Source organism: Phaseolus vulgaris, chromosome 5 (assembly GCF_051622355.1).
Source record: "Phaseolus vulgaris cultivar YP4 chromosome 5, ASM5162235v1, whole genome shotgun sequence".
NCBI classification, from domain to species: domain Eukaryota; kingdom Viridiplantae; phylum Streptophyta; class Magnoliopsida; order Fabales; family Fabaceae; genus Phaseolus; species Phaseolus vulgaris.
In genome coordinates, this window is record NC_143502.1 from 5,692,693 (window position 1) to 5,836,871 (window position 144,179).

General features: G+C 30.0%; 4 protein-coding genes across 4 annotated transcripts; 1 reads left to right on the forward strand and 3 right to left on the reverse strand.

Annotated features, from left to right (window-relative positions):
• The first annotated feature begins 25,913 nt into the window (after positions 1 to 25,913).
• Positions 25,914 to 27,287, forward strand: LOC137836227 (uncharacterized). The gene is made up of 3 exons (XM_090302825.1): positions 25,914 to 26,188; positions 26,868 to 26,972; positions 27,106 to 27,287. Exons 1-3 carry the CDS (start codon positions 25,933 to 25,935, stop codon positions 27,147 to 27,149), a joined length of 405 nt encoding a protein of 134 aa, XP_090158951.1. The 5' UTR covers positions 25,914 to 25,932; the 3' UTR covers positions 27,150 to 27,287.
• Positions 27,288 to 34,394: 7,107 nt separating this feature from the next.
• On the reverse strand, positions 34,395 to 96,567 carry LOC150027443 (uncharacterized). Its single transcript, XM_090302369.1, has 9 exons — positions 96,093 to 96,567; positions 94,351 to 95,978; positions 94,088 to 94,236; positions 93,388 to 93,914; positions 93,059 to 93,282; positions 76,935 to 77,083; positions 34,814 to 34,959; positions 34,608 to 34,666; positions 34,395 to 34,556 (listed from the first exon to the last, which is right to left on the reverse strand). The coding sequence occupies exons 1-9, from the start codon at positions 96,565 to 96,567 to the stop codon at positions 34,395 to 34,397; spliced, it is 3,519 nt and encodes a 1,172-aa protein (XP_090158495.1).
• Positions 96,568 to 105,463: 8,896 nt separating this feature from the next.
• On the reverse strand, positions 105,464 to 107,497 carry LOC137834973 (hypothetical protein At1g04090). The gene is made up of 2 exons (XM_068643253.2): positions 107,269 to 107,497; positions 105,464 to 107,173 (listed from the first exon to the last, which is right to left on the reverse strand). Exons 1-2 carry the CDS (start codon positions 107,351 to 107,353, stop codon positions 105,618 to 105,620), a joined length of 1,641 nt encoding a protein of 546 aa, XP_068499354.2. The 5' UTR covers positions 107,354 to 107,497; the 3' UTR covers positions 105,464 to 105,617.
• Positions 107,498 to 114,706: 7,209 nt separating this feature from the next.
• ALDH5F1 (aldehyde dehydrogenase 5F1) lies at positions 114,707 to 141,482 on the reverse strand. The gene is made up of 20 exons (XM_068643254.1): positions 141,130 to 141,482; positions 140,451 to 140,564; positions 140,143 to 140,242; positions 137,685 to 137,733; positions 137,448 to 137,535; positions 137,212 to 137,322; positions 128,789 to 128,851; positions 128,562 to 128,672; positions 127,937 to 128,002; positions 127,777 to 127,854; positions 127,602 to 127,679; positions 124,879 to 124,945; positions 124,178 to 124,263; positions 123,886 to 123,918; positions 123,752 to 123,784; positions 117,855 to 117,955; positions 115,551 to 115,636; positions 115,268 to 115,374; positions 115,108 to 115,185; positions 114,707 to 114,954 (listed from the first exon to the last, which is right to left on the reverse strand). Exons 1-20 carry the CDS (start codon positions 141,247 to 141,249, stop codon positions 114,916 to 114,918), a joined length of 1,608 nt encoding a protein of 535 aa, XP_068499355.1. The 5' UTR covers positions 141,250 to 141,482; the 3' UTR covers positions 114,707 to 114,915.
• Positions 141,483 to 144,179: the final 2,697 nt, after the last annotated feature.

A 144,179-nucleotide genomic window follows, 5' to 3' on the forward strand; every position in this document is an offset into this window, starting at 1 on the left:
TTGATGACTGCTATTTGAAACTAGTGCAACTAGCTTCTAGTATGTATTTTTCACATTAGTTTTACTAACTCAGTAATTCTTATGAAACCAAAAGAGGAAAGAGAAAAAAGAGGGACAACCCTTTTGGTTCTGTTGCTGCTTTAGACGATGTGTAGTAATCTTTTGGTACATTTTATTCATAGATATATGAAGACCCTATATGTAGCCATACCTTCCAGAGTGTTAAATCTTGCTTTAAAAGAAATATAATCCATTTATACACAAGCACACACACATGCACATACCTTCTCCCTGTCTTCCATTTCTCTCTGTGTCTCTTTTTATCTGATATTTACAATGTGACTATGTGAGAATAGATTCACGACCATGAAGCTTCCCTTTCCCAAGGATTAAAAAAAGGGTGGCGCCACAACCTTTATTGGTTGCAGAGAAATTTTATGCATCTGCAAGTTGGCAAGAAAGCTCCCTTACTCCACTAGTGTAGTACTCAGAGTGAGAAAGAGAGAGAGAGAGAGAGAAGGAAAGAGGAAAAGCTAATAAAGCCTAAAGGGTAGGAAGAATACAACGCACTTCCATGCGTGCACATATCGAGGAAGCTTCTATCTTTATGTTCACAAAGTTAATAGTCTTAACATTTAAAGCTGAAGGATGATGCATCACCAAACCTACCCCATCTTCATTCTTTCAAAACATTTATTACTTTATTTTTTAACGATATCTTCATACACTAGTAAATGTATAATTATACTCATTTTCTTAGCATTTTGATAAAAATGGGCTATTTAGACACAAGAATGGATAATATTTTAAGGATACTCTAACCATATAATAAAATAATGGATTATGTATCTCCTAACCCAAAAAAACAAATAACATCACCCACCCTCACATCTAATATTCAATTCCCACAAAAAAAACCTCCTTCTCATTATCCAGTTCCCCAATGGAGAATTATCATTAGTTTTTAAACATGCATGATTTACAATAGATATTACTATTATTACAAAGCATGGACTAGTCATTTTGATTTAGGGCACAAGTATATGATATGTAACTGACAGTGTTTTTTTTCTAATAAGGTAGTTGAGCAGTCAAGCCTGCACGTTCTTCCATGCACATGTAAATCATTAGCAGTTCAATTCAAGCACTTTGTGTTCAGTTTACTATCCCATTCACAGCTTTGGGTCTCGTAAAAAATTCCCTATAGCTCTCTAACAAAGTAAAGCACAGAAGCTTCTTTTGTCCCCACACCTCTTCCCTTCCCCCTCACAAACACTCAATAGTTTCCAAGAAAACCAGTCACAGGATAAGCAGGCAAGAAACATTCACTCTTTTTTGCTCTTTATTTTTTAGTGGAAAAGAAACCAAACAAAGAAACAGGCACACAATATCTTGCCCTAGCTAGATCTATGAAACATTAGTTTTTCAAGCGCTTTGTCTCACCGCAAACATTGTCTAGTTGTTGGCCAATTACAGTGTTCAGGTTATTGAATTGAAAATGATATGTTATGTTAATATTATACTACATGATATTATATGCTTTAATGAAAAGCAAAAGGAAGAAGACAAGGAAACAACTTTTGATTAAGCGCATTGATTATCTTAATCATTTGCCTCAGGATTTTCTTTTCTTCAGCTTATATTTTCCCCTTTTTATCCTCACTCTTCTTTCGGTCAAGTTGGCTTTTAAGTTTCTTCATTTTTCAAGTACGGTCCAACGTGACTTAATATTTAGGGACAAGAAACCTTAATACATGCATGCTAAGTACATTTGTCAAATTAAGAAAGGAATTTGGAGAAAGCTTGCTCCGAGATTGTTGTTTCCTGTTCATTGTGATGGTGAATAGATTAATTAATTAACTCCAGTACTGATTACCATTGCCTTTATATGCCTTTACTTTGTTCTCAAGCAATGTAGGGCTTTTCCCCCAAGGAGGTAAAACCAGGAAGAAGCATCAATTCCCGCATACTTGGAAAGTCTAAGATACCTCGTCAAATTTATACAAATATACTACATTAATGCACTCAACATGGTTTTTTTTTCAAAGAGATCCATTAAAAAATTGACCATGTATTCCTTTTATGTTAAGATAGAAAATGTTATCACTAACATGTTTTTTTAGCAAAGTAAGACTGAGAACATGAATAATGTTGATTTTCTGATATGTGGATTGTAAAAACTAATTTGTAGTGTGTTGCACAAGTTCCTCATGATATAACAACTTCTCTAATAATAGTGAGGATCTCAAAACTAGCAACCAAGCTCGTAAGAGTAAAAAAAAAAGAGAAGTAGAAAAGGAGAGAAGAAAATGTGAGAAGTGTATGTTTTGGAGCAATGTAGAAACACCTATTTATAGATGGAGGAAGACCCAAATTTAGTAACCATCTTGAAATCCTATTCCATTTCCAATCACTGCGGAACCAACTCTGGAAGCATCTGAGGGAAGCCCAATGCATCATCCTTGGAGTGGTTCGTGACTCGCGGAGAAGATCTAGCTACGATTTTGTTTGTGTTTGAGGAGTCCACCTTTCTAAATCTAGATATGGACCTGAAACTTATTGCAAAATGCATAGTCATCGAAAAATATGCAGAGTCATCCTCAATGTTATGTACTCTGTTTTCTTTTGTGATATCCAGATTCAATTTTACAACAATCCCCCACATATTACAAAAAGATAAAAGAAGAGGAAGGAAGGAAGATAAATGTTGGTTCTCATATAAGATCTAATTTTTTTTTTGTCAACAAAAAACAAATGGATTAATAGGAGGTATTTTAGGGATACCTCAACCTGTATACAAAAGACTTACCTTACGTTCAAAATACTAATGCCTACGCTCAAGAAATAAATTTCCTAGAGAAATTAACAGTTATCAAACAAACAAATGGCTCAAGACACCAATCTGAGAAAGAAAAGCAAACGCCTCGCGCTTTGGACACAACCCAAGATCAGGCATTCAGTTGTGACAAAGCAAAGATATCAATGGGGTCAATCCTGCCTCTTCTATACACCCTCATGTTCCTGTGTTTACACAATTGTCCTACAACTATTATCCACACACCCCCAAACTTGATTTACACTTTCCTTAACTCCGCTCAACCTAAAGCTTAAGAAGTGATTTTTTGGCTCCCTATGTTCCATCAAAACCACCTCCACCCACTCGTAGCACTTAGACCACACGAGACAGGAAACTCTACACGTACAAAAGAGGTGAGACGTAGTTTCCTCTTCCTCTCTACACAAGCAGCAGATATTGCTGGTCCCTCCTTTCCAGATTTTCTTTAGACGATATCTTGTCTTCTAGGACCCTCCATGCCGTGAGTTGTGTAGAAGGTTATGCCTTCAACCTCCAGAAACCCACAAACAACTCCCTCTCCTCCACCTGAGAGACATCCCTAAGGATTTTGTAAGCATATTTAACCGTGAACACCGTTGTCTCTCTGTCTATCCATACCCAAAAGTCCTCCTTGTCCACCCATGCCCTCTGGTCTCCCAGAATTTGCTTTAGCTGAGTTTCCTGATTCAAACAAGTTTCTTCAACACTTAATCTTCCATGCCCACCCTGAATTTTCTGACCTCTCCCTTGCCTGCCATATAGAAGTTTCCTTGATGGAACAGATGGAATGAAGTATCGGAAATGAGTCCTTTAAGGTCGTACTACTCACCCATCTATCTTACCAAAACTTGATCTCCCTTTCGTTCCCTACCTCCCAAGAGAAGTTGGCCTCAAACTTGGCTTTCCATCCGTCATGAGACCAAACTTCCTTCAAATCCCTCCACCAAAGAGAATCCGAACTTTTATTTCTTTGACTCCGTAGATCCCTCCAACCTCCATATTTAGACCCCACCACATCTTTCCACAAGCCCTGCTTTTCGTAACCTAAGCGCCATATCCATTTTCCTAGCAGAGCAATATTTTTTTTTTGATCAGCAGCATAGCAATATTAAACCGCCTTAAGTCAATCATTCCAAGTCCCCCCGCATCTTTTGGCTTGCACACATTTTTCCACGATGCCCACGCTATTTTCCTACCAACCGAACCCCAGTCCTACAGAAAGTTCCTGTGCAGCCTAACTATTTCCTTCATCACCATGGCTGACATTTTGTATAGAGACAAGTAAAACAAGGGGAGAGCGGATAACATAGACTTAATCAGACACCTCTCCCAGCCATAGAAATAGACTTGCCTTTCCATCTGCTTAATCTTTTCCCACATCTTTCCAAAACTTCACTAGTACAAAAAGGTATATTAACGACGGTTAAAATCAACATTTAAAGACGATTCCAGAACCGTCGTTATTGTGGATGTCGTTAAAAAGTGGAGGTTTTTCACGACGGTTGAAGAATCGTCGTTAAAAATGTGGGTTTTTCACGACGGTTGATTTAACCGTCGTTATAAGTGGTTTCAATTTTTTTTAACCCGTCGTTGTAAGTAGGTTCTTTAAAGACGGTTCCAGGGGAATCGTCATTGTATGTAGGAATTGAAAAAAAAAATTGTTTTTTAAAAATTCTCAAACCTGAATAAAATTTTCAATCCCAGAAAATCAAAACATTTAAAATCATAATTTAAATATAAAAATTACATACAACAAATTATAGTATTATACAAAAAAGTTTAGCTAATATATGAAAAAGTTTGTCATTTTAATGATTTATCTATCATAGGGTGTTATACATGGTTACAAAATACTTTGACCATGTTGTTCTCACATACTCCAATGCTTTCGAATCTAGCGGGTGTTGGTCGTTGAAGAACTGTGCCATTTGAAATTTTTTGAATTAGTGCATGAATAATAAACCCCAAATTTTAAAGTGTTTATTGTATTGAGGTATTATACCTTATCCCAACCTTTATTAATTCCAGCTTGCAAAATAGTTAACATCCACTGCATAACATAATAACCGCACTCATAATTTCCAGATTGCCTGTTGCACTACATGTGAAAATAAATGTATTAAATGAATGAGTGAAACACATTAAATTGAGTGAACAAATATACTTTAAATACCTTAAGGTACATCCAAGTGAGTTTTTGTGCGTTTGAACTTCTCCTCCCACACAACATATTATATCTAGAGTAAGCACTAATATAATAAGATTTCATGTTAAAATACATAACATTATATAATGTATAAGTAATAATAAATGTTAAATGAAACTTTCGTACCTATCTATAATGTTTTTAAAATAGGTAGTGGGTTTTTTATGCAATGAGCAAAACCATCCAGCGGTATGATGTTGAACAGATATGATCAATAGTTGCCAATGATGCCTATATAACAAATCAATTAATTGGTTTCTCTTATTTCAATAATTTATTATAACTTATTTAATAAATAAGGACTTACTCATGGATGTACGGAGCAAAATAAATTTGTTTTCCACCATTCTTTAAGGTAGTGGTGATGTATGTTTGTGTTTCCGACTTCTTGTTTCCAATTAATTGAATGACTTGAGGGTCTAAAAACCCATATATATTGTGTTTCCCTTCATCCAAGCATAATCCAAAAAGATGCATAAATTTCAATAAGTTAGTACTAATATATTTAATAAATCAAAAGTATAAAGATTTTAATATTTGAACTTACATCATCCATAGTTGCAGAACTGTTATGTTAATCTCTTTATCTCCGGATGCAAGGTCCAACAAATCAGACATGTGAACGTACAACGGTAGATTGCTATGCCTTCCAAAAACATTGGCATCCCATGGAACCTCTAAGACGGTTGTATCTAAAGCTGTAGCAACTTCCACCAATGCTGCCAGAGGATCATCAATGGAGAATATTTTCTTCTTTCCCAGAGGCAGTTTTGTCTTAGGTTCCTGCTACTCATCAACAAACAAACAAATACTTAAATTAGTTAGAATGTAATATATCTGATATATAATTTATTAGTATTAGTGCAAAGATATACCGTAGAGTCTATAGGTTTGACGAGATGTCTAGGCTAGGCAACGAAAGTATGTAATGCCTCTGCTACAATTGTGACCTCTAATGTCGGCACAGGAACTGCAAGATCACCATAAAGGACCTTCTCCACCGTGACCTTCATGAAATTAGAAGGACGAGGCACATTGTGACCCCTTCATAACACTTACCCAAGGCAACGAATCGGGTCAAAGAATTACATTCAACATATAACTTGCATTGGCTAGTTGAGCCAAAGTCATCTCCCGATAGATCAACCGCCGAACAACTCCCTTTAGTGTTGACTTTCTTAATAGGAAGCGGAGGTGGTTCATCTTCTACCATAGTAGGTGGTTGCTGAGAGAGTCCTAAACCCTCCAACCGCTTTTTGAACTCCCTTTCCATTCGCACATTAAACTCCTCCATGAAGCTTTCTCTAAGCTCTTGAGCTACCTCAGCCTTTAACTGCTCACGTAATTGTAGTAAATACTCTTGGCTAGGTTGATTAGAGGATTGTTCCTTACTATGTGATGAATGTCCAAAGTATGACCAAATCCCAATCTCATATCCAGCTACACGAACACGTCCAGGGTGCTCAGGTCGTCCGAGAGCAACATTAAGAATATCATTGCGATCACATGGATTAAAAGTCCCCTGTGTTGATTGCTCAACAAGAGAATCCTAAAACAAATGAAAAGAAATTGTCAAAGTTCAACACATTGAATTTAAAATAACACATAGAAAAGATATTTCTTACAATTCGTTCAACTGTTTGTTCTGTAGACTTAGAACTCCATGTCCCTGATGGGTTTATACAGGCACCCTTCCACATCTCATGTCGGGGTGGTGGGGATGGAGGCCTCAAAGAATCTACACTATTCATTTCCTCAATGGAAGTAGAATGTGCTTTAATCTTTTCTTCAAGCATCTTTTGCTCTAACAACATATAACCACCACGGGACAATAAGTGTGGAGTATCATTATGTGCCTGACTGACTTTTGCTTTATTTCGAACCTCCTATCATAACATTGAAAATTTAATAATACGTTAATATAAACTATATTCAAATATAAAAGTGATATTAACGTGCCATTTTTCAGTTTGTCGAATCTGCACAAACTGCTGCCAAGTTTCTTCATCAAGGGATGCATATTTTGTACAAGGATTTTCTTCTTTCCTTTCACCATATATAATCTGTTGTCAATTTTGATTTGAACTGACGAAACTTGACACCCACATCAGAAAGAACCTTCGCTTTCAAGGTTTCCACATTCAGGATCTTGTAATGCGTCTACATTATTTGAAAGAATTAATTCACAAATAAGAAAAAAATATAAAAGAACTTTAGATTGAACAAAGTAAAAACAATTACATACCAGAATATCTTGCCAAATCATGTTTTTCTCGTGCTCAGTCACGTGATCCCAGGACCCAGTTAAGATAGAGATCCTTTCACGAGCCAGTACTCCGAGATAACTCCTATATTTCTTTGCATGTGGCCCAGTGGCCACACTAGTGTGGACATCAATAGACAATGGTATTTTGTCATCTTTATTTATCTTCTTTAACATATTCTTTAATCTTGTAGGTCCTCTACCAGTCTTTGAACGAGAAACTTTATCATCTACCATGTTCCTGTTATCAAACAAATATGATAAGCATTAAGAATATGAAATATAATTAAAATTATATATTGTAAAACTAAACATGAATCACATTCACATACAAATATACATTCCTTCGTCATGATCATTTCGAGTTGCATGTACAACATCTGCAACATCCTCGTACTCTTTATTGATGGTGGTTCTTGTAAGTGATTCAATCTCACAAATGTCATTGTTTGTATCTTCTGGGTCATTATGTTTTTTTTCCATGTAGTACAATAAACCAGTGGTCAGACGTAGGATCTTGGATATAGAAAACTTGGGAAGCTTGATGTGCCATTATGAATGGTTCATCATGATAACCTATCTTTCGAAAGTCAACCAAAGTCATTCCTGATTCATCAACTTTGACACCAGTCTTATTGTCAACCCACTTGCATTTGAAAACAGGTACAGTAAACTTAGTATAATTAACTTTCCAAATGTCTACTATGACACCATAATAAGGCATTGATCCCACAACAGGATTTTGATCATTTGCAGTTGAAAACTGCATAGACTCTGCCTCCAAGGTGACTTCGCTATTTTGCACTGTACTCCTATCATCTCGAGACTTTGTGTAAAACAAACAACCATTTACTTCATAGCCAGAACAACATAAAAAATCAAATTTGAGACCGTTTGCAAGCCATGTTAATGTTTCAGATGTTGATGGATCATTCATTATTTGTTGCTTAAACCATGACATGAAAGTTTTGTTATGCTCAATTAACACCCATTTTTCAGATTGTCTAGGATTTTCATATTTGACAATGTCTTTGTGTGTGTCTAAGTATGGTAACACCTCATCAGTGTTATTCAAGATATACAAGTGTGCCTGCAGAACCTCTTCTCTAGATTTGTTTATGACATGTACACCTTTTGAAGATTTACTTATCAATCTACGAGAGTGCCAACCTTTTTCAGGAACTCCTATACATTTGGCTTTTTTGACAAGTACTTAGAACAAAACTCAATAGATTCTTCTGAAATGTATCTTTCAATAATGGAAGCTTCTGGACGACATTGATTCTTCACATATCCCTTCAAAATCTTCATGTATCGTTCAACTGGATACATCCATCGCATATAAACTGGCCCACACAATCTGATTTCTCTTACAAGATGAACAACCAAATGTACCATAATATCAAAAAAAGATGGAGGAAAAAACATCTCAAGTTGACACAAAATAACAATTATTTCTTCTTCAAGTTCATCCAACTTCTGAGAATCAATCTCTTTACTACATATGGAATTGAAAAATGAACATAGTCGAGTGATTGTATGCCTAACATTTTTTGGCAAGATTCCACGAATACCCACCGATAGTAATTGTTGCATTAGAACGTGACAATCATGTGACTTTAAGCCAATTAGTTTCAAATCATTCATAGATACAAGACTCTTCACATTTGAAGAGTAGCCTTGTGGTACCTTAACACCTTTAAGACATTCACAAAAACTTATTTTCTCTTTCTTTGACAAAGTGTAACACGCTGCAGGCAAGTATGTACGTTTACCAACTTCTCTCGGTGCCAATTCCTTTCTTATATTCATCTCAATCAAATCCAGACGTGCATTCTCACCATCCTTTGTTTTGCCTTTAATGTTCAGAAGTGTTCCTATTAGACTATCACACACATTCTTTTCTACGTGCATTACATCTAGACAGTGTCTGACATCTAACTTACACCAATACGGAAGATCAAAAAAGATTGATCTCTTTTTCCATATTTCACTCACAGTTTGCTTCTTCTTCATTTTTCCAAAAGTGACATTAACATTTTTTATTTTTTTCATAAATTTCAACACCACTTAAGGGAGTGGGACAAATGTCATGTTTTTGGTATCCGTTAAAAGCTTTTTTCAATCTACGATACGGATGATATTTCTTTAGAAATCTACGATGCCCAAGATACACGGTTTTTCTTTCGTGTTTCAACTGCTCAAAAGATGTCTTGTCTTGACATATTGGACATGCTCTATGGCCTTTCACATTATTGTTGGGTTTAATAGTGCCAAAGTTCAAGAGGGGGGGTGAATTGACCTTTTAAAACTTTCTCGCAGAAACAGTGTTTAACACAGTTTTACAGAAAATAAATCGATTTATGTGAAAATGAACAGATTTATTTCAGCACTGTTTTTGTTTGAAAAGTTTTTAATTCAGCAAGGTTAATTACAAGATAATGCAGTGAGAATTTCCAAATGCACACACACAGATATCAGATTTGAAAAACAGTGAAACACAAAACAGCAAACTTCAATTTCAAGCAAGTGATTAAGGTTCAGCTGATAACATGCTAACTAATTGAGTGACCTTTGCAAACAACCTGTTCCAGTGGCTTTTAACAGACTATGAGTGTTCTTCTTGATGTCAAGCAATTTTTCCAGAAATTAAGAACAATGAATCACAGAACAGCAAGCTTCAACTTTAAGCAATTGTTTAAGGTTCAATTAATGGCTTTGACAGTTTCTTGAGCAACCTATCACAGTCAATCTGTTCCAATAGCTTTTAGCAGATTATATATATTCTTATCAAATTCAAACAACTTTTTCAGAAATCAAGAACAGTATGCACAGTGCCCAGAATGAACAGATTTATTTTCAATTGAACAGATTTATTTCTTTGCTGTTTTATCAATTATGCAGAAACGAAATTGCAGAGAGTGAGAGAGAATGAACACAAGCAGTTATACTGGTTCACTCAACTGAGCTACATCCAGTCTTCACCAACAACAGGTGGAAATCACTAACACACAGTACAACCAAGTACAATTCCCACTGTTCTTGAAACCTACAAGAACTTAGGTACTCTTGCTGAAAAAAACCTATTTCAGCACACACACACCCACTCTTCAAGAACACCTATCAAGAAGAGTGTTCAACCAAACTATTACAAGAAATGAGAAGTGAAACGACTACACCTGATTGAGGATACAAAGATCTGCCTTAAACCAGTAGGCAAGATTGCTAGAACAGTAGCAGCACCTCACACCAAGCTTTTGGAACCAAACCAAGAACAAGCACTTTGTGATTTTCAAAATCTTTGAAGAACAAATGCTAATCCTTTGTAAACACTTAACTCTCTGCTGTCAAAACTTGTTTTTGCAAATGTATGAATTGATATTAATCTCAGAAACAAGTTTGCATTTTATAGAAAGCCAACTTATAACAGATTTTTGAAAAACAGTTAAAGCTGTTATAAAATGAACAGATTGAAAATAAAATGAACAGATTTATTTTCAAAAGCAGTTAGAGAATTTGTTCAGTGAGGAGACTTAGTCAACCATTCTGGTGCTGAGATAAAACTGAAAAACGTTTAAGCTTGACATGGCACCAGAGACAAAAAGAATTTATTCATTTACAGATGAACAGATTTATTTTTCAAAACGAAAACAGAGAAAGTTTAACAATTTAAAACTCAGTCGTTTTGAAAAGAAGAAGACCTAGTCAAAATACCTGATGCACAAAATCTAATTTTTACAAGACTTAGCCAAGGCATCAGTGAAAAAAATGAATCTGTTTATTTAGAAAAGAACAGATTTATTTTTATGCAGTAAACGTGTTTTTGTGTAAAACATGTGAAAAACAGTTTAAGAAAACTTATGCTTGTTCTTATCACACGGCCAATGGTTATGAGGTGAGTTACTCAGCAAAAAGCCCACTTTTAGACAACCTCTAAGCACTACCTAAGACATACTTAAAGCAAAGCAAAATACAAATGAAATGTACATATAAGACTTCATCAAACACTACACATAAGTCTTCATCAAACACAATCTTTGAAGGGGCAGCAACCATCTTCAACAATTATAACCTGACAAGTTCCCATATGCAGGGAAGTCATTGATAGTACAAAACAATATCGCATGCAATCGGAAAGATTCATTCTTAAACGCGTCAAACACATCAACCCCTTCATTCCACAATAACTTCAAATCTTCAATCAATGGATTAAGATAAACATCTATGTCATTTCCAGGTTGTTTTGGACCAGAGATCATCATAGATAACATCATGTATTTGCGCTTCATACACAAAGCAGGAGGCAAGTTGTAAATCACTAACAAAATGGGCCATGAACTATGATTACTACTTAAATTTCCAAAAGGATTCATTCCATCAGTTGCCAATCCAAGTCTTAAGTTTCTTGATTCTTTTCCAAATTCAGAAAATTCTTTATCAATATTATTCCACTGCAAAGAATCAGCAGGATGACGAAGTAGTCCATCACATTTTCTATTATCTGCATGCCACCTAAGGTTTTTAGCGTCATCTGCATTTGCAAACAAACGCTTAAGCCTTGGAATTATTGGAAGATACCAAACAACCTTAGCAGGAGGACTTTCCTTTGTGAATTCATCAATTTCATCATTCTGACCAACTTTAACCTTATAACGTGACAAACCACACCTGGTACATCTTCTTAAATCTTCATACTCATTTCTGTATAAAATACAATCGTTAGGACATGAATGTATTTTTCTATACTCCATACCCAATGGACAAAGTATTTTTTTGCCTCATAATTTCGATTGGGCAAGGTATTTCCTTTTGGAAGCATGTCCTTAAGCAATTGAAGCAATTCTGTAAAACTTTTGTCGGTCCATCCATTCATTGCCTTCAAATTCATCAACCTTAACATTGCAGATAATGGTGTGAAGTTAGTTGAACCAGGATACAAAGGAGTCTCTGCATCATTAGACATATTTTCGAAAACTGCATTAGCAAAAGATTATGCTCCCACATCACGAATCATGTCTTCTAATCTATCATCCATTGAGAAATGAACTTCCTCCGAAGCTCCGCGCACACTTGGCAAGTCTAACAATTCACCATGCCACGTCCATATTGTATAACTTTTCAAAAATCCATCACACAAAAGATGTTCTCTAATTTCGGAAACACTCAATATCCTTCCATTCAAACAATTGACACAAGGACACCTTATTCTTACTCCATTATGATTACTAATGGCATCATGCTGCGCAAACTGTAAGAATTCTTCAACCCCTTTTTCCTAGGCATCACTTATCCTTGGTGTATTAATCCAACTCCGATCCATAGAATTGGTAAACTAACAAAATCTAAATCAAAATTGGCGAAAGTCAAACACCCTCGGACTCAAAATCAATGAATTCAATATAATCAAATGTATTATCTAATTCATTATAAAACTAAATCAAAATTGCCGAAGGTCGGACACCTCCGGACTCAGAATCAATAAATTCAATATGTAAAAACAATATCTAATTATTAAAAACTTAATCAACATTGTTGAAGGTCAGACACCTCCGGACTCAGAATCAGTACGTCCAATATGTAAAAGCAATATCTATTCATTAAAAAATAAATCAAAATTGCCGAAGGTCGGACACCTTCGGACTCAGAATCAGAACGTTCAACACATTTAAACAATATGTAAAAACAATATCTAACAATTGTTAAATAATAAAATATATATGAAATAAAATTTAAATATTATTAAAAAAAATACTAACCTGAAAATGGAGCAAAACAAAAGTAGCAAGTTGGTGCCTTTCCACGGGAATGCAGGAATGTTGGCACGGAGCTTACAAGGCAGCGACTAGGGTGGAAAGGCAGCACCTTGTGGAGACGGTGCCGGAGGCGTGCGTGTGCGGTGACGACACTGGAGGTGTGCGTGTACGATGATGGAGAAGCGCGAGCAGTGGTTGTGCGTCCGCCAAGTCAGTCGCGCACAGTGATAAAGCGAGGGCAGGTGTGCGGCAGTGGCGAGGTGCAGGCGTTCGACGACGCGAGGTGCAGGGGTTTCGCGGTGGCGAGGCACAGCGTGCGACTGTGGCGAGTTCGGCGGCGTTGACGTGACGCGGCGGTGGCAAGTTCGGTGGCAAGTTTAGCGGCGACACTCACCGGTGCGGCGGGCTAGGTGATGGCAGCAAGCTTGGAGAAGTATGCAAAAGAAAGTAGAAAAGGCAAAGTAGAAAAGCCTTGAGTGAAGAAGACAAGTGCAGAATAAGCCTTGGGTGGGATTTGAAAAATTAATTGGCACACACATACAAAGACGGTTCCTTTTTGAACCGTCTTGGTAAGTCCACCCTGCACACATACAAAGACAGTTCCTTTTGGAACCGTCGTGATAAGTCATCTGGCACGATTTTAAAGACGGTAACCGTCGTGGTAAGTTCTTCTTATTTACAAAATTGCCACCGTGTTTTTTATAACGATGGTTATTTCTCAACCGTCTTCGTTTGAAGTCGTTAATGAAGCTTTTTGTACTAGTGCTTACATCTTTTGTGACAGCCACCTACAAGTATACCCATATATTTAAACGAAGTCTTCATCGTAACACAATTCAAAATACTCGCAAAACGGTGTAGCAAAATTTGGCTGCATCCAACCCCTCCAACACTACTCTTTTGGAAGCTGAACTTTAAATCTGACACTAGTTCAAAGCAGTTTAGAATAACCTTAATAACAAACACACTTTGAGCTCTCTCTTTGCAGAAAAACAACGTGTCATCCGCGTACTGGAGCATATAACCTTTATGAATTTGCCTTCGATCTCCACACTTTATAATAAGTCATTTTCGACCGCCTTCCTTACTACCCCAACTAAACCTTCTGCCACTATGAGGAAAAGAAACGGTGCCAAAGGGTCTCCTTGTCTCAACCCTATCCTAGGCTTGAATTCCTGAGTAGGGCTCCCATTCACTAGCACAGACACCGATGAGGATTCAAGGCACGCTCCAATCCATCCAATCCATTTCCCACAGATACCTAGCCTCTCAATCATGTAGTACAAAAAACCCCAATCTACTCAGTCATATACCTTCTCATAATCTACCTTGAAGAAGTTGAAACTATTCTTTCTCGTTTTGACTTCTTCCAGAACTTCATTTGCTACTAAAACACTATCCATAATCCCCCTTCCTTCTAGAAACACCAACTGCCTTGCATTTATGACCTTGTATAACACTTTCTTCAACCACGGAGACAAGATCTTCGCCACAACTTTGTACATACACCCAACCACAAAGATAAGTCTGAAATCATTCAAACTTTGTGGATTTTCAACTTTAGGGATCAAAGATATAAAAGAGGCATTCGTCCCCCTTGGCCATCTTCCTTCTTCCTCAAAATTATGTACCGCTTAATGATGGATATCCAATAGGAGAGGATTTTATTAATGAAGGAAGAGGATTTTCACCTACACATTTGAAGTTCTTCCTTCTAGTCTTCTCACAGATTAAAAGAAGTCAAAGAGAAGATCAAGCCTAAAGATAAAGTCTACAAACTCTCAAATAATAGACTTCATTTCGAATATCTCTCTTTAAGTAGAAAATATATAGAATAGTCTTTAGGAAGGTGCTTAGAGGGAAACATAAGAAACCTCTTTTGTAAAAGCATCCTTAGTTGTAGTTTAGAAATAGTAGAAGCTTAGGGGGGTGTGAACTTAGTAAGGGATGCTAGGGGGAGTGTAGATATGAGTTAGGAGGTGCCAAACTAGGAAGGAAAGTCACACTTCCTTCATGCACTAGTTGGCGCCGAAATTACATGTCATTTAGGGGCACATTTGCATTTGATTAGCTTTGCATTTCAGCACCTTATAGGCTATAAATAAAGGTGCTTGGCTTGTACAAATCAGATTTGGAATTTGAAGTAAGAAAACTCTACTCAATATGAGAGAGAAATTGGAAGAGCTTTGGTGCCTTCATCAAGTCTTATCTTGGGTGTCAATGGTGAACCTCAAGTGGCGGCAACACACTAATCTTGGAGTATCCACACTCTAAGTGGCGTGATCACTCACCTATTCTTCCATCTCCATAAGTTTTCTATTCTCATTCTTTGTTTCTTCTTCATGTTCATGTTCTAGCTTACTTGTTCTTCAATTCTATTCGGTGCCTTTGTTGTATTTTCAATTCTGTTCGGTATTTTCCTGTCATTGGCTGAGTTCAATTGTTATTTCTTCAATTCTTGTGGTTTTGATTCAATTTGACAATACATGGACTTCCATGTGAGCTTTGGTTCGGTGCAAAGTCTTGGTGAGTTCTTGAAGTAGAACCTTGATCCAATTCTATCTAAAGTGCCAATTCATGACCAACTCAAGTCGTTCCTAAGAATGTCAAAGAATCATGTATTCTTGCTATTGCATTCACATCACTTAATCTCTTCCCAACAACACTTAATGAACCCAAAGTTGAAGCTATCAAGACCCGAACTTTTGTCACTGCCACAGATCCACACAACATGCTTTACTTCCTCTTCAGAAATCATTCCTATCAGCATGACATTGTCTTCCTCTGTTATCCTATTGACCTCCTGGTGCGGAGCGCGGCCATCCGAGTTGGAGTGTTTGGGGGGGGAGATGCCTCTCGCCTTTTTCTCTTAAAAGCAAGGCCTAAGTTGGTTTGCTCGTCCTGGTCAGATGGGACTGGAGAAACCTCGACAGGGGCCTTCCATTTTGGTGCCAATGAATCCTTTCTCACGCTGGCAGCTGTTATAATCTTTCTAATACGCTCATCTATCTCCGCTTTGTCAATGTTGGACAACATCCTTTATGCGAAAAAAAGAAAAGTAAGTGGTTAATGACAGTGATATAGGTACCTTTACAAGGGTCGGAAATGAGGAGTACCAGTATAGGCATTCAAGGCATCGGGGATATACTCTTTAGTCAATAGATAAGAGGTGTCAAAGACAACCTTCAAGCTTGTAAAAAATTCACATATACCCTAGTCTTTTGAAAACAAATCTTCCAAGCGCCGAGCACTCTGGAATTTAGGTTTAAGGGTCCAATACAAGGGAAATCCATCCAATAGGATAGGATCTCCTGTTGAAGCTCGGACTTTAACAAATTTACCTTTAAAAAATTTGTTGAAGATTGGAAGAGGGCAAGGAAACCTCTTCCAACGACACCATTTAGGGACACCCATTTGGCAGCTCGTGTGCTTAGCCTCAGAGAAATAAAGAAAAACCTCCACAGTTGGTGAGATGCCAAGCTTTGAACACAAAATAATAAAAGCTTGTATGAATGCCCAACTATTTGGATGTAGCTGGGCAGGAGCTACATTAAGCTCAGTCAGTAACTCCTTTTCAAAAATGGATAGGTGAAGACGAAGGAGAACCTTCTTGAAAAAGGTGGCGTAAAAGTAGCAAAATGGACCATCGAGGTCCGACGACTCGTCACAACAAATAGGTTCCCCCTCCCTACACTCCACGGTTTTGACACACTCCTTGTATTTTTCACTCATGGTACACCTGTTTTCTCTCAACTTCCTAAGACGTAAATGGGTTGTGTAATAAGAAACCTCTTTTAAAAGCTTTTTTTTTTGCCTAAGGATACATTGAACCATAATCCATTGCAGATATAACAAGAACACAAGCATAAACACAAAAAAAATACAAGCACAGTATAGGTCACGCAAAGAAAGAAAATCAAAATAAGATTATAGTTTAGGCAATGCAATCGATAAGATGAACAAATAATTGGCAATAGAGATTAGTGGAGAAAAATACCTAGTGCGACGGAGGTGGGTGATGGATCAACGGTGAGAAGAAGTGCAAAGAAAGTTTTTTGAGTAAGAGAAGTTTTGAGAGTAGAAGTTTGCGTAACGAGTAAGTGAGGAAAAAATGGGTTTTTAATTATTCGAAAGAAGGAGATGAAGCGACAACGCTTCCTCGTCGTTGATGCATGTGCCACGTGGACATTCCAGATTTAGTGTGGTGGGGTGTCTCATCAGGAAAGGCTTCGATAACCGTGCCTCACCTACCCTCTGCAAAAGCGTCACGTCAGTTGCCAACTTTGGGAAGACTCTTCTCATAGCCAAGCTTAGCTCAAGCTTGGAGGGTTTGTGTATTGGTCAGGAATGCTCGGGACCTCGGTCCAAGCGTTTAGATATGGTCAGCTTGGTTTTGGGCAGGTATGGGCCCAAAGGGTGGGTCATGAGCTCGACCCAGATGCTGGTAGACAACTCAAAAAGATAATTAAAATAGAAGGGATATTCGGATTGTTTATAATACATACGCTAATATAATACCAATAAAAGTTGTTGGGAATAAAGTAGTTAGCACCCGAGAATAAAGGTGCTTATGATCAAAATGTTTTATTGTTGTTAAGCACCCGAGAATAAAGGTGCACGTAAGCAGTATGTTTTTCTGTTATGATTATATGCATTTTGTTGAGATTATATTCTCCCTGTTAAAATCTTGCTCTGTTGAGATTGGAGAAAACCGTTAAAGGAATATTTATAAAAGGGTCTTGAGACCCCAAGAAAAGGTATGTTGTTTTTGAATACTTGAGACCGAAACAAATTTGATATTGTTGAAGGCTCTCATTGACTTGATCGTCGGAGTGTGATCAACAGAACGGGTAGAGCCCCCCTTTGTCCCAGTGGAGCACCAACTACCTCGAAGCATTAGATACAAATATGAAGATGAGTTTGCCTATTCAATTCGTCTGAGCTCAACCGACGAGAATAATTATTATTAAAATTACTAATATTTTTAATAATATTAATATTGTTATAAATTTTATTAATATTTTTATGAATATTATTAATATTGTTATTAAGATGATTAATTTTGTAATTAATATTATTAATATTTTTATTAATGTTATTAGTATTTTTATTAAGGTTATTAATATTTTTATTAATGTTATGAATATGGTTATTAAAGTCATCAGTATTGTTATTTATATTGGTATTGGTATTATTATTATTATTTATATAATTATTGATATCATTATTAATATTATTGTTATTATTTTTTTAAGATTATAAGTATTATTAATAATAATATTACTAATAAATTATTAATATTTTTGAAATTTTGTTATGTTGTTTCTGATTATAAGTCTATAATAATTATTTATTGAACTAATATATAACATAAATTTATAAATTTTATTATATATAACAAAATATTAATTTAGAATTTTATAATGTTATAATAATATTTTTTTAAATAGAAGATTAAACAAAAAATAGTGTTTATAAGTTTATTTTAGTTTATTTAAGTTTTTTTAATGAATTTATTTATTAAATTATAACAAGAATTGAATTACCTACAAATTATTATACATAACAATGTAACCGTTATTTTTAAAAAGAAAATATATTTAATTATTTTAAAACAAAAATAACTTATTCAATTAATTATTTTATTAAATAAATAAATAACGTTTTTTATTAGAAGATGAATAATCTAAATACGGTACACTTTTTCTTTTGACAAAATATTACTATTATTATAATAACTATTGAAATTAAAATATGTTATTAAATTATAAAAATATTTTTATTAAAATTAATATAAAAATAAATAATTTTTGTAATTTTGTTGTATTATTTAGGTGGTTTTTTATTGGGAATTCTTATTTGAACTTATAAAAATACTTATTTAAAGAATAAAATTGTAAAAAAATAGGTTCTTTGTTTTTTTTTTCTCAAATTCAAGATTTTCTAAATTTTTAAAATTTATTTTTTTAAATTAAAATAATTAATTATTAAATTAATTATATTTTAATATTAGTAAGAATAAAATTGAAAAACGAAATGTTACACAGAAAAGTTTTATATTAAAAAAAATAATTAATGATCGTTCCAATAACATGATTTAGTCGATGCTATTAGCATCCCAACCCAACTGAAGACCCACTCAAATGTCCACACCTTCTAATGCTAGCAAATGGATTTTATAACCAATGCACACTAATCACAATTTAGTGTTCACTTTCTTTATTTTGACCGATGAAAGAGGGTATTTTCTGGTAGTACAATGAAAGTGAATAAAAATAATAAAATTATATCTTTTCATTTTTTTTTCTTCAGAAATGAAACAAAACAGACAGAATGAAAATAAATAAGTTACGTTATAAAAATAAATTAAAAATTCTCATAATTTAATTTTTATTATTATATATTATACAGGAAATTCTACAAATTTGGAAGTGCACGTCCTCGTTCCTATAATAACTATCCGCATTTGCAAATTGGTTATCGCTATTTGTAAAAGTGATTAATAACAATAGTAATATTGTATAATTAACCACTTTTACAAATATATTTTACTACTAATATTGTATTATAATGACTTTTACAAATAGTATAATATTTTATTTTATAAATGCATTTAACTATTACAATAAATTCATAAATATATTTAACTATTACAATACAAGTCTTACATGTTTATATACAAGCTTATAGTTTTTCAAAACATTCCTAATATATGATTAGGACTCATAGAAATATAAATATTTACAATACAAGGTTTAAAAGAACATCCTAAAGCCCTCATGAACCTCCAACACCTATATGACCTATATGATCATCTGCTTGTGTACGGTCATCGCACTGCAAGAAAAACAAAGGTAAGCTAGTGAAAATAAAATTTTATAATATATACACAATTAAATCAAAACAGAAAATAAAATTACATGGATCAATTTTTCAATTATTCAATCTTCTTCAAATCTCAACATAGAATAATCACATAGATCTCACATGATCTACCCATATCCATAATATGTAACAAACATAATAACAATTGATACCTCCCAGAAGACACTCATATTAAGTAAGTCCTATCAGAGAGGTCAACACCTGATCCAAATATTACCAGCAAATCCAAGAGAAAAAAATCAAGGTAAGTTCAATACAACACAAGTCGTGCATCTCATATGTCACGGTGTGCATGAACTCCTCCATAAGCTTCTCATCATCATCACCTAATATATGACTTAGATTATCGGTGAAGCTCGGAGATTTCTGTTACGACATAGACATTAATGCACAAACAAACAAACATCACTCCATACATGATCCCAAATGTATGAATTCAATTCTATACAATTTTCATCCTACAATATCATTTAAAACAGAATCCACAACATTCAAAATCCTATTTAACATAAAAAAAAACACTTAAATACTCAACCATAAAAATCTAATATTTCTACAAATTTAAACAATAAATAAACAAACAACATCCCTGCAATATAAATTGAATATTGGGACCACGTCCCCTCCACATCCAAATCTTCTAGTCTAGGGTACTATTAAAAAAATTAAAATTAGCTTTTCTTACCTTAATTATTTGTTTAACAAGCAATCTATATAATTTTATCTCCTCAATCTGGATAAGCTTCAAGATATAAAGTTATCCAAACATAACAGAAATTCAGTATAGTATAGAATAGAATAATAGAAAAAATAAATAACCTTTAAATTCTATATGACAAACCGTTATTGTAATAAATTGTCATTAAGTAATATTTTTGGTGTTATAATTAATATGTATGTGTGTCATCACACGCATTACATTGAAAGTTTTCTCTTAACGTAAAAGAATTTAAATTATTTAAAACCTACATTTGAAGTGGACCAAAAGGAAAGAAAAAGCAGAAGAGAAAATGAGAAATTCTGATACGAAATCCTTCTGGTTGTTGGTAGTCCTTGTAATGAATGTGGTATCAGTGTTCCAGCATGGCCACAAAATGGTTGCTGCAGAGGATTGTGAAGAAGAACTACGAGGCTTTGATATAGAATGCATGTATTACATGAACAAGGGTGATCCAAGAATTCTAAACCCTAATCACAGGTGCTGTAAAGTCATTACTCATGCATTTCCAAAATTATCATGCTGCTGCAACAACCTCTCTCGGAAAGTGGGTATGTTATCACTTCCTACCACATTTCCCTTCTTTTTCTAAATTCTTTCATTCATAATTCTTCACGATTTCAGTGTTATGTATACAAGAAAAATTAATTTTAAAAATAAAAAATAATTAATTATATATTAATTAAATTAAATATTATTTTATAAACTACAAAGTTATTGGTATTTAAATAATTTTTATTATTAAAAAGTATAAATTAAATTTTAAATTAGTATCTGATTACAAAATAGTGTTTAATTATAATTATTTTTTATTTAATGAGTTTACGAAGGTACTAATTATTATTCATTTTTCATTCGAATTTTATGACTTTATGAACAGTATTCCCACCGGGCGCTTCGGTCGCAGATACCCTGAGTTGGACGAGAGTGTTGCACTGCTTCAGCTACTGTGACCGGCCTTTGCCTGTTGGGTACAAGTGTTGGAGTAAGAAAATTAATCTAAATTTCAATAATAGTTTTAGTAACGTGGTTGAATTGGAGATTTTTTAAAAGAATAATTTTTTTTAAATAATTATGATAAAATATAATTTCTTATAGGGATTTTTAAAATAAATTTAAAATATAAAAAATTATTACATGATTTGATTATTTATAATTCTAAACATTGTAATATTTAAAAGTAAAAATTAGAAAAAATTTATATATTTTTTCTCTTTTGCATCTATGACCTCTTATTATTTTGATTGATATTAATGATATTTTTTATTTTAATATTATTGGGATTTTTTTATGATTGTAAAGTTTGTTAAGATTTTTTTTTCTAAGTTTGTTTGATTAAGATTTTTTTGAAAAAATAAACTCTTTTCAAAATTAACTTCAGCTTTAAAATAAGTTTAATCAATATTAGCTACAAAACACCGTCAAATAATATTTAATACATATAGTTTATTATCGACATATTTTTTTTATGTTAGATGATAATAAAAATATTATATTTAAATAAGAAAATTAAAATTTAATAAATTCAAATTATTTTTCTTTAAAAAATATATTTTAAAGATATATCAAATTTTGAATTAAAATCAATTCAAATTTAATATATTTAATTTCTTTGAATGTTGGAGATCCGACATTGACTAGAGATTAGAGCTTTTCATTGTATATAAGTGGGAGCAAACCCCAATCTCATGAGCCGGTTTTATGGGATTGAGTTAGGCTTAAAATTCACTTCGTAACCTTAAAGCCATTTTGAGTCTATCCTAGCGAGTATTTGTGTTGGGCCTATCGTGCCACCCGCTATCGGGTCGCTATCGGACCACCCATAATATATAGTCTCACGCTTTAGGCTTAAAGTCCATTTCGTAATATTGAAGGCGTGATTTTTTTTTTTTTTATCTGAATACATTATTACATTTCAGTATCAATATTGATTTCAATTTCTTAGAGTTTAATACTATATTTTCCCCACATTTTATCTGCAGTTTTAGCACGGTTGTTAAATTCTACTAAAATTTTATATTTTTGTTTTACCTTGTATCATTGGTATTTTTTTCTAATTTTCCTTACCACAACTTAACTTAATAAGTAACAAAGGAACACAATAAATATAATATATTTAATGTGACTAAGATGTTTTAAATATAAATGTATCAAAAAGTTATTTAATATTTTTTTATTAAGAGTATATAATTTGGGATGAAATTATTATTAATTACAATTTATTATAGTTTTAATATTAATAATTATATAGGTGCTAAACTATACATGACTAATTGATGACTTCTTAATCTGGTTTTTTTTTTTCAGGATTCACTGTGCCTCCTGTACATCCATCAAGTAAACTTCTAGTATGATTTTGTCAACATGAATTTGCTAACAACAAATCTAAAAGTGATGGATTGTGGCTCTTCATTGCAGTTGTTTCACTCAATATATAGCATAAAATTGACGATTACAGTGTGATTTTTATTCACATAAATATTTTTTTTATTAACAATAAAAAATAAATAAATAAAAATCCAAAATATCCAACCTTTATACATAAATAGTTAACGTCTTACCAATCTCCAATAAGAAACACCTTCGAACTTAAATGTTGTTGCAACACATTCGCAATATAGCAGTAAGAAGCAGAAATTGAGCCGTGACAATTCTCAACACTACTTTACTTTTTTTTTTCTAATAAAAATAAACATCAAAAATCCAAATTTTCCTTTTATATTTTAACTTCAAAAGCCAATGGTTGAAAGAGTGGAACGCCCCCGTACATCTATATAATATTAATATTAAGGCATAAAAAAATTTCACTATATAATCTTTATCCACATACACTATTTCATATTATGTATTAAAAGTAGGTTTAAAAACATTATAAAAAGTTGATTTTCTGATGTGGACGAAACTCATCTATCACTGGTATAAAATAGGTTAAAAACAACGATTATTTTAATATTAACACAACAAAAATTCAATATTTTTTTTCTAAACTATACTTTCAATTATATCATTATTAAGAATAAGAAATATATAAGACTATGTTTCGCATAACATAATAACATTCAATAAAAATTTTAAAACCTATTCTCCTTATCTTAGAATCAAGTAACATCATTTTAGCTAAACACTAACAAACTTTTTTTTTTTTTTTTTTTTTAAATTTAAATACCATTCACCGCTAAATCATATTCAAATTCTCATACATAAATCATATCTTTTTATTTTAAAATAAATATTTATACTCTTTAATCCTTGACATTCGTTAATAAAATAACATTAATTTATTTTATTTTAAAACTTACATTCAATTATGTCATTAAATAACGTAAATAACATATTTTATTATAATTTAATTACATAAATTTAACATTGGAAACAATTATCAATAAGTTGAATTAGTTTGTTTTAATTAAATTAAAAATAATGAATATTTTAGTAAAATTATATACGAATTATTACATACGGATCATATCCACATGTAACTTTGGCACCATAAAATAAAATTTGCAATTAATGGGATTTGAAAATAGGTTCTTTCAATAACCAGAGAAAATTTAACCACTACCACAAACAACTTCTTTAATATTATTATGATTTTTATTATACTTAATAATATTAATAATACTAATGATATTAATATTAATAGTACTAATGATATTAATATTAATAGTACTAATGATATTAATAATAATAATATAATTTATAATAATAATTATTATTATTAATATAATAATAATTATTATTAATATAATAATAATAATTATTAATATTAATATTAATAATACTAATAAAATTGATAATATGACCTAATAATAATAAAAATAGGTTTACATACAGATTTTGAGTCTTATATACAAATTTTGGCCGTATGTAATTTCAATATTACATACAATTTTTCTTGTAATGAGTTATTATATATTTAGCTTAATGTAGCTCATAGTGATATTTATATCTTTGCAAAAATTATTGTGTACATCACTGAATTGCATTTTAACCACAACAAATTATATTTTTTTTAATTATTTATTTATGGAGGTTTGAAAAAACCTAGAGTATTCTACCGCGGTTTCACAATAAAATCTTTGTAATTTAACGAAGGTTAAAATTTTTTTTGTTAATTTGCTGAGGTTTTAGAATAAAGTTTTGAAATTGAATGAAGGTTAAAAAAAAGTTTCGCTGTTTTGCTTAGATTTTAGAATAAACATTTGGAACTTAACAAGGGTAAAAAAACCTTCATTATTTTGCTGAAATTTTAGAATAAACCTTTAAAACTTACGAAAGTTAAAAAAACCTCCATTAATTAAATTCATTCATGGTTATATTAACCTCGGCTAAATAACCTCCATTAGAATTATCTTTTCTTGTAGTATTATCTACAAATTTTGGTCATTTTTCTACAAATTTATGGAGTAATAAATGTAATGTTTTTAGTATAAGACAAAATGAAATAACACTTATTAGCTATAAAAAGAATTTAAAATCATAATCAAAATAAATATATATTTAATAAAATTTGAAATTAGTTATAATGGCAATGGTTGATTTTTTGATTTTATTCTTTGAAATTGATTTTTACTTTAAATAAGGAAGCCAGATATTTGTGTAACATTAATAAACTGGTATTATTATTGTTATGAATGAAGGAGTAAGATATCTTAGAAACAAGTTATTTTATTGTGATAAATGGAGTCAGTATACTTGCCACTGCAAGAAAATCATGAAAAAAAAATTAATTTGTAGAAACCATAATAATTAGTTGCAATAGTAACTAAATTAGAGACTAGAAACTAAAAATAAATTTGGTTTCTAAATTAGTTTATATTATTTTCTATTATTGTTAAATAGTCTTGCTACCAAATTTAAAAACTAAATAATGGGTAGTTAAAACCTTAGTTGCTAATTAGATACCAATTTAGAAATTATTTAACAATAATAGAAAATAATATAAACTAATTTAAAAACCATTTTTTTTTAGTTTCTAAAATGGTCTCTATTTTAGTTCTTATTGTAACTAATTATTTTTGTCTATCAAAATTAGTTTATATTTGATGATTTTTCTTGTATTGGCAATTAAATACATTGGAGTGTTTTGAGAAAATGTATATTAATGTAATAAATTAATTGTCATTAAGTAATATATTTTAGGTAATTATACACATTTAATATTTATTCGTGATTGAATGTTTTCCCTTAAGGTAAAAGAAATTTGGATTATATATTAAACCTACATTAGAACTCAACCGAAGGAAAAAAAAAAACAAAGCAGAAGAGAAAATGAGAAATTCTGATATGAAATCCTTGTGGTTGTTGGTAGTCCTTGTAATGAGTGTACTAGTCTTGGAGCATGGCCATAAAATGGTTGGTGCAGAGGATTGTGAAGAAGAAATACGTGGGTTTACTATAGAGTGCATGTATTACATGAGCAACGATAGTCAAAGTCTTGTAAACCCTAATGCCAGGTGTTGTAAAGTCATCACTGATGCATATCCAACATTATCATGCTGGTGCAACAGCCTCTCTCGGAAAGTGGGTATGTTCTAATTCTTCTTTTTCTTCTTTTTTTTCCTTTTCAATTCTTTCATTCATAATTTGAACGTTATAGCTAAGAAATTCTAGTAGAGAGACGTATTCCAACGAGAACATTTTGTTTATTGAAAAAGAGTAATTTTTAATCGAGTTGTGGAGTTGTTGTTATGTGTTGATCAGGTATTTTTTTGAGTTATATTTCTAAATTAATTATAATTCTGCTTGTTCAGTCAATCTTTATGATTAATGCTCTCCCCTCTTTATGATAAGTAAATGAAATATTTTTCACTAACTCCAACACATGATTGAGCTTAGCCCCTGTACTAGTGCAGAAAAGTCCATTTACCACAATACACCACAGTCAAACATTGTCCATCAAAACATGGTGACATTTTCGAGATTAAGACGAGTCTAACATCATTTTTTAAAGGCTATTAATTGAAGGGAATAAAACGGCAACTATAGGTAGCTAAATAGCCGTCTTCTTTACTTGAAGAGAATAGAATACGGGCTGAAAAAAATAGTGGTCAATAAATTGTCGTTTAAAGATTAAAATAATCGTCGTTTTACACATTTTCTATACCGCCAATGAAGCTAATAAGTTCATAATTATTAACTTCATAAATCATTAACTTGCTAATTATTATTCATTTTTCATTGGAATTTGATGACTTTATGAACAGTTTTCCCACCTGGGGCTTCGGTCGGAGAAACCCTGAATTGGCGGAGAATTATGCACTGCTTCAGCTACTGTAACGTTCCTTTGCCTGCTGGGTACCAGTGTTGGAGTAAGAAAATTAATCTAAATTTCAATAATAGTATTAATGACAATTTATCATAGCTTTAATATTAATAATTACATAGTTGCTTAATTATGTTACCTGACTAATTAATGACCTCTTAATCTGCAATTTGTTTTAGAATTCACTGTGCCTGCACATCCACCAAGGAAAGCTCTGCCATGATTCTCTGGAACCAGTTTCTTTAATTAGTGATGGAACCTGTTTCACTCAATAGTAACTATATCAATCATTCCAATAAATGTGGTTGTAACTCATTCCCAATAAGTATGGAAAAAAATATCTAATTGTCCAATTATTTTATATTGTTCTTCTCTATTAAAAATTTATTTATTTTAGTTCATATTCTATAACTTTTTAGATTAAATTTTTATTTTATTTATACAGAATTTATTTTAAAATACATTCAGATAACTAAAAACTACATTGTTCCATGGCATTATCAGAGTAGCGCAATTTCAACGCCCCGTGTTATTTTGACTTGTTTTCTTTTCTATTTTAGTATAAATCTTTTCTTATAATCGTAAATTAAAATGTTCATTCAGGTTTTAATTAAATTCTGAGAAGTATTCATGGCATAGAGAAATATTTTTATTCTTTAATTTAATTTTTTTTATTGTAGTTCATTTAATAATTTTATTCCCATCATAACCGTTTCTAAATACCGTAAAGTCATAAATGAATAAAACTAATATATTAAAAAAACTATTTATAATTCATACAGATTTTTTCTATGGATACATAAATTAATTTATGGAAAACATTTAAGAATTCATATATTTATATTTAACAATTTTAAAATACAATATTACATCAATGATATATTAGAATTTTTTTTCCAAATAATGTCAATAAAAAATATATTTGAAATGAATTATATGTTAGAAACATTTACACCCAGGACCGCGGATATTTTTCGAAATTAACTTTTTCTGCTCAAATCTTCCAATAATAACAATATTTGAGTTTTTTTTAATTGAACTATTTTAAAAAATTCTATCAACTTTATTTGTTCACTACTAAATTTAGTTTTTCAGAAAATAAATCCGAATTCCTAGACATTTATGTGCACATTAAAAACTGGTTAAAATTTGGCTTTTCACATATAATTTTTCTTTTTCTTTAAAATTAGAGAACAAAGATTTAAAACATAATTAATAAAAAATAAAAATAAAAGAATAAAATAAAATAAATTTAAATATTAAAATAAAAATAATTTTATAAAAATGAATGTTAAGAATTTATGTATTATGTTATTTTTATTTTTTTGGTATTATTAAATTATAATTTTTCATTCAGATTTTTTCTGATGTCTACATTTTCCTTTTGGAGAGCTTGAATCTCGTATTTGTTCTTCTGCTTCATCTTCGTCCTCTCCCTATGCAGAGACATTAGTAATGTCATCTTCTCAACATCCAATATCTTTTCATTGACCATGTTCCTTGTTAACACCATTTGCTCTTCTCATCCTTCAAATTCTCTCCGTCCCACAATGGGCATTACAAGAAAACCTTGAAATAGAAATTAATTTTAGAAACCAAAACTAATTAGTTGTTATAGTGACTAAACTATAGACCATTTTAGAGACTAAAAAAAATTTGGTTTATAAAATAGTTTCTATTATTGTTAAATAGTTTAACTACCAATTATTTAGATTATAAATTTGGTAGAAAAATCTTGGTAGCTAATTAGTTACTAATTTAGAAACAATTTAACAATAATAGAATCTAATTTAAAAACCAAAAGTTTTTTTAGTTTCTAGAATGGTCTCTAATTTAGTCACTATAGCAACTAATTATTTTTTTATCTCTAAAATTAGTTTTTATTTCATGATTTTCTTGTGGTGGAATGCCAATTGTTCTTGTAAGTTCTCGGTCAAGATGACACATGTAAAAGGTGCTTCGACAATCAAATAAGTGTTTGCTATTCAGTGGTCGATGCAATTAATGCGCGATAATGACATACATTTTTCTCAAAACTTGTGATTATTTATATGATAATCATAGGTCTATTATTATTCGGCCAGATTAGTGTTTGGATCTTGATTAAAAACACATTAGCTAATGCGTACTTACTATTCATGTTCGTTAATCTCCTTCTGATATCTAATGCATGTTAATTAGCACAAACCGGATACCAAAGTTTTTGGGATTGTCCGGTTTCGACCGGTACACTTATTTTATTATTTTATTCTTTACAAAAATTATCTATTATAAAATTATAAAAACCATTTATCTCTTTTATAATTATATTTTATTAACATAATTTTTTAATAAATAAATAAAAATTATTTATTTATTTATTTATTATTATTATAAAAAAATAGATACACATGCGTTATGAATAATGTAATAATTAATAATAATAATATTATTAATAAATAATAATAATATAATAATTATAATAATAATATTTATTATTATTATTATTATTATTATTAATGTTAGTAATACTATTAATAATAATATTAATATTATTATGAATTTTATTTTTTAATAAATAATTTATTATATTCCATTTTTAAAATTATTATTATATAAGAATAGTAACCTTAAGAAAATAATTCCTATTCACTAAAATTACGTGAAGATTTTTCTTAAAGATTATTCACTACAAGAAAATGATTGAATGACAACTAATTTAGAAAAAAAAAAAAAGTTTCTATAGTAACTAATTTAGATACCATTTTATAAACTAAAAATTATTGGTTACTAAAATGGTATCTATTATTAATAAAAATTATAATATAACTAGATACTATATTTTTGGTAGCTAAAAATAAAAATGAAAAAAAGTTTTTTATAGAAACCAATTTTTTAGTCTCTTGCTAAAATGTAAATGGAAACCATTATTTTAGTCACTTTTAATCTATTTTAGAAACTAATTTTGGTCTCTAAAAATAATAAAATTAGAAACTAATTTTTTAGTTTTTAATCATCATATAATTAGATACTTAAATTTTTAGTCACTATTATTTAAATTTAAATACTAATTTTGATCTAATTAAATTTTATAAAATTAATTATTAATTTATAAAACATTTTAAATTGATATGAATAAATTTACCAATTTATTAGTTTTAGTTTAATATTAAAATAATTAATATCAATTTAGAAATTACATTTAAAATAATATTTTATTTTTATTTAAATATAAAATTAAATAAATATTTAAATTAAATTTTATAAAATTAATTATTAATTTAATTTATTTATTTATTAAAAATTTGAGAGAATAAGTTTCAGGGCTGTAGGGTTTGAATTTCAAACTCTTTCTTTCTCTATATTTCTACATTTTCCGTTCATCTCTCACTCTCATTTCACAGTAACACACTCTGCAATCGGAACTGTACCCTGCGACAGCAACGTTCTCGACCGGAACACGTGATGACAACCCTACGATGTGACGGGAAGAAGTTTTCGATTTGTCCACTAGATCATAGGTGGGCAAGAAAGAATTTTGAAATGCGAGGTGCTGTAACCATGAAAAATAATCTAAATAAGGCTAGACAAAAAAAGATTAAGCCAAACTGGATTGGAGATAGTACATGTGATACATTATGTCAGCAATGGGCATCTGAAGAATTCCAAAAGAAAAGCACGATCGCAAAAATAAACAAAGTCTCTGGCTGTGGAGGTTTTGGAGGGTCTCGTCACACATGTGCCTCTATTAGCACATCTCAGCATAAATATAATATGGTAATTTTTTTATATGGAAAGTGTGTGAAATTTATTTTATTTTTTTAGACAAAGATGAATGGAATTCCTCCAACTATATTAGAATTGTTTCGTCACACGCACCAACGACGTAAAGACAACTCTTGGGTGGATAAAAAATCAGAACAAGTAAATGTAATGAACTATTACCTTTTATTTTTGTTTTTTCATTTTCAATGATAAGTTTATTGTTAGTTTATTATTATTGTGTGTTTAAATACAAACTGGAGATCTTTTCAATGTTAAGATTATCTTTTAAATACCGTATGCAATAGTTTAGCTGGCGTTTATACACATTGTGTAACAAAACAGAACACCCAAAAGTCACAGTCGGGTTTATGTGTCCTCCTACAACACTCACCAAATCAAAAAAACATGTTATAGTTTCTTGTTGCATGCATACGTTCCTTGTCCAATATCCAATCTACTATATAATAAGAATAAAAACTACATTTAAGAGTAAAATGAGAACAAAGTTCTGATGTCAGTGAGGTTTGTCAAATGTCAGCTCTCATTTTTCAACTTTCAAATGAAAGCAAGGGTTAGAAAATATGTGAATGATTATGGCTTTAGACACTTTTCTGTACTGGTATTCATTAATAATGTTGCTTAGCAGCCATTCATTTGAGATAAGTGGTTCTCTTGTGACAGGTTGGAAGTGTACTTGTCCATGAGCTGCGTCAGTTCATTTTCTAATTTGTATTATTTTCTCTCTCTCGGACTCTAACTACATAATCTCCTTGTCCTGTGACTTCTAGGAACTATATATATATAGGAAAAGAATGATAATAAAGAAACACATTTTGAAACGTGCTTGGAATTATAAACAATTAGGCTCTATGAACAATTACTTGTCCTCTTTCTTGGTAGATTCTTGACAAGTCTTTTTTGCTTTTTCTTGCATTGCCTGCTGCAATTTCACAAACTGAATTTCTTTTGCTGCTACAGCTTGCTGAATGACTTGGATTTGGTCCTGGAATTTTTTTTTTTTCTGAGTTCATCTACAAAATAGTATCAAAATGATCAGTCATAGAAGGATTTTTTACATCATACACATTTTGCATATTCATATCAAATTGATTAGTCATTGAAGGATTTTCTACATCATACAGAATAATATATGTTTGTTTTCTTGATCAATATTCTATTGATGTTAACAGGCAGAATTTACACGTAAATTTGAAGACTTAACACAAAGTGCATCTGCACAAGGAATCCCCCCCCCCCCCCCAAATGAGTTAGATGTCTGGTGTGATGTACCTAGAACCAAGAATGAGAGTATATATGGTCTTGGAATGGAATCTACTGTTATTGGAGGTAGGCCTTACTACCTTGGCTCATCTTCTTCCTCAAATGGATGGATACAAAGTCAAGAGTTTGATGAACTTAAAAGAGATATGAAATTAGTTAAGAAAGAAAGAGATGACTTTCGAATCAAAATTTTAAATATTGGGCAACTTTTTGAGAAAAACAATGCAACGATTCGACAATGGATGGATAGCATTAATCGTCAATCAATGCCACCAAGTTTTGAGAAAACTCAAGATAATTTTGTTATCAACCACTTAGTCCTTATCAAGGTAATTTTGTTACACTATTCTATATATATTTTTAAATTTCAATCTTGCTAAAAAACATTATTTTATATTTTTTGACAGATAGATGATTATATAGAGGCTCTTCATGGAATAAAGTTCACACAAAAAACAAAAAAAAAATGATATATTAAGCTTTTTACTTTTCAAGTGCCTTGTTTGAATCGTTTGTAATGATTGGCAGCAACTCTTAGCTTCTACATTGCATAGAATTACTTATAACAATAGAAATAACTGTTATAAGTTGTCAATGACAACATAACTGTTGCTACAGGATTATAATATGTGTCACTCTTATGAGCTTTGAAGTCCTTTTATTCTATTTTTTTATGCAGTTTTATCCCAACTATGGCAATCTTTTTTGCTTCACTGCTAGGAACTAAAACCATAGTTGGTAGAGGGTAGATAAAGTAAGAGTGAGTATGATAGTAGGTGCAGTTGTGTAAATGAGTTTCTATATATTTTGGTCACTAAATTGGTTTAAATAAAATTGGTTGTTAATTTTGTTTTTATATAATTGGTCACTAAATTAATTTCTATATATTTGGTCACTAAATTAGTTTCTACATATTTGGTCACTAAATTAGTTTCTACATATTTTGTCACTAAATTAGTTTCTACATATTTGGTCACTAAATTAGTTTCTACATATTTAGTCACTAAATTGGTTTTAATTTAATGGTCACTAAATTGGTTTCTAAACTAGAATCTAAATTGATATTTAAAATTAGCGACCATGATTTTAGCCACTTAAGACTATTAGTTTCTAAATTAGTTTCTAATTAAGTTAGTGACTAATTTTATCATTTTAGAAACCAAAAATTTAGTTTCTAAAAGAATTTTTTCTTGTAGTGATTGTCACCAGACTACTTTAATTTTGTATATGAAAAAATTCGTATTAACTCAATTTTATGCCAAATAATAATTCGTAAGTAAAATTTATATGTTTTTTTTAATTTATCCATCAATCCAACTCAACAAGTATATAACCAATAAATAACTTTCAAAACAAAATTAGTGACTTATTTATTATTAATACTAACGAGAACACATGTGCGAGATCTCAATTTTTTATTTTTATCATTACAACACATGTGGCTGATGGGAAAAATGCACGCGGAAGCAATACACACAACCACAAATCAACTGCAGAAAAATAAACAACACAAGATTTAACGTGGTTCGGTCGCCAAATGCAACCTACATCCACACGGGCAACTATTAAGTTTACATTATATCCTGTTGCACACCAATTACAAGTACAATGATCTCTTTAAATAGAGATAAATAGAGATAATAAAGGGACACAATGATTAAGCCCACTCACTAAAACATGGTGTCTACTCAGCCCAACCCAATTGGTACTGGCTTCATACCCAACAATCTCCCACTTGAAGTCACGGAACAATGTTCACCTGCGCTTCAACTGTGTACATGGTGTCTTGTCAGCCCAACCCAATTGGTCTTGACTTCATACCCAACAATCTCCCACTTGAAGTCACGAAACAATGTTCACCTGCGCTTCAACTGTGTACATGTATTTCTGTAATCTGTCGACGGAACTCAATGTTCCACCTCTAGTTGCCACCAGCCTTCTTAATCATTTTGAAGACTTCGTTAAAACTCCCTTGAGTTTCAACACGTCATTCACTGACCCGTTCTCTATTCCTACCGAATCCCACTTACAGGAACTGCCGGATCCTGAAACAACCTGAGAAGAAACACTCTCCATATTCTACAAGAATTTTTCTGGAGAAGTTTCAACCGCTGGAATATTGGTTCTCCCAAACCACTGTCATCTAGGAACCTTAGCTGAAGCACAACCTGTGCTCCCACTGCCACAAGTACCTTTAACTGGTCTACCTGAACCTTGCCATGCTCGTTCATCCTGAATCTCACCTGTGGCTCTAGGTTTCTCTCTTGTAAAGACAACCCTCTTCTGCCCACGAGATTCTGTGAACCAGACTTTGTTTATCTTCTGAACTGGGATGGTCACTCCCTCAGACACGGTAATCTGACTATATACAACGAACCTCTCTTTCTTTCGCAGGCCATGACAAGATTTCCCTTGACGACTTTCCACTGCTGATTTCCGAACTTCACTTCATGTCCCTGTTCGTCCAACTGCTTAACAAAATCAAACTTTTCCTCAAGCTTGGAACAACTCTGACATCCTTCAAAGTCCAAAAACCAACTGGTGTTTTCAACACTATGTCACCCATGCCCGTAACATCAAGAGTTATGTTGTCCACTAGTCTTACCTTTCCAAAGTCTCCAATAACTAGATTCTGCAATGCGTCAGAATCCATGACCCAGGAATCCACACTGCTATCCGCGCAACGGACTAAAAGGTCCTCGTCCGCGAAGTCTCCTGCAATATTGACTTATTTATCATTTGGGCATTGATTCCTGAAATGCCCCACCTCCTTGCAGTTCCAACATGTTACACTTGAGCAATCCCGAGTCTTTGACTGACTCCTTTTGTTCTTCTTCTCACTATCTCTGATATTTCTTTTACCTCTTATGACATATAGTGATTCACTAGATAATTTCCCAGAACTCATTCTTCGGACATCCTCGCCAAGAATGAGATCACGAATCTTCTCAAAAGTGAATCCATCGGATCCCGCTGAACTGGTAACTGTTGTACCCGTTCCGGACCAACTGTCAGGCAAAGACAATAGCAATAGTAAAGCTTGAACTTCATTATCGAACTTAATGCCCACTGACATAAGTCTGGCTAAGATCATACTGATGTGCTCAGTAACTGAACTCGCAAATCCTCAATTTTCATTTTCTACCAACTGAAATTTGTACCATCGAATTTTCAATTCGGAACTTCCCTTCTTCTGCCATCTCAAATGACTAGATGAGATACTCGGTACAACTAATTTCAGATCCTGACAATCCTTTTTTTTTTAAATCAAGACCACAAAAATTGCACCACCCAAAATCACTCACCAACAGACTTGGTCGCAGTCCCCACTGCACTAGCGCTCCGCACCACCACCATCGCTGGTCCCCGCTGTTGTGAAGCAGATCTGGGAGCCTCTCCTTGCACCACTGTGAAACCCTAAGCCTTGGGATGCTGCTGCAGCCCCTGCAAAACCCTAGCTTTGGGATGCTGCTGCCGCCTCTGCGAAACCCTAGCTTTGGAACACTGCTGCCGTCTCTGCGAAACCCTAACTTTGGGACGCTACTGCAGCCGCAATTTTCACGTCTCGTCGATTAATTTATGTTGATTGGATCTCTATGTGTAAAAGAACCAAAGCTCTTGATACCACTTGATGGGAAAAATGCATGCGGAAGCAATACACACAATCAAAAATCAACTGCAGAAAAATAAACAACACAAGATTTAACGTGGTTCGGTCGCCAACTGCAACCTACATCCACACGGGCAACTATTAGGTTTACATTATATCCTGTTGCACACCAATTGCAAGTACAATGATCTCTTTAAATAGAGATAAATAGAGATAATAAAGGGGCACAATGATTAAGCCCACTCACTAAAACATGGTGTCTACTCATCCCAACCCAATTGGTCCTGACTTCATACCCAATAGTGACATCATTAAGTAATAAACCAAAAAATTCATCCTCAATTGTTCAATCAACATTGATCATGAAAAATATTATATACAAAAGAAGAAACTATAATGAAATATGTTTCTCTTTTCTTTGCATTGGACTCAGAGAGAGATTTAGTCAAATCGTTCTTATCCTTTACCACCGCCGTCAGCCACTTCCCCTCCATATCCTCCATCACCATTACCCTCTTATTTTTACCCTCCCAATCAAATCTCAAAACGTAAGTGTTTCGCTTGTTTGTCCCTCTCCCGATCCATTTTCACACTCTTTCTCTCATAGACTAACGTTACTCCTCTTTTCTCCCTAAGTTCTCTCTTTCTCATAGATTAATCCCTCTCACTCCCACCAGCGGTGCTCTTTTTTCTAGTATGTTTTTTTCCCTTTCAATTTTTTATTCAATGAACAAAATCATGCTATTCTCTTTTTCTTTTTTTCTTTTTTAATATTTTTGTTATAAGTTTGATTAAATTGTTGTCTTCGTGTATTTTATTACGTTATTTGTGTCAGCACAATAATAACAATATTGTCATCCTACAATGCCAAAGACATGCATAAATGAATAAAAAAGAAAAGTAAATTCAGACATTGCATCTCAACAAGCCTCAAACTTCTCATATTTTATTATTTTATCTCTTCTGTTATGATATAAAATTCTAACAAAATGACAAATATCTCCTCTCATATTTTTAAAATAATAAAATATAAATATAAATATAAGAATAAAATTGGAATAAAATATAAATGGTAGTTAAATAGGGGAATCCTCTATAGTTTTGTTATAAGTTTGATTAAACTATTGTCTTCGTGTATTTTATCGTGTTATTTGTGTGAACATAATAATAACAATATTGTCATCCTACAATGTCAAAGACATGCATAAATGAATAAAAAAAATTAAATTCAAACATTGGAGTTCCATTTTCTACTTTATAATTGAAAAACAACACTTACTGGTTGGTTTCATGGTTTTTGAAGGAAACTACGATTTCTCATATTTTGAATTTTGAATAGAAAAATATAAAACAAAAAAGGTGTTTGATGGGATAAAAGTGAAGATGATCAAGAGAAAAAGATGTCATTGTACAATGCTCCTCAAGCCTCATTTTGCAATGTTTAGTTTTGAATTTAAAAATAGTGTTATGATATAAAATTAAAACGTCTCACGACAAATATTTCCTCTCATATATTTTTAAAATAATAAAATAAAATATAAATATAATAATAAAATTGGAATAAAATAAAATGGTAGTTAAAGAGGGAGTATATATTAACTTTATAAAAGTTGTGTTATATAAGTGAAAATATTAATTATATAAAAGTACGTAGTAATTAAATCAAATAATATATTATTTATACAAGCAATATATTAATTATATAACAATAAGTATTAGCTGTACAGCATTAAATATTTAATATAAAACGTAAATATTAACAATAATTATTAAATATTATAACATTAAGTATTAATTATTATAACATTAAATATTAGTTATTTTAACATTAAATATTTTTGTATAACACTATTGTTTATAATACCGTTTGTTGACATGAATTATGATACCTTCTTTATTATTAATATTAACTATATCAAATTACATAAAACTAAATATTAATTATATAAAATTAAATATTTATTATAGAAATATAAATATTATATTACTAGATAATTATTAAAGAGAAATCATCTTAAAGATAAATAATATTTAGTTATTATATTCACTAAATTATATATTATTTTAAAAACTAAAAAATTATTGATGTATAAATTATTTAATAATTTTCTTATAATGTACTACGTATATCTTTAATTCAAGTTATATCTCATAGTTTGGTGGCCAATACTATTTGTTAGAGAACTCATGTATATTTATTAGATAATCTAAATTCTTTTCAAAGTCTTAATCACAAATATTTTCTAAAAATAAAATAAAACTAAAATTGGTAGACTTATGTAATTACCGAGCTTTATATGCCTAAACACAAAGGTAATTTACATATAAAGTTTATATTTTGCAATGTCGATATTAGAATTTTAAAAGCTTCCAATTAAGCAAGTTAAGGAATGCAATGCAAAATCTACAAGAATGACAAAAAAATGATTGCAATGTATCCATGAGATACAAGAAACAACAACAATCATGTATGCATTAATATATACTACATTATTTTTTATTTAGACAATACTGAACTAAGTCACACGTATATCGTTGTTATCCATATATAGAAAATGCAATCATTTTACAAATGCGATTTAAAGACTACAAAATACCATATTTATAAAACCGTTGATTATTTATATCATATTGTTTTAAGTATTGCATTTAAAATATGTGAAAAATAAAATTGTGGCCTAAAAGTGGTCACAAACATATGAATGTCGACTAAAAGTGAAAAATATAAAATTTTTATAAATGTGATTTATGAATCAATATAGACCACTTTTTTCAAGTCATGGAAATTTAAGCTAAGACTATGACCTCTACAAAAAATAAACTACATTTAAAAAAATGTGACCCAAAATAATAAAAATATGGTTTTTAATTGTGAATATTTTAAATCATATTTAATTAAATGTCATTAATATAGCCAACGATTATTAAATTATGGTTATTTTAGTTTGTGTGTTTTAAAATTGTGGATATTTTAAAGCATATTTAATTAATCAATTGATAAAATTAAAAAATATAAAAATTAAAAAAATTATGCTTTCAGATTCCAAATGGATTATACATTTAGTGTTATTTTATATTTTTAGGAAAAAAAATATGGTTTTAACGAATATGTGCAACATGTTCCTAAGTCTAAATCACTAACTTTCAATGGTTTATAAATCGAAATTCAAACCAACCCTCGATTCTAAAACCGAAATTCAAATTATTATTATTATTAATATTATTATTATATTTTTATTATTAATAATATTATTATTTATTATTATTATTAATATTATTATTATTTATTATTATTATTAATATTATTATTATTTATTATATTATTATTTATTATTATTATTAATATTATTATTTATTATTATTAATAGTAATAATAATAATATTATTATTATTATTAATCCTAATAATAATATTAACAATAATAAAATATTAATAATAATAAGAATATAAAAAATAATTGTAATATGAGGACAAAATTTTTCTAGTATAGTTGTTATAAGTTTTATGTTTAGACTTAAAAATAATTAAATAATAACTAATATTTTTTTTTAGTTTATAAAATAATATCTAACTTAGTTAATATAGTAATTAATTATTTTTTGTCTTTAAAATTAGTTTATAGTGTAATAATAATAATAATATACATGTGGTACCTAATAGTAATCTGTGTACTCATTGTACTAAGTTTTTTTTTAATTAGTGGAACCTCTTACACTACAAGAAAAAATGGTTCTAAGGAGGTTTATTTTTACATTATTCAAGATTAAAACCTCTATTAAGTCATTTAACTAGGGTTGTAGTTTCCACCGCTAAATCATCATTGGGAAACGTGTTCCCTTGGGTTTTTTTAAACTTTAGGAAAAACATTTCAGAACCCCTGTTAAATATCATGGATATAAGAAACTCCGTAAAATACCATGGGTTTCAAAACCTCGGTTAAATACCATGAGTTTCAAAACCTACGTAAAATACCATTGTGTTTAAGAACTTCTACAAAATACCATGGGTTTAATAACCTCCGTAAAATACTATGAGTTTCAAAATTTTCATAACATGACTTGTCATTTGAAATAACCTTCAGCCTCATTTTTCACTATCTCTAACGATTCTTTTGACTTCTCTCTACCATTGTAGACACACTGCTCTTTGGCCAATGGTCGACGACGACAGTCCTAACAAGAATCACAATTCAACTACACTTATGTCTTTATGTTTATTATATATAAGGAAAAGAAACACTAAATAAAACGTAACGCAGGACTTTGGGTCAATTAATTTAATTTTAAACTGCTTCAATGTCTAAAGCCAGTTATTATAAAATTTATTACATAAACTTATATATTAATTATATAAATTTAAAACATTAATTAATTGCATTAAATTTAAGATAATTTAATAAATTAAATATTAATTACATGAATTCAATATTTTTTATTTTCTCCTTTTTTTGTCAAATAAAACTCTTTTTGAATTACTATTTCTTAGTTATATATATATATGTAACCTATCTCAGGGTAGTATAAATGTCTTCATCTATTTTACTTCTCAACATTCATTCCTATCTTTCCTTTCATTTGCCTAACCTAGCCGTCGTTATGCCTTACCCTACCCTCATTATTCACAATCCTTTTCATTCAAAATTCTTTATCTACCATTACTACATTCTTTTCATTTCTACATAACAGCTTTATCCACCAACTTGAACACACGATTGATAGATCATATACTTTTTGTTCTCTTATTTTTAAGTGGATTTTTTACCAATGTTTTTTTTTTTGGAAAACCAAAAACTATAGAAAACTAGGTTATGACTTTGGGATGAAGAAGGAGTGCATGGTAGTCAGATCTAAGAAGATCTTGATCATCCCTATGTGATTTTAAGGTAAATTCAAATTTTGAATTTGTATATCTTGCCTTTGATGGGAGATTTATAACAACTATTGTTACCAAATTCCAAAAGTGAAGAGATAATAAATCTTTTTTTGCATAAACAAGAATTTGGCTTTCTAAAAATCATCTTATTGACACGTTTTCTTGTCTTGTAGGAATTCTTTCATTTTTTCCCTCATGTAGATTTTTCTATCTCTTTTCAGTTGCATGTTTTTTTATTGGATCTATGTTGTCAAATGCAATATCCCTGTATTTGACCAGGAAAATTCAATTTGTCAAACTTTGTGATATAAATAAAATATGGTTTCTATATTTTAGTTAATATTTTTTCTATTGACTTGTTGACTTTTGTATCACATCAATTTGTGAACTAGTTCATAGTAGATGTTCTTCTCTGCCATTAATTGATAATTTTGATTGGATAATGTAGTGAAATATAATTTACATCTTTTAGTTTGATTGTGACGATTCTTATTGTGAATTTGCTCACAAAAAATAAAATTTAGAATATTTTATTTTCTGAATTAGTGATTTTGTTATTAAATTGGTAGCTTCTTGATAAATCAATCTTTGATCCAATTTTACATATGTAGATTATTTTCTAATTTCATACACTAACTTTACTTTCTAATACTTTTTAATTTATTTCATTTACCATTGTTATCGCTAAACACACAAAATTTTAATTTGATTGATTTATGGGCACTTTATTCCACTTTCCCCACCATGATTTCAACTAAACTACAATGCACAATAAATTTGCAGGTTTTACGTAAAAGATATCATCAATGATAATGATGTAATTGAAGCATGGAATGATAATGATATAATTGAGGAGCATGGTCAAGCATTGTCAAGGTAAGATATTTTTTTCATCATTTCCATGATTTATCCTCCAAGAACAATGTTTTTTAAAACTTTTTACAACTTTTATTCATTTGTATAAATTATAATCACTTTTTTTTTTAAGATAAAATAACACTTGCCTTCAAAAGTAATATGTTATAATGTCTTTCGAGTTATTTTAGAATAAATACAAAGGAGTTGTCTAATATTAAAAAAAATATTATTAGGTTATATAATTTATGAAATGCATAATGAAAACTCAAAGGTTGTTTTCCTTAATCATTTGCATTAATCATGAAATTAAATATTATATTCTAGAATAAGTTATATTTCCTAGATCGTAAAAAGTATTTTTCATGTTTTAAGCATGTAAAAATACACAATAGTCTTTTTGGATAACTATTTCACCGCAAGAGATTATGGTAAAAACCATGGCCTCCAATGCTTTAATCCTATAAATTTCATAAACATTGAAAGTAATAAAATCTATTGTGGTTGAATTCAGAGTACTAGTGTTCCATTTTCTTTTATTCAAAAATATTTTTTTTTATGTATGAAAATTAAACCCTAAACCTATTATAGTTCAACAACGTTCTCAAATTGGCATGTATTTACTTAAAATCATCAGTTTTTCTTTCATGAGTTAAATGACAAACCAATATACTATATAATTAATCGAAAACAAATGATAGTTTCTATAAAAAGCATCATATCATGAATTTAATATGATTCACCTCTATAAATTTGAATTATGAAAACTTTTCAATCATCACATTTTTTGTTGTGCATGCTAATTCATTGATAAAAAAAATTGAGTGATTAATTTAAAAATATACATTATCTACAAAAAAAATTACATAAATTACATATTTAAATACCATATATATATATATATATATAACTACTATAGTATATTAATACCTAAATCTCATATGAAAACTAAAAAAGAATCATTTGCATATCTTCATATGAATATAAAATAAATGAATTAAATATGTAGCATGATTTTTCATGTAAAAGTTTGTATAACCATTGAAAATGAACACAAAAAATATAATGATTGAGAAATCTCCACAAGACATATTTCCAGAGCGCATATTAGATCCAAAAAATAGTGTTCTTGATTTCTTAAACAAATTACAATCTTCAATCATATCATGTAAAGATCCTAAACCCAAAATCCAAAATAATTTTATTTTGTTTAACTCATTAAGAACATCCTATCATGGATTTAATGATTCGCCTCTGGAAATGTGAATTATGGAGACTTTTCACTCATCACATTTTTTGTTGTGCATACTAGTTCACATGGATTGGGAAAAAAATTGAACGATTAAATTATAAATGTACATTTCCTAAAAATCTTGTAGGAAAATTACATATTTAAATACCTATTATATACATACATATATATATATATATATATATATAACCACTGTAGTATATTGATACCTAAATCTCATATAGATACTAAAAAATATCATTTGCATTTCTTCATATGAATATAAAAGATATGAATAAAATATCTAGTATAATTTTCCATGTAAAAGTTGGTATAATTATTGAAAATGAACACAAAAAGTATAATGGATGGAAAATCTCCATAACACATATTTCCAAAGTGCATATTAGATCCACAACATAATGCTCTTGATTTCTTAAACAAATTACAATCTCAAATCATATCATTTAAAGATCCTAAACGAGAAACTTTAACCTATCAAGAACATCCTATCATGGATTTAATATCATTCGCGTATGGAAATGTGAATTATGGAAACTTTTGATTCATCCCATTTTTTTGTTGTGAATACTAGTTCACATGCATTGGTAAAAAAATTTGAGTGATTAATTTAAAAATATACATTATCTAATTTATTTTTTACAAAAATTACATGTTTAAATACCTGCTTTTATAAATATCTCTATATATATAACTACTATAGTATATTAATACCTAAATCTCATAAAAACTAAAGAAAGTATCATTTACATATCTTCATATGAATATAAAATAAATGAATAAAATATGTAGCATGATTTTTCATGTAAAAGTTTGTATAACCATTGAAAATGAACACAAAAAATATAATGATTGAGAAATCTCCACAAGACATATTTCCAGAGCGTATATTAGATCCACAAGATAGTGTTCTTGATTTCTTAAACAAATTACAATCTTCAATCATATCATGTAAAGATCCTAAACCCGGAATCCAAAATAATTATAGTTTGTTTAACTCATTAAGAACATCCTATCCTGGATTTAATATGATTCGCCTCTGGAAATGTGAATTATGGAGACTTTTCACTCATCATATCTTTTGTTGTGCATACTAGTTCACATGGATTGGGAAAAAAATTGAACGATTAAATTTTAAATGTACATTTCCTACAAATCTTTGTAGGAAAATTACATATTTAAATACCTATATATATATATATATAACCAATGTAGTATATTAATAGCTAAATCTCATATATAGATTCTAAAAAATATCATTTGCATATCTTCATATGAATATAAAAGAAATGAATGAAATATCTAGTATAATTTTCCATGTAAAGTTTGTATAATCATTGAAAATGAATACAAAAAGTATAATGGATGAAAAATCTCCATAACACATATTTCCAAAGTGCATATTAGATTCACAACATAATGCTCTTGATTTCTTAAACAAATTACAATCTTAAATCATATCATTTAAAGATCCTAAACAAGAAACTTTAACCTATCAAGAACATCCTATCATGGATTTAATCGCCTAAGGAAATGTGAGTTATGGAAACTTTTCAGTCATCACATTTTTTGTTCTGCATACTAGTTCACATGCATTGGTAAAAGAATTTGAGTGATTAATTTAAAATTATACATTATCTAATTTTTTTTACAAAAATTACATGTTTAAATACCTACTTATTTATATATATATATATATATATATATAACTACTATAGTATATTAATACCTAAATCTCATAAAAACTAAAAAAAATATCATTTGCATATCTTCATATGAATATAAAATAAATGAATTAAATATGTAGCATGATTTTTCATGTAAAATTTGTATAACCATTGAAAATGAACACAAAAATTATAATGATTGAGAAATCTCCATAAGACATATTTCCAGAGCGCATATTAGATTCACAAGATAATGTTCTTGATTTCTGAAACAAATTACAATCTTCAATCATATCATGTAAATATCCTAAACCCGAAATCCAAAATAATTATATTTTGTTTAACTCATTAAGAACATCCTATCATGGATTTAATATGATTCGCTTCTGGAAATGTGAATTATGGAGACTTTTCACTCATCACATTTTTTGTTGTGCATACTAGTTCACATGGATTGAAAAAAAACTTGAACGATTAAATTATAAATGTACATTTCCTACAAATCTTTGTAGGAAAATTACATATTTAAATACCTATATATATATAACCACTATAGGATATTAATAGCTAAATCTAATATATAGATTCTAAAAAATATTATTTGCATATCTTCATATGAATATAAAAGAAATGAATTAAATATCTAGTATAATTTTCCATGTAAAAGTGTGTATAATCATTGAAAATGAATACAAAATGTAAAATGGATGGAAAATCTCCATGACACATATTTCTAAAGTGCATATTAGATACACAACATAATGCTCTTGATTTCTTAAAAAAATACAATCTTAAATCATATCATTTAAAGATCCTAAACAAGAAACTTTAACCTATCAAGAACATCCTATCATGGATTTAATATGATTCGCCTATGAAAATGTGAGTTATGGAAACTTTTCCGTCATCACATTTTTTGTTGTGCATACTACTTCACATGCATTGGTAAAAGAATTTGAGTGATTATAATTTAAAAATATACATTATCTAATTTTTTCTTTTGCAAAAATTACATGTTTAAATACCTGCTTATATATATATATATATATATATATATATATATATATATATATAACTACTATAGTATATTAATACCTAAATCTCATAAAAACTTAAAAAAAAGTATCATTTGCATATCTTCATATGAATATAAAATAAATGAATTAAATATGTAGCATGATTTTTCATGTAAAAGTTTGTATAACCATTGAAAATGAACACAAAAAGTATAATGATTGAGAAATCTCCACAAGACATATTTCCAGAGCGCATATTAGATTCACAAGATAGTGTTCTTGATTTCTTAAACAAATTACAATCTTCAATCATATCATGTAAATATCCTAAACCCGAAATCCAAAATAATTATATTTTGTTTAACTCATTAAGAACATCCTATCATGAATTTAATGATTCGCCTCTGGAAATGTGAATTATGGAGACTTTTCACTCATCACATTTTTTGTTGTGCATACTAGTTCACATGGATTGGGAAAAAAATTGAACGATTAAATTATAAATGTACATGTCCTACAAATCTTTGTAGGAAAATTACATATTCAAATATCTATATATAACCACTGCAGTATATTAATAGCTAAATCTCATATATAGATTCTAAAAAATATCATTTGCATATCTTCGTATGAATATAAAAAAAATGAATTAAATATCTAGTATAATTTTCCATGTAAAAGTTTGTATAATCATTGAAAATGAACACAAAAAGTATAATGGATGGAAAATCTCCATAACACATATTTCCAAACTTCATATTAGATCCACAACATAATGCTCTTGATTTCTTAAACAAATTACAATCTTAAATCATATCATTTAAAGATCCAAAACCAGAAACTTTAACCTATTAAGAACATCCTATCATGGATTTAATATGATTCGCCTATGGAAATGTGAATTATGGAAACTTTTCAGTCATCACATTTTTTATTGTCCATACTAGTTCACATGCATTGGTAAAAAAATTTGAGTGATTAATTTAAAAATATACATTATCTATTTTTTTTTTACAAAAATTATATGCTTAAATATCTGCTATTATAAAGATATATATATATATATATAACTACTATAGTATATTAAAACCTAAATCTCATAAAATTTTAAAAAAAAAGTATCATTTGCATAACTTGATATGAATATAAAATAAATGAAATTAAATATGTAGCATGATTTTTCATGTAAAACTTTGTATAACCATTGAAAATGAACACAAAAAATATAATGATTGAGAAATCTCGACAAGACATATTTCCAGAGCGTATATTAGATCCACAAGATAGTGTTTTTGATTTCTTAAAAAATTTACAATCTTCAAACATATCATGTAAAGATCTTAAACCCGAAATCCAAAATCATTATATTTTGTTTAACTCATTAAGAACATCCTATCATGGATTTAATGATTCGCCTCTGGAAATGTGAATTATGGAGACTTTTCACTCATTGCATTTTTTTTTGTGCATACTAGTTCACATGGATTGGGAAAAAAATTGAACGATTAAATTATAAATGTACATTTCTTACAAATCTTTGTAGAAAAATTACATATTTAAATACCTATATATATATATATATATAACCACTGTAGTATATTAATAGCTAAATCTCATATATAGATACTAAAAAATATCATTTGCATTTCTTCATATGAATATAAAAGAAATGAATTAAATATCTAGTATAATTTTCCATGTAAAATTTTGTATAATCATTGAAAATGAACACAAAAAATATAATGGATGGAAAATCTCCATAACACATATTTCCAGAGCGCATATTAGATCCACAAAATAGTGTTCTTGATTTCTTAAACAAATTACAACCTTAAATCATATCATGTAAATATCCTAAACCAAAAACCTAATATAATTATAATTTGTTTAATCCATCAAGAACATCCTATCGTGGATTTAATATGATTCGTCTCTGGAAATATGAATTATGGAGACTTTTCAGTCATCACATTTTTTGTTGTGCATAGTAGTTCGCATGGATTAGTAAAAGTTTGTATAATCATTGAAAATGAACACTAAATATATTGGATGGAAAATCTCCATAACACATATTTCTAGAGCGCATATTAGATCCACAAAATAGTGTTCTTGATTTCTTAAACAAATTACAATCTTAAATCATATCATGGAAACACCCTAAACCAGAAACCTAATATATTTATAATTTGTTTAACCCATCAAGAACATCCTATAATGGATTTAATAAGATTAGCCTCTAAAAATGTGAATTAGGAAAACTTTTGAGTCATCACATTTTTTTGTTGTGCATACTAGTTCACATGGATTGGTAAAAAATCAGTAATAAAATTAGAAATAAACATTATCTACAAAAGAATTTAGGAAAATTACATATATATTAAAATTGTATTCATATCTTTATTTATATATATATATATTTATTTATTGAAACTAGAAAGTATCTTTTGCATATCTTCGTATGAATATAAAATGTAGTATGATTTTCAAAGTAAAAGTTAGTATAATCAATGAATATGAACACAAAAAATATGATGGGTGGAAAATCTCCACAACACATATTTCTAGAATGCATAGCAGATCCACAACATAGTGCTCTTGATTTCTTAAACAAATTACCATCTTCAATCATATCATGTAAAGAAAAATAAAAGTATATAGTGTTAATTTATTATCGAACAAATTGGTTGTGGCATGTGTTTACTAAAACCATCAGGTTTCTCCATGAGTTCAATGATAAACTAATGCACTATATATAAGGAATTGAGAACAAATGGTAGCTTGGTTAACCCATCAAGAGCATCCTATCATGGATTTAATATGATTTGCTTCTGGAAATGTGAATTGTGGAAACTTTCCAGTCATCACATTTTTTGTTGTGCATACTAGTTCACATGGATTGGTAAAAAACTTGAGTGATTAAATTAGAAATATACATTATCTACAAAACATTTAGGAAACTTACATATTTAAATATATGTTTATATATATATATAATGCATAACTATTATAGTTTATTAATACCTAAATCTCGAAACTACAAAAGTATTATTTGCATATCTTCATATGAATATAAAATAAATGAATTAAATATGTAGTTGATATTAGATCCACAACATAATGCTCTTGATTTCTTAAACAAATTACCATCTTCAATCATATCATAACAAGAAAAATAAAATAACAAGAAAAATAAAATCAAACAATGTTAATTTATCATTGAACAAACATTAATGTCAATTATGGTTAAGGTGAAAAGAAGAAAGTCAATTTAAGAACTAAAATAAAATAAGGCAGGTCAGATAATTATAATTAGAAAACAATACTGCTTTAATAAATTCATAACCTAAAATTACTTCAAAGTCAAATTAAAATGATACTAAATAAGAAAAGCTCGTCAAGGTTTTACACACTATTATTCCATTCTTGTTTTGGTAAAATGAATATCCATATAATTATTTGTTTTTCTACTCTATTTTAAATTTGTTGTTAACTACTTTACATTATAATTGTATCTTATGATTATTGTCAATATTTTATTTACTTGAATTTTCAACGTATTATAGTTCAACAAGATTCTCAAAATTGTTGTGTCATGTGTTTACTTAAAACACCAGTTGTCTCCATGAGTTCAATGATAAACCAATATAGTATATATAATGAATTGAGAATAAATGATATTTTTTAACCCATCAAGAGCATTCTATAATGAATTTAATTTGATTCGCTTCTGGAAATGTGAATTGTGGAAAGTTTTCAGTCATCACATTTTTGTTGTTGTGCAAACTAGTTCATGTGGATTGGTAAAAAAAAAAATTAGTGATTAAGTTAAAAATATACTTATCTACAAAAAGTTTTTTTGGAAAATTACATGTTTAAATATCTACTATATGCTTTTATATATATATATATACATATATATATATATATATATAAATACATATGTAATTCATACATATACATAATTTACACACAGACACATAAGTACTATAGTTTTTTTTTTATCAGCAAATAGCAATGAAATTAAAAGGGATCACTCCAGGGGTGATCCAACCCTTATACAGTAAAATGATGTTCACAAATTACCTTTCTAACTACAAATCAGCCAACAAAACCTCCTACAGTCAAACCCATCTCTATCAAAATAACAAAGAATAACAATGATCAATCCTCATATCAAAACTAAATTGAATGCATACAAACCAAAGGTTCAAGACACCAATCAGAGAATGAGAAATTAGCTGATGGTACCTTTGAAGAGATCCAGGACCAAGCCTTAATTTGTGCCAAAGAGAACACCTCAATGTGGTCAACCACTCCACCTTTAAATAAACAGTTGTTCCTATGCCTCCAAATTTCACTAATCAACGCTATCCACACATTTTGAAACGTGCTTGGAATTATAAACAATTAGGCTCTATGAACAATTACTTGTCCTCTTTCTTGGTAGATTCTTGACAAGTCGTTTTTGCTTTTTCTTGCATTGCCTGTTGCAATTTCACAAACTGAATTTCTTTTGCTGATACAGCTTGCTGAATGACTTGGATTTGGTCCTGGAATTTTTTTTCTTTTGAGTTCATCTACAAAATAGTATCAAAATGATCAGTCATAGAAGGATTTTTTACGTCATACACATTTTGCATATTCATATCAAATTGATCAGTCATTGAAGGATTTTCTACATCATACAAATTTGTATATTCCACATAGAATAATATATGTTTGTTTTCTTGATCAATATTCTATTGATGTTAACAGGCAGAATTTACACGTAAATTTGAAGACTTAACACAAAGTGCATCTGCACAAGTAATCCCCCCCCCCTCCCCCCAAAGTCAAGAGCTTGATGAACTTAAAAGAGATATGGAATTAGTTAAGAAAGAAAGAGACGAGCTTCAAATCAAAATTTTAAATATTGAGCAAATTTTTGAGAAAAACAATGCAATGATTCGACAATGGATGGATAACATTAATCGTCAATCAATGCCACCAAGTTTTGAGGAAACTCAAGATGAGGATGAAACACAACCACCCAGTCAACCACTCAGTCCTTATCAAGGTAATTTTTTTACACTATTCTATATATATTTTTAAATTTCAATCTTGCTAATAAATTTTATTTTATATTTTTTGACAGGTAGATGATTATATAGAGGCTCTTCATGGAATAAAGTTCACAAAAAAAAAATGATAGATTAAGCTTTTTACTTTTCAAGTGCCTTGTTTGAATCATTTGTAATGATTGGCAGCAACTATTAGCTTCTACATTGCATAGAATTACTTCTAACAAGAGAAATAACTGTTATAAGTTGTCAATGACAGCATAGCTGTTGCACTATCAAGGTAATTTTGTTACACTATTATATATATATTTTTAAATTTCAATCTTGCTAATAAATTTTATTTTATATTTTTTGACAGGTAGATGATTATATAGAGGCTCTTCATGGAATAAAGTTCACACAAAAAAATGATAGATTAAGCTTTTTACTTTTCAAGTGCCTTGTTTGAATCATTTGTAATTATTGGCAGCAACTATTAGCTTCTACATTGCATAGAATTACTTCTAACAAGAGAAATAACTGTTATAAGTTGTCAATGTCAGCATAGCTGTTGCTACAGGATTATAATATGTGTCACTCTCATGAGCTATGAAGCCCTTTTATTCAATTTTTTTATGTAGTTTTATCCCAACTATGACAATCTTTTTTGTTTCACTACTAGGAACTAAAACTATAGTTGGTAGAGGGTAGATAAAGTAAGAGTGAGTATGATAGTAGGTGCAGTTGTGTAAATTTTAATACTTGATACATCAAATGTATTGATTTTTATACTTGATAAATAAATAAATAAATAATAAAATAATAATAAAAATAATAATAAAAATAATAAAATAATATTTTATAATAAATTATATTATTTAGAGACCAATATAGTGACCATTTTTTGGTATTTATATATTTGGTCACTAAATGAGTTTCTATATACTTTGGTCACTAAATTGGTTTAAATAAAATTGGTTGTTAATTTGGTTTTTATATAATTGGTCACTAAATTAGTTTCTACATATTTGGTCACTAAATTAGTTTCTACATATTTGGTCACTAAATTAGTTTCTACATATTTGGTCACTAAATTGGTTTTTATTTAATGGTCACTAAATTGGTTTCTAAACTAGAATCTAAATTGGTATCTAAAATTAGCGACCATGATTTTAGCCATTTAAGACTATTAGTTTCTAAATTAGTTTCTAATTAAGTTAGTGAGTAATTTTATCATTTTAGAAACCAAAAATTTAGTTTTTAAAAGCACTTTTTCTTGTAGTGATTGTCACCATACTACTTTAATTTTGTATATGAAAAAATTCGTATTAACTCAATTTTATGCCAAATAATAATTCATAAGTAAAATTTATATGTTTTTTTTTTAATTTATCCATCAATCCAACTCAACAAGTACATAACCAATAAATAACTTTCAAAAAAAAATTAGTGACTTATTCATTATTAATACTAACGAGAACACATGTGCGAGATCTCAATTTTTTATTTTTATCATTACAACACATGTGACATCATTAAGTAATAAACCAAACATTCATCCTCAATTGTTCAATCAACATTTATCATGAAAAATATTATATACAAAAGAAGAAACTATAATGAAATATGTTTCTCTTTTCTTTGCCTTGGACTCACAGATAGACTTAGTCAAATCATTCTTATCCTTTACCACCACCGTCAGCCACTTCCCTCCATATCCTGCATCACCACTACCCTCTTATTTTTACCCTCCCAGTCAAATCTCAAAACGTATGCGTTTCGCTTGTTTCTCCCTCTCCCGATCCATTTTCACACTCTTTCTCTCATAGACTAACGTTACTCCTCTTTTCTGCCTAAGTTCTCTCTTTCTCATAGATTAACCCCTTTCACTCCCACTGGCGGTGCACTTTTTTCTAGTACGTTTTTTTCCCTTTCAATTTTTTATTGAATGAACAAAATCATGCTATTCTCTTTTTCTTTTTCTTTTTCTTTTATAGTTTTGTTATAAGTTTGATTAAATTGTTGTTTTCGCGTTTAGTTTTGAATTTAAAAATAGTGTTATGATATAAAATTAAAACGTCTCACGACAAATATTTCTTCTCATATATTTTTAAAATAATAAAATAAAATATAAATATAATAATAAAATTGGAATAAAATAAAATGGTAGTTAAAGAGGGAGTATATATTAACTTTATAAAAGTTGTGTTAATTAAATCATATTGAATATTAATTATATAAAACTAAATATTAGTTATATAAGTGAAAATATTAATTATATAAAAGTACGTAGTAATTAAATCAAATAATATATTATTTATACAAGCAATATATTAATTATATAACAATAAGTATTAGCTGTACAGCATTAAATATTTAATATAAAACGTAAATATTAACAATAATTATTAAATATTATAACATTAAGTATTAATTATTATAACATTAAATATTAGTTATTTTAACATTAAATATTTTTGTATAACACTATTGTTTATAATACCGTTTGTTGACATGAATTATGATACCTTCTTTATTATTAATATTAACTATATCAAATTACATAAAACTAAATATTAATTATATAAAATTAAATATTTATTATAGAAATATAAATATTATATTACTAGATAATTATTAAAGAGAAATCATCTTAAAGATAAATAATATTTAGTTATTATATTCACTAAATTATATATTATTTTAAAAATTAAAAAATTATTGATGTATAAATTATTTAATAATTTTCTTATAATGTACTACGTATATCTTTAATTCAAGTTATATCTCATAGTTTGGTGGCAATACTATTTGTTAGAGAACTCATGTATATTTATTAGATAATCTAAATTCTTTTCAAAGTCTTAATCACAAATATTTTCTAAATATAAAATAAAACTAAAATTGGTAGACTTATGTAATTACCGAGCTTTATATGCCTAAACACAAAGGTAATTTACATATAAAGTTTATATTTTGCAATGTCGATATTAGAATTTTAAAAGCTTCCAATTAAGCAAGTTAAGGAATGCAATGCAAAATCTACAAGAATGATAAAAAAATGATTGCAATGTATCCATGAGATACAAGAAACAACAACAATCATGTATGCATTAATATATACTACATTATTTTTTATTTAGACAATACTGAACTAAGTCACACGTATATCGTTGTTATCCATATATAGAAAATGCAATCATTTTACAAATGCGATTTAAAGACTACAAAATACCATATTTATAAAACCGTTGATTATTTATATCATATTGTTTTAAGTATTGCATTTAAAATATGTGAAAAATAAAATTGTGGCCTAAAAGTGGTCACAAACATATGAATGTCGACTAAAAGTGAAAAATATAAAATTTTTATAAATGTGATTTATGAATCAATATAGACCACTTTTTTCAAGTCATGAAAATTTAAGCTAAGACTATGACCTCTACAAAAAATAAACTACATTTAAAAAAATGTGACCCAAAATAATAAAAATATGGCTTTTAATTGTGAATATTTTAAATCATATTTAATTAAATGTCTTTAATATAGCCAACAATTATTAAATTATGGTTATTTTAGTTTGTGTGTTTTAAAATTGTGGATATTTTAAAGCATATTTAATTAATCAATTGATAAATTTAAAAATATAAAAATTAAAAAAATTATGCTTTCAGATTCCAAATGGAATATACATTTAGTGTTATTTTATATTTTTAGTAAAAAAAATATGGTTTTAATGAATATGTGCAACATGTTCCTAAGTCTAAATCACTAATTTTCAATGGTTTATAAATCGAAATTCAAACCAATCCTCGATTCTAAAACCGAAATTCAAATTATTATTATTATTAATATTATTATTATATTTTTATTATTAATAATATTATTATTTATTATTATTATTTATTATTATTATTAATATTATTATTTATTATTATTAATAGTAATAATAATAATATTATTATTATTATTAATCCTAATAATAGTATTAACAATAATAAAATATTAATAATAATAAGAATATAAAAAATAATTGTAATATGAGGACAAAATTTTTCTAGTATAGTTGTTATAAGTTTTATGTTTAGACTTAAAAATAATTAAATAATAACTAATAACTTTTTTTTAGTTTATAAAATAATATCTAACTTAGTTAATATAGTAATTAATTATTTTTTGTCTTTAAAATTAGTTTATAGTAATAATAATAATATAGATGTGGTAACTAATAGTAATTTGTGTACTCATTGTACTAAGTTTTTTTTTTAATTAGTGGGACCTCTTACACTACAAGAAAAAATGGTTCTAAGGAGGTTTATTTTTACATTATTCAAGATTAAAACCTCTATTAAGTCATTTAACTAGGGTTGTAGTTTCCACCGCTAAATCATCATTGGGAAACGTGTTCCATTGGGTTTTTTTAAACCTTAGGAAAAACATTTCAGAACCCCTGTTAAATATCATGGATATAAAAAATTCCGTAAAATACCATGGGTCTCAAAACCTCGGTTAAATACCATGAGTTTCAAAACCTACGTAAAATACCATGCGTTTAAGAACTTCTACAAAATACCATGGGTTTAATAACCTCCGTAAAATACTATGAGTTTCAAAATTTTCATAACATGACTTGTCATTTGAAATAACCTTCAGCCTCATTTTTCACTATCTCTAACGATTCTTTTGACTTCTCTCTACCATTGTAGACACACTGCTCTTTGGCCAATGGTCGGCGACGACAATCCTAACAAGAATCACAATTCAACTACACTTATGTCTTTATGTTTATTATATATAAGGAAAAGAAACACTAAATAAAACGTAACGCAGGACTTTGGGTCAATTAATTTAATTTTAAACTGCTTCAATGTCTAAAGCCAGTTATTATAAAATTTATTACATAAACTTATATATTAATTATATAAATTTAAAACATTAATTAATTGCATTAAATTTAAGATAATTTAATAAATTAAATATTAATTACATGAATTCAATATTTATTATTTTCTCCTTTTTTTTTCAAATAAAACTCTTTTTGAATTACTATTTCTTAGTTATATATATATGTAACCTATCTCAGGGTAGTATAAATGTCTTCATCTATTTTACTTCTCAACATTCATTCCTATCTTTCCTTTCATTTGCCTAACCTAGCCGTCGTTATGCCTTACCCTACCCTCATTATTCACAATCCTTTTCATTCAAAATTCTTTATCTACCATTACTACATTCTTTTCATTTCTACATAACAGCTTTCTCCACCAACTTGAACACACCATTGATAGATCATATACTTTTTGTTCTCTTATTTTTAAGTGGATTTTTTACCAATGTTTTTTTTTTGGGAAAACCAAAAACTATAGAAAACTAGGTTATGACTTTGGGATGAAGAAGGAGTGCATGGTAGTCAGATCTAAGAAGATCTTGATCATCCCTATGTGATTTTAAGGTAAATTCAAATTTTGAATTTGTATATCTTGCCTTTGATGGGAGATTTATAACAACTATTGTTACCAAATTCCAAAAGTGAAGAGATAATAAATCTTTTTTTGCATAAACAAGAATTTGGCTTTCTAAAAATCATCTTATTGACACGTTTTCTTGTCTTGTAGGAATTCTTTCATTTTTTCCCTCATGTAGATTTTTCTATCTCTTTTCAGTTGCATGTTTTTTTATTGGATCTATGTTGTCAAATGCAATATCCCTGTATTTGACCAGGAAAATTCAATTTGTCAAACTTTGTGATATAAATAAAATATGGTTTCTATATTTTAGTTAATATTTTTTCTATTGACTTGTTGACTTTTGTATCACATCAATTTGTGAACTAGTTCATAGTAGATGTTCTTCTCTGCCCTTAATTGATAATTTTGATTGGATAATGTAGTGAAATATAATTTACATCTTTCAGTTTGATTGTGACGATTCTTATTGTGAATTTGCTCACAAAAAATAAAATTTGGAATATTTTATTTTCTGAATTAGTGATTTTGTTATTAAATTGGTAGCTTCTTGATAAATCAATCTTTGATCCAATTTTACATCTGTAGATTATTTTCTAATTTCATAAACTAACTTTACTTTCTAATACTTTTTAATTTACTTCATTTACCATTGTTATCGCTAAACACACAAAATTTTAATTTGATTGATTTATGGGCACTTTATTCCACTTTCCCCACCATGATTTCAACTAAACTACAATGCACAATAAATTTGCAGGTTTTACGTAAAAGATATCATCAATGATAATGATGTAATTGAAGCATGGAATGATAATGATATAATTGAGGAGCATGGTCAAGCATTGTCAAGGTAAGATATTTTTTTCATCATTTCCATGATTTATCCTCCATTTCAATAAGAACAATGTTTTTTAAAACTTTTTACAACTTTTATTCATTTGTATAAATTATAATCACTCTTTTTTTTAAGATAAAATAACACTTGCCTTCAAAAGTAATATGTTATAATGTCTTTCGAGTTATTTTAGAATAAATACAAAGAAGTTGTCTAATATTAAAAAAAATATTATTAGGTTATATAATTTATGAAATGCATAATGAAAACTCAAAGGTTGTTTTCCTTAATCATTTGCATCAATCATGAAATTAAATATTATATTCTAGAATAAGTTATATTTCCTAAATCATAAAAAGTATTTTTCATGTTTTAAGCATGTAAAAATACACAATAGTCTTTTTGGATAACTATTTCACCGCAAGAGATTATGGTAAAAACCATGGCCTCCAATGCTTTAATCCTATAAATTTCATAAACATTGAAAGTAATAAAATCTATTGTGGTTGAATTCAGAGTACTAGTGTTCCATTTTCTTTTATTCAAAAATATTTTTTTTATGTATGAAAATTAAACCCTAAACCTATTATAGTTCAACAACGTTCTCAAATTGGCATGTATTTACTTAAAATCATCAGTTTTTCTTTCATGAGTTAAATGACAAACCAATATACTATATAATTAATCGAAAACAAATGATAGTTTCTATAAAAAGCATCATATCATGAATTTAATATGATTCACCTCTATAAATTTGAATTATGAAAACTTTTCAATCATCACATTTTTTGTTGTGCATGCTAATTCATTGATAAAAAAAATTGAGTGATTAATTTAAAAATATACATTATCTACAAAAAAATTACATAAATTACATATTTAAATACCATATATATATATACATATAACTACTATAGTATATTAATACCTAAATCTCATATTTGAAAACTAAAAAAGTATCATTTGCATATCTTCATATGAATATAAAATAAATGAATTAAATATGTAGCATGATTTTTCACGTAAAAGTTTGTATAACCATTGAAAATGAACACAAAAAATATAATGATTGAGAAATCTCCACAAGACATATTTCCAGAGCGCATATTAGATCCAAAAAAATAGTGTTCTTGATTTCTTAAACAAATTACAATCTTCAATCATATCATGTAAAGATCCTAAACCCAAAATCCAAAATAATTTTATTTTGTTTAACTCATTAAGAACATCCTATCATGGATTTAATGATTCGCCTCTGGAAATGTGAATTATGGAGACTTTTTACTCATCACATTTTTTGTTGTGCATACTAGTTCACATGGATTGGGAAAAAAATTGAACGATTAAATTATAAATGTACATTTCCTGAAAATCTTGTAGGAAAATTACATATTTAAATACCTATTATATACATATATATATATATATATATATATATATATATATATATATAACCACTGTAGTATATTGATACCTAAATCTCATATAGATACTAAAAAATATCATTTGCATTTCTTCATATGAATATAAAAGATATGAATAAAATATCTAGTATAATTTTCCATGTAAAAGTTGGTATAATTATTGAAAATGAACACAAAAAGTATAATGGATGGAAAATCTCCATAACACATATTTCCAAAGTGCATATTAGATCCACAACATAATGCTCTTGATTTCTTAAACAAATTACAATCTCAAATCATATCATTTAAAGATCCTAAACGAGAAACTTTAACCTATCAAGAACATCCTATCATGGATTTAATATCATTCGCGTATGGAAATGTGAATTATGGAAACTTTTGAGTCATCCCATTTTTTGTTGTGAATACTAGTTCACATGCATTGGTAAAAAAATTTAAGTGATTAATTTAAAAATATACATTATCTAATTTATTTTTTACAAAAATTACATGTTTAAATACCTGCTTATATATATATATATATAATTACTATAGTATATTAATACCTAAATCTCATAAAAACTAAAGAAAGTATCATTTACATATCTTCATATGAATATAAAATAAATGAATAAAATATGTAGCATGATTTTTCATGTAAAAGTTTGTATAACCATTGAAAATGAACACAAAAAATATAATGATTGAGAAATCTCCACAAGACATATTTCCAGAGCGTATATTAGATCCACAAGATAGTGTTCTTGATTTCTTAAACAAATTACAATCTTCAATCATATCATGTAAAGATCCTAAACCCGGAATCCAAAATAATTATAGTTTGTTTAACTCATTAAGAACATCCTATTCTGGATTTAATATGATTTGCCTCTGGAAATGTGAATTATGGAGACTTTTCACTCATCACATCTTTTGTTGTGCATACTAGTTCACATGGATTGGGAAAAAAATTGAACGATTAAATTTTAAATGTACATTTCCTCCAAATCTTTGTAGGAAAATTACATATTTAAATACCTATATATATATATATATATATATAACCAATGTAGTATATTAATAGCTAAATCTCATATATAGATTCTAAAAAATATCATTTGCATATCTTCATATGAATATAAAAGAAATGAATGAAATATCTAGTATAATTTTCCATGTAAAGTTTGTATAATCATTGAAAATGAATACAAAAAGTATAATGGATGAAAAATCTCCATAACACATATTTTCAAAGTGCATATTAAATTCACAACATAATGCTCTTGATTTCTTAAACAAATTACAATCTTAAATCATATCATTTAAAGATCCTAAACAAGAAACTTTAACCTATCAAGAACATCCTATCATGGATTTAATCGCCTAAGGAAATGTGAGTTATGGAAACTTTTCAGTCATCACATTTTTTGTTGTGCATACTAGTTCACATGCATTGGTAAAAGAATTTGAGTGATTCATTTAAAAATATACATTATCTAATTTTTTTTTACAAAAATTACATGTTTAATACCTAAATCTCATAAAAACTAAAAAATATATCATTTGCATATCTTCATATGAATATAAAATAAATGAATTAAATATGTAGCATGATTTTTCATGTAAAATTTGTATAACCATTGAAAATGAACACAAAAATTATAATGATTGAGAAATCTCCACAAGACATATTTCCAGAGCGCATATTAGATTCACAAGATAATGTTCTTGATTTCTGAAACAAATTACAATCTTCAATCATATCATGTAAATATCCTAAACCCGAAATCCAAAATAATTATATTTTGTTTAACTCATTAAGAACATCCTATCATGGATTTAATATGATTCGCTTCTGGAAATGTGAATTATGGAGACTTTTCACTCATCACATTTTTTGTTGTGCATACTAGTTCACATGGATTGAAAAAAAACTTGAACGATTAAATTATAAATGTACATTTCCTACAAATCTTTGTAGGAAAATTACATATTTAAATACCTATATATATATATAACCACTAGGATATTAATAGCTAAATCTCATATATAGATTCTAAAAAATATCATTTGCATATCTTCATATGAATATAAAAGAAATGAATTAAATATCTAGTATAATTTTCCATGTAAAAGTGTGTATAATCATTGAAAATGAATACAAAATGTAAAATGGATGGAAAATCTCCATGACACATATTTCTAAAGTGCATATTAGATACACAACATAATGCTCTTGATTTCTTAAAAAAATACAATCTTAAATCATATCATTTAAAGATCCTAAACAAGAAAATTTAACCTATCAAGAACATTCTATCATGGATTTAATATGATTCGCCTATGAAAATGTGAGTTATGGAAACTTTTCCGTCATCACATTTTTTGTTGTGCATACTACTTCACATGCATTGGTAAAAGAATTTGAGTGATTATAATTTAAAAATATACATTATCTAATTTTTTCTTTTGCAAAAATTACATGTTTAAATACCTGCTTATATATATATATATATATAACTACTATAGTATATTAATACCTAAATCTCATAAAAACTTAAAAAAAAGTATCATTTGCATATCTTCATATGAATATAAAATAAATGAATTAAATATGTAGCATGATTTTTCATGTAAAAGTTTGTATAACCATTGAAAATGAACACAAAAAGTATAATGATTGAGAAATCTCCACAAGTCATATTTCCATAGCGCATATTAGATTCACAAGATAGTGTTCTTGATTTCTTAAACAAATTACAATCTTCAATCATATCATGTAAATATCCTAAACCCGAAATCCAAAATAATTATATTTTGTTTAACTCATTAAGAACATCCTATCATGAATTTAATGATTCGCCTCTGGAAATGTGAATTATGGAGATTTTTCACTCATCACATTTTTTGTTGTGCATACTAGTTCACACGGATTGGGAAAAAAATTGAACGATTAAATTATAAATGTACATTTCCTACAAATCTTTGTAGGAAAATTACATATTCAAATATCTATATATAACCACTGTAGTATATTAATAGCTAAATCTCATATATAGATTCTAAAAAATATCATTTGCATATCTTCGTATGCATATAAAAAAAATGAATTAAATATCTAGTATAATTTTCCATGTTAAAGTTTGTATAATCATTGAAAATGAACACAAAAAGTATAATGGATGGAAAATCTCCATAACACATATTTCCAAACTTCATATTAGATCCACAACATAATGCTCTTGATTTCTTAAACAAATTACAATCTTAAATCATATCATTTAAAGATCCAAAACCAAAAACTTTAACCTATTAAGAACATCCTATCATGGATTTAATATGATTCGCCTATGAAAATGTGAATTATGGAAACTTTTCAGTCATCACATTTTTTATTGTGCATACTAGTTCACATGCCTTGGTAAAAAAATTTGAGTGATTAATTTAAAAATATACATTATCTATTTTTTTTTTTACAAAAATTATATGCTTAAATATCTGCTATTATAAAGATATATATATATATATATATATATAACTACTATAGTATATTAAAACCTAAATCTCATAAAAACTAAAAAAAAAAGTATCATTTGCATACCTTCATATGAATATAAAATAAATGAAATTAAATATGTAGCATGATTTTTCATGTAAAACTTTGTATAACCATTGAAAATGAACACAAAAGATATAATGATTGAGAAATCTCGACAAGACATATTTCCAGAGCGTATATTAGATCCACAAGATAGTGTTTTTGATTTCTTAAAAAATTTACAATCTTCAAACATATCATGTAAAGATCTTAAACCCGAGATCCAAAATCATTATATTTTGTTTAACTCATTAAGAACATCCTATCATGGATTTAATGATTCGCCTCTGGAAATGTGAATTATGGAGACTTTTCACTCATTGCATTTTTTGTTGTGCATACTAGTTCACATGGATTAGGAAAAAAATTGAACGATTAAATTATAAATGTACATTTCTTACAAATCTTTGTAGGAAAATTACATATTTAAATACCTATATATATATATATATAACCACTGTAGTATATTAATAGCTAAATCTCATATATAGATACTAAAAAATATCATTTGCATTTCTTCATATGAATATAAAAGAAATGAATTAAATATCTAGTATAATTTTCCATGTAAAATTTTGTATAATCATTGAAAATGAACACAAAAAATATAATGGATGGAAAATCTCCATAACAAATATTTCCAGAGCGCATATTAGATCCACAAAATAGTGTTCTTGATTTCTTAAACAAATTACAACCTTAAATCATATCATGTAAATATCCTAAACCGAAAACCTAATATAATTATAATTTGTTTAATCCATCAAGAACATCCTATCGTGGATTTAATATGATTCGTCTCTGGAAATATGAATTATGGAGACTTTTCAGTCATCACATTTTTTGTTGTGCATACTAGTTCGCATGGATTGGTAAAAGTTTGTATAATCATTGAAAATGAACACTAAATATATTGGATGGAAAATCTCCATAACACATATTTCTAGAGCGCATATTAGATCCACAAAATAGTGTTCTTGATTTCTTAAACAAATTACAATCTTAAATCATATCATGGAAACACCCTAAACCAGAAACCTAATATATTTATAATTTGTTTAACCCATCAAGAACATCCTATAATGGATTTAATAAGATTAGCCTCTAAAAATGTGAATTAGGAAAACTTTTGAGTCATCACATTTTTTTGTTGTGCATACTAGTTCACATGGATTGGTAAAAAATCAGTAATAAAATTAGAAATAAATATTATCTACAAAAGAATTTAGGAAAATTACATATATATTAAAATTGTATTCATATCTTTATTTATATATATATTTATTTATTTATTGAAACTAAAAAGTATCATTTGCATATCTTCGTATGAATATAAAAGAAATTAATTAAATATGTAGTATGATTTTCAATGTAAAAGTTAGTATAATCAATGAAAATGAACACAAAAAATATAATGGATGGAACATCTCTATAATACATATTTCCATAGTGCATATTAGATCCACAACATAGTGCTATTGATTTCTTAAATAAATTACCATATTCAATCATATCATATAAAGAAAAATAATAAGATATAGTGTTAATTTATCATAAAACAAATTAGCTGTGGCATGTGTTTACTTAAAACCATCAGGTTTCTCCATGAGTTCAATGATAAACCAATGCATATATATTGAATTGAGAACAAATTATAGTTTGTTTAACCCATCAAGAGCATCTTATCATGATTTTAATATGATTCGCCACTGAAAATGTGAATTATGGAAACTTTTCAGTCATAACATTTTTTATATGCATACTAGTGATGAATTGGTAAAAAAATTGAGTAATTAAATTAAAAATATATATTATCTTCCAAAAAAATTAGGAAAATTACATATTTAAATATCTGCTAATATATATAGATATATATATCAAAATTGTATTTATATATATATATATATATAAAATTCATACCTATTATAGTATATTAATACCTAAATCTCATATAAAAACTAGAAAGTATCTTTTGCATATCTTCGTATGAATATAAAATGTAGTATGATTTTCAAAGTAAAAGTTAGTATAATCAATGAATATGAACACAAAAAATATGATGGGTGGAAAATCTCCACAACACATATTTCCAGAATGCATAGTAGATCCACAACATAGTGCTCTTGATTTCTTAAACAAATTACCATCTTCAATCATATCATGTAAAGAAAAATAAAAGTATATAGTGTTAATTTATTATGGAACAAATTGGTTGTGGCATGTGTTTACTTAAAACCATCAGGTTTCTCCATGAGTTCAATGATAAACTAATGCACTATATATAAGGAATTGAGAACAAATGGTAGCTTGGTTAACCCATCAAGAGCATCCTATCATGGATTTAATATGATTTGCTTATGGAAATGTGAATTGTGGAAACTTTCCAGTCATCACATTTTTTGTTGTGCATACTAGTTCACATGGATTGGTAAAAAACTTGAGTGATTAAATTAGAAATATACATTATCTACAAAACATTTTAGGAAACTTACATATTTAAATATATGTTTATATATATATAATGCATAACTATTATAGTTTATTAATACCTAAATCTCGAAACTACAAAAATATTATTTGCATATCTTCATATGAATATAAAATAAATGAATTAAATATGTAGTTGATATTAGATCCACAACATAATGCTCTTGATTTCTTAAACAAATTACCATCTTCAATCATATCATAACAAGAAAAAAAAATAACAAGAAAAATAAAATCATACAATGTTAATTTATCATTGAACAAACATTAATGTCAATTATGGTTAAGGTGAAAAGAAGAAAGTCAATTTAAGAACTAAAATAAAATAAGGCAGGTCAGATAATTATAATTAGAAAACAATACTGCTTTAATAAATTCATAACCTAAAATTACTTCAAAGTCAAATTAAAATGATACTAAATAAGAAAAACTCGTCAAGGTTTTACACACTATTATTCCATTCTTGTTTTGATAAAATGAATATCCATATAATTATTTGTTTTTCTACTCTATTTTAAATTTGTTGTTAACTACTTTACATTATAATTGTATCTTATGATTATTGTCAATATTTTATTTACTTGAATTTTCAACGTATTATAATTCAACAAGATTCTCAAAATTGTTGTGTCATGTGTTTACTTAAAACACCAGTTGTCTCCATGAGTTCAATGATAAACCAATATAGTATATATAATGAATTGAGAATAAATGATATTTTTTAACCCATCAAGAGCATTCTATAATGAATTTAATTTGATTCGCTTCTGAAATGTGAATTGTGGAAAGTTATCAGTCATCACATTTTTGTTGTTGTGCAAACTAGTTCATGTGGATTGGTAAAAAAAAATTAGTGATTAAGTTAAAAATATACTTATACAGTAAAATGATGTTCACAAATTACCTTTCTAACTACAAATCAGTCAACAAAACCTCCTACAGTCAAACCCATCTCTATCAAAATAACAAAGAATAACAATGATCAATCCTCATATCAAAACTAAATTGAATGCATACAAACCAAAGGTTCAAGACACCAATCAGAGAATGAGAAATTAGCTGACAGTACCTTTGAAGAGATCCAGGACCAAGCCTTAATTTGTGCCAAAGAGAACACCTCAATGTGGTCAACCACTCCACCTTTAAATAAACAGTTGTTCCTATGCCTCCAAATTTCACTAATCAACGCTATCCACACATTTTGAAACGTGCTTGGAATTATAAACAATTAGGCTCTATGAACAATTACTTGTCCTCTTTCTTGGTAGATTCTTGACAAGTCGTTTTTGCTTTTTCTTGCATTGCCTGTTGCAATTTCACAAACTGAATTTCTTTTGCTGATACAGCTTGCTGAATGACTTGGATTTGGTCCTGAAATTTTTTTTCTTTTGAGTTCATCTACAAAATAGTATCAAAATGATCAGTCATAGAAGGATTTTTTACATCATACACATTTTGCATATTCATATCAAATTGATCAGTCATTGAATGATTTTCTACATCATACAGATTTGTATATTCCACATCATACAGAATAATATATGTTTGTTTTCTTGATCAATATTCTATTGATGTTAACAGGCAGAATTTACACGTAAATTTGAAGACTTAACACAAAGTGCATCTGCACAAGTAATCCCCCCCCCCTCCCCCCAAAGTCAAGAGCTTGATGAACTTAAAAGAGATATGGAATTAGTTAAGAAAGAAATAAACGAGCTTCAAATCAAAATTTTAAATATTGAGCAAATTTTTGAGAAAAACAATGCAATGATTCGACAATGGATGGATAACATTAATCGTCAATCAATGCCACCAAGTTTTGAGGAAACTCAAGATGAGGATGAAACACAACCACTCAGTCCTTATCAAGGTAATTTTTTTACACTATTCTATATATATTTTTAAATTTCAATCTTGCTAATAAATTTTATTTTATATTTTTTGACAGGTAGATGATTATATAGAGGCTCTTCATGGAATAAAGTTCACAAAAAAAAATGATAGATTAAGCTTTTTACTTTTCAAGTGCCTTGTTTGAATGATTGGCAGCAACTATTAGCTTCTACATTGCATAGAATTACTTCTAACAAGAGAAATAACTGTTATAAGTTGTCAATGACAGCATAGCTGTTGCACTATCAAGGTAATTTTGTTACACTATTCTATATATATTTTTAAATTATAATCTTGCTAATAAATTTTATTTTATATTTTTTGACAGGTAGATGATTATATAGAGGCTCTTCATGGAATAAAGTTCACACAAAAAAATGATAGATTAAGCTTTTTACTTTTCAAGTGCCTTGTTTGAATCATTTGTAATTATTGGCAGCAACTATTAGCTTCTACATTGCATAGAATTACTTCTAACAAGAGAAATAACTGTTATAAGTTGTCAATGTCAGCATAGCTGTTGCTGTAGGATTATAATATGTGTCACTCTCATGAGCTATGAAGCCCTTTTATTCTATTTTTTTTATGTAGTTTTATCCCAATTATGCCAATCTTTTTTGTTTCACTACTAGGAACTAAAACTATAGTTGGTAGAGGGTAGATAAAGTAAGAGTGAGTATGATAGTAGGTGCAGTTGTGTAAATTTTAATACTTGATACATCAAATGTATTGATTTTTATACTTGATAAATAAATAAATAAATAATAAAATAATAATAAAAATAATAATAAAAATAATAAAATAATATTTTATAATAAATTATATTATTTAGAGACCAATATAGTGACCATTTTTTGGTATTTATATATTTGGTCACTAAATGAGTTTCTATATACTTTGGTCACTAAATTGGTTTAAATAAAATTGGTTGTTAATTTGGTTTTTATATAATTGGTCACTAAATTAGTTTCTACATATTTGGTCACTAAATTAGTTTCTACATATTTGGTCACTAAATTAGTTTCTACATATTTGGTCACTAAATTGGTTTTTATTTAATGGTCACTAAATTGGTTTCTAAACTAGAATCTAAATTGGTATCTAAAATTAGCGACCATGATTTTAGCCATTTAAGACTATTAGTTTCTAAATTAGTTTCTAATTAAGTTAGTGAGTAATTTTATCATTTTAGAAACCAAAAATTTAGTTTTTAAAAGCACTTTTTCTTGTAGTGATTGTCACCATACTACTTTAATTTTGTATATGAAAAAATTCGTATTAACTCAATTTTATGCCAAATAATAATTCATAAGTAAAATTTATATGTTTTTTTTTAATTTATCCATCAATCCAACTCAACAAGTACATAACCAATAAATAACTTTCAAAAAAAAATTAGTGACTTATTCATTATTAATACTAACGAGAACACATGTGCGAGATCTCAATTTTTTATTTTTATCATTACAACACATGTGACATCATTAAGTAATAAACCAAACATTCATCCTCAATTGTTCAATCAACATTTATCATGAAAAATATTATATACAAAAGAAGAAACTATAATGAAATATGTTTCTCTTTTCTTTGCCTTGGACTCACAGAGAGACTTAGTCAAATCATTCTTATCCTTTACCACCACCGTCAGCCACTTCCCTCCATATCCTACATCACCACTACCCTCTTATTTTTACCCTCCCAATCAAATCTCAAAACGTAAGCGTTTCGCTTGTTTCTCCCTCTCCCGATCCATTTTCACACTCTTTCTCTCATAGACTAACGTTACTCCTCTTTTCTGCCTAAGTTCTCTCTTTCTCATAGATTAACCCCTCTCACTCCCACTGGCGATGCACTTTTTTCTAGTACGTTTTTTTCCCTTTCAATTTTTTATTGAATGAACAAAATCATGCTATTCTCTTTTTCTTTTTCTTTTTCTTTTATAGTTTTGTTATAAGTTTGATTAAATTGTTGTTTTCGTGTATTTTATTACCTGTGTCATCACAATAATAACAATATTGTCATCCTACAATGCCAAAGACATGCATAAATGAATAAAAAAGAAAAGTAAATTCAGACATTGCATTTCCATTTTCTACTTTATAATTGAAAAATAACACTTATTGGTTGGTTTCGTGGTTATGGAAGGAAACTACAACTTCTCATATTTTTAACTTTGAATATGAAAATAGAAAATGAAAAAAAGGTGTTTGATGGGATAAAAGTGAAGATGAACGGGGAGAAAAAGATGTCATTGTGCAATGCGCTCAACAAGCCTCACTTTGCAATGTTTAGTTTTGAATTTAATTTTTTTTAATTTAAAAATAGTGTTATCTCTTCTATTATGATATAAAATTAAAACTTCTAACAAAATGACAAATATCTCCTCTCATATATTTTTAAAATAATAAAATATAAATATAAATATAAGAATAAAATTGGAATAAAATATAAATGATAGTTAAAGAGGGGAATCCTCTATAGTTTTGTTATAAGTTTGATTAAATTATTGTCTTCGTGTATTTTATCGTGTTATTTGTGTCAACACAATAATAACAATATTGTCATCCTACAATGCCAAAGACATGCATAAATGAATAAAAAAAATTAAATTCAAACATTGGAGTTCCATTTTCTACTTTATAATTGAAAAACAACACTTATTGGTTGGTTTCATGGTTTTGGAAGGAAACTACGACTTCTCATATTTTGAATTTTGAATAAAAAAATATAAAACAAAAAAGATGTTTGATGGGATAAAAGTGAAGATGATCAAGAGAAAAAAGATGTCATTGTGCAATGCTCCTCAAGCCTCACTTTGCAATGTTTAGTTTTGAATTTAAAAATAGTGTTATGATATAAAATTAAAACATCTCACGAAAAGTATTTCCTCTCATATATTTTTAAAATAATAAAATAAAATATAAATATAATAATAAAATTGAAATAAAATAAAATGATAGTTAAAGAGGGGTATTATAGATTAACTTTATAAAAGTTGTGTTAATTAAATCATATTGAATATTAATAATATAAAACAAAATATTAGTTATATAAGTGAAAATATTAATTATATAAAAGTACGTATTAATTAAATCAAATAATATATTATTTATACAAGCAATATATTAATTATATAATAATAAGTATTAGTTATCCAGCATTAAATATTTAATATAAAACGTAAATATTAACAATAATTATTAAATATTATAACATTAAGTATTAATTATTATAACATTAAATATTAATTATTATAACATTAAATATTTTTGTATAACATTATTGTTTATAATACCGTTTGTTGACACATGAATTATGATACCTTCTTTATTATTAATATTAACTACATGAAAGATAGGATTAATTAAATCAAATTACATAAAACTAAATATTAATTATATAAAATTAAATATTTATTATAGAAATATAAATATTATATTACTAGATAATTATTAAAGATAAATCATCATAAAAATAAATAATAATTATTAAAGAGAAAATATCATAAAAATAAATAATAATTACTTATTATATTCACTAAATTAGATATTATTTTAAAGATTAAAAAATTATTAGTATATAAATTATTTAATGGCTTTTTCGTAATATAATATGTATGAACATTGAATGTATATTTTGTCAAGTTATATCTCATCGTTTGGTGGCCAATACAATTTGTTAGAGAACTCATGTATATTTAATATTTATTGGATAATCTAGATTTTTAACAAAAGTCTTAATCACAAATATTTTCTAGAATTAAAATAAAACTAAAATTGGTAGACTTAGGTGATTACCGAGTTTTATATGCCTAAACACAAAGGGTAATTTACATATAAAGTTTATATTTTGCAATGTCGATATTTTAATTTTAAAAGCTTCCAATGCAAGTTAAGGAATGCAATGCAAAATCTACAAGAATGACAAAAAATGATTGCAATGGACTCATGAGATACAAGAAACAACAATGCATCAATATATACTACATCACTTTTTATTTAGACAACACTGAACTAAGTCACATATATACAATTGTTATCCAAATATAGAAAATGCAACGATTTTACAAGTGCGATTTAAATACTACAAAAGACCACATTTATAAAACCGTTGATTATTTATATCATATTGTTTTAAGTATTGCCTTTAGAATGTATTAAATAAAATTGTAGTATAAAAGTGGTCACAAACATATGAATGTCAACTAAAAGTTTAAATTTTTTTTTTTATAAATGTGATTTATAAATCTCTATAGAACACTATTTTCGATTCATGGATATTTAAGCTACAGTCTTGTGACAATGACCTCTACAAAAAATAAACCACAATGTGACCCAAAATAATAAAAATCTGGTTTTTAATTATGAATATTTTAAACCATATTTAATTAAATGTCTTTAATATAGCCAACAGTTATTAAATTATGGTTATTTTAGTTTGTGTGTTTTAAAATTGTGGATATTTTAAAGTATATTTAATTAATCAATTGATAAAATTAAAAAATATAAAAATTAAAAAAATTATGCTTTCCGATTCCAAATGTATTATACATTTAGTCTTATTTTATATTCTCACTAAACAAAATATGGTTTTAAGGAATATTCGCAACATGGTCCTAAGTCTAAATCACTCACTTCCAATGGTTTATAAATCGAAATTCAAACCAAACCTTAGTTCTAAAACCGAAATTCAAATTATTATTAATATTACTATTTATTATTATTAATCATAATAATAGTATTAAAAATAATAAAATATTAATAATAATAAGAATAAAAAAAATAATTGTAATATGAGGAGAAAATTTTTCCAGTATAATTGTTATAAGTTTTATGTTTACTTATGAGACTTAAAAATAATTAAATAACTACTAATATTTTTTTTTAGTTTATAAAATAATATCTAACTTAGTTAATATAATAATTAATTATTTGTTGTCTTTAAAATTAGTTTATAGTGTAATAATAATAATATACATGTGATAACTAATAGTAATTTGTGTACTTATTGTACTAAGTTTTTTTTTTTAATTAGTGGGACTAATGGTTTTAAGAAGGTTTATTTTTACATTATTCAAGATTAAAACCTTTATTAAGTCATTTAACTAGAGTTGTAGTTTCCACCGCTAAACCATCATTGGGAAACGTGTTCCCTTTGGTTTTTTTAAACATTATGAAAAGCCTTTCAGAACCCCTGTTAAATATCATGAGTATAAAATATTATGGGTTTCAAAACCTCGGTTAAATACCATGAGTTTCAAAACCTCGGTTAAATACCATGAGTTTCAAAACCTACGTAAAATACCATGCGTTTAAGAACTTCTACAAAATACCATGGGTTTAATAACCTCCGTAAAATACTATGAGTTTCAAAATTTTATAACATGACTTGTCATTTGAAATAACCTTCAGCCTCATTTTTCACTATCTCTAACGATTCTTTTCACTTCTCTCTACCATTGTAGACACACTGCTCTTTGGCCAATGGTCGGCGACGACAGTCCAAACAGGAATCACAATTCAACCACACTTATGTCTTTATGTTTATTATATATAAGGAAAAGAAACACTAAACAAAACGTAACGCATGACTTTGGGTCAATTAATTTAATTTTAAACTGCTTCAATGTCTAAAGCCAGTTATTATAAAATTTATTACATAAACTTATATATTAATTATATAAATGTAAAACATTAATTAATTGCATTAAATTTAAGATAATTTAATAAATTAAATATTAATTACATGAATTCAATATTTATTATTTTCTCCTTTTTTTTCAAATAAAACTCTTTTTGAATTACTATTTCTTAGTTATATATATATGTAACATATCTCAGGGTAGTATAAATGTCTTCATCTATTTTACTTCTCAACATTCATTCCTATCTTCCCTTTCATTTGCCTAACCTAGTCGTCGTTATGCCTTACCCTACCCTCATTATTCACAATCCTTTTTATTCAAAATTCTTTATCTACCATTACTACATTCTTTTCATTTCTACATAACAGCTTTCTCCACCAACTTGAACACACCATTGATAGATCATATACTTTTTGTTCTCTTATTTTTAAGTGGATTTTTTACCAATGTTTTTTTTTTGGAAAACCAAAAACTATAGAAAACTAGGTTATGACTTTGGGATGCAGAAGGAGTGCATGGTAGTCAGATCTAGGAAGATCTTGATCATCCCTAAGTGATTTTAAGGTAAATTCAAATTTTGAATTTGTATATCTTGCCTTTGATGGGAGATTTATAACAACTATTGTTACCAAATTTCAAAAGTGAAGAGATAATAAATCTTTTTTTGCATAAACAAGAATTTGGCTTTCTAAAAATAATCTTATTGACACTTTTTCTTGTCTTGTAGGAATTCTTTCCTTTTTTTCCCTCATGTAGATTTTTCTAACTCTTTTCAGTTGCATGTTTTTTTTATTGGATCTATGTTGTGAAATGTAAGATCTCTGTATTTGACCAGGAAAATTCAATTTTTCAAACTTTGTGATATAATAATAAAATATGGTTTCTATATTTTAGTTAATATTTTTTCTATTGACTTGTTGACTTTTGTATCACATCAATTTGTGAACTAGTTTATAGTAGATGTTCTTCTCTGCCTTTAATTGATAATTTTGATTGGATCAATGTAGTGAAATATAATTTAGATCTTTTAGTTTGATTGTGACGATTCTTATTGTGAATTTGCTCACAAAAAATAAAATTTGGAATATTTTATTTTCTGAATTAGTGATTTTGTTATTAAATGGGTAACTTCTTGATAAATCAATCTATGGTCCAATTTTACATCTATAGATTGTTTTCTAATTTCATAAACTATACTTTCTAAGTTGATTTACCATACGCTAAACACACAAAATTTTAATTTGATTGATTTATGGGCACTTTATTCCACTTTCTCCACCATGATTTCAACTAAACTATAATGAACAATAAATTTGCAGGTTTTACGTAAAAGATATCATGAATGATAATGATGTAATTGAGAGCATGGAATGATAATGATGTAATTGAGGAGCATGGTCAAGCATTGTCAAGGTAAGATATTTTTTTCATCATTTCCATGATTTATCCTTCATTTCAATAAGAACAATGTTTTTTAAAACTTTTTACAACTTTTATTCATTTGTATAAATTATAATCACTCTTTTTTTTAAGATAAAATAACACTTGCCTTCCGAAGTAATCTGTTATAATGTCTTCGGAGTTATTTTAGAATGAATACAAAGCAGTTGTCTAATATTAAAAAAAATATCATTAGGTTATATAATTTATGAAATGCATAATGAAAACTCAAAGGTTGTTTTCCTTAATCATTTGCATCAATCATGAAATTAAATATTGTATTCTAGAATAAGTTATATTTCCTAAATCATAACAAGTATTCTTCATGTTTTAAGCATGTAAAAATACACAATAGTCTTTTTGGATAACTATTTCACCGTCAAGAGATTCTGGTAAAAACTATTGGCCTCCAATGCTTTAATCCTATAAATTTCATAAACATGGAAAGTAATAAAATCTATTGTGGTTGATCGAGTACTAGTGTTCCATTTTCTTTTATTCAAAAATATTTTTTTTATGTATGAAAATTAAATATATATATATATATAAAAGGTGGTTGTATATTATCTTCTAGGTTTCACACACTATTATTCCATTTTGTTTTGGTAAAATAATTATTCATATAATTATTAGTTTTTCTAGTCTATTTATTGCTACCTACTTAAATTATAGTTGTATCTTCTCATTATTTTCAACATTTTATTTACTTAAAATGTAAACCTATTATAGTTCAACAACATTATCAAATTGGCATGTATTTACTTAAAATCATTAGTTGTGTTCATGAGTTCAATGATAAACCAATATACTATATATAATTAATCGAAAATAAATGATAGTTTTTACAAAAAGCATCCTATCATGAATTTAATATGATTCACCTCTAGAAATTTGAATTATAGAAACTTTTCAGTCATCACATTTTTTGTTGTGCATGCTAATTCACATGTATTGGTAAAAAAATTTGAGTGATTAAATTAAAAATATACATTATCTACAATTTTTTTTACATAAATTACATATTTAAATACATTCTTTTAAAAATATATATATAAATACTATAGTATATTAATACCTAAATCTCATATAAAAACTAAAAAAAAGTTTGTATAACAATTGAAAATGAACACAAAAAATATAATGATTGGGAAATCTCCACAAGACATATTTCCAGAGCACAATATTAGATCCACAAAACAGTGTTCTTGATTTCTTAAACAAATTACAATCTTCAATCATATCATGTAAAGACCCTAAACCCGAAATCCAAAATAACTATATTTTGTTTAACCAATTAAGAACATCCTATCATGGATTTAATATGATTCGCCTCTGGAAATGTGAATTATGGAGACTTTTCACTCATCACATTTTTTGTTGTGCATACTAGTTCACATGGATTGGGAAAAAAATTGAACGATTAAATTATAAATGTACACTTTCTACAAATCTTTGTAGAAATATTACATATTTAAATACCAATATATATATATATATATATATATATATATATGTGTGTGTGTGTGTGTGTGTGTATATATATATATATACACATATATATATATATATAACAACTGTAGTATATTAATACCTAAATCTCATATATAGATACTAAAAAATATCATTTGCATATCTTCATATGAATATAAAAGAAATGAATTAAATATCTAGTATAATTTGTTATGTAAAAGTTTGTATAATCATTGAAAATGAACACAAAAAATATAATGAATGGAAAATCTCCATAACACATATTTCTAGAGCTTATATTAGATCCACAAAATAGTGTTCTTGATTTCTTAAACAAATTACAACCTTAAATCATATAATGTAAAGACCCTAAACCAAAAACCTAATATAATTATAATTTGTTTAATCCATAAAGAACATCCTATCGTGGATTTGATATTGATATGATTCGTCTCTGGAAATGTGAATTATGGAATCTTTTCGGTCATCGCATTTTTTGTTGTGCATACTAGTTCACATGGATTGGTAAAGGTTTGAATAACCATTGAAAATGAACACAAAAAATATAATGATTGCGAAATTTCCACAAGACATATTTCCATAGCACAATATTAGATCCACAAAATAGTGTTCTTGATTTCTTAAACAAATTACAATCTTTAATCTTATCATGTAAAGACCCTAAACTCGAAATCCAAAATAATTACATTTTGTTTAATCCATTAAGAACATCCTATCATGAATTTAATATGATTCGTCTCTGGAAATGTGAATTAGGGAGACTTTTCAGTCATCACATTTTTTGTTGTGCATACTAGTTCACATGGATTGAGAAAAAAATTGAACGATTAAATTATAAATGTACATTTTCTACAAATCTTTGTAGAAAAATTACATATTTAAATACATACATATATATATATAACCACTGTAGTATATTAATACTTAAATCTCATATATAGATACTAAAAAATATCATTTGCATATCTTCATATGAATATAAAAGAACTAAATTAAATATCTAGTATAATTTTTCATGTAAAAGTTTGTATAATCATTGAAAATGAACACAAAAAGTATAATGGATGGAAAATCTCCATAACACATATTTCCAAAGTGCATATTAGATCCACAACATAATGCTCTTGATTTCTTAAACAAATTACAATCTTAAATCATATCATTTAAAGATCCTAAACCAGAAACCTGAAATAATTATAATTTATTTAACCTATCAAGAACATCCTATCATAGATTTAATATGATTCGCCTATGGAAATGTGAATTATGGAAACTTTTCACTCATCACATTTTTTATTGTGCATACTAGTTCACATGGATTGGGAAAACATTTGAGCAATTAAATTATAAATGTACATTATATATAAATATTATAGTATATTAAAACATAAATCTCATATAGAAACTAAAAAAGTATCATTTACGTATCTTCATATGAATTAAACATGTAGTATCATTTTCCTTGTAAAAGTTTGTATAATCATTGAAAATGAACACAAAAACTATAATGAATGGAAAATCTCCATAACACATATTTCGAGAGCGCATATTAGATCCACAAAATAGTGTTCTTGATTTCTTAAACAAATTACAATCTTAAATAATATCATGTAAAGACACTAAACCAAAAACCTAATATAATTATAATTTGTTTAATCCATAAATAACATCCTATCGTGGATTTAATATGATTCGTCTCTGGAAATGCGAATTATGGAAACTTTTCAGTCATCACATTTTTTGTTGTGCATATTATTTTCAATGTTAAGATTATCTGTTAAATACAATATGCAATAGGTTAGCTGGCGTTTATACACATTGTGTAACAAAACAGAACACCCAAAAGTCACAGTCGGGTTTATGTGTCCTCCTACAACACTCACTAAATAAAATAAACATGTTATAGTTTCGTGTTGCATGCATACGTTCCTTGTCCAATATCCAATCTAATATATAATAAGAATAAAAACTACATTTAAGAGTAAAATGAGAACAAAGTTCTGATGTCAGTGAGGTTTGTCAAATGTCAGCTCTCATTTTTCAACTTTCAAATGAAAGCAAGGGATAGAAAATATGTGAATGATTCTGGCTTTAAACACTTTTTTGTACTGCTATTCATTACTAATGTTACTTAGCATCCATTCATTTGAGATAAATGGTTCCCTTGTGATTGGTTGGAAGTGTACTTGTCCATGAGCTGCGTCAGTTCATTTTCTAATTTGTATTATTTTCTCTCTCTCGGACTCTAACTGCATAATCTCCTTGTCCTAGGACTTCTGGGAACTATATATATATATATATATATATATATATAATATATATATATAGGAAAAGAATGATAATAAAGAAACACATTTTGAAACGTGCTTGGAATTATAAACAATTAGGCTCTATGAACAATTACTTGTCCTCTTTCTTGGTAGATTCTTGACAAGTCGTTTTTGCTTTTTCTTGCATTGCCTGCTGCAATTTCACAAACTGAATTTCTTTTGCTGCTACAGCTTGCTGAATGACTTGGATTTGGTCCTGAAATTTTTTTTCTTTTGAGTTCATCTACAAAATAGTATCAAAATGATCAGTCATAGAAGGATTTTTTACATCATACACATTTTGCATATTCATATCAAATTGATCAGTCATTGAAGGATTTTTCTACATCATACAGATTTGTATATTCCACATCATACAGAATAATATATGTTTGTTTTCTTGATCAATATTCTATTGATGTTAACAGGCAGAATTTACACGTAAATTTGAAGACTTAACACAAAGTGCATCTGCACAAGTAATTCCCCCCCTCCCCCCAAAGTCAAGAGCTTGATGAACTTAAAAGAGATATGGAATTAGTTAAGAAAGAAAGAGACGAGCTTCAAATCAAAATTTTAAATATTGAGAAACTTTTTGAGAAAAACAATGCAATGATTCGACAATGGATGAATAACATTAATCGTCAATCAATGCCACAAAGTTTTGAGGAAACTCAAGATGAGGATGAAACACAACCACCCAGTCAACCACTCAGTCCTTATCAAGGTAATTTTTTTACACTATTCTATATATATTTTTAAATTTCAATCTTGCTAATAAATTTTATTTTATATTTTTTGACAGGTAGATGATTATATAGAGGCTCTTCATGGAATAAAGTTCACAAAAAAAAATGATAGATTAAGCTTTTTACTTTTCAAGTGCCTTGTTTGAATCATTTGTAATGATTGGCAGCAACTATTAGCTTCTACATTGCATAAAATTACTTCTAACAAGAGAAATAACTGTTATAAGTTGTCAATGACAGCATAGCTGTTGCACTATCAAGGTAATTTTGTTAAACTATTCTATATATATTTTTAAATTATAATCTTGCTAATAAATTTTATTTTATATTTTTTGACAGGTAGATGATTATATAGAGGCTCTTCATGGAATAAAGTTCACACAAAAAAATGATAGATTAAGCTTTTTACTTTTCAAGTGCCTTGTTTGAATCATTTGTAATGATTGGCAGCAACTATTAGCTTCTACATTGCATAGAATTACTTCTAACAAGAGAAATAACTGTTATAAGTTGTCAATGACAGCATAGCTGTTGCACTATCAAGGTAATTTTGTTACACTATTCTATATATATTTTTAAATTTCAATCTTGCTAATAAATTTTATTTTATATTTTTTGACAGGTAGATGATTATATAGAGGCTCTTCATGGAATAAAGTTCACAAAAAAAAATGATAGATTAAGCTTTTTACTTTTCAAGTGCCTTGTTTGAATCATTTGTAATGATTGGCAGCAACTATTAGCTTCTACATTGCATAGAATTACTTCTAACAAGAGAAATAACTGTTATAAGTTGTCAATGACAGCATAGCTGTTGCACTATCAAGGTAATTTTGTTACACTATTCTATATATATTTTAAATTATAATCTTGCTAATAAATTTTATTTTATATTTTTTGACAGGTAGATGATTATATAGAGGCTCTTCATGGAATAAAGTTCACACAAAAAAATGATAGATTAAGCTTTTTACTTTTCAAGTGCCTTGTTTGAATCATTTGTAATTATTGACAGCAACTATTAGCTTCTACATTGCATAGAATTACTTCTAACAAGAGAAATAACTGTTATAAGTTGTCAATGTCAGCATAGCTGTTGCTGCAGGATTATAATATGTGTCACTCTCATGAGCTATGAAGCCCTTTTATTCTATTTTTTTATGTAGTTTTATCCCAATTATGCCAATCTTTTTTGTTTCACTACTAGGAACTAAAACTATAGTTGGTAGAGGGTAGATAAAGTAAGAGTGAGTATGATAGTAGGTGCAGTTGTGTAAATTTTAATACTTGATACATCAAATGTATTGATTTTTATACTTGATAAATAAATAAATAAATAATAAAATAATAATAAAAATAATAATAAAAATAATAAAATAATATTTTATAATAAATTATATTATTTAGAGACCAATATAGTGACCATTTTTTAGTATTTATATATTTGGTCACTAAATGAGTTTCTATATACTTTGGTCACTAAATTGGTTTAAATAAAATTGGTTGTTAATTTGGTTTTTATATAATTTGTCACTAAATTAGTTTCTACATATTTGGTCACTAAATTAGTTTCTACATATTTGGTCACTAAATTAGTTTCTACATATTTGGTCACTAAATTGGTTTTTATTTAATGGTCACTAAATTGGTTTCTAAACTAGAATCTAAATTGGTATCTAAAATTAGCGACCATGATTTTAGCCATTTAAGACTATTAGTTTCTAAATTAGTTTCTAATTAAGTTAGTGAGTAATTTTATCATTTTAGAAACCAAAAATTTAGTTTTTAAAAGCACTTTTTCTTGTAGTGATTGTCACCAGACTACTTTAATTTTGTATATGAAAAAATTCGTATTAACTCAATTTTATGCCAAATAATAATTCATAAGTAAAATTTATATGTTTTTTTTAATTTATCCATCAATCCAACTCAACAAGTACATAACCAATAAATAACTTTCAAAAAAAAATTAGTGACTTATTCATTATTAATGCTAACGAGAACACATGTGCGAGATCTCAATTTTTTATTTTTATCATTACAACACATGTGACATCATTAAGTAATAAACCAAAAATTCATCCTCAATTGTTCAATCAACATTTATCATGAAAAATATTATATACAAAAGAAGAAACTATAATGAAATATGTTTCTCTTTTCTTTGCCTTGGACTCACAGATAGACTTAGTCAAATCATTCTTATCCTTTACCACCACCGTCAGCCACTTCCCTCCATATCCTGCATTACCACTACCCTCTTATTTTTACCCTCCCAGTCAAATCTCAAAACGTATGCGTTTCGCTTGTTTCTCCCTCTCCCGATCCATTTTCACACTCTTTCTCTCATAGACTAACGTTACTCGTCTTTTCTGCCTAAGTTCTCTCTTTCTCATAGATTAACCCCTCTCACTCCCACTGGCGGTGCACTTTTTTCTAGTACGTTTTTTTCCCTTTCAATTTTTTATTGAATGAACAAAATCATGCTATTCTCTTTTTCTTTTTCTTTTTCTTTTATAGTTTTGTTATAAGTTTGATTAAATTGTTGTTTTCGCGTTTAGTTTTGAATTTAAAAATAGTGTTATGATATAAAATTAAAACGTCTCACGACAAATATTTCCTCTCATATATTTTTAAAATAATAAAATAAAATATAAATATAATAATAAAATTGGAATAAAATAAAATGGTAGTCAAAGAGGGAGTATATATTAACTTTATAAAAGTTGTGTTAATTAAATCATATTGAATATTAATTATATAAAACTAAATATTAGTTATATAAGTGAAAATATTAATTATATAAAAGTACGTAGTAATTAAATCAAATAATATATTATTTATACAAGCAATATATTAATTATATAACAATAAGTATTAGCTGTACAGCATTAAATATTTAATATAAAACGTAAATATTAACAATAATTATTAAATATTATAACATTAAGTATTAATTATTATAACATTAAATATTAGTTATTTTAACATTAAATATTTTTGTATAACACTATTGTTTATAATACCGTTTGTTGACATGAATTATGATACCTTCTTTATTATTAATATTAACTATATCAAATTACATAAAACTAAATATTAATTATATAAAATTAAATATTTATTATAGAAATATAAATATTATATTACTAGATAATTATTAAAGAGAAATCATCTTAAAGATAAATAATATTTAGTTATTATATTCACTAAATTATATATTATTTTAAAAACTAAAAAATTATTGATGTATAAATTATTTAATAATTTTCTTATAATGTACTACGTATATCTTTAATTCAAGTTATATCTCATAGTTTGGTGGCCAATACTATTTGTTAGAGAACTCATGTATATTTATTAGATAATCTAAATTCTTTTCAAAGTCTTAATCACAAATATTTTCTAAAAATAAAATAAAACTAAAATTGGTAGACTTATGTAATTACCGAGCTTTATATGCCTAAACACAAAGGTAATTTACATATAAAGTTTATATTTTGCAATGTCGATATTAGAATTTTAAAAGCTTCCAATTAAGCAAGTTAAGGAATGCAATGCAAAATCTACAAGAATGACAAAAAAATGATTGCAATGTATCCATGAGATACAAGAAACAACAACAATCATGTATGCATTAATATATACTACATTATTTTTTATTTAGACAATACAGAACTAAGTCACATGTATATCGTTGTTATCCATATATAGAAAATGCAATCATTTTACAAATGCGATTTAAAGACTACAAAATACCATATTTATAAAACCGTTGATTATTTATATCATATTTTTTTAAGTATTGCATTTAAAATATGTGAAAAATAAAATTGTGGCCTAAAAGTGGTCACAAACATATGAATGTCGACTAAAAGTGAAAAATATAAAATTTTTATAAATGTGATTTATGAATCAATATAGACCACTTTTTTCAAGTCATGAAAATTTAAGCTAAGACTATGACCTCTACAAAAAATAAACTACATTTAAAAAAATGTGACCCAAAATAATAAAAATATGGTTTTTAATTGTGAATATTTTAAATCATATTTAATTAAATGTCTTTAATATAGCAAGCGATTATTAAATTATGGTTATTTTAGTTTGTGTGTTTTAAAATTGTGGATATTCTAAAGCATATTTAATTAATCAATTGATAAATTTAAAAATATAAAAATTTAAAAAAATTATGCTTTCAGATTCCAAATGGATTATACATTTAGTGTTATTTTATATTTTTAGTAAAAAAAATATGGTTTTAACGAATATGTGCAACATGTTCCTAAGTCTAAATCACTAACTTTCAATGGTTTATAAATCGAAATTCAAACCAATCCTCGATTCTAAAACCGAAATTCAAATTATTATTATTATTAATATTATTATTATATTTTTATTATTAATAATATTATTATTTATTATTATTATTAATATTATTATTTATTATTATTAATAGTAATAATAATATTATTATTATTATTAATCCTAATAATAGTATTAACAATAATAAAATATTAATAATAATAAGAATATAAAAAATAATTGTAATATGAGGACAAAATTTTTCTAGTATAGTTGTTATAAGTTTTATGTTTAGACTTAAAAATAATTAAATAATAACTAATATTTTTTTTTAGTTTATAAAATAATATCTAACTTAATTAATATAGTAATTAATTATTTTTTGTCTTTAAAATTAGTTTATAGTAATAATAATAATAATATACATGTGGTAACTAATAGTAATTTGTGTACTCATTGTACTAAGTTTTTTTTTTAATTAGTGGGACCCTAAATAATATCTAACACGTTTTTTTTAATATAGTACTCATTGTACTCATTTGTGTACTCATTACACTACAAGAAAAAATGGTTCTAAGGAGGTTTATTTTTACATTATTCAAGATTAAAACCTCTATTAAGTCATTTAACTAGGGTTGTAGTTTCCACCGCTAAATCATCATTGGGAAACGTGTTCCCTTGGGTTTTTTTAAACCTTAGGAAAAACATTTCAGAACCCCTGTTAAATATCATGGATATAAGAAACTCCGTAAAATACCATGGGTTTCAAAACCTCGGTTAAATACCATGAGTTTCAAAACCTACGTAAAATACCATGCGTTTAAGAACTTCTACAAAATACCATGGGTTTAATAACCTCCGTAAAATACTATGAGTTTCAAAATTTTCATAACATGACTTGTCATTTGAAATAACCTTCAGCCTCATTTTTCACTATCTCTAACGATTCTTTTGACTTCTCTCTACCATTGTAGACACACTGCTCTTTGGCCAATGGTCGGCGACGACAGTCCTAACAAGAATCACAATTCAACTACACTTATGTCTTTATGTTTATTATATATAAGGAAAAGAAACACTAAATAAAACGTAACGCAGGACTTTGGGTCAATTAATTTAATTTTAAACTGCTTCAATGTCTAAAGCCAGTTATTATAAAATTTATTACATAAACTTATATATTAATTATATAAATGTAAAACATTAATGAATTGCATTAAATTTAAGATAATTTAATAAATTAAATATTAATTACATGAATTCAATATTTATTATTTTCTCCTTTTTTTTCAAATAAAACTCTTTTTGAATTACTATTTCTTAGTTATATATATATGTAACATATCTCAGGGTAGTATAAATGTCTTCATCTATTTTACTTCTCAACATTCATTCCTATCTTTCCTTTCATTTGCCTAACCTAGCCGTCGTTATGCCTTACCCTACCCTCATTATTCACAATCCTTTTCATTCAAAATTCTTTATCTACCATTACTACATTCTTTTCATTTCTACATAACAGCTTTCTCCACCAACTTGAACACACCATTGATAGATCATATACTTTTTGTTCTCTTACTTTTAAGTGGATTTTTTACCAATGTTTTTTTTTTTGGGAAAACCAAAAACTATAGAAAACTAGGTTATGACTTTGGGATGAAGAAGGAGTGCATGGTAGTCAGATCTAAGAAGATCTTGATCATCCCTATGTGATTTTAAGGTAAATTCAAATTTTGAATTTGTATATCTTGCCTTTGATGGGAGATTTATAACAACTATTGTTACCAAATTCCAAAAGTGAAGAGATAATAAATCTTTTTTGCATAAACAAGAATTTGGCTTTCTAAAAATCATCTTATTGACACTTTTTCTTGTCTTGTAGGAATTCTTTCATTTTTTCCCTCATGTAGATTTTTCTCTCTCTTTTCAGTTGCATGTTTTTTTATTGGATCTATGTTGTCAAATGCAAGATCCCTGTATTTGACCAGGAAAATTCAATTTGTCAAACTTTGTGATATAAATAAAATATGATTTCTATATTTTAGTTAATATTTTTTCTATTGACTTGTTGACTTTTGTATCACATCAATTTGTGAACTAGTTCATAGTAGATGTTCTTCTCTGTCCTTAATTGATAATTTTGATTGGATAATGTAGTGAAATATAATTTAAATCTTTCAGTTTGATTGTGACGATTCTTATTGTGAATTTGCTCACAAAAAATAAAATTTGGAATATTTTATTTTCTGAATTAGTGATTTTGTTATTAAATTGGTAGCTTCTTGATAAATCAATCTTTGATCCAATTTTACATCTGTAGATTATTTTCTAATTTCATAAACTAACTTTACTTTCTAAGACTTTTTAATTTATTTCATTTACCATTGTTATCGCTAAACACACAAAAATTTAATTTGATTGATTTATGGGCACTTTATTCCACTTTCCCCACCATGATTTCAACTAAACTACAATGCACAATAAATTTGCAGGTTTTACGTAAAAGATATCATCAATGATAATGATGTAATTGAAGCATGGAATGATAATGATATAATTGAGGAGCATGGTCAAGCATTGTCAAGGTAAGATATTTTTTTCATCATTTCCATGATTTATCCTCCATTTCAATAAGAACAATGTTTTTTAAAACTTTTTACAACTTTTATTCATTTGTATAAATTATAATCACTCTTTTTTTTAAGATAAAATAACACTTGCCTTCAAAAGTAATATGTTATAATGTCTTTCGAGTTATTTTAGAATAAATACAAAGAAGTTGTCTAATATTAAAAAAAAATATTATTAGGTTATATAATTTATGAAATGCATAATGAAAACTCAAAGGTTGTTTTTTTTAATCATTTGCATCAATCATGAAATTAAATATTATATTCTAGAATAAGTTATATTTCCTAAATCATAACAAGTATTTTTCATGTTTTAAGCATGTAAAAATACACAGTAGTCTTTTTGGATAACTATTTCACCGCAAGAGATTATGGTAAAAACCATGGCCTCCAATGCTTTAATCCTATAAATTTCATAAACATTGAAAGTAATAAAATCTATTGTGGTTGAATTCAGAGTACTAGTGTTCCATTTTCTTTTATTCAAAAATATTTTTTTTTATGTATGAAAATTAAACCCTAAACCTATTATAGTTCAACAACGTTCTCAAATTGGCATGTATTTACTTAAAATCATCACTTTTTCTTTCATGAGTTAAATGACAAACCAATATACTATATAATTAATCGAAAACAAATGATAGTTTCTATAAAAAGCATCATATCATGAATTTAATATGATTCACCTCTATAAATTTGAATTATGAAAACTTTTCAATCATCACATTTTTTGTTGTGCATGCTAATTCATTGATAAAAAAAATTGAGTGATTAATTTAAAAATATACATTATCTACAAAAAAATTACATAAATTACATATTTAAATACCATATATATATATATATATATATATATATATATATATATATATATATAACTACTATAGTATATTAATACCTAAATCTCATATGAAAACTAAAAAAGTATCATTTGCATATCTTCATATGAATATAAAATAAATGAATTAAATATGTAGCATGATTTTTCATGTAAAAGTTTGTATAACCATTGAAAATGAACACAAAAAATATAATGATTGAGAAATCTCCACAAGACATATTTCCAGAGCGCATATTAGATCCAAAAACATAGTGTTCTTGATTTCTTAAACAAATTACAATCTTCAATCATATCATGTAAAGATCCTAAACCCAAAATCCAAAATAATTTTATTTTGTTTAACTCATTAAGAACATCCTATCATGGATTTAATGATTCGCCTCTGGAAATGTGAATTATGGAGACTTTTCACTCATCACATTTTTTGTTGTGCATACTAGTTCACATGGATTGGGAAAAAAATTGAACGATTAAATTATAAATGTACATTTCCTAAAAATCTTGTAGGAAAATTACATATTTAAATGCCTATTATATACATATATATATATATATAACCACTGTAGTATATTGATACCTAAATCTCATATAGATACTAAAAAATATCATTTGCATTTCTTCATATGAATATAAAAGATATGAATAAAATATCTAGTATAATTTTCCATGTAAAAGTTGGTATAATTATTGAAAATGAACACAAAAAGTATAATGGATGGAAAATCTCCATAACACATATTTCCAAAGTGCATATTAGATCCACAACATAATGCTCTTGATTTCTTAAACAAATTACAATCTCAAATCATATCATTTAAAGATCCTAAACGAGAAACTTTAACCTATCAAGAACATCCTATCATGGATTTAATATCATTCGCGTATGGAAATGTGAATTATGGAAACTTTTGAGTCATCCCATTTTTTGTTGTGAATACTAGTTCACATGCATTGGTAAAAAAATTTGAGTGATTAATTTAAAAATATACATTATCTAATTTATTTTTTACAAAAATTACATGTTTAAATACCTGCTTTTATAAATATCTCTATATATATAACTACTATAGTATATTAATACCTAAATCTCATAAAAACTAAAGAAAGTATCATTTACATATCTTCATATGAATATAAAATAAATGAATAAAATATGTAGCATGATTTTTCATGTAAAAGTTTGTATAACCATTGAAAATGAACACAAAAAATATAATGATTGAGAAATCTCCACAAGACATATTTCCAGAGCGTATATTAGATCCACAAGATAGTGTTCTTGATTTCTTAAACAAATTACAATCTTCAATCATATCATGTAGTATATTAATAGCTAAATCTCATATATAGATTCTAAAAAATATCATTTGCATATCTTCATATGAATATAAAAGAAATGAATGAAATATCTAGTATAATTTTCCATGTAAAGTTTGTATAATCATTGAAAATGAATAGAAAAAGTATAATGGATGAAAAATCTCCATAACACATATTTTCAAAGTGCATATTAGATTCACAACATAATGCTCTTGATTTCTTAAACAAATTACAATCTTAAATCATATCATTTAAAGATCCTAAACAAGAAACTTTAACCTATCAAGAACATCCTATCATGGATTTAATCGCCTAAGGAAATGTGAGTTATGGAAACTTTTCAGTCATCACATTTTTTGTTGTGCATACTAGTTCACATGCATTGGTAAAAGAATTTGAGTGATTAATTTAAAAATATACATTATCTAATTTTTTTTTACAAAAATTACATGTTTAAATACCTACTTATTTATATATATATATAACTACTATAGTATATTAATACCTAAATCTCATAAAAACTAAAAAAAAATATCATTTGCATATCTTCATATGAATATAAAATAAATGAATTAAATATGTAGCATGATTTTTCATGTAAAATTTGTATAACCATTGAAAATGAACACAAAAATTATAATGATTGAGAAATCTCCACAAGACATATTTCCAGAGCGCATATTAGATTCACAAGATAATGTTCTTGATTTCTGAAACAAATGACAATCTTCAATCATATCATGTAAATATCCTAAACCCGAAATCCAAAATAATTATATTTTGTTTAACTCATTAAGAACATCCTATCATGGATTTAATATGATTCGCTTCTGGAAATGTGAATTATGGAGACTTTTCACTCATCACATTTTTTGTTGTGCATACTAGTTCACATGGATTGAAAAAAAACTTGAACGATTAAATTATAAATGTACATTTCCTACAAATCTTTGTAGGAAAATTACATATTTAAATACCTATATATATATAACCACTATAGGATATTAATAGCTAAATCTCATATATAGATTCTAAAAAATATCATTTGCATATCTTCATATGAATATAAAAGAAATGAATTAAATATCTAGTATAATTTTCCATGTAAAAGTGTGTATAATCATTGAAAATGAATACAAAATGTAAAATGGATGGAAAATCTCCATGACACATATTTCCAAAGTGCATATTAGATACACAACATAATGCTCTTGATTTCTTAAAAAAAATACAATCTTAAATCATATCATTTAAAGATCCTAAACAAGAAACTTTAACCTATCAAGAACATCCTCTCATGGATTTAATATGATTCGCCTATGAAAATGTGAGTTATGGAAACTTTTCCGTCATCACATTTTTTGTTGTGCATACTACTTCACATGCATTGGTAAAAGAATTTGAGTGATTATAATTTAAAAATATACATTATCTAATTATTTTTTTTGCAAAAATTACATGTTTAAATACCTGCTAATATATATATATATATATATATATATATATATATATATATATATAACTACTATAGTATATTAATACCTAAATCTCATAAAAACTTAAAAAAAAATATCATTTGCATATCTTCATATGAATATAAAATAAATGAATTAAATATGTAGCATGATTTTTCATGTAAAAGTTTGAATAACCATTGAAAATGAACACAAAAAGTATAATGATTGAGAAATCTCCACAAGACATATTTCCAGAGCGCATATTAGATTCACAAGATAGTGTTCTTGATTTCTTAAACAAATTACAATCTTCAATCATATCATATAAATATCCTAAACCCGAAATCCAAAATAATTATATTTTGTTTAACTCATTAAGAACATCCTATCATGAATTTAATGATTCGCCTCTGGAAATGTGAATTATGGAGACTTTTCACTCATCACATTTTTTGTTGTGCATACTAGTCCACATGGATTGGGAAAAAAATTGAACGATTAAATTATAAATGTACATTTCTACAAATCTTTGTAGGAAAATTACATATTCAAATATCTATATATAACCACTGTAGTATATTAATAGCTAAATCTCATATATAGATTCTAAAAAATATCATTTGCATATCTTCGTATGAATATAAAAAAAATGAATTAAATATCTAGTATAATTTTCCATGTAAAAGTTTGTATAATCATTGAAAATAAACACAAAAAGTATAATGGATGGAAAATCTCCATAACACATATTTCCAAAGTTCATATTAGATCCATAACATAATGCTCTTGATTTCTTATTCAAATTACAATCTTAAATCATATCATTTAAAGATCCAAAACCAGAAACTTTAACCTATTAAGAACATCCTATCATGGATTTAATATGATTTGCCTATGGAAATGTGAATTATGGAAACTTTTCAGTCATCACATTTTTTATTGTGCATACTAGTTCACATGCATTGGTAAAAAAATTTGAGTGATTAATTTAAAAATATACATTATCTATTTTTTTTTTACAAAAATTATATGCTTAAATATCTGCTATTATTAAGATATATATATATATATATATAACTACTATAGTATATTAAAACCTAAATCTCATAAAAACTAAAAAAAAGTATCATTTGCATACCTTCATATGAATATAAAATAAATGAAATTAAATATGTAGCATGATTTTTCATGTAAAAGTTTGTATAACCATTGAAAATGAACACAAAAAATATAATGATTGAGAAATCTCCACAAGACATATTTCCAGAGCGTATATTAGATCCACAAGATAGTGTTTTTGATTTCTTAAAAAATTTACAATCTTCAAACATATCATGTAAAGATCTTAAACCCGAAATCCAAAATCATTATATTTTGTTTAACTCATTAAGAGCATCCTATCATGGATTTAATGATTCGCCTCTGGAAATGTGAATTATGGAGACTTTTCACTCATTGCATTTTTTGTTGTGCATACTAGTTCACATGGATTGGGAAAAAAATTGAACGATTAAATTATAAATGTACATTTCTTACAAATCTTTGTAGGAAAATTACATATTTAAATACCTATATATATATATATAAATATATATATATATAACCACTGTAGTATATTAATAGCTAAATCTCATATATAGATACTAAAAAATATCATTTGCATTTCTTCATATGAATATAAAAGAAATGAATTAAATATCTAGTATAATTTTCCATGTAAAATTTTGTATAATCATTGAAACTGAACACAAAAAATATAATGGATGGAAAATGTCCATAACACATATTTCCAGAGCGCATATTAGATCCACAAAATAGTGTTCTTGATTTCTTAAACAAATTACAACCTTAAATCATATCATGTAAATATCCTAAACCAAAAACCTAATATAATTATAATTTGTTTAATCCATCAAGAACATCCTATCGTGGATTTAATATGATTCGTCTATGGAAATATGAATTATGGAGACTTTTCAGTCATCACATTTTTTGTTGTGCATACTAGTTCGCATGGATTGGTAAAAGTTTGTATAATCATTGAAAATGAACACTAAATATATTGGATGGAAAATCTCCATAACACATATTTCTAGAGCGCATATTAGATCCACAAAATACTGTTCTTGATTTCTTAAACAAATTACAATCTTAAATCATATCATGGAAACACCCTAAACCAGAAACCTAATATAATTATAATTTGTTTAACCCATCAAGAACATCCTATAATGGATTTAATATGATTAGCCTCTAAAAATGTGAATTAGGAAAACTTTTGAGTCATCACATTTTTTTGTTTTGCATACTAGTTCACATGGATTGGTAAAAAATCAGTAATAAAATTAGAAATAAACATTATCTACAAAAGAATTTAGGAAAATTACATATATATTAAAATTGTATTCATATCTTTATTTATATATATATATATAGATATTTATTTATTGAAACTAAAAAGTATCATTTGCTTATCTTCGTATGAATATAAAAGAAATTAATTAAATATGTAGTATGATTTTCAATGTAAAAGTTAGTATAATCAATGAAAATGAACACAAAAAATATAATGGATGGAACATCTCTATAATACATATTTCCATAGTGCATATTAGATCCACAACATAGTGCTATTGATTTCTTAAATAAATTACCATATTCAATCATATCATATAAAGAAAAATAATAAGATATAGTGTTAATTTATCATAAAACAAATTAGTTGTGGCATGTGTTTACTTAAAACCATCAGGTTTCTCCATGAGTTCAATGATAAACCAATGCATATATATTGAATTGAGAACAAATTATAGTTTGTTTAACCCATCAAGAGCATCTTATCATGAGTTTAATATGATTCACCACTGAAAATGTGAATTATGGAAACTTTTCAGTCATAACATTTTTTATATGCATACTAGTGATGAATTGGTAAAAAAATTGAGTAATTAAATTAAAAAATATATATTATCTTCCAAAAAAATTAGGAAAATTACATATTTAAATATCTGCTAATATATATACATATATATATCAAAATTGTATTTATATATATATATAATGCATACCTACTATAGTATATTAATACCTAAATCTCATATAAAAACTAGAAAGTATTTTTTGCATATCTTCATATGAATATAAAATGTAGTATGATTTTCAAAGTAAAAGTTAGTATAATCAATGAATATGAACACAAAAAATATAATGGGTGGAAAATCTCCACAACACATATTTCCAGAATGCATAGTAGATCCACAACATAGTGCTCTTGATTTCTTAAACAAATTACCATCTTCAATCATATCATGTAAAGAAAAATAAAAGTATATAGTGTTAATTTATTATCGAACAAATTGGTTGTGGCATGTGTTTACTTAAAACCATCAGGTTTCTCCATGAGTTCAATGATAAACTAATGCACTATATATAAGGAATTGAGAACAAATGGTAGCTTGGTTAACCCATCAAGAGCATCCTATCATGGATTTAATATGATTTGCTTATGGAAATGTGAATTGTGGAAACTTTCCAGTCATCACATTTTTTGTTGTGCATACTAGTTCACATGGATTGGTAAAAAACTTGAGTGATTAAATTAGAAATATACATTATCTACAAAACATTTTAGGAAACTTACATATTTAAATATATGTTTATATATATATATATATAATGCATAACTATTATAGTTTATTAATACCTAAATCTCGAAACTACAAAAGTATTATTTGCATATCTTCATATGAATATAAAATAAATGAATTAAATATGTAGTTGATATTAGATCCACAACATAATGCTCTTGATTTCTTAAACAAATTACCATCTTCAATCATATCATAACAAGAAAAAAAATAACAAGAAAAATAAAATCATACAATGTTAATTTATCATTGAACAAACATTAATGTCAATTATGGTTAAGGTGAAAAGAAGAAAGTCAATTTAAGAACTAAAATAAAATAAGGCAGGTCAGATAATTATAATTAGAAAACAATACTGCTTTAATAAATTCATAACCTAAAATTACTTCAAAGTCAAATTAAAATGATACTAAATAAGAAAAGCTCGTCAAGGTTTTACACACTATTATTCCATTCTTGTTTTGGTAAAATGAATATCCATATAATTATTTGTTTTTCTACTCTATTTTAAATTTGTTGTTAACTACTTTACATTATAATTGTATCTTATGATTATTGTCAATATTTTATTTACTTGAATTTTCAACGTATTATAGTTCAACAAGATTCTCAAAATTGTTGTGTCATGTGTTTACTTAAAACATCAGTTGTCTCCATGAGTTCAATGATAAACCAATATAGTATATATAATGAATTGAGAATAAATGATATTTTTTAACCCATCAAGAGCATTCTATAATGAATTTAATTTGATTCGCTTCTGGAAATGTGAATTGTGGAAAGTTTTCAGTCATCACATTTTTGTTGTTGTGCAAACTAGTTCATGTGGATTGGTAAAAAAAATTAGTGATTAAGTTAAAAATATACTTATCTACAAAAAGTTTTTTTGGAAAATTACATGTTTAAATATCTACTATATGCTTATATATATATATATATATATATATATATATATATACATATGTAATTCATACATATACATAATTTACACACAGACACATAAGTACTATAGTTTTTTTTTTATCAGCAAATAGCAATGAAATTAAAAGGGATCACTTCAGGGGTGACCCAACCCTTATACAGTAAAATGATGTTCACAAATTACCTTTCTAACTACAAATCAGCCAACAAAACCTCCTACAGTCAAACCCATCTCTATCAAAATAACAAAGAATAACAATGATCAATCCTCGTATCAAAACTAAATTGAATGCATACAAACCAAAGGTTCAAGACACCAATCAGAGAATGAGAAATTAGCTGACGGTACCTTTGAAGAGATCCAGGACCAAGCCTTAATTTGTGCCAAAGAGAACACCTCAATGTGGTCAACCACTCCACCTTTAAATAAACAGTTGTTCCTATGCCTCCAAATTTCACTAATCAACGCTATCCACACATTACCCATAATAAGATTAACTGAAGTGGGTGCATCCAGAATCTTGAAATGTTCAAAATGAGACCTAGGATCCATAAAATCGACAGATCTTACTCCTAACCAATCATAACAAAGATTCCAAATTAACCAAGCAACTCTGCATTCGCAAAACAAATGATTTGTTGACTCCTCGTACCTCCTACAGAAGCAACACAAATTACTCTCAATCCTGATTCCTCTTCTCTCCAGATTAATCTTACAAGCAACCTTGTTTTCCATCACTCTCCAAGCTGTGACATGTGCTGAGGGAAGCGCCTTAATTTTCCAGAAAAAATTATATCTTCTTGAGACTTCCTCGCTTCCTTCTCCCCTTAAAAACCCATAAGCAGACTTAACTGAAAATTTTGTTGACCCACTATCTTTCCAAACCCATCTATCCGCTGTTTCCATCTCAAGCATCTTATTAGAGATCAGCTCTAAGAGTTGACTTTCTTGCTCCTCTTCCCAAGCAAACAGACCTCTTCTCCACCTTAATTTCCACTCCCAGGACCCGTTCCCCCATATTCCACAATCACATAATCTTGCCTCCTTATTAACAGACAATGAAAATAACCTTGAAAATCTACTTCTCAAGTCTTCTGAGTCTATCCAGTTGTCTGACCAAAACAATACCTCTCTCCCGTTACCGACCTCCAAAGACAAACGATCTTCAAACTTCCCTCCCCATTCCTCAGACCTCCAAACCTTCCTTAAATCTCTCCACCACAGAGAAACCTTACTATTAATATCTCGTTGCTCCTTCAAACCTCTCCAACCTCCGTACTTAGAATCTAATGCATCCCTCCACAACCCCCCCCCCCCCCCCCCGTTTCCGTTTTTAAGCGCCAAATCCATTTTCCCAATAAAGCCAAATTAAATTGCCTGATATTGATAATATCGAGCCCTCCTGCATCCTTGGATTTACAAATCTTATCACATGCCATCCATGCAACCTTCCTTCCATTTGACCCCCAACCCCACAAAAAATCCCTCTGCAGACACATAATCTTCTTTAACACATTAGACGGTATCTTGAACATAGACAAATAGAACAAAGGTATTGAAGACAAGACAGACTTAATTAAGCATATCCTCCCCGCCATCGAGATACATCTTCCTTTCCACCTGCCTAGCCTTTTCTTTACCTTGTTAACCACTTCATCCCAAAACTTACTCCTCTTATGACAACCCCCTACATGCATCCCCAAATATTTGAAAGGAGTTCTCATCACCTCACAATTTAAGATAGTCGCAAAGTGAATAATTTCCGTCTGCCCCACCCCAATCCCACCAATTCTACTCTTGGAGAAATTCACCTTCAAACCAGATGTCAACTCAAAACAATTCAACATAACCTTTATATTAAATACACTTTTGCTTTTTGCCTTACAAAAGAACAAAGTGTCATCAGCATACTGGAGCATATTCACTTTTACTGATTTATTCCCAATCTCCAAGCTCTCAATCAAGTCTTTCTCAACCGCAGTTCTAGATACTCCAGCTAACCCTTCAGCCACTATAAGAAACAAGAAAGGAGCTAACGGATCACCTTGTCTCAACCCCTTCTTCAGAAAAAATTCCTTAGTAGGACTCCCGTTTACGAGTATTGACATTGACGCTGATTCCAAACAAGCTTTAATCCAAGAGATCCATTTTTCACAAAAGCCAAGCCTTCCTAGCATATAATATATAAAATCCCACCTCACTGAGTCGTAAGCCTTCTCATAATCCACTTTGAAAAACACACAACTTTTCTTCTTCCTCTTCAACTCTTCTAAGGTTTCATTGGCTACCAAAATACTATCCAATAACCCCCTACCTTCCAGAAAAGCAGATTGTCTAACGTCAATAACTTTACTGATTACTCTTTTCAACCTGATAGACAAAATCTTCGAAACCGTTTTATACACACACCCAACAAACGAAATCGGTCTATAGTCATTAAGTTGTTGGGGATTATCAATCTTAGGAATCAAACAGATGAACGAAGCATTTGACCCCCTAGGCCACTTACCATTGACCATAAAATCGTTTACCGCTGAGACAAAATCTTCCTTGAGACATCCCCAACAAAACTTAATAAAACTGAAATTAAACCCGTCGGGACCAGGACTCTTCGAACCATCACAACTCCAAACAGCTTTCTTAATTTCTTCTTCAGAGGCCACTCCAACTAGAGATTCATTATCTTCTTCTGATAACGAGGAGAACTGAACATTGTCCAACCTAACCACTGGCTCAGACACCCCTGCAAATCTCTCTTCGAAAAACTCTCTAACCTTAGTCATTACCACTTCCTTATCCTCGTACCACTGCCCGTTCACTTCAACCCCATTAATCCCGTTTCTCATTCTCCTCCACTTCACCGAAGAGTGAAAAAATTTTGTATTTAAATCACCTTGTTTCAGCCAATTTTTCCTTGCTTTCTGTTGCACAACCGCTTCTTGTTTAAATGAATTCCGACTTTGTTCAGCCAACAAAATTCTCCTCTCCTCCCGCCCAAACTCATCTAAACCGCCTTCATCGTCTCTAGTGTCCAACTCTTGAATTTTCTTTTGTAACAAAATACCTTCTTGGTTGACATTCCCAAACACCTCTCTATTCCATTTCTTCAAATCTAGTTTTAACTTCTTCAGTTTCTCTTTTAGAACAAACATCCCTCCTCCCAACACTTCATAACTCTGCCATCTGCTCCGAACAAAATCTAAAAATCTTCCATCTCTTTGCCACACGTCTAAACTCCTGAAAGGTTTCGGCCCCCAATCTACTGACCCTGTTTTGAGCACAATAGTACAATGATCAGACGCTGATCTACTGAGAACTAATTGTTTACTATTCGGCTATACATCCAACCATTCCCTGGAAATGAGAATCCTGTCAATTCTACTCTTAATCGTCCCATTCGGCTTGTACCAAGTGAACTTTCTTCCGACCATCGGGATATCCAACAATTCTGCATTTTCAATAAAACCATTGAAACCCCTGATTTCTCTACTATAATCTGATACTGAAACTGAGCTTTTTCTCTCCTCCTTCTTTCTAATTGAATTGAAGTCCCCAACAACGCACCACACCCTGTTTTGTCGACTCTTCCTGAGTTCACTAATCTCATCCCAAACCTCTTTCCGTGCTTTCAACGAACCGGAGCTATATATGTTCACTATTGTAATTTGTACACCATCTCCGGCTTTCCAAACTCCTTCGATAACCGAATAATCTTTTCCATTAAAGCTTCCCGTCATTTCAAAACTACTTCTTCTCCACATAGTAATAATTCCTCCTGCATTGTTAACTGCCCCATTCTCCAACCAATCAATTTCATTTGAGCCCCACATATAATAGCAATGTTCCTTACTAACCATTGAACATTTTGTCTCTTGTAGACAAACCAATCAAACCTCCTCTTTTCTAATCAAATCTCTTAAATATGTTCTTTTCGTGCTTCCGCCAATCGCCCTTATATTCATACTAATTAGACTCATCATCAGAAACTTCAATCTCCATTTGACTACATCTATAGTCCCGACTCTCCAAACTGCCCAGTCTATTTAAAACGACCTCTTCTTCTTTTAACAAAGTGAAACCCATCTCCTTTCCAGATTTCCACTCCCTCCTGATCTCGCTCTGCTCATCTTTTAAACGCAATATTTTCCCATATTTTCTAGCGTCTCTAACTGAAATAGTGATTTCTGACCTTAAATCCTTTAATGAAACTGACTTAGATAACCTTTCAACCAACGGTGAATTTCCATCTCTTAGAACCAACAACACGCCTACCCCTCCACCAAAATTGACCATCGACCTCCCCACCGGGCAGCTAGCAGAAATTGTCTCCATCCCACCCAACTTATGCTTTGGTGTGGCAACCACCACTGCTCTATCATCATCTTCTACCAACTTTGCACCCCGTACTGACCTTACCGTGCTCATCTTTTCTGTAGCCTTTGTTGTCTTCTCATGTGTCCTTTTGCTTTTACAGTCAATCCTCCTCACCTCTCATTCTTCCCAATCAATCTGACCAGCTCCTCCCATCTCACAATTGTCGTTCACCTCCGCTTCTCCCCTCCCCTCCGTGTCGCCGTCTTTCCTCGAACGCACGCGGTTGGTCTCCCCCGCGTCGCACCACCGTGTAGCAGTCTCGCGAGATCCAGCGTCAACATACGCCGCTGTCGCGTGCGATTCTGGCACCGTTCTCGCTCCCTCACCATCGCCCATCCACGTTTCCGTCACTGCCAATGCTCCAGCCGTCGTGAGATGCGTCCCCGCGCCGCCCAGCTTCGACCGAGACAGAGGAGAGACGTCGCTAGCTTTCTCCAGCTTTGCCGTCGACGTCGCCTCCCTTTCAACTCCTCTTGCCATTCCGCCGCACCCATGGCTGTCTTCGCAGCTCTCACTGCCGCTGCCTCCAAGCTTATTCTCCATTCTTCCCAAACCAAACCCTAGCGGCAATGCCACGTCAGCAATTGGGTCAAAGATTAGAGTTTCGCCTACCCAACTTTCTGCACTCAATTGGGCCTGAACTGGCCCACTACAGATTAGGTCATCTGCCCAACCCCCAACCTTATTCCCAACTGTAGCCGTTCCGCTTTTAATACCCACTGAGAAAATATTTTGTGCCTCCCTTTTTTCCAAGTTACTAATCCCCTCTTTCCTTGGTTCCAACAAACCACTATTCTGACTCTTCCCGACAGAATCAATTCCTCCATTAATGCCCTTGACGTCTTTTGAACTCTCTTCCTCTTTTTTCGGAAGCTGAATAGTCGTCTCCTCCCTTCTCCTTTCTCCTTGTCTACCACTGTGGTCTGAGTAATCCGACTCTGAAAAAACTTCACCGATGCTAGAGTCAAGTCGTGCTTCCGATTCATCCTCTGAAGCCATCCCCCACTTGTGAAACAAATTTCCACATGAAGGAACAGGGAAATTATCTTCCTCAAAATAAATCTGACATACTCTATCATTTATCCTCACTGATCTCGCCAGTCTTACCTCCTCGCCCAAAGGGATTCTAATACACAACCTCGCATACTCCAACACCTCCTTAGAAATTGTTCCTTCATCAATCTTTACAAGCTTACCTACAAGGCCCCCAATGCGTTCAAAACATTGGTTACTCCAAAGAGCTAATGGTAAACCCCTGCATCGGAACCAGGCTATCTTCTTTGAGACTGCAAAAGAGTCATCCCATGGGACAATTGACTCAAAAAAACCTTCAAACCATTCTTTGTTCTCTGCAATCAACCTCTTAATTTGTCCCTCTTCTTCGCATGAAAGTAACACATACATTCCTCCTAGGATTCTCACCCTTACTACATTAAAACCTCCCAAAATAAAACTCTCCTTGATACTTTGCACTTCCGCTGCCCTCAACATTTTCCCAATGAAGCAACTCTCCAACCAAAACGACGTCTGCTCATTAACTCTAACGTGTGGCACAAAAACTTCTTCTCCCTTCTGATCGGTTCCTGCTTTTCCTCCCGTGACTGCTTGTGCATAAGAACCCTGTTGATTCTTTTGGTTCCAGACTTTTCGATAAAAAATCTGTCTTCGCGGATTGTGTGTTGACTTCTCTTGCCTTTTGTATTTCGGTCTATTTGTCTGCAGCTTCCAAGTACCGATCCAAATAGAATCCAGTTGTTTTTCCAAAACATACTCATCCTTAACTTCATGAAATTTGACGAAACCAAAACGCTTCTTCCTGGAATTTAGCTTTCTAGATATGAAAACGTCTACAACTGTTCCCCAACGTTGAAAAACTCTCCAAAGATCCTTTTCTTGAAAATCATTTGGAAAATTAGTGAAGAAAAAAGAAACTTCTGCCATCTTGTTACTGTTACCCTTAAACAACTTAACAAAACCCCTAAAAGATTTCTTGCTTAACCTTACGAGACTCCTCGCACCATTACATATTTTTCAGGAAGGTTAGATTCCTTCCAAGTACTATAGTATATTAATACCTTAAACTCATATAGAAACTACAAAGTAGCAATTTCATGTCTTCATATGAATATAAAACAAATGAATTAAATATGTAGTATGATTTCCAAAGTAAAAGTTAGTATAATCATTGATAATGAACACAAAATATAATGGATGGAAAATCTCCATAATACATATTTTGAGAAAGCATATTAGATCCACAACATAGTGTTCTTGATTTCTTAAACAAATTACCATCTTCAATCATATAATAAAAAGAAAAATTTAAACATATAGTGTTAATTTATTGTTGAACAAACATGAATGTCAATTATGGTTAAGTTGATTTAAGTGCATGTGATGGTTGTACCTACTTTCAAATGGTTGATTTAAGTGCATGTGATGTAGCTCTTGGTTAAGAGTGAACCAATATAAACATCTTGTGTGATTCTCTCTATCCCTACACTCATAAATCGTTTTAATATTGTTTTTCAATTCTTCTGGTATAAACAACCGATTGTTTCGTGAAAACAACTTGTTGATTTTCTAGAATTAAACTTCAAACAATTTTTTATTGGTTGAACAAAATTTTCAATTGATTGATTCTTCATACCGTTGTTCTTCTTTTTGTCAAAGTATTATCTTGAGTTGTTGATTCGTCCAAGTGGTATGACATCATTTCTCCATTCCATTTGAGTTTTTCATCTAGTTTCTCTTTTATTTGTCCTTTAATTGAGTTGTTTGTCTTACCTTTTCATATCCACCAAGTGTGTTCTTATGTTTTTATTTTTTTTCTTTTCTTTTTTATTTTTTAAAGAGTGTTTTACACTTACATAATCTTTCCAAATTAAATTCGTGTCCAATGACAATTTTCATTGAGTTCCTTTGTATTCATCTTAGAACAGTTCATAACCACCCTAAACTTCAAAATCCAAAATGTATAATTAAACCTTGTATATGCAATTTCAAATCATATCATGACCCTTCAGGTGTCTTGGATGTCCAAGGAAGTAGAGTAGACACATGAAGTATTTCTAATTCAACATGTCACTTGCAAGATCACGTGCTAAGTTGTAATTACTAGCACATGTTACATTCAAGTACATGTGAAAGTTATAACTACTCCACATGTCTTTCCCCTTTTCAAGAATATTTTGTGTGTCTTTCCACCTTTCAAAAGTCATTGATGTGCTAAACCAAGATAGGATTAGTAATACGTTAAGTATAATTTTTGCTTAAACATCACCATTAGATCTAATTTCACCTTAGATGTAATCACTATTTTTATGTTCACACTTAGGATTCCCATTTTTTTGGGTTCACATTACTTTAAACTCATTTTCATTCCTCTTCGATTGAATTCTATGTTTTTTTTTTTAATAAAAACTTTCATGTTAGGCATCACTATGCAACTTGACATCTTAGCTAAGTTGACACCTCTATGCTTATAAATAAATTCAATTCTAACACTTAAATATTGAATAAAATAATATTTTATTAATACTTTGGGTGTCTTAATAGTGTAAAACTCTTGTCTTGATTCTTATATCAGAGGACTTCTTCAAATGGTAAATCTCCATTGCACATCCTTTTGGAAATCTCTCTATCGGAGGACTTAATGGTAAATCTCCATTGCACATCATTTTGGAAATCTCTCTAAAGGTGATGTGCTCTTCTCTAACTATAGTCTTAATTCATTTCTATTTTCATTTGTAACTTGTTCTTATTTTTTACATGAGTTGACTCCAAAGATAATGATTAAAAAGATAAAAAATATTTTTTTAAATCATACTTTAATGTTGTGTTTGAATTTGAAATTCATACACATTGTTCTAAGACACAAAATTAATTATTATATTTTATTTGATAAATTAGTTATATTATTGTGAATATATTTATCTCTTCTGATTAATAATTTTTTTTGTAGGAACTAATGGAAGGAAATAAGAAAAGGCAAAATGTTATACAACTGATTGAACGTAATTGCACAAAACAATTATTGCAAAACTGATCTTATTCATTTTGATTTACTCAATCATATATATATAATAAAATTACAATTACTGGGAGCTATAAAATAGGAATACTAAAATGTCTGTAAACTGACCATTAATGCAATATAACAGTAAAATAGTTTAAGGGTAATAAAATCATAATTAATAATAATAAAATCTGAATTAATAACCAACATCCTCCCTTAATTCTGATTTGGAACAACCTTCATGCCCAACATATCTCTTAACTTGATGAAAGCATCGATCTTCAATGGCTTAGTGAAAATATCTGCAATCTGATCTTCTGATCTGCAATATTCCAATTTGATCATGTTCTTCCCAACTTGGTCTCGCAGGAAGTGATATCGAATATCAATATGTTTACTTCTTTGATTAAAAAACGGATTCTTTGCAAGATTAATTGTAAAGACATTATCAACATAAATCTTAATTGGAACATCTAGATTAAAACCAATTTGAGTCATGATATTGCTAAGCCAAACTGATTGACAAGCACTTGCTGCTGCTACATACTCAGCTTCACAAGTAGATAATGCAACAATTGACTGTTTCTTTGATGACCACAAGCAAACAGTCTTTCCGATCATAAAACAATTACCACTAGTGCTCTTCCTCTCGTCTAAATCTCCACCCCAATCACTCTCTGAGTATCCGACGATCTCAATCTTCTTAGATGAAGAGTAAAATAGACCAAAAGTTGTAGTACCTTTGATGTAGCGCATAATTCTCTTTACAGCTTGTAAATGAACTTGTCGAGGTAACTCCATGTATCGACTGACCAATCCCACAGCATAACATATGTCAGGTCTAGTACACATGAGATATCTAAGGCTCCCAACAATATGCTTAAAGTATGTTGCATGTACAGTTTGCCCATCACCTTCCTTCGTGAGTTTAATTCCAGTTTCAATTGGAGTCTTAACTGGGTTTGAATCCTTCATCTTAAACTTCTTTAAAAACTCATCAGCAAATTTCCTCTAATGAATAAAGATTCCATCATCTCCTTGGATGACTTCAATGCCCAAAAAGTAGGACATAAGACCGAGATCAGTCATCTCAAATTCCTTCATCATGATATGCTTGAAATCACCAATCATTTTGAGATTACTTCTTGTAAAAATCACATCATCAACATAAAGACATAAAATTAGCAAATCTCCATAATCATTAGTCTTTACATAAAGACCATGATCTGATGCACATTTTTTTAATTCAGTGGCATGAAGAAACGAATCAATCCTTTTGTTCCAAGCTCTTGGTGCCTGTTTAAGACCATATAAAGCCTTAGTTAGTCTGTACACCTTCTCCCCTTTGCCATATTGTATGAAACCCGGCGACTGCTTTAAATAAACCTCTTCATCAAGTGGGCCATTTAGAAACGCAGACTTGACGTCCATTTGGTGAATTTTCCATTGCCTTTGTGCAGTTAAAGCAATGATTAATCTCATTGTTTCCATTCGAGCTACAAGAGAAAATATTTTTCCGTAATCATAGGCTTCTCTTTGCTCGAATCCCTTTGCCACCAACCTTGCCTTGTATCTATCAATCTCACCATTTACTTTCACTTTAATCTTGTCCACCCACTTCACATCAATTGCTTTGTGTTCTTTTGGAAGATCAGTGAGTTGCCATGTATTATTTTTTTTTAATCGCCATCAATTCTTCATTCATAGCCTCTTTCCATTTGGGGTGTTGAAAGGCATCTGCAAGTCTCTCGGGTTCTGAATCTGCAAGAAAAGCAAAGTGAACTAAATCTCCATTGTCATCAACTTCATCATCAAGATTTACTTCACAATCTTGAAGGTGTACAGGTTGTCGTTCATGTCTTCTTGGTCGCTCCATCATAGTTGCAATTGGAGTTGCAACTTCAAGTTGAATTACAACTTCAAGTTGAACTGTAGGTGCTTCAAGAGTGACTCCGTCTTCCTCTTATTCGTGATTACTATCTTCTTGAGCACAATTGACAACATGATTATCATGTTTTGATCTGCACTCATTTGCATAATGGCCGCGTTTATGGCAATTATAACACTCAACATTTGATTTATTATAAATGCCTCCTCGTCCTCTGCGTCCTCGTTCACTGCACCAAGAGTTATTTGAACTTGGATTGTGATTGGAACCAATGTTGTTTTGCCCAGCGCCTGCATGATTCTGGCCACCACGACCTTTACTACAATAAGTACCATGCTTATGATAGGATCTACCAATTGAGACTTGTGCTTGTAAAGCCTGTTCAATTGGTTTTTCAATTTTTTTTGTTATTCATCCGCTGCTCATGCGCTCGTAGGGAACCAGACAATAACCTTACTGTCATTTTTGAAATGTCATTGGCCTCTTCAATTGCGGCAACATGTTCAAATCTGGGAGTTAAAGACCTCAAAATCTTTTCCATTTTTGCCTGCTCCGAATGTGTTTCACCATTGCTCTTCATCTGATCTGATTTGTCAAGGCAAGAACTTTGTTTATATAGACATCAATAGTCTCTGTGGTTTCCATCTGCAGCAATTCATATTGATGTCTTAGGGTTTGAAGATGCACCCTTTTGATCTTATCATCACCTTTATAATTGGTTGACAAAATTGTTCAAGCCTCACTAGCAGTTGTTGCTCATTCTATATGGTCAAACGTCTCGTCATTCATCCCTTGATGGATGAGATACAAAGTCTTATTGTCCTTCTTCTTCTGATCACGATGCGCTACTCATTGCACCTCAGTTGCATTAGCAGCTAATGCAGACACTCCACTCTCAACGACATCCCATAACTCATGATAATCAAATAAAACTCTCATCTGCACACACCACCAATTGTAATTTTTTTCATCAAGGATAGGGACTGATAATTGGGTAGAATTCATGATAACAGACTGGGGCACTCTGATACCAGTTGTAGGAACTAATGGAAGGAAATAAGAAAAGGCAAAAGGTTATAGCAACTGATTGAATGTAATTGCACAAAATTAATTGCAAAACTGATCTTATTCATTTTGATTTACTCAATCATATATATAATAAAATTACAATTACCGGGAGCTATAAAATAATTATACTAACATGCCTGTAAATTGACCACATTAATGCAATATAATAGTAAAAAATAGTTTAAGGGTAATAAAATCAGAATTAATAATAATAAAATCTGAATTAATAATCATCACTTTTAAGTTAATCTTATGTTGGTTGATTAAATTCTTGGAGTAATTTTATTACATTAACAAAACTCTTGTCATTTCTTTTTTCTTTATTATTTTTCAGTTTCATCTCATTCTTATATTATTCCTATTTGGTTTAAACTTATTTTCTGTTCTAATATTTTTTTTGGATTGTTTTTAATATTCCTATAATTTTATCTTGTAAGGTGTTTTGTGCTATTTGCCTTCTATATATGTTTTGGTTGAATTACTTGTTTTTTTATTCAATATTATATTTAAAAAATTGTTCTTTTTTAGAATATCAATTTTAACAGGTATTCGAGTGAAATTTAAATATTTGTCCTATTTCTTATACTTGGTAAAGAGTTAAACAGCTAGACAAAAATTTCCTTCTTATTATATGATCTTGTATTTGATTACTTTTTGTTTTAAACAAAAAACCTTGAAACTAAGGTCTCTTCAATTTATATCAGCCATTAAATTTTCATTTGAAACGTTAAGGACCCAATCTAAAATACTACTTCCATGTAAAAAAAAAAATTCCACTTTTCTCTCCTGTGCCTACCTCTGCTAGTGGAAATAGTTCCTGTTAATTCGTTCTCCATTGATTCAAATATTATTATTTTTATTATTATATGCACACTAGACGCACTGAATAATTGTTTGTTTAAAGGAGAAATGGTTGATCATATTCAAGTATTTTTTCTGGCATGGGTTAAGACTTGGTCCTGATCAATTCAAAGATACCGTCAGTAAGTTTTTCGTTCTATAAATGGTGTCTTGAACCTTTGGTATGTATGTTCTTGATTTAATATTGGTGTTTTGTTTTATTATTCAATTATTAGTGTTGAAAAAGGAAGTAGAAGATTAATCTGTGGGTTTTAGATATAAAGGTAAAAATGAACTTTTATCTTTTACTTTCTTATATGAAGGTTAGACCACTCTTAACTATATGAAGGTTAGACCACCCTTAAGTGAGCCGAATTAATTTAATTGCTTATTTATTCCTTACTTAATTTTGTAAGTTATGTGAGACTAATCTAGCCAAAATAACAAACTCCAATTTTTTTTATAGGGTACTATGGTGGTGCCCCTCATATCCACCACTACCTAATTCGAAGAAAAATATCATATGCGTTTTAATGTGGTGGGAACTGAAAAGCTGGCATGCAAATACAAACAAACATGGACTTTGCTATCAGTCATTAAAATGTAATACATGTTTGTGAAACCCTAAAATACAGTATAATAGAAGCAACCAACCAAATTAAAGTCTCATTTTTAATTACATTGTCACAATAATGCCAACAACTACTCGTTCATTGAATTCAAACTTCATCACCACTCCAATTTCTCTTGAGCTTTGGTCCTGTGGGTCCTTCCTCTCCCAACAACTCATTTGGCAAACTCTTCTCAAGATCTTCCAAAACAGGGAACACCTTCTGCAACTTGTCTAACTCCTTTGAAATGTCATAGGAAATTTTTGGACCCCAATGCCTGAAATAGTTGAGCCAATGTGGTTCTACAATTGCTGACCCCAAATACTCACCAGCAACAATTTCAAAGCCTACACCCATGTCAACCACCTTGTCACTCCTTTCAGTTTCATTCTTTAATCCAATGCCATCAAGGCCTTGCATCACAAGCCCTGGTTTTGGATAAATGGCATGGCCATTCAAGGAGGAATAAATCACTGGTTTGTTATCCCTTTGGAACTCAAGCTGAGGGACCTCAACCCATTGACCATTGCTATGTTGTGAGACATACAACTTTTTTAGTTCTCCACTGAAATTGCTTACCCTTAGTGTCACATGCTCCCAGTCTCCAACATGTTCTCCGATTTCCCCAAGTGGAATATCTATGAGCCCAACTTTGGCTGTTCCAGGCCCATTGAATGGGTAGAATACCCACATGGCAAGGTCAGTGAATGTTCCACCAAACATGGGCTTTGCATGGACATAGGCTTGGAAACTCTTGAAATCCCCCTTCTTGACCCTCTCCTTGTTGGCTTTGTCTGTAGGAAGGTCCAACCAATACTGACCATCATTGTTGCCACCCTGAGGAAGGTTAGAGCCTGTTGGATCTATTGCCACTGGTTTGGACTCTTCCCCTTTCTTGAAAAGCAATGCCCCATTGGTGAAATACCACTTAACAGAAGCAGGTTGGAACTTTTCTTTAGAATGCAAGTACATAAAAGGAGAGTAGGATTGGACTAGTGCCTTAATTTGGGGTAAATTAGGCATGGAGGAGAAGTTCATGTTGGTGTTCTTCAAACAAGAAATAGGGAGAGATGAAGGAGTTTCACCATTGTGAGCAAAAAAAGTTCCAACAAGAACACCAGGAGCTTGAATGCCTCTATTGCTTGGCCTTACTTCATGAACATTAAAACCTTTCCCATCATTGCTTTTTTCTGGTCCCCAGATCCAAGAGTTTGTCTCACACTGATCTGTGAGATCTGACCTCACACACCTGATTTTGTCCAGTGAAGGCTTCTCTGGTGTGGTGGTGACAACATGGCCTAAGGCCTTATAGCCATCAGGTGCTGTTGGCAGCCAAACATAGCCATCCTTCTCTTGCTTGATCTTTCGGGAGTTGCTGCTCCACACTAGTGAGTAATCAACAGGTTTCTTCAAAGCTCCACTGTTACCTGAAGATGACTCTTCTTTTGCCACCAGAACTGATCCAAAAAGAGGCTTGTTGTTGGGTTGGCTGTAGTGGCCTAGAATGAAGAACCCTTCAGGTATTCCTGTTGGCTCAAAGAAAGTAGCCCCTGCATTACTAGGTCCACCTTCTAAGGTTCTCCAAACCTTGTTGAATGTTGAAATTTGCACCAATTTAAGACCTCCTATGGTTATAGTTCCAGTAGCAAATCCACCACCACCACCTACACGTAAAGTTGCAATTCAAAACCCAATAAGAACACATATACACAGAAGTAATAAATAACAGTGACGTATCAAAAAGGAAAGGAAAAAACACCTTGTGCCAAAAGTGGTAAATTTGCAGGAAGCTTAAAAGTGGTATCAATGGGAAGAGTTTGGTTCTTATTTGAAGAGTTCCCCATTGTTGAGTTTTTCTAAGACAATAGAGGGTTGAGCAATGTTTGTGTGATAATAAATGTGGTTTATTGGTTGTTATATATATATATAGAATATAAGAGGTTATTCCTCTCGTGGCCAATTTGACAGTATAAAATTGAACTATAAACGTGCAAGTTTTTTTAACGTGTCGTAGTATTATACCAATTATTTCAAAATACGCGTTCACATACGAAATTTCTTATTGCGTACCAATCTTATCGTCAAGCTAAGTTGTTCATATTTTAAACCAAAGGGCTTGTGTGAATGACTATGTTTCTTCCAACTATTTAAATGGTAGTTGTTGATAACAGATTTTTCACGTTTATTAGGTAAACCTTGCAAAGCTAGCTAGATAACCGACAATTTTTTACTAAAGAAAGACTTCTTAAAAAAAACATAAAAGCAATAACTGAATACTTGAACGTGTGTACACACTGTGTCAACTACCAAAGCATTGTAGTTATGTATATAGTGCGTACTTTTTCAACATGTTTTTTGTTGAGTGTTTGAAATTTATATTAATCTCAATAACATGTTTAGGCAAAAAAGTCAACTCCAAATATTAAATTCACAACAAACATCTATCCCAGAAGTGAATAGTCTATGAATATGTTTGTCGTGACATATAATTTATGGCCAAGCAGTTGTACTACATTAATATTGACTAAGAGGAATGGCTGGCAAGAAAAAAATCCAGCACCAGAATTAATTATCACCTATAGTTTATACCAATCATATTTTCTGAGATTATGTTCTCTTATATACAAGAGAAAATCCAAACACATGCCAGAAAACTATTCCAAACCAAAGTAGGTGTAGTTTTGTCTTTGTTCAATTGTTCCAAAACCATATTATAATTATAATAATTTCATTATGTTATCAATCATCAATCGTATATAGTTTAGGAGTTTCCTAATTTGGATGTAACACTAACTGTATAGTCACTTTGTATATCATTGTATGCATTTCAGACATTAGAATTTCTGAAGAGTGAGAACAAGCAACTGTTTGTCAGAAGCTGTGTTTTAAAGGACAGTTGATACCAACGTTGGAAGGTGATAATTTCACTGAAAAGAAAGAACAGGCTTTTCAAAAGGGTAGGGTGATTAAATAGAAATTTTTGTAGATAAGGCATGGTATCAAATATATAGGGTCATTAAATAGAATAGGTGAAATGTTTTATCTATATGTACAGTTATTTATACGGGTCAGAGTTTCTCAAATATTTTACTATTTATATATTTTTTTCCGATTAAAAAAAATCAATCGTATATATATGTTTGGCAGGTTAATTATGTGTGTTTTTTATTCACAACAACCGGATATGAATTGTGTGGACTTAAAAGAATAATGTTAAAGTACTAAAATACTATGGGAACATAAGATCTCTTATATAACGTGTTTATTAATTTGCAATTATCGACCGTGTTGTTATAAGCATACATAAGTTTTCAGTGAAAATGGTGATTTTAAGTTGTAATCAAATTATCATTTAATTAACATGGAAATGATGGAAATGTAACCCGTGTCTATACGTGATATATTGAAAAACAAATACTAGAAATTCAATTGAGTATATACTTTTTATTAAATATATATATACCAATATATTTAGAAAATAATTTAAATATTTCAGTTGATAATCAATTTAATAAGATATTGATTAACCGATTTTGATTATCTTTTATCATATTTTTATTTTGTTATAATCAAACCATAAAAGATTTAATACAATTGTATCATTAATCAAAAGAGATGCATGCTTTATAATTCACATTCTCACTTATTTTATCATTTACTTAGTCACTTGAATGTTTGTTACAATCAAACTAAGAAAGAGTTAATATAATTGTATCACTAATCAAAGAGACACTTGTCTTATAATTCACATTACTCACTTATTTTATTATTTACTTTTTCATATGTAGATCTTTGTTGGATTATCAAAGCTAAGATCATTTTTTATTGTTGTCCACAACTCTACTCATAGAGATCAAAGATTTCACCTCATTAAGATCTCAACAAAAAAAAATATTAACATTTAGTATGCATTATGGGTATTGGTAAACAATTTCCTAAGCCACATAGATTCATAGTTTTCATTGTTAATACACTAGATGGTCTAGTCATTGCTAGACAATCTAATATCCGTTAAACGGTCTTTTGATAAAAGAGTCTATATGAGTTTTGATGATGACAAACACTATAAGATGTGTTGAACGTATAATAAAGCTAATTGATGTTCAAGTATCAAAGCTTAAACAATAGATATTCTACAATTTTATCATGTTGGACGGTCTCACAATGATTAACCTGTTAGACGGTCTAACTGTGCAAAATGGTTAGACAATCTCATTGTATTAAACATATTAGACGGTCCCTCTATGTTAGACTTCATAGATGATCTCAATGGATTGGAACTAGATAAAAAATCTATAAACACAAAACGCATTAGACGGTCCAATCTTTTTTTTTCCGTCTTAGACGATCTCGACATCGTTCTTGTGATAGATGACCTAACACATCAGCAACCTTCTAAACTTAATCTTCTTGATTTAAATATGATTTCCAAGTGTTCCTTAATCATTTTTAAAATCCATAATGAATTTAACCAATCATTTTGATTAAGAAAATGCTGCAACATTTTAGCTAACTTACTGGAACGTTTTCGTAATAAGTATGGAAACATATACTTTCGAAAACTTAGTATCTTAGCATATTCTTGATAATATTTAAATGAAATATATCTTCTAGATGAAATATAATATATTTTAAATGCAAATTTGCTTCAATGTTATAAAGTTATGCCAATATTGAAAGGTTTTCAAAAGCGCAATGTTAAACCAGAAAGTTTATGAAAAATAGAGAAACAGATTCGATTTGATTTCAAAATTAAGTTTTCATAAATTGAATCTCAATTAATGTCTGATTCACTTCAATGTTTATAATTTATACATAGAAAGTTTTTGAATTAATGTTACCAGAAAGGTTCTATAGAAGGTCTTCGAATTGAGATTTTGAACTTAAATGTAAATGATTATGATATTACTCAATTGTTTTAATGATGATTATTGTTAATTACTTTCAAATTGTCTCCAAAAAATCTTTTAGCACTCAACATAGATAAGATCAAATCCAAATTTTCTTAATAAAGCGTCTAACGGTAAAATGAAGGTGTTTATTGTGCAAGGTTCAAGCAGACTTTGCGTATAGAAGATTAAAACTTCAACGTTCAAATATATACAAGCAAAAGAAGTTTAGTTTTCAAAATCCAACGATATCATATAAATGGTCAAGGCACGCAAGAAAGTAGTCTTTGTAAAATTGTTTGTTTCTATTTGTTCAGTAGCTTTAGCTATATTTGAATCTCTTTCTTTCCTCATATGAGATTGATATTGAAGGATGCACTAAATGCACTTCATGTAGCAATAAATGCCATTTTCTTATTTTCATAACATTCTAATAATTGTATGTACTTATCTCTTCTTGCATAGTGTGTCTTTCCTTGAGCTTGTATGAAGTGCAATGTCCGTATAAAGTAGACAATACTTCAAAAGTTGAGAATGCATGAGTTAGGAATTTTTTTGAAGAAAAACATCTTTAGCTCTTTATCCAAGAGATCTTCTCTTCTTTACGTCTGCATCTTTAAAGCCTTCTATACTTTCTATGATATAGCAAAGTCCTAAATGAAATTATTTTAATTGAAAATAGAATAAAACTAGAAAATAACTTCGATTTTTGAAAAACTATATTCATAATCAAATTACAAAAACTTTCCAAAATAAGTTATTCGAGACGTTGATGCAATTATTTGATCAAAATGATTAATTATTCTCATTATGAGTTTTCATAAGTGATTAATAATTAAATCATAAGGATTAAGTTTAGAAGAATTCTAAATGGTTAAACCGTCTATCACGAAAACAAAGACTAAATTGTCTAATGCAAAGATAAAGATCAAACCATCTTGTGTGTTTTGCGTTTGAGACTATCTAATCGGTTGAAATCCATAACGTGCAAGTTCTGACACTATTAGTTGACTTTACAACACTAACATTCCTCCTTTTTCAAAAAAAGTTGTTTGCGTGAATCAACTTTAAGCATGCTCTTCAAGAGATCTTGATGTAGACAAAATGTTGTGAGATCCTTTTGAGAGAAACAAAGAGAAGAACAATCCCTACATAGAGCATAAGCACTTATAAGTCTTTAATGTGTACCATGAATGCCTAAGGCTTATCATCTATCAAACAAAATATACTTATCGAATATCCAAGTCAAAGCTTATTAGACGAAGTATATAACAAAATCACTAGCATTTATTAGGCTAAACAAAATCCTATATATCTGACTATACCTGATGCTTATAAAGATATGTATTAATACTTTGTTGTTTAAGTCAAAATCAAAATTAAACAAAAGAAATCTACTGAACTTTCATCTAACAATACACATCAGGGGTTTCTTTCTTTGGAGTTTAAGAAATATTGTTGCTTCTATTCTTATAAACAAAAATATTTAGGAAAAGATTTGTTTTCCTTTTCAATGAGAATATAGTTCCCATTTCCCACTACACTCATCATATTAATATGATATGATTTGAAGAATGCAATCATGCATTACTTTCAATAGTTAAACTTTTCACCCTTGAACAAAGGGGATCTATTAATGACACATCCTTCTTTTTTCATGGTTTTAGGGATTATTTATTTTTATCGTTCAAAGAACTAAACCCAAGAGGTTAGCTTTAATATCCACTAAAAATGGAGGTTTGAATAGAGCTTTAAAATTACCTTAGAATGTTTCTACAATTAACTTTATTCGATGTTTACAAGTATTCTTGACCACCATTTCTAACTTACAACGAGTACATAAATTCTTTAGACGATCTACTAAACTCCCTCAAAATTATAGCGCGAGTACACGACATCTCTTCAAGCTAAGTGATTGTTATCGTTTTTAATCAAATAAAAGAGTGTGAATGTAGACTGTCTAACATAATATTTTTGGTTCATTTCGTGCACAACATATATCGTCTACTACATGAAAAGTCAACAAAATTAAACTATAAATAGAGTTAGTCAACCCACGTAATCTCCGAACAAATTCAATTATAATCTCAATTAAACAAGATTCATACATCGTATGCAAAAAAAATGTTAATTAGAAAGAGCGGTAAATAAAAAGGGGGTTGTTGTTGTGCATTTAAAAGGAATAATAATAAAATCATTTAGAGAGCAAATTGACTATCAAATTCATTCATCATTGAATTCTTCATCAGTTTTCATATGATTATCACCCATCCAATTTCCAAATAGAATCAAATTTAACCAAAGAAGCATCAATCAAACATAATAGAATCTAATTAATGAAGCAAGCACTGACCAATTCATTAAGTACCTCACTCGACTCCAAGCGTCTAGTCGTGGAATTTTTAATCTTTTAGCTCTTGAGTTAAGCAAACAAGAGATTATTCTTATTAAAGCAAACTAAATAATAATTCCAATTAAAGAACATAATTGAATTATAAACAAGAGTTCAAAAATAGTTCTAAAGTAGAAATTAGAATTCAAAAGGACAAGATAGTCTAGCATAATCTATCACAGAAATTGAAAAACAAAATTTATTGCACAAAACCTCAAAATTCAATGTGAAATCACAATAGAATCAGCTAAGAAAGGTTTGACCTTCCATGAGGATGGCAAAAAGAAAATTACAAAGAAGGAGAAAGTAGAAATTTGGAATGTCTCTGGTGTGTAGTGCAAGATGATTTCCTTCCTCTTTATGGCTTGTATACATTTATAGGTTTTTTCTTGGAGATTTAAGATTGAGATTTTATTTCAAATATTGTTTCCAATATATTTTTTTCATAGATTTTGTAGATTTTATAGATAGGTTCTACATGTGTTAAAATCTACTTTTAAGAAATATGATGTATGTTCTTCCCTAGATGGAAATACTTTCAAACTACACGTTCATAGATATGAACTTTGGAGTGTGTCCTCTATTTTGTTTGGTCACTTCATCTTTAATGTAGTTGTGGAACACTTCATGCATCTATTGTTGACTCGTTTGTTTTTCAATCATCTAACACTTTAAGCATATTTATCTATTAATGTTTTGAGGTTATATATGTCTAATACACTTTAGACTATGTTTGTTCTTGATATTATTTCATACTTAACAAATTTATTAGATAAACCAAATCTTATTATTTTTTATTATTTTATTGGTATTTTGGGTATATGCTTAGATAAACTGTGTTTAGCCTTATATAGATGTTGATGTCTTGATATCTTTGTTTTCAAGAATTATCTTTACTTATTGTTCCTCATATTTCGTATATAGCCCTCAAAATGTTCTTAGAAGAATCGAAGTCAAGTTTACAAGAACATATTATCACCTATATAGATACGTCTGTCTTCTTTGAATGAGTTGTCTCAACTTTAAAATAACATCATTTTCTTTAAATGAAATGTTCTCAACTTTGAAATAACATCTTTATATATGCTTCAAATGTTGGATTGGTAAAAATATCATATAAAAAAAATCAAACACTAAAATCATAAAAAATAAAAAAATATTGGTCAAGTAATAATTGCTTTAAAACTACCGATGCATACTTTGAAATCTCCCGATATTTATACTATTTTAATACATATAAAAAACAATCTAACACTAAAGCAATAAAAAATATTTGTAAAAAGTAATAATTACTTTAAAATTGCCGATGCATACTTTGAAATCTCTCAATATTTATACTATTTTAATACATCTTTAACATGTGATTAAGGTATACTTTGTAACATGAGACTTTATCAAAGTCTAATACATCTTAATCGACCGAAATGTATATGAATTACCAAAAAATAATAGTTTCCTTTAATCTATGACATGACATCTCAATAATATTAAGAGACTTAGACAAACTCCTAATCCTTTAACTTTTACCTTTATCAAAATCGTCATACTTTTTTCTGAGATCCTATGTTCTTAAAATAAGAGTAGAGAGCAATTAATGGTGAAGGTTCTTTCATTTTCAAGATTTTTTTTTAACTTGGGGTTGTGTTTGAATGGACAATTTAAATTTGATTCTAAATTTAAATTAAATAATTATTTTTAAAAAAGCTTTATTTAGATAAATCAATATATGTTTCTTAAATGTCATACGCAAAAAATTATTATGCATGTATATATATTTAAAAAAATTAAACTTTAATATTAAGCCCTAAGACTTAAAAATTATGTGTATGTATATCCATATTTTGAATATGTTGACTTTTAACGGATTCGACACTAGAGGACTAGTTAAATATGACAACCGTTCATTCAAAAAACCGTTACCGCAGAAGGTTCAAAGGCTATTTGCATTGTTTTTTTAACAGTGCAATTTTTATTATTCAACAAAACATCAGAAAGAAAGAAATGAAAAACAAAAACAGAACAAATAGAACAAAGCCTGCTTTTATTTGTGTAGAACAAGCGCGCTGCTATATGCATATTCTTCAACAAATAAACTCCTTTCTCTTTAACTTGCCACTGTCATACTTCATTCTTTGTTCATGTTTCCCAAGCAGACATATTTTATCTGGAAAAGTAATAGGGATAAACTTCAACAATATCACACATTATAATGTAATGTTTTCAAACTGAGTTTTACAAACTTTGAAGGAGAAAAGTTGCACTTTTGAAGCAATCCTGTTTGTATAGTAAAATTACAGAGATGAAAATTTGTCCATACCTCTAAATATTCATCCATTCCATATTTGGAGCCTTCTCTTCCAAGCCCCGACTGTTTAAAACCACCGAAAGGAGCCACCTGCATGAATGCATACGCATAGATAAACTCATCAACAAAGTATCATTGCACTTAATCTCGTTCAACAAGGAATGAGACGCACCTCAGTTGAAAATACTCCTTCATTAACACCTACAAGTCCATATTCTAGAGCTTCAGCAACACGCCATGATCGTTGGATACTGTTTGTAAAGACGTATGAACCCAAACCTTCACATGTACATTCGGTTTCATGGTCAAAAAACATTTCACAACGTTAAACCAAGAGTGACCCAGATAAGTCAAAACTAGAAACATAAAAATGGCACTATGGGAGGTGGACAAAAACCACTCTTCTAGCCTGCATAAAGAAGAATCAAGTTAGAAAAAATGGTAACAAGAACCACCTGCGTTGGTGTCGTTAGCAATTCTGATAGCATCCTCTTCAGTTTTGAATCTCAAAAGGGGTGCAACAGGTCCAAATGCTTCCTCTCTGGTATAAGACAAATCATAGAGTAATTAACCAAAGAAAAAAGTCCACTGAAAATTAAAAACAAAATTCCATTTGACTATTACAAGGCAAAGTGAACTAAAATTTCTGCAAATATAGAACAGTAAATTGCATAAGTTGCATTGGTTTGAATCCTCATATCAGCAAAGACAGGTGAAGGCTAGCTTTTCAGAAGATATAGTAACAATGCAGTGAAAAGATTCAACAATTTTGCAGTTGTGTTTCTACAAAACTCGTTCCCAGTTTGTACTTCATTTCATAGAGATTAACCTTATGTATATAAAAAAAAACACATCTATAACCCCAGAACAGCCAGTCTATTATCTTAAAAAGACAGCAGAAAAAGCAGTTCATAAATTATCTGTAGTGACAAGGAAACTATAATGACGTGTCAAGAATTAGAAAACAAATAAGGAAATCTTTACCCAAAGTCAAGGGTGATTAATTGGGAAGGGATTCTAGGTGATTGGAGTTTGATTAAGGAATGTAAGAATGACAGTAACAGAATATGCTGATAATATTTCAGAAGCATCTAGCTGAGGGCGTTTGACACATGTTGTTAAAGAGTCCCATGTGGGATAAAATCAACTACTTGAAGTGGTACTTAAGCCTTTAGGCTCTCCCACCTAATGGACTAGGTTTTTGGAATGGGCTCTCTTCTTATGCTCAAACCATACATCCTACAACCATTTTGTTGTAAATCAATCCTAAAATGGCAGAATGAAGAGATATTGCAAAAGAGGGTTGCCAACCCTAAATCCACGTTCGCAAAAGTGAAGGAGTGAAGGAGAAACGGAAGGGAGTTACCCGCAACTTCCCTTCTTTCTTGGGCGGTTCGGAGAATGTTGAAAGAGTCTTGGGTGGTTGGCTCCTCCTTTCACGCGGGTCTTCCTCCATCACCGACGGTTGCTCCGTTTTTGGAAGCCATGACCATGGAATGGTGCCACTCAACTAGGATTTGAAAATGCGACAGTTGTGGTTTTTCCATCTATAAATACCGCATCCCTTTGCTCCGAAATTGCATCTCTCACTCACGCTTCTCTTCTTCATCTTCCCCATATCACTCACCGTGCACTCTTCATCTTCCTCTCTTTCCCTCTTCACTTTTATTCTTTTATTTTAAATTATAATATTTTTGGGTTTGTTGGATTCTTACTCTTTGAAGAATAACTTGCTAGTTTTGATCCTCGAAAATTTCCAAGAAGTTCCTGTTATTCCTAAGAGACTTGCGCAATACACCGCAGATAAGTACTCACGTCTCGGGAAATCAACTTTGCTCGTGTTTTAAAGCCTCTTATTTACTATACATTTTACATTGTATCTTTCTCTATATATCTCACTGATTCTATTACAAAACCTTTTCTAACATTATTATTCTTAGAAAAATCTAATAGATACAATATGGATACCACCATAGTACATCCATTCTGATAATTTGCATTGGTGTCACCTCTCATTACCAACTTTTTCTATTTAATACAGTTTAAAATTGAGAAACATGAGATAGAAGTATGGAAATATTTTTAGGAGAGTGTTTCATCTCTTAGTTCATTCATTTATAGGAGTTCCTTACATCAAAGATACAGACAAGTAATGATTAATTCTACACATATAGGTCAGATAGGTAATACTATGCATAAGTTAACCTATTCTAACAAGTTACACAATTCTGACAAAGAAAACACATAATATCCATTTTAGAGTAGTTAAGTGCTTTAGAGCTGATTAGGTATTAGTTTGAATTCCACTAAGTTTATTAACATACCACTGAGCATTCACTGGCACTGCAAGCATCCTACTCTAAATAAAAGGTATTCTCTCATTGCTGATTATTGGAACAAATTCACCACATATCTAAGGTGCAGCTGTATTTCTAACAATCCATAAGTATGGGCATTTGAGCATATTAAAAAAAAAAACTTTGAATTTTCAACAACAATCATGTTGATCTTATTCCTGACTATTTGAGAAATTTGAAGTTTGAATTCACTAATATAATGCATGGGCACCAGATATCTAAGGTGCAGCATCAACTAAACTAACAAGGCCAGATATTATAATATACCATACCTGAGATATGTCATGCGAATATCAGTTAGTCAAGAAATTAATCAAAATATCATGTCAAAGTTGTTGGTTATAACTTAGAAATCAAATGAGGAACACAAATCAGAAACTTAGACAACATCAAAAGATTTACCTGGATATGCGCATCTCATTGTTGACATCAGTGATCACCGTTGGTTCATAAAAAGTAAATCCAAGGCTATGTCTTTTACCCCCAGTAATTACTTTTGCCCCCTACAGATACAGAGGAAATGAATTGTTATGACCATTGTTACTAGACATATTTATCCACCTTGGTATATTTTTCAAAGATCAAAAAAGTTGGAAAATGTACATTTGAAAATATAAGTTTTTCTTTTTTCATACACCATAGCTGTAAAGAATGAAGGGCAACAAAGAATTAAAAGACCTTGGTATAAAGGAATTTTCTGCGAATTTGGTTTCCCATAATGACATTGTTTGTTCAATGTAACAAAACCCATCTTGTGGAATAAGACTCTATTGCTGCTCAAGCATACGACACAGTAGCTTAAAAAGCATCACAAAATTGCCAATGAAACCAAAAAGATGCTATAACCTCCACTCCAGAAATTGCTATCGTTGTTGAGGTTAGTGGTGGGGCAGAAAGATGTGCGCCACTAGTCGCTGCCACTAATAGTGTTGTAGGAACCTCGTGAGCCCATTTCAATGAGTGGTGATGACTCATTTGATTCCAATTTGACTAGAACATTTTACCAAATAGGTTCTTTTTCTTACGAATCAAAGCAACAAGAACTGAATCTTTATTATCTCTTTGTTTTGTGTTTTTTTTTGTTTCAATGTCTGGTATGAAAGCTTTTAAATAGGAACTTGATCATTTGAGAACATGATTGAATCAATGACTAAGTCTTCTGGATCATATACCCTATCCATGAAAAGTAGGAGTACATGCAAATTGCAATACTATTGGCACTTTTTTCTCGTGACACATGGACATACATTATGAAAAGTAAGAGGTCTTCCAAATCTTTGTTAATTTTTTCTGTCCTATCCAAAATCAATTTAGAAAAAGCATCAAAAGAACTAGGTCTGATAATGGTACTAAATATGTGAATCGTGAATACTCCAAATTTGTCTTGTAGTGGTATTACTCAGGAACTAATATATGTTAGCATTCCACAACAAAACAGAGATGCAAAAAAGAAGAATCACCCTCTTCTAGAAGTAGCTCAAGTCCTCCCTTTCTACATGTTTGAAACCTACTAGGGAGAAGTTGTGTTAATTGTCACTGGTCAATAGGTTACTAATGTTAATCTTGTTAGGCCTTTTTTTCTTTTGTTCCCTCTACTCCCCTAATGTTAAGTTTACCTTGTTGAGTCTTTGGATGTTCTGTTTTTGTTCACTCCTATAATCCTAATCGTAGTAAATTAGATCCTAGAGATTTTAAATGTGTAATTATTAGTTATCCCCCTAATAACTAATAAATTAAAGGGTAAAAATGGTATCATCCTAATAGTCGTCGAGTCTATATCACCATGGATGTCACCTATCACAAAACAAAATCCTTTTTTGTTCGCCCTACACTTCAGGGGGAGAAAGCACTTGAAGAGGGGGAGCTCTCCTTCATGTCACTACCATATCTATTTTTGCAGGATGTTGAAGATCTAAGTGATGAAGTCATCACAAATGGGATAGAACCAACCCATTGTAGCAAGACATTCTTTGGCAAAAATGTTAGAAAAGACAAATCACTTTGATTCTAGAGTAAGAAAAGTTGTTTGACTCAGAGGTGAGGAGCTCTGAAATAGTGAGGACGTATGTGTTACTGAGAATTTACCCATTGCAATGCAAAGGGAAAAATATTGTATGTTAAATATCCTATTTCTCAATATGTATGCAATGACTTTATAAGTGTCATTGATGCCACAAAAAATCCTACCCCAATCCAAGGAACCATGAGAAATGAACATTGGACTCAAGCCATGATAGAGGAGAAGGATGCATTATAAAGAAACTCAACATGGGAGATTGTTGACAAACCAAGAGACAAAAAGTCTGTTGGGTGCATATGAATATTTATAATGAAAAATAAGGCAAATAGGTTAATAGACAAGTATAAAGCAAGATTGGTTGCAAAGGGATACACTCAAACTTTTGTAATTGACTATGAGTAACAAAGATTAATAGAATTCGAGTTGTTCTTGCTCTAGCAGCTCATTGAGGATGGGACTTACACCAACTTGATGTGAAGAATTACTTTGTTCATGAAGCTTTAGAAGAAGTGTACATCGAGATTCCTTCCGAAATTGAAACTCACAATGGAAGGATTGAGGTATGCCTCCTAAAGAAAGTCTTATATGGTCTTAACCAATCTCCAAGAGTATCTTTAGGGCGATTTAGAAAAATAATGGTTTTTTTAGGATATAAGCAAAGCCAAGTAAATCATACTTTATTCATAAAACACACAAGTAAACTTACACTATTGTTGGTCTATGTGAATGACATGATTATTGCAAAAGATGATGAAACAGAGAAATTGGCTTTAAAGGAAAAATTAGTGGCTCAATTGAAAATGAAAGACTTGGGAAAACTTAAGTATTTTCTTGGAATAGAAGTTGCTTATTCAAAAAAAGGAGATTTTCATCTCCCAAGGAAAATATGTACTTGAGCTCCTTGAAGAAACTAGTAAGTTGGGTTGTAGAACTTCAAGAGTTCCTATTAAACAAAATCATAAAATTGGAAGTGAAGAAAAATCTCCTATAGGAAAAACTCAATATCAGAGATTGGTAGAAAAACTTATTTATTTATCACACACAAGACCATATTGCTCAGGCAGATTTTGTTACTAACAGATACTCTACCTTTGGGTTGTATGTTTCTTAGAAAAAGGCTGGTGACGTAGAGAAGCAGAAAAACATTATAGAGACACTTGTTTTAGTGCAGAAGCTAAATTCCCATAATCCAGGCCAACATGATAGAACCAAATATATTGAAATTAACAAACACTCCTTCAAAGATAATCTTCACATGGCCTAGTGGTTACAACTCCTGTCCCTACAGGATTTCATATAGCAAACATTTTCACTGAAGAACTTCCTCAAGACACATTCCAAAATCTTGTCGACAAGTTGAAAATGATTAACATACATTATTAGAGATAAAAATGTAAACATTCAATTTTTCAACTGAATGTTGGTTAGTTTTCTACTTTTTCTGTTTTTTGGTATGTTTAGTGTGTATCTATTGTAACCTCTCTTGAGCCTATATATGGTTAGCTTGTATCTTCTTTCTTTAAGGTGGAATCATAATTAGTTCTCCTTTAGTTAATCATTCCTTTGTTTCTTCACATATCAAAATTCTAATATTGCATCATGAGCCGAAATGTTTTCCACAATGATCAATTCAACCTCCCTCCCTTCCGCTTCCCAATATTTGCCCAATTCTATAGATGAAAAACTTGATGATTCCAATTATCTTCAGTGGAAACAAGTTGAACATGTCCTAAAGTCACACATACTTCATCGATTTGTTGTAAATCCCGTTATTCCTCCGCGGCTCAAGGGGTGTGTGAACTCTTATGGATGAAGATCATACTTGATGACCTAAAAATAAAATATGAAGCTCCTATGGGTTTGGCATGTGATAATAAGTCCGCTATCAGTATTGCACACAATCCGGTTCAACATGATCGAACAAAGCACGTAGAGATAGACCGACACTTTATTAAAGAGAAGTTGGATGATGGTCTTATAGCCACTGAGTACATCCCTTCAAGACTCCAATTGGCAGATATGTTTACTAAGGGACTTCCCACAAAACAATTCGAAGATCTTACTTGCAAGTTGGGAATGATAGATATACATTCACCAACTTGAGGGGGAGTGTTGCATAATCAGGAGAATTATGTTATAATTAAGTGCAGATTCCATTTTATATTTATTAGGACAGATTTGTTACTGATTTGATTTTATTTGATTTGTACAGCTTTAAACACTCATTATTTCTGGCTTTCATTGCCTATTATTTCTTTCCTTAATTAGGTTGTAAAACAGTCTATAAATAGAGACTGTAATCACATTTGTAAGATATCTCATAAATATATTTTATCTATTTCTTTCCACTCTGATGATGACCGAGCTTCTGGAATAATAAATCCAGCATATGAAGAACGGGAAGTGCAAGATCAAATCTTGCTTTCTTTGCTTCAATCAAAAATTTCAAAGTCAATCTTTTCTTTTGTTTGTATCAAGTGTGGGAACAAAATTCAGGATCACTTCTTTTCCCAAACCAAGGCCAGTGTTAGACAACTTTGAACTGACCTCCATCCCACCTCTCTTAACAACAAGACTGTACGTGAGGTCGTGGGACAGATTAAGTCCATTGCTGATGAACTTGCTGGAATTGAATGTCCCATCAAACATGATGAATATGTTGATGCCATTCTTGAAGGTCTTTCGCAAGATTATGCTCCAGTAATTTCTGTTAGAGATTTGAAAAGCTCTTCTTCTTACTTAAGAATCCCACAGTAATCAGTTTTAGAAGACAACATTCCCTCCTTCGGTACACTACTCACAATCATATGTTAATTCTAACTATTCACATGGCTAAAACTTAAATTTGAAACCCTTACTATTTTTCAGAATTTTAAGTCTATGGGTTGAAATTTAGTTTCATATAGCAAACATTTTCACTAAAGGACTTCTGCATAACAGATTCCATAATCTTGTGGGCAAGTTGAAAACGATTAACATTCATTAGTAGAGATAAAAATGTAAACATTCAATTTTTCAACTGAATGTTGATTAGTTTTCTGGTTTTGCTAATTTTTGCTATGTTTAGTGTGTATCTATTGTACCCTCTATAGAGCCTATATTTGCTTACCTTGTGTCTTCTTACTTTAAGGTGAAATAATAACCTGTTCTCTTTTTGTTAATATTTTCTCTGTTTCTTTACATATCAAAATTTTGATATTCATTCACCAACTTAAGGGAGCAGTGTTGTAAATAGCAGACTATTAGGATAAAAATAATCTCAATGCTGTAAAGAGCATATTATTAGGATAAAAACAATTTCAATATCTGAGAATCTCAATGTCTCCATGGTAATTGGGAAAAATATCTTCAGAACTTTCCTATTCATTTCAACATATTTTTATTTCTTTATTTTAAAGGTTTTGATTATTAGAAATAGAAATTATGAGAATGAAATTGGTGTGATTTTTATCAATAAAATAATTCTTAAATGCCAACATATGGTTGCTAGTTTGCATAAATAAAATTTTGTTACTTAACTCTCTTAGCTACTTCATTTAGAATTCAAGAGATTGAATACAATGTCAAACAAATAGGGGTGGCCAAACAATTGTAAGAAAAAAAAACTTAAATTGAACCACAAAGAAGTGAGATGAACGAATTTGCAGAATTTGGTGTTGTTAGTTTTAACCCAAAGGTATTGCACCTTTAAGGTTTATAACCAAACTCAACCACACAACAAGTGGAAAAACACACTTGACAATCCAAATTCCAAATCAACAGTCGTTCCATTTTCAGCCCTAAGCTTTTCATCTTTTTCTGAAGTAAATAAATGTTTATTCTCTGAACAGCTATGGGAAGAAAAAGTCATTAACTACAACAAGCTTTGTTGTGGTTATGAAGAAAGAGCAAGCTATTAATACCAAAGAAAGAGGGAACCATTCACTCCAATAGAAAAATATTATATCAATAATAAATAGATTCTACAGGTACCACTATGCTGTAGGCAGTCCAATGACAAGGTAAAACATTTAGTGCTGTCACAAGATGAAAAATGGCATGTTGAGAACTGAAAAGATAAATTTTAGATTTTAATAGAAACTGGTTAAACCAAACCCCAAATCATTTTCGGTTGTAACAATTTGAACAAAACTTTTATGCTCATAAAGTCAATAAAATCTGGTTCAATAACAGTTCAGTTTAGTTTTAAATCAGAACCCACCATACCCAGCCTTTCATAGAGGGTAGGCAGGGTGGTTGAAGCAGATAATCACATGGAAGAATAGCAAAGAGAACAAACCTTTGATGTAGCATCATGAATTAAGGACTCAACCTGTAAGCAAAAACCAGAAAGCAAATAAAAATGTTCCTATCAGTTGGAGGAGACCCTATAATAATGCAAAAAGAAAATGAAATATTAAGAGAAACACAAACCTTTTCTACAGCAGCTTCATTGATTAGAGGGCCCTGTTTAGAGATGGATATGAAATTTAGTTACACCATGACTAATTTTCACTAAATTTAGGAGAGGACTCTACAGAGTAATGACGCTCAACATATTATATAGAAGAGGAATATTGGAAAGGAAAGTAATTATTTATCAAAAAGTACCTGAATTCTATATGAATGAAGATTACCACCACTAAGTTAGAAAAGCATATACAGTTGGTTCAGAAGAGAAAACAGAAACTAACATAGAAAACTAAAACAAGAGACCAATAACTACCTGTGTCACACCTTCACTAAAACCATCCCCAACTTTCATACTCTGAACAGCATCACAAAGTGCATTTGAAAATTTCTCGTATATACCTTCACAAAGAAAAGGTTAAGTAAAAATCAAACCAACAAGTATCAAAACAAATAATGTACTAATTTGTGTGAACTTCAAACAGCAAACAAAACCATCAATAGGAATATAAAAGCACTATTCTTTGGAGAAAAATCTCACAAGAATGTCACTGCAATTATCTTTATTGTTTATCTTGAGTTCTCCTGTTTTTGTTTCTGAAATTTTTATTCTTCAAAACGCAACAAATTCAATGTCATATCATGATATCATAACTAAATAAGAAACCACTCAGTAGCCACAACCAATAAGCATAATGATATTGGTATTGAAAGGTTACAAACGGCTAGTAAGAATCCAGGAAAGGTTCACAGTGTCCTCATGATCATATCAGCAACACAGATATAAAAGAGCACTTTATATCAAAAAGATAGATTGTGTAACACATTTCGGAAACTCATACCATTTAGGAAGTGCTTAATCAAACAGATTAGTTAGCAAAAAAGTATCAAATTCTCTTGAAAGTGCTCATAAATTGGGAGTCATAAACATGTAACATTAATACATCCGAATGAGAAGTTTCAAGAGATGACAGATATAATTGTAAAATCGACAGTTTACTATCTTTTAAATCTAACCTTCTTGTACAATAATTCTATTGGCACAAACGCATGTTTGTCCACTATTACGGAACTTTGCTGCAAGCTGCAATCAAATTAATGACATTTTACAATTAGCGATGTCATCATAACTGAACGGCAGGGACAATTATAATATGCCACTTAACATTCAAATTTAGAAACTAACGAAAATTGGAAGCTTATATTCAGTTCTTTAAAAAATTTATGTAGCTCTGTTGGTTGTTACCATGCCAACCCATGGTCAAGTTGCCCAACCACAAATCTATCGCTGATGATTCTAATAAACAAAATAATTCATGCACAGAAACCATAATTTTCAAAAACCAGAAATTCCACATAAACACAAGAGCTCCAAAATTGCTCAAATTAAACTGAGGAGGTTTCCCCCAATTTGAGGGAGTTCTGTTCATTTGATAGATATAAAGAGCACATTAGTTTAGAGCATATACTAATCTCTCAAACATGGTTAATAAATCATCCTCTATTAAAATGATTTTTCAAGGAAAAAATCTACAAAATGGATAAAAATCACAAAAAGCTAACAAAAAGACAGTTCAAAAAAATCACTTCACCAGCCCACCACATCATGCTAGATAAGACCTGAAGCAAAAGAACATATACTTATACTTCATCACCTAACAGTTGCACAAAGAAAAAACAAGTGAAGGTGATCAAATGAATAGAAGAAATCAGAAAGAGTTTGACTTGGTTGTGGGTATTTAAACTTAAGTTGGTCTTTTACCCCTTATTCTAAGAAACAGGAAGCAAGGATCACTAGTTCTAGACTCAAATAGTTAGAATAACAAACATAAAAGTTATCCAGTGGAAGAAATAATGAATGATAAGACCTGCATTGCCTTAAAATATATTGAGCTATTTGACACTAGCATGTATGGAATCAGTAATCCACTGCTAAAATTGAAACTGCCTAGCCAAGCAGCCCTCAGTCATCAAGCCAAGACCAATAATAATCATACTGGTAATTGGAGATACATGAAATCAAGGTTTCTCCACGAAATTTGCAGTTTCCCGGAGCAATTAAAGTTCCACATAACCAAGAAACCCCATATTTTTTGCTCAATCTAAAGCTCAACCACCATACAAGAAATGACAATGTACAACAATAATCAACTATACTTAAAAATTTTGAAACCAGTGATAATACAAGTCTTAAAAACTGGATTTAAATCTAACTCACTTATATACTATAAAACTTGAAATATAAAGAATTATTATATTGATATCAATGTTATCGGTATCGCATAATAGACCCCAAAATTCCTTTACAAAGTTACAAAGGAAATCATAACGGGTTATGACAGAAGCATTGCGATCAAAAGAAATCCAATATTTACACATAGATAATTTATAAAAATATAAGTGTAATACAACAATAATGAAAGAGGCAATCATAACTAGTAATAACATTATGTCTAGAAATTCAAATAACAATAACATCAAATTTAAACACCACAAATTTCAAGTTCAACACTTAAAATAACAACAAAACATAAAATAAATGTCTTAAACTTCTAATTATCCGACCCTTCTTCAATCTGAATAAGTTAGGGTTTGTAGCTTGCACAACACGCTACATTGGCCTCTCCATGCTTATAAATAGGCATTGCTACTCTTTGTAATCCAGACTTTGCATTCATGAGAAATAGAACTCTGCTGAAATCAGAATTCACTCTCTTTTGAAGTCTCAATCTTCTCTTTGCTATAGTTCCGAGAGAACCTGGCTTAGAACACTCAAGAAGTTGGCCTAACCTCTTTTTGATTCCTTGAATTCCTTCCATAATTAAACCACACCACACGGATCATTCCATTCCTCAAGTCTTCCGCAGCAAAACCTTCAGTCATTAACATCAACCAGCACTGGAAAACTCATGCAACCAATGCTGGCTTGTATCAAACTCACTTGAGAAGGAGAATGTTAGGAATCCAAGTGAGTTTGAGTCCCACACTGAGTAAAAATAAAAAAGTTGAACAATATATAAGGAAAGAAGTCCTACAAACCGATTACAAAGGTTTTGGGTAGGAGGTAGTGTCAAGTATCTTATATGGGTTTCCTCATGACTCATTGATGTCAAATCTCCCTAGTGTCTCTCCCCTATAAAAAGACCTAACAAATGTTGAAGAGTCCACATCGAAAAGAGATAAGGTAAATAAGTGGGTGCAAACCTCACCTAACAATCTGATTTTGTAGGGTTGGGTTAGGCTTAAATTCCACTTTCTTAAGATATTATAAGAATCATTTAAAGCTTATCCTAACAAGGTGTTGGGCCTCGTGTCACCCACCGTCAGGTTGCCCCATCCCATGCTTGAGATGTTCAGTTATTAGCGGGAAGGGGGAGTGTTAATGAACCCACATCAACAAGAGATAAAGGCCAAATTATACTATATATAAAATGATGCAAACCTCACATTCCAAGCTGGTTTTGTGGGGTTGAGTTAGGCTTAAATTATATTTTCTTAAGAGTATTAATTTTGTTTTTTCAAATATAAATAAAGCCCACGGGCTGTCAAAGAAACACAGTTTCAGCTCAGTGTCTCTATTTTCTGTAGTTAAACAATCCATTATTCTTGAGTGATTGTCAAAAGGTTTCAGGAACTGCATACATTAAGTTGTAACCAAATTAGACACACAAAATCAAGCAATATCTTAAAATAAAAAACATTATTTCAACCACCATGCATTCTCATCATTTCTAGCTTACAGTTCCTTTTACTGCAACATCAAGGTCAGCATCATCAAAAATAATGCAAGGCGCGTTGCCACCAAGTTCCAAAGATACCTACAAATCCAAAAAAACATGTATATAAGGGTAAAATATCCTTCTCAATATTAGATGCCCAGTATTTGAAGAAATTAATGACAAATTCTAAGCATACTCTTTTAACTGTCTCAGCTGACCCAGCCATTAATTTCTTTCCAACAGCCGTTGAGCCTGTGAATGTGATCTTCCTTACCTAAATAAGGTTGACAATTTCATACTCATATTCAATTACATTCACAACGTAATTGCTTCATAAAATCAAATGGTCACTAAACCTGTGGACTTGCAAGTAAAGCGTCCCCAATATCAGGAGCATTTCCCATTACAACATTCACGACACCCTATGTCATAAAATATCACACCCATTAAAATCATAAACAAGGGCAGGAAGGAGGAAAAAACAGGGAAGGTTTATTATGGGAAAAGACTGGAAGAAGAGAAGGTGGAGAAAAGGTCTCAGACATATAGCAACATAAGAAATGGGTAACTAAAGACTTTTGTAAAATTTACACAATCTAGTGGAAGAACTAATGATGATTAGGTGTGTCCGAAGGAACCAATTTAGTATTTCTCTTCTGAAGTCATACTTCACATGTGCAACAAGTACATGGTACAGTACCAAATTATTAATAGTAAAGCATTAAAGTTAGTAAAAGACATGCAAAGGAGCAAAATAACAGCAGAGTTAAATATAGTTTTGACATAAACACATAGTGGATTACTTACCAAAGTATCAAAATGAACTACCTATAAACATCCAAATCAAGCTATTGATGTATAATAAAATGACAATTTTCAATAAATTTAAATACAAAATTACAAAACATCAAGCGGAAAATGATAGAACTGTAAGCAAAATATGCAATGAACTTCCATATAAAAATATGTTTAAGAAACTACCGCTGGTATTCCAGCTTGAATGGAGAGTTCTGCAGCAGCTAAAGCAGTGAGAGGGGTAAGTTCAGAGGGTTTTACGACCACTGTACAGCCACATGCAAGGGCGGGACCAACCTGAAAAATAAGAAAACAAATAATTCTTAAAATGACTGATGTTCACAAACTCATAAAATCACTTACAAATGAAAATTTGTCAAATTTGGATGGTAAATATTCAAAACAAAATATACCTTTCGAGTAATCATAGCCAGGGGAAAGTTCCAAGGTGTAATTGCACCAACAACCCCTACAGGCTGCAAATCCAAAGACATTAACACAAGCCATATATATAAAAATATTAGGATTCAGGACTATCAAGCAGAAATTGAATATTAGAATGAGTAAAATCAAATTCTAGGACTTCCGTACAAAAGGCAATTGAAACAATCATTTCCTGCAGTATTCATACACTAAATTATTGGGTATCAAGACAAGATGATATTTTTTATTTGCTAAGAAAAATGCCTCCTCAACATTCACAAGAATATATACCTTTCAATTAGTCCAGATATAAAAATGTAGCTACAAGCTAATGTCATTTCTTCTAATAAGATGGGAATATACTTTCCATTTGTTGGGGAGAGTACCTCCTTTGGGTCCTACTTAACATATATTAAGAAGTGAACTTTAAGTCTAGTTTAACTATATAAAACCGGTTTAAAATTTACTTATGGTATCAGAGTCATTTAGAGTCTATTATAACGAGAGTTTGTTGAGCTTATTAGGCCACCCGCTATTGAACCACCCACAAATAGTCTCACACACCATGGTTATAGAATCGAGATATAAAGAGTAAGATACATAATAAATAAAATATAATCTATTTTTAAAATAAACAAAAATTTAATATAAAAAGTAAAAAAATAACATAAACAGTTTTATTTTAAAATACACTTTTTAAAAAATATATATAATAAAATAAAATAAACAGAAACTTAAATAATTGTTCATAAAAAAGTAAAAATAACATAAACAGTTTTTATTTAAAATACACTTTTTAAAAAGATATAATAAAATAAAAAAATGGTTCAGCTTTTTTAAAAGGTGGGTCAGCTTTTCTAAAAGATGATTCAACATTTCTAAAACGGTGGTTCACCCTTTAAAAAAATGGTTGAGTGAAAAATGGTTCATATTAGGTTAGGTGCGGTTCAAATATTAAAAACCTGGTTCAGCAGGTACTTTAACAAATAAAATTTTCTTCTCCGAAGATCTTCTCATGACCCTTCTTCTCCAATGAATCCCCCGGTGACTAAGCTTCTTTTCCATGTTCCTCACTTTTCTTCTTCTTCCATTGTTCTTCTTCTTCGGTAACAAAATCTCTATGAATCAGAAATAACGAAACAGAATTGAGAATCCCACAATTCACTTGATTCATGTCACGATTATCACCCAAAAACGATTCATCTTCGGATCTAAATCGGCAAAGTCAAGTTTTGTTTCGAATCGCAATTTGAATCTTACAATTCATCCGATTCTAACTACCATGTCACACACAAGTTGAAGGGTCTCGACGTGAGGGGAATTAGAGATCTCACATCGACTGGAGATAAGAACATTTCATAGTATATAAGTGGATGTAAACCTTATCTTATAAACCGGTTTTATAAGGTTGAGTTGGGCTTAAAGTTCACTTCTTAATAACATATGACCTAAAATAACAAATTCGGCAGTACTTGAACAATGTCATATTTTGGCTTTATTTAGTAGCCATGTTTCACATCAATATAATTTAAAAAGCACCATTTCCTATTTAACCAAGTTGTTCTTTTTTTTTCTTCTATAACATAGAAATTGGGGAGGTGGAAGAGAACTTGGCAATAAATAAAATAAGGCTATGTTTTTAGTCTTTGAAATTTAAGGTAATTCTAGTTTTGCTCTCAAATCTTAAAAACTTTTAGTCCTCAAAAATTGAAAACAATATGATATAGTCCCAAAACACTAATTTGAGTAATTCAAACTATTTTTAACCCCTCAAATTTAGTGCTTAGGAACAAACCCTATTTTAATATGGCACTGCCCATTATGTATCTATTAAGGAGACTTCCACAAGATTTTTAAAAACCACAATCAGAAATAAAAGATTAGTACTACAGATGAAAATGTGTGTACTATGAATGCATAAAATGGAAATACAATAGAATAAAAGTTCCTACTGCCTAGAGCTAGGCTCCTTTGTAGACACAAATGCTGTCCCCCCATGACTAACTATCCACAATCAGCAATGCCCCCTCTCATACCAAAAAGCAAGTTATAACAGAATTTTCTTCACAACCAATCCATTACTCACTCTCTCACTACCCTAAACAATTATTCCATGTTTCCCTTCCTATTTGTTCTACAATAAACTCTACATATTGTTGACCAAGAGACTGGACTTTAGTCCACAAATGGGGTCCTAACATTGTCCCCTTCTTGATTAGCATTCATGTCCTCAAGTATGAAAGACAGAAATAGATTCCAAAATTTGAATTCCTTCACCCAAATGGTTTCTTCAAATGCATCAACAATTGGGAACTAAATCACCTTCCTTGGTTATGCTACAAGCTACCAATATTGCCTCCAATCAAAGGAACTTGTTTGTGTTCCGCCGTCAAACTAGTAGGTTGGTCCTCTTCAACTATTTAACTTCTAACAACCTTTGTTAACAAAGAAACATGAAATACAGGATCAATCTGACAATTGAATTTTTCCAGACTCTGCTCCTATTCTTTCAACAATTTGGAAAGGACCATAGTAGCAAGGAGAAAGTTAGGGGCAAATGCGAGCTTCAACTATTTTCTGCCCATGGGACCATAACTTGAGAAAAAACCCAATCTTCTATCTCAAAAATTGGTTTTGTCTATCACCTTGGGTCTTCATTCTACTCTAGGCTCTTTGTAGATGAAAATTGAGTTGTTGTAAAGCCCCATCGCAATCCAAAAATTCTCTTTATACGGCTTCCACCTATGTTTTCCACATTAAGAAACAAGTCAGCAAGGAGGCTTTTGCCTATAAATAGTCTCTGAAGGAGTGATAACTATCAAGACATGAAATGTGATATGGTGTTAAGATTATGCCCATGGCAACCACAACATCAAAGTTTCAGGTTGATCAGCAATAAAACATTGTTAGTTGGTTGTTGGAGCTATCAAAATAAATAACAACAAAGTTTCAAGCATAGATTTGGTGCAGGTGTATGAAGATAAAATGTCAAGGAACTAGTGGCACATGACATCATTTGGTTGAGTTAGGTGTGTAGTGGTTGCGAGAGAAGGGCAGCTCCAATCACATTGGCACATTAGAGGTGAGATGATGTGGTGGCTAACAAGTGACAAAAAGTGTTGGCCGACTCAAGAAAGTTTTGATGTTGAAACAAGAAGATTTGGACGACTCAAAAAGTGAAAGAGACAACACAGAAGAAACAGACAACCTTGTATAGGTGACATCAATTGTCTTGTGACAAAGACCAAGCAGGCCAAGTCATAATTGAATTGTGACGCTACGGATGCTATGTTCTTAAGTAGAAAGAGGTGCACCCTGACTATCAGCTATAGTTTTTTGCCTAGTAGTAAGCGCTCAATCCAACAATTGGAATCGGATCCAAGGTCACAAGTTTGATTCTAGCACAGCAATTGTTGAGGAAGAGATTGTTGTAAGTGGCATCAATTGTCCTGTGGTGGAGGCCTGGTGGGCCAAGTGACCGTCAAATCATAGCGCTTGGATTGTTACGCTCTCAAGTAGAAACACTCTAACTATCAACTATAGCTTTTCGCCTAGTGATAAGCGCTCGATCCAACAATACATTTTTGAGATACTTGGACAGATCAAAGGCTTATCTTTAACTCCTCAAACTTTGAATGTTGACAAAATCATAAATGTAAGATTTGATGATTTTGGTCAAACTGATAGGAGACTATTAGATCTAGAAAATGGTTTTGCATATTTACATATCAAACCAACAAAAATACCAAACCATAAATGTAAAATTTGATGATTGTTGTCAAGCTTTTGGTATAGTTTTGATACTACAGTTATGCTTTAATAGCACAGTCTTTGACACTCATTATAGAACTCTTTAGATGCACATGTTATTTTGACTTTCCTTGGCCTTGGTCTACATTGTTAGAAGAGAATAATAGAAATTAGCGAACTCACTCTAGAGAGTTGCCACCTTTGCTTCCATCTTTTGGGACATTCACTACTTCCTTGACAATGACTTTTCATGGAACTTCATCCTCCCCCACTGATACAGACCAACACAGAAAATAAGAGAAAGGAGGTAAACGTGGTATATTATTGATACTGAAAAAGGGAAAATACAGTAGGAGGCTACTGTCCAGAGCTATGCTCCTATAGAGAATTAGCATTCTCCATTCTGCAAAACTGCAATATTCTTTCTCCCCCCCCCCCATTCTCATGCTACGCACAGGGTAAGAAATTAACTGCCCTCCGTCACTCCACACAGGGTAAGAAATTAAAGAATGCAACTCCCCTGTCTCATACATTCTGGACAAAGCATCTGCCCCTCCGTTCGTGGCCCCTGGTTTATAAACAATGTCAAACTGGTACCCCAAAAGCTTGGCAGCCCAATTCTGTTGGTCCATGGTGGAAATCCGCTGATGCAATAGCTGCCGCAGACTCTTTTGATCAGTATATACAATAAATTGCCTACCTAACAAATAAGGGCGCCAGTGTTGCACAGCCAAGACAATTGCCATCAATTCCTTTTCATATGCTGACTTTGTCTGATTTCTTTCACTCAAAGCCTTGCTAAAAAAAGCCACAGGTCTGGAATTCTGCATAAGAATTGCCCCTACTCCACAGCCCGAAGCATCACTTTCAATGATGAAAGGTTGTGAAAAATCAGGTAGAGCAAGAACTGGGGTTGTTGTCATCTTTATCTTCAAAGTGTCAAATGCTAGCTGAGATCTAGGATTCCAGGTGAATCCATCTTTCTTGGTCAGCTCCGTCAGGGGACGTGTTATCCTCCCGTAGTCCTTGACAAATTTCCGGTAATATCCGGTAAGTCCCAGAAAGCCTCGCACACCTTTCACATTTTTGGGAGTTGGCCAATTGATGATACTAGCAATCTTGGCAGGATCCATAGTCACCCCTTGTTGAGAAACCACATGACCCAAATACTCTATTGAACACTGAGCAAAAGCGCACTTCTTCCTGTTGACAACCAACTTCTGGTCACGTAAGATCCTCAACACTGTGGAAAGATGCTGAAGATGGGATGGCCAATCGTGACTGTATACCAGTATATCATCGAAGAAAACCAACACAAATCTTCTAAGCATGGCTCGAAACACCTCATTCATTAGGGACTGAAACGTAGACGGAGCATTCATCAGGCCAAAAGGCATTACCAAATACTCGTAGTGCCCCTCATGTGTGCGGAACGCCGTCTTGTGGACATCTTCACCTCGCACCAACACTTGGTGATACCCGGATCTGAGGTCAAGCTTGGAAAAATACATAGCTCCGTGCAACTCATCAAGCAACTCATCAATCACGGTAATTGGAAACTTATCCGGCACGGTTGCTTTATTCAAAGCCCTATAATCCACACACATTCGCCACGATCCATCCTTCTTCTTCACCAGAATAACAGGGCTAGAAAAAGCACTCTGACTGTGGCGTACTAACCCTGCTTGCAGTAATTCTTTGGTCTGTTTTTCTATTTCATCTTTGTGATGATGGGAATAGCGATAGGGTCGAACATTTACCGGACCTTGTCCTTCCAACAGGTTGATTCTGTGTTCTATTTGTCGCCTTGGTGGTAGTCCAACGGGCGTTGTAAAAATTTCTGCAAACTGCTCCAATAAATAGTCGAGCTGCTGTTTCTGAATTGGAGTCAAACTCGTCATCTCAGTGGTCTGTGCAACTCTGTTCTGGGGCACCAATTCAGAGGCGAAAAACCATTCCTCAACCCACTTACGTGTGTTTCCCACAAAGCTTTGTAAAGCTATTTGTGCAGTATGTTTTGTGCTCTGTCCCTGTACCATGACCCACTCTTTGTTGTGTTGGAATCTCATGGTCTGCTTTCCCCAATCCACCACCATTTCTCCTAAGGTAGCCAGCCACGACATGCCCAAAACCACATCAATGCCTTCTAAATCAAACAGCAAGGTATCCACAAATAATTTAATTCCCTCTAATTCAATTTCCACCTGCTTACATTCTCCTCTGGCTACAACCTTATGACCATCTCCCAAGCGAATTCTCATTTCCTTAGTGAGTTCCACTTCCCATCCCATGGTTTGAACCAACCTCTTAGAAATGAAGTTGTGTGTTGTCCCACTGTCAACTAAAATCACAATGGGTACTCCCTTAATTGCACCTTCCAATTTCATTGTCTGGGGTTGAACAGTACATGTCTGCAGGCTCAATACAGTGCATTCACCATCAATTTCCAGGTTTTCTTCTTCCATCTCCGTTGAAATCAAAGCCTGCGCTTCACCTTCTTCCTCAGATTCTTCTAACACCATTATCCTCAATTATTTATCCGGACATTGGTGAAGGGGGTGAAATTTCCCCCCACACTTATAGCATAACCCTTTCTGCCTTCTTTCCAAAAGTTCCTGGTAAGGAAGATGGCGGATTCCACGATCCTTCTGTGTTGCACGTGATTTTTCTGTCGCTGGTAGCCGCCCCTGTTTTTCATCGTTGTTTTGGATCATTACCCAGCCTTGACCCTGTTCACGGCCCACAGAAACTGGCCCATTCATAGTGGGGTGGGTCGACTTATTGTATTGACCAGACCCATACCCGAATCGGGGACCCATACCTTTCGACCCAGTGGCAACCCGATTGCGACCCTGCAACTCGTTCTCTACTGCCTTCGCCAATGTAATGAGGCGTGAACGTGGCAACGGCCCCATCGCACGCATACTCCTCACTCTCGCACGAATATCATCGCGCAACCCATGGATGAAATACCCAAAATATTGTTCATCTGGTAATTTTGGGATCTGGGCTATTAAACGTTCAAATTCCAGAATGTAGGTGTCCACTGAACCATTCTGCTGGAGTGAAGACAATTGTTCAAAGACATCTCCCTCACTAGTGCTTCCATAACGCTCCAGCAACTCTTGGATGAGTTTCTCCCAAGTCAAACCAGAATCCAGATGCAGCAGAGAATTGAAGAAATGAATTGTAGATCCCTCCATACAAAGATGGGCTAAGTTCACTCGTACCTCAGGACTGGTTTCCATGACATGAAAATAGACCTCTGCTCTAGCAATCCATCCAGCAGGGTCTTCACCAGTGAACATCGGCAGTTCGACCTTCTTCACTGATTGACGAAACTCGTCCAACAGTTCTCCGTTCAGCTTCAACCATCCTGAGCCAAACGTCGGTCCGCCGGAATCTCCTCTTTCCTCACCGTTCCGATTCTTGTTTCCGCTACTGCCTGTCTCCTTGTCTCCATCAGTCCGTTTCAATTGCAAACTCTGGCTCAGCATCGCCAATAGTTGTTCCTGGTTACTCTCAGCCTTCCATTGCATTGTGTTGAGTGTTGCACGTAGGTTAGCAACTTCATTTTCCAGAGCAGATACTTTGGCTTCCATCTTCGGTGGCATTCGTCAGAATTGTCACACCTCCTAGCACTGGTTTCTTCCTCGCAGATCCGGCAGGTCGGACCAGTTTGATACAGACCAACACAGAAAATAAGAGAAAGGAGGTAAACGTGGTATATTATTGATACTGAAAAGGGGAAAATACAGTAGGAGGCTACTGTCCAGAGCTATGCTCCTATAGAGAATTAGCATTCTCCATTCTGCAAAACTGCAATATTCTTTCTCCCCCCCCCCCATTCTCATGCTAGGTTGTGCCTATAAGGATACACGCCTCACACACCCACAAATCCCGTAACTAACTATCACCCAACCTTTTCTTTCTCTCTCTCTCTCTGCCACCTCATCATGCTCTGTTAGCCTTTTCAATTCTGTTTCTCCTAGTGTACACACGCCATATTCTAGGCCTATGTAAACCTGGATCAGCTTGAACATTCTTTTGGGCCCATGAATCATTTTGGGTTCTATCACCCACTTGAGTCATCCAATATGTTGAACCAATTTGTTAGAAACCAAGATTAGTAGTGGTGGAAGACAATCACTAATCAAGAAAATGTGTGTATTATGAATGCATAAAGAGGAAATACAATAGAATCGAAAATCCTATTGCCCAATGCTAGGCTCTTTCAAAGGCACAAATGCTCTCTACCAATGACTAACTATCTATAATCGTTAATGCCCCCTCTCATCCTAGTGACCTTCACAACCAATCCACTACTCATTCTCTCACTGCCACCTTAGCAATTATTCCATACTTCCCTTCCTATTACTTTTGGAATAAACTCTCCATAATGTGGGCCTAGTGACTAGGCCTGAGTCCAAAACTAAGGTCCTAACAGAGACCATGAGCCAAATACAAATAGAGGTCATAAAAAAAATTTTGTTTCATGTCATGTTTAAGCTGAGAAGAATCCTTAATGATGATAAAACATTTCATCTCAACCAATTACACCATAGAGTGGCATAGAAAGAAAAATCCCATTATCCCCATAAGTCATACCCTATTGTTTAATGTATAATAAAAGCTGAATAAAAAATCTAAGACACCAAATTACCTGCTTAAGAACAAATAATCGCCGATCGGATAAAGGTGCAGGAATTATATCCCCATATACACGTTTTGCCTCCTCAGCTGAAAACTCAACAAATCCAGCCCCGTAGTTTATCTGTAAAATAGACATTTACATATATATTGTACCCATAATGAAATTCAATTAGGGAAAATACATAAGAAAGAAAGGGAAAAATAATTGGCAAAGTACAAAACAATAGAAGTTCACCCATCATATACCTCACCAATAGACTCTTTAAGAGTTTTCCCCTGCTCCAAGGTTATAAGTTGTGCAAGTTCTTCTTTATGTACCATTAGCAAATCATACCTTGAAAATTGAAGAGAAGATGAACAGGATGTAACTATTATCAAACAAAAAATACAAATCATGAACTTCCATCATGACATGTCCAGCTGTCATGCATAGAAACATATGCAAACCTCCTCAGCTCATGAAATCACAAAAGAAAACCATACCATTTCCTCAAAAATTTGCTTCTTTCAGCAGCAGTGGTTTTGCTCCATGCTACACAGGAAATTTTAGCCATCATAATATTGTGAGTGGTCCAAAATATTAATTCATCTTTTGTACAAAGAATGATTATTGAACATAAATAAACCAAGAACTAATACATCATTAATATATTAGAAAAGGGTATGATTACTATTAAACTATAATAATAGAGAGACATTTTTTTTAGTTAAAGATCACATGTTAGGCATCATTGTTAACCTTGGCATCCAGCGAGGCTTGCACCCCAACATTCAACAACCATATGATCATCACATGGAAAGTTGTATATAAAGAAGGAAAAAACATATACAAAAACATGGGGGACCAAACCAAACCCATGCTCAAAAACAAACAACCAATGTTCCAAGCTTGTGTTTGTGAACCATTGGCAAAAGTTATAAAAGGAAAATTGATAGTAGTAGTGGTAAAGATGGAGAAAAGAGAATGATTACGGGATATATGAACGATTGCACTACAATCAATGACCCAAGGATCAAGAGAAGAAGATTGAGAGAGACAACCAAATGAATTACTCGTGTGTACCACCAAAGAGTATTAGCTAGTAGTGTAGGAGCAACAAGTGACTCAACAATAGATGTCTGAGCAATATTGAGTCAACAAGGGGGTTTCCCATGCAGCTTCCAACACCTATCAATGCTATCTCCAATGCAATGATATTTTCATTTTGGAAGATTGTTAGAATTACCTGTGCGAAGGCATTTAGAGTTATTACTTTCTGATGTAAAGGCAGTATTTCCCTTGCAAATGAAGTATGTGTCTATGTTCATTTTTTGAGAAATATGGAGGAAAAAGATGTAGAAGTCATAGAAGGGTTTACTAGTGATCCCAACACCTGATCGTGGGTAGCTACATACTATTGTGGCAAGTCATATAAGCCCAAGATCATAAAAAACATAGTGCAGTGCAGTGTGGAAGGAGCTCATTAAAATCATGTATAGCAGCACGAAGCCATACAAGATAAGCAAACATAGGGCCTCTTTTCATGTCACTAGGGAGCCACAGAATATGCATCAACTTGGTCATTTTGAGGGACCGGATAAAATTTTCACCGGAGATGGTCAAGGTTTTTACATATTCACAAATCTGGTTCTTCCTCTTTTGTCACCTATTAACTTATTTGTTTCTGATTAAATAACCTGCATGATCCTGATTAAATAACCTAAATGATCATTATTAAATAACCTACATGTTCCCTTTATTACCAAAAATTTATTAAGGGTCAGTACTTCTACGCAAGACAATTTTGTATTCTTTGAGTTTCATCCTCATTATTCTCCCGTCAAGAGACTAGGGAGAATAATTTTGTACTCCTCTTTGAATTTCACTCAAAAGGAGTTGTTGGTACTAATGGTCTCTACTCCTTCTGGAATTTCCAGCCTCGAGGGTCCTCTGTGTTGCTGTCCTCTGCAGTTGATTCGCCTTCAGATTTTGTTGTTTTGTCCTCCAATTCTGCATATGTTTAATTCTAGTACTACACATAAAGTTTATGATGTAGTTTTGAACCCTAGCAGTCTGGGCTTCATACTAGTTCTCATGTTCTTAAACTCATACTTAATTGTTGCAATATTCCTTTAGTCAATAAAAAAATGTTCTTGATTAATGATCTTCTTGTTGTATAGGGAAGTCCCATAGACTTCCTTCTTCTACCTCTGAAACTGTTTACACAACTCCTTTGGACTTAATTTTTACTAACCTCTAGGGATCATTGCATATTACCTCACATTTCTGGTTACACTTACTATGTTTCCTTTGTTGATGCACATTCTAAGTTCATACGGATTTATCTTTTAAAGTCCAAATCTGAAACTCGTTCAGTTTTTCAACAATTTAAAAAATAAAGAATATAAAAGATATTATTTTCTCTATCTCTCTGTATTTTTCCGTTACACTAGCACAATATTCCCCTTTAGTGTGTTATTTCCAGCTGTCCCTTTTTTGGTGATTCTATTTTGGGTTTTGGTCTTTTTGCTTTCAAGGGTAGCTACTAAAAATGCTCCCTTTGTATTCTGCTGTGCGTATCACAGAAATAATAAAATATTACATCATTTTATTCTGGTTTTATCTTTTCTCTAATAGTTTTTTGATAAACTTCACCACGAAGCTTAATGAAATATGAATAAGCTCTTCTCCAAACACCCCCTATGTTTCTAAGGCAAAGACATATTTAGTTCCGGTCATTACTTGTAGTCTGAAATATACCACACTGGAAAGTTTCATACACCTAAGTTTCCTAAAGAGCTCAAATAAGCTCTTTATTGGCTCTCCCAAATACACACACTAAGTATCTTAGGAAACGACATATATAGTCAGGCATTTCTGTTAATATATTTTAACCATATCCTATGTTTCTGTTCGTAGCTTGAAATATAGCATACAGCATCAAACTGGGAAGTTTCATACATCGATATGCTTCATAGGCTGCAGAAATTGCATCATTTGTCTCTCTTCCACCCATGCACGCAACATCTACAATAGATTCACCAGTTGCTGGATTATAAACCTGTCACGTCATTGAATATATAAGATGCTAAAACAATAACACTATTAAAACAAAGAAATTTCAAGTGGAAAAACAGGCTGCAAAGTTACACTACTATCATCAGCAACATTAATAGACCATGAAGCAGCAAGTATATGCTGCCCCTCTTCCATTTCACTTTGCCAAAAATACATTGGAAGAAGAGAGAAAAAATGAACAGCAGGTATACCTTTATGGTTTTTCCATCATAAGCGTCAGTCCATTTCCCTCCAATAAGGCCCTGAGTCCTCAGCAGTCCAGAACTTGTAAGCTTGGAAGCAACACTTTGTGCATCTATGCTCATCTGTCATTCAAACAAACCTGACTCATGCACAAGTAACAGGAATATCCCAAATGATAGTACTAAAATAATAAACACCCATTTGTTAGTCCCTGAAAGACTTAAGAATCATCAGTCTGGTTTTCTAATGACAACTACATCAAAATAGTCATTCCAATATCAATATTAGGAATCGAATCATTAACAATGCTAACAAGAAATCAGATTTAAGTCGTTCACACTTTAAACAAAGAATTAAAGGTTGCTTGCAGTTTCACCATTCAAACAAGGATGTCCTGTAATTGAAAACTGTTGACTTTCATAGTAATTACTTTAAAAGTTTATCCAAGAGTGATTGATTTATAAGGACTATATAGTTGAAATTATAGAATTTTACTTTAAACTCGTTAAAAAGGTTAAGGGAAGCCTAAAGTTCCCTTTATATCAAAATTATCCCCCTTGAACAAATGGGTGAAAATACGTACAATATAGGCAAAAAGATTGGAACTTTGTAATCAAATTCAAACATCAAGACACACTGAGAAGTGGGTATGTCAGAAAAAGAAAATGGTGCAAAAAAAGGGCTTGCCTTCCGGGTGAGGGGAGGAGAAGAGGATAGCATCTGCATCTGAACAGAGAGAAGATAGGAAGGGCGAGAGAGAAGCTTTGACGATCGCATTGCCATGAAGCAAAGGTTCTGTGCTGCCATCAGCAGTTTTGTCTGTTTGCTTGATGAAAATGAATGAGAAGAGTGTCAGAAATGTGGGTGCATCATTGGCATAAGTTGATCTGAACTTGAGGAATGAATGCCACGAATGTGGTGTTAACTAGGAGAAGATCACTACCACCGTTCCAACTAATTCCGCAACAGACAAAGTTTTAGGTTGCTTTCTAGAGACAACTCTAAACTAAGCCAAATTTTGAGGATTACTTTTTCTTTTTATAAAATGTTTGGTTATTTTTTAATTTAGGTTTTTTAATACCATTCTTTTTCTAATATTTGTCTTAAGGGAATCAAATCTTAATTAGGACTTACGTGGATACAATGATATCACTGCACCAAACATTAGAATTAATGTTGAACAGAATAATATTAAGTATAATTCATTATACATCTAATCTACCAAATAAAATAACCTTCACTTTCAAACATTTTCTTCTTTTCATTTCAAGCAAACAATATTGGTAAAGTCATTATTTTTTTTATCTACCATCAAGTCAATCATCAACGTGAACATTATCACCCTTTCCGATCCCAAAATTATTAATGAAAAAAAAACCTTGAAAAAAAAAGACTTAAACTAGATAAAAAAAAAATAGGTTATTTAATCAATTCATATTTTTTTAAATATTAATTTTTACTTTTTAATTTTGACTCATCCAACATTATTTATGTATGTTAAATTTATATCACCATAAAAATTAAGTAAAAAAATAAAATGTTGTTTCCGCTAGTTAATAATAATAATAATAATAATAATAATAATTTATATTTTTATATAATATATTTTATAATAACCAATATTATTTTTTAATTTGAACAATTTATTTAATGAATAAAAAATAATTTATTTATTTAATAAAATAAACAATTATATAGTTTATTTTTATTCTATAATAATTAAATAAATTTATTTAAAAATAATGGTTATATCAATTTTTAATATTCTTTTTATAAATTATATATATATATATATATATATAATAATTATCCTCTTGCATTTACGTGTAAATCTATTAAATTATTATCCTCTTAATAACATCAAATATTGAAATTAAAATTAACATTAAAACTTTATTTTATTGCAATTATTTATTTTATTGTGATATTGGTGGCATTAATTGTGATAAAACTTAACTAATTATTATTGTTAATAGATTCTTTTCTTTTGACTAAACTTTTTTTATCACAGAACTCAAATTTTATGTCTTGCATTAAAAAAATCTCAACTTCACTTGAATCAACATTTTACTACTATCATATTAATAATAATTTCTCCTGTATCTAGTCTCATAAGAAAATCAAATATAAAAATATTTAAAGTCATATTTAGAGCTTTTTTTGCTCATACTAAGTATTTACATGGAATAATAAATTTTGAAAGAGTGTAGGTGCAATAAATTGAAGAAATAGAAATTAGAATATTGAAATCTAAGTAAATAATGTTGAAAAATTTTACTAAAGAAGCTTAAGACATAAAAGGTTATGGTTTTATTACATGGAGTTGTTTTGTAGTTGGTGCGAATTAAAAAAATACTAAATAAATCATCTTGAATTTTTTTTTAAAGATAGTATTTAAAGTATTTCCTTTTTAACAATAGAATATTTTTTAGAAGAATGTTAGATTCCACAATGATATCCCACAATTTTTGAATTTTTTGAAAGCTTTTCTTTCAAAATGTTCCATGTCTTAATTCTGATGCATCGATTTCGACAATTACAAAGGCTTATAGGTTAGGAATTTCTAAACAGGATAATTTTTTAATTATCTCTTTAATTTATATTATGGATTTAGTTATATCCTTATTACAATTTGGAGGGTAATTTGGAGGGTTTTTTCTTAATCTTAAAAATAATAGGGCACAAATAATCCTGATATTGCGAATAAAATGTGTTATATCATTTCTGCATCCTAAATATCTTTGTAATTTTTCTTTTTCTTTTATCTCCTTAGGAAATTTACTAGCGAATTTTAATGATCTTTATATTGGTGTTCCTTTATATCTTTGAAATCCTAAAAATCTAATTTTCATTTGAAATATTTTCATTTTTCTGGTAGATATTACTAATCTATTTTCTTTTATTGTCTTTATAAACTCACTTAAATGTTCTTTATGTTCATTAATATTTTTTTAAAATATCATCTAAATATACTATTGAAATTTTCATATAGGATAAAATACATCATTTGTAAAATTTTGAAATTCAATTAGAGTGTTTTTTAGTTATTGAGTCATCACATTTCATTTGTAATGTCTAAAGGTACCACACAAATTATTTTGTATTTATCTTCTTATTTATCTTGATTTCATGTCAAATTTTGAAAAGATTGTTGCATCTTTCAGTTAAGTCATTTTTATTGGAAAATGGTTATCTAACTCATTTAAAACCTTGTTTAAAGGTTTATATTTTATTAATAGTCTTGAGGCGCCTCTTTCTTGTTTAGATGCGTTCACTACATAAAAGCATGTACAACTCCATGGAGATTTTAAGGTTCTTATTAATCCTTTGTCTAAGTATTCTTATATTTTTTTTCACAATATTCCAAATATTGTTTATTCATTTGTATTGGTCTAACTTTTGTAGGTATTTGTTTTTCATTAAAATTATCTATATATAGTAACGAAATTGTATTTTTGATGAAAAAAGGAGTAGGGTTTGTTTCACTCTTATTTTAGCAGAGCTAACCTCTTATTATCTTCGGCAAAGTTTAATTTGTATAAATGTATAGAGTAGAATAGGGTTTGTTTAACTATGTAATTGTTAAATAATTTGGGCTAAGTAGATTAGGATTGCATGACTTGTATTTGTGTCTAAAGTGGACTAGGGATAGAATTATGATTTTTAACCTAGCTTATGGTTTCCAATGGACTTCCTTCCAAAGGCCCAAAGAAAACCCTAGGCTACTTATGGGTTCC

Coding starts and splice junctions, on each gene's coding strand:
- LOC150027443 (XM_090302369.1), bottom strand. CDS start 96,567: ATGGTTAGTAAGGAACATTGCTATTATATGTGGGGCTCAAATGAAATT. Junction 93,915..94,087: donor CTCGATATTATCAATATCAG/GCAATTTAATTT, acceptor GAGAGATTTAAG/GAAGGTTTGGAGGTCTGAGG. Junction 34,557..34,607: donor ATAGCAGTGTGGATTCCTGG/GTCATGGATTCT, acceptor GACTTTGGAAAG/GTAAGACTAGTGGACAACAT.
- ALDH5F1 (XM_068643254.1), bottom strand. CDS start 141,249: ATGGCAGCACAGAACCTTTGCTTCATGGCAATGCGATCGTCAAAGCTT. Junction 128,852..137,211: donor GATTATTTGTTCTTAAGCAG/GTAATTTGGTGT, acceptor TTGGATTTGCAG/CCTGTAGGGGTTGTTGGTGC. Junction 124,264..124,878: donor TAGAATTATTGTACAAGAAG/GTTAGATTTAAA, acceptor TTCTTTGTGAAG/GTATATACGAGAAATTTTCA.
- LOC137836227 (XM_090302825.1), top strand. CDS start 25,933: ATGAGAAATTCTGATATGAAATCCTTGTGGTTGTTGGTAGTCCTTGTA. Junction 26,189..26,867: donor CAGCCTCTCTCGGAAAGTGG/GTATGTTCTAAT, acceptor CTTTATGAACAG/TTTTCCCACCTGGGGCTTCG. Junction 26,973..27,105: donor TGCTGGGTACCAGTGTTGGA/GTAAGAAAATTA, acceptor AATTTGTTTTAG/AATTCACTGTGCCTGCACAT.
- LOC137834973 (XM_068643253.2), bottom strand. CDS start 107,353: ATGGGGAACTCTTCAAATAAGAACCAAACTCTTCCCATTGATACCACT. Junction 107,174..107,268: donor TTTACCACTTTTGGCACAAG/GTGTTTTTTCCT, acceptor CTTTACGTGTAG/GTGGTGGTGGTGGATTTGCT.